This window comes from Pleurodeles waltl, chromosome 7, assembly GCF_031143425.1.
Source record: "Pleurodeles waltl isolate 20211129_DDA chromosome 7, aPleWal1.hap1.20221129, whole genome shotgun sequence".
Taxonomy (NCBI): Eukaryota; Metazoa; Chordata; class Amphibia; order Caudata; family Salamandridae; genus Pleurodeles; species Pleurodeles waltl.
The window spans coordinates 99,731,612-99,875,790 of NC_090446.1; the positions used below are offsets into that span (position 1 = coordinate 99,731,612).

General features: G+C 46.9%; 1 protein-coding gene across 1 annotated transcript; it reads left to right on the plus strand.

Moving 5' to 3' along the window:
- The first annotated feature begins 27,441 nt into the window (after positions 1 to 27,441).
- Positions 27,442 to 101,356, plus strand: ADRM1 (ADRM1 26S proteasome ubiquitin receptor). Its single transcript, XM_069243151.1, has 10 exons — positions 27,442 to 27,570; positions 41,396 to 41,619; positions 82,185 to 82,301; positions 83,328 to 83,451; positions 87,926 to 88,012; positions 88,632 to 88,713; positions 95,283 to 95,551; positions 96,376 to 96,533; positions 99,817 to 99,919; positions 101,132 to 101,356. Exons 2-10 carry the CDS (start codon positions 41,410 to 41,412, stop codon positions 101,236 to 101,238), a joined length of 1,257 nt encoding a protein of 418 aa, XP_069099252.1. The 5' UTR covers positions 27,442 to 27,570; positions 41,396 to 41,409; the 3' UTR covers positions 101,239 to 101,356.
- Positions 101,357 to 144,179: the final 42,823 nt, after the last annotated feature.

Below are 144,179 nucleotides of genomic sequence, written 5' to 3' on the forward strand. Positions count from 1 at the left end.
CTCACTAGGAAGAAGCAGCTGCAAAAGGCGTTGAGGGCCTGGTTGGCAGCAAAGGAGGCTGGTGAGCACAAAGAGGAGGAGGATGCTATTGTGGATAGAGAGGAGTGGAGCCTGCATGGGCATTTTGTGAATCAGAATCTACCTGGGAGGAAGGTACCTTCCAGGGCAAGCAGGAGCAGTATTTCTTCGAGAGGTCTGTCCCCAGTGGAACTGAGGACAGGCGGGAGGCTAGGGAGCTCCAGTTGGAACTAGCCAGACTCAAAAGAGAGGCTGAGAAATAAAACATTGCCACAGCAGAGAAGAAAATGATTTTAGCTCACAACCTGAGCTTAAAGGAGGTGGACCCAGCACAGATTGTGGCAGCAGTTCTACAGTGCAGTCTGAGGTAAAGGTACATATACCCAAGGATGTGGTGAAAGATTTTGTTGTGGGGGATGACATAGAGCACTGGTTTAGGAGTTACAAAGTGGCTTTGAGAATGAACAGGGTCCCTGAGAGATTGGGGGGGGGGGGGCAGGCCTGTGGAAGTACTTCTCAGTAGAGGGGAGGGACAGATTGTTGGCTTTAGAACAAGGAGATCAGATGAGGTACCCTGCCATGAAATAAGCCCTAAACAGGAGATATGGTCTCACCCCACAAAGTTACAGGGTAAAATGTATGGAGAGTACTAAACTTAGTTCTCAAACTTGGGTGGAGAATGTTGATTCCTTTTGCAGAGCACTGGATGGTTGGGTGAAGGGCAGCGAGGTAACAGACTATCTGGGGCTGTAAAATTTGATTGTATGGGAGCACTTGTCTAGTCATTTTGCAGAGCTGTGCCAGCACTTGGTTGGCAGCAAGCTTACTGATTCCAGAAAGCTTGCCAAGCAGGCGGACCATTGGCTCAGCATCAGGGTCCAAAATAAATTGTATGTGGGAGACTCAGCCAAGGGTGGGCAAGGTCCCCAATAGAAGGAGTGGGAGGTCAAGGGAGACACAGACAGGTCCCAGGATAAGGGGGGAGAAAAAGGTTCCTATGTCCTTTCTAATAGGAAGGTGGAAGGTTCTGGTGGGCGGTGGCCCAAGACGCCCCATTTTCAACCCTGTTGCTTTTAGTGTTCCCAGCTAGGAGACATGAAATGATGTCTGTCCTAAGAAAATCCCCACTGGTGGCCCCTCTAAACGGGTGGCCAATGTGGCCTAAGGGGGAGGTAATCCCCAGGGGCAGGTCGTAAACCATGCAGTAATCTCCCTTATTTGGGAGGTGACCTCATAGGGTGAGTTGGTGATCCCAGAGGGTCAGAGTCGTAACTTCCACCAGCTGAAAGTAGAGTGGGTCTCAGTCACTGCTTTGAGTGACACTGGGGCTAGCTGGACCATTGTTGTGGAAAGGCTAGATTCCCCAGAGCAGTACACCGCCCAGGTGTGTAAAGTCACTCCATGGGCAGAACTTTTTCCGCCCAATGGCTCTGGTGTCCCTAGTGTGGGGAGGTGACCCAGAGAAGGATCATAGTTAGTCACCAGATGCCCATAGGCCCATAGACCAATAGAGTGCATTCTGGGGAATGAGTTGCCCCGGGGTCAGGGGAACTAGTAGGGACGGCCGCCAAAAGTGCTTAAACAGTTCAGTTTTCTGAGGGTACTGCTCCAAAACTGAAGGTGCAGGACCCCAGCAAGAGGGACAGGAGGAGGAAGAGCCCACCCTTGTCTTCTGCTCAGCCTAAGGATACAGACCCTGGGCTGGAGGACCAATCTCGGGATACCACCCCTGAACTGGTGGGAGGGAGGGTGGACAAAGGGTGCCAGTCACCTGGGGCTAGTGGCCCTCACCTCCCACCCCACTCTGAGAAACCACAGAGGGTTAGAGCGCCCTGGAAGGGCTGAAGCCTGGCTTTAATCACTGACAGCTGTCAGTGGCCACTGTGGGTTGCTGTACTTGAGGGCAGAGTTGCCCTTGGATTGAGGACAGGAGTCACACCCCGGGGATGAAATGGGTCACACCACTACGTTGGCTATGGTGGTACTGTCTGCCTACTGGAATACATCTGTGAGCCAAGTAGGTTTAGGTGCTGCCCAGATGGGGTCTGCTGGTGAGGAGAAGGATTTCCTATGGGTTAGCTTAAAGGGCCCTGAGGTTATGGACAGAGGACTCCAACTGGCTTCAAAAAAGATGCAGGACTGGAACGTGCCCTTGCTGTTGCTGGCTAGGGTCCATGTTCTGTTGCCCCAAGCAAGGAAGTCCATCAAGGTATTGATTGGTCTATCCTGGCTTTAGGCTGGAAGGGGGTTGTGTTGGACCTGGCCCTTTTTTGCAGGATTATCCTCAAACTTTTTCCCTTCTTCCTCCTATTTTTTTCTGACCTGTTTTTGTTGGCCTTAGGACTCCGGGCACTTTAGCACTCCTGGCCAGTGATAAAATGCAAGTGTTCCTGTCTAAATTGTATTGGTGATTGATTTATCCATGATTGGCATATGTGATTTACTAGTAACGGCCAGATGTATCAAAAGCTTTCGCATTCGCATATGGTGCGAATCAGTAAATGTCACCGTTTGTGAATGCAAAATAGCCTTTCACAATGTATGAAAGGCATTATGGTCCCATTTTAGGGACCGCAATTTGCTATTCCCTAAAAAGAAAAACGCAAATAGGGAATTCCTATTTGCGATTCCATATGCACATGTAACAAGCACTTCCTAAATGTGAACTGGGCATTTAGAAAATGCTCTTACCATCAACTCCAAGTTGATGGTAACCATGTGCAATTTAAAAAAATGCATTTTTTAAAGTGCCATGTAGCGCACACATGCCCCTAGGGTATGTATGCGCTTTACGTGTGCACAGTTGTTTTTTTGGGGTGCATCATAGGGGCCTTAGGCCCTCGCAACATTTTTTTGCATTTCCTAATTTGCAATTTCCTAACAGGAAATCGCAAATTAGGAAATACAAAACCATTCACACCTATGAGCCTTCAGGTTCATAGGAACGAATGGAGTCGCAATCCCCAACAGTGATTCCCTAATAGCGATTGCGATTCTGTAGGAATCGTTATTAGGGAATCTCTATTTTTGTTACGTAGCACTTTGCATTCCCTAAATAGCGATTTCTTAAAATTTGCTAATTAGGGAATGCAAAATGTGATCTGATTTTGATACATCTGGCTCCAAGCTCCAAGTATAGTGCACCAGGTGTGCCCAGGGCCTGTAAATCAAATGCTACAAGTTGGCCTGCAGCACTGATTGTGCCACCCACATGAGTAGCCTTACAATCATGTTTCTGGCATGCCACTGCAGTGTCTATGTGGGCAGTTTTAAACTGCCATGTCGACCTGTCAAGTGCATCCCTCTTGCCAGGACCCAAACCATCCCTTTTATTACCTGTAAGTCACCCCTAGAGTAGGCCCAAGGCAGCCCCATGGGCAGGGTGCAGTGTATTTAAACGTTAGGGTGTGTACTGGTATGTTTTTCATGTTCTGATTGTGAATTACTGCTAAATTTGTTTTTCATTATTGCAGGACATTTCTCTCCCATAAGGTATCATGGGGATTGCCATGAAATATCTTTCAATTGTAATTTCCCAAAGGGATAAGATAGTATGGAGTTTAGAGTCTCTGAACTCACAATTTAAAAATATATCTTTTGGTGAAGTTGGTTTTTGAATTGTAAGTTTGAAAATGTCACTTTTAGAAAGTGGCAATTTTCTTGCTTAACAATTCTGTACCTCTGCCTATCTGCTGAATACACGTCTGGGTCAGGATGACATTGGGCTGCTTGTGCATTCACTCTAGACAGTCACACAAAGGGAGCTGAGGTGTGCCCTGCATATCCTGATGGCCCATCACCAGGCTGATGGGTCTTCCTGGGCTAGAGTGGTGGGAGGAGCTTACAGTTGCACATGAATAGGGCTCTGCCAGTCCTCACACAAAGCAGTCTCCAACCCCCTGGAGTGTGTCTGGGGCCAGGGCAGGGAAAGCCAGGGTTGTGTACACTACAAAGCCTTCTGTTTGAAGTTTGCCTACATCAAAGACAGAAATGGGTATAAGAACTGGACCTCTGACACCTAATAGTTAGATTCCTTCTGGTCTGCTGCCTCTGTCCTGGGAGTGAAAGAAGTGGACCTGGCTTTCTACATCCTGCTTCCAAAGGTTCTCCAAGGGCTTGGACTGAGCTTGCCTCCTGTTAAGAAGTTTCAGGTACATCAAAGACTTCACCTGCCAGTGCCTGGGCTCTCTTGCTGCAAGTCCTGACTTGCCAAGTGGTACTAAATATAGTTCCTGGACCCTTGCGAGTGAGTTCTGGTGCAACAAAGAAGAAACTTGTACATCGACTTCCAGAACAACCTTGTAACAAGTGCCGCTCTTTGACCCCACTCCTCTGCCTGCACCAGAGCCATGGTCCCCACTGAGTCCACGTGACCTACAATGCAGGCCGGACACCACTGCAGCGCCTCCGAAGTCCCACCACAGTGTGAGTCCAGAGTGGTGTGTCACCGATGTCCATAGCACCTGACTCCACCGCAGCACCTGTGGCCCTGTCGTAAGGAACCAGTGCATTTGCAGCCAACCTCCTGTACAACTGTAAGGAAACAACGCCTCACTTCACCTGCCTAGCAGTAGGGAACCAATGCCTCACCTCCCTGGTGGCAGTAAGGAACCAGCGCTGCACTGGCTCCAGCGACGCCTCAACTCCCCGTCCGTGCAACATCTTTGTTCCCTCATCGTTTTCCAAGGTACTGTAACCAGGGTCTACACGACTCCATAGCCGGCCTGTGCTCCCTCACGGGTGACGTCGGACTGTTGGAAGTGACTCCGTCAAGCCATTTTCATAGCTCCAGTTGGAGGTAATGTGTTTCTAAATGCTATACTACATTTAATCTTTGAAAATTCGTATCTTTACTTGTATATGTTGGAAATTTGCCATTTTTGGTCTTGTTTTACTCAGCTAAATATTGGCTATATTTCTAAGCGAGTGTGGAGACCTTTAGTAGTGTTTTCACTGTGTTACTGTGTATACAAATACTTTACACATTGCCTCTGAGATAAGCCAGACTGCTTGTGCCAAGCTACCAAGGGGGTGAGCAGGGGATATCTTAGATGTGTGACTCCCTTATCCTGACTATAGTGAGGGCCCCTACTTGGACAGGGTTGAAACCACTGCCAACTAGAGACCCCATTTACAACAGGGAATTTCTTGGAAATTCTTACCCGAGATTTTATCTGCCTTGTTCCTGAATCCCCTGTTCCAGAATCCTCTGGAAAGGCGGGGTAAAAGTGGGGTTTGAAATCCTGGCAGTAGTCCTGCTGGGGCCAGTGGTTGCAAGAGCCTCTGTTTAAAGATTAACCCCTTGTGGGATATCGCCCAGAAAAGCAACTCATTCCTTTGCCTGCCCTGCCACAAACCAGGAAGGAAATATTTTCTTTAAGGAGAATTGGGATTTGTACATTGTAGCGAAGGTGGAGACATACTTTCCCATCTCCTTGATAAAGGAGTCTCCAAAACGTAGACCATTGGCCTGTTGGCCCTCTTCTCTGGCTGACAAGCTACTTAACTTAGGATCAATTTTTAATAAAAGCCTTTCTAGTCTTTCTTGGGAAATGTATGCATTAGCATTGCCATTATACATATGGCAAATTGGGCCCAATTTGATAGGGTCTCTGGGTCAACTTGTTCATTGTCCATTTTTGCCTCCTTGGCTAAATCAACAATCCTGGCCAAGGGACCAACCATGTCCAGAATCCGGTCCTGGCAATTAGGCCAGGCCATGTCTATCCCTTTCTTGGGATGCTTGCCAAATTTGGTAAAAAAACAATAATATGTTGGGCTCCATTACAAGTGTATCAGCAACTTTATTGGGAAGGGAAGGCCGGGGCATTCAGATCTTAATTTATTTGTAGAGGATTTATTTAGAGCCAAATGCAAATAAAATTGAACATAATCTGAAACGTGTTGAGATGGAAACCACTCGGTGGAATTGGAATGGTGAATTAACACAGGATTGAATGTAGGTTAACCTAAATGATCTACTAAATCACTGGACACTGGATGAGAAACACCACCATCATGAGAAGAAACTTTACGCCTTTTTTCCGGAGGCCTATTTGATAAAGGATAAGTGTTGTCACAATTAACATTTGGGTCACTGAGGACATCATCATCATCGTCATTGTCAGTGTCCTGTAACTGGGTGATATTAAGGAGGGAGGGAGGGGACCCTGAAAAAGAAACCTCTTGGGTGGGAGGACCATGTTTTTGAGAAACGTCATTAGAGCGTACATTCTGAGGTGCCTCATGTTTCTTTCTCTTCTTGGAGGGTAACGCAGGAGGACTGTTAAGCATTTTAGAGATGGAAGCCTCCAATGGCTTAGAGACAGTTAGAATTGAGACGAAACCGCCTGCAGTACTGAATCCTTGATTAAGGATTTTAAATTATCTTTCATGGTCTGAGTTTCCTCATCCTCAGACATGCTACAAAATAAGGATATTTGGAACAAGTGAACTAAAGGAAGGCAAACCCAGGAAAGGGGAATTATAAGGGTTAAAATGGGAATTAAAGGTAAAGCCTTTAAGGGGAAGGTTTTGAGATGACTAGAGGCATGGCAAGAGGCGGGCCTGAAAGTGGGAGGTAAAACTTCACCAGGTAGAGGCCTGAAGCGAGCATTAGAACTTGCTTGAGGAAGTCTACGATGGTGAAAGAAGGAGCCAGCAGGCGCTGGGGAAGAAACGGGCTCCAATAAAGAATAAAAGGCAGCACGCTTTGTGGAAGAAGCGAGCTCTGAGTTGAGGCAACAGAGAAATGAAAGCACGAAGGGAGTGTGAAAAAGATGTTAAAGTGAACTTTCCAAGCTAAGACGAGTGTGTGCTCATGAAGGCAAGTGGAAAGAACTTGGCAATAATAAAACAGTATTAGACAGCACAATAAAGACAATTATAAACATGTAAATTATATCATATAAAGAAATTTCTAGCAGTGTACGTCTCTTGACTGCAAGCAGCAAGAAAAGAGGACTTGTTGCTCTCAGTCAGGATAATTATCATAGTGTACGACATCCTATTGGTTGTTCTATTGATAATGCAATGTTTGTAGTTTTTTCCCCAGGATTTCTGGGTAATGTCGTTTTTACACATCTTGGCTGCTGTTTAAAAAATGCAGGAAAAGATAAGCATAACATGAGCATCTGGTCTTGTAATAAAATCAGCAAACAGAGAGCAGTGTCTTCACTCGGTTGTAAGATTGAACTGTATGTGCACATTAATCATGTCTTGCACCTCCATCTTGCCCACAAGCACTGCTGCCCATTTTCTGATGATGTTAGGATCAGGTGGAATGTGCAGGCTGTTGCATGCACCATCTTCTACTTTTACTGGTCTGTTCTGCTGCCTGTGCTTTTGAGCAGGCTCCAGGTGTACCTGGCACCTGGGCGCACTTGGGCACCTATAGGTCTTCTGGCTGGGGTTTCGACCACCTGACCGCTGTACCTGTATGACTGCAAGACCCTTCTAAAGATAAAGATCTGAGGAAGCCGAGCGTTACCTGGGTCCACCCTGTCACAGACACCACATAGCAGCCTCCGCATTCCGATAGATCAGTCCCACGCAGAGTAAGGAGGGCCTTTGGGGTTCATTTATTAAGAGCCCGCTGCCTTCCACTCGAACTGACAGCTCCTGGCCCTGCTCGGAGGAATGACGGCAGACCTACTAACTGTCCCATTATTCTGCATAGGTTGTGTCCTACTGATTGGTCTCTCGAGTCAGAATCCTTCACAGCTGTGGAACAGAAGAGACCACATGAAGGAAGTCTTCAGGCAAGTAAGCACAGAAACGTGTGTAGCCACCATTGGTGCAGCTGGCGTCACTGCACCTGCTGCACCATTGATAGCTATGCCTATGCCGCAGACTGAGCAAAAAAACTCATCTTTTTTTCTGTGTTGGCTTATGTGGAAACATTGTGAATAGTTGGGTGTATCAGTATCATTGCATTTGCTTATCTGCGCGTGTATTTTTTCTTGCATACCACTTTGCTAATATCAGATAGTGAGGGTTTGAGTGTCTTTTTGAGCTAATCAAGGACATTTCTAGTCTTGATATTAAGTGAAATATTTTAATAAGGAAATACTTCCATTGTTTGTCAAATATCCTGGGCATACACTTTTATTCAGTGGACATAACAAATGTACATAACAACGCCTATGCAATTATAATCATTTAACAACCACTGCAAATTTGGAACATTTCAGAAATCTAAAAAATAGGTTTATGTCCTGCACATTGGCAGAGTTTAGTACTTGTAGTAGATACTCATCACAAACTCACTGACCCTTTATGAAGAACCTAGAAGTTTTTGTCACTCAGCATACCAATGATGCCACAGGCCTTGACGCATTGAAAGAAAATGGACTCTACTGTCCCATTATCGGGTAGTGAGAGACAGCCAACACTAATCTGCACTATGCCCCTGCCCTGGGCATTGCTCACCTAGAGTCCAGAGATATTGCACCAATATTTGTTACATCCGAGTCTTGTCTGTCATTTTGAACAGAGGAGAAAGGGGCCGGCCTGCCCTTTTCCATAACTGCCCCACTTAAAGACAGAGAAAAGGAAAGAGAATGAGGGAGGTAGTGTGATGCAGAAAGATGAGGGAGTGAGAGTTAAAGACAGGGAAAATAAATTAAAGACACTCTAGAGAGGTAAGAGAAAGAGAATGAAGAAAGGCAACTGCGTGAAGGAGGAGAGAAACATAGGAGAGGAAGAGAACAGGACACGTGAGATCAAGGTAGACAAGGCAGAGGAGAGAAAGAGGGGCTGTGGATAGAGATATTGTTGGCAGGGACAAACCGGTGCGAGACGTGAGGGGCCAAATTGAGAAATTGGCATGGTAAAAGGTTTAGGTATGTGAGATGAACAAAAGGCAAGGGATGAGATTAATGGGCATGGAAAAGATGTGTTTCATGGGGAGGAGGACGGGAGACAGCAGGGGAGTGGTGAACACAGGGGGAAAGTGAGGGAAAATGTGTATGGACACTAAGTAGTAAATCATCACAAAGGGGGACTCTGGAAAAGTCTAATTTTTGCTTGTCTTTTGACTACCTTAACATAACATTTAAGTTGTTCAGTGTTTAAATACACGTTCTGCAAGAATTTTGTAGGGATGCAAGCAATCTACTCTAATATCGACATCTCATTCGATTTGCAGCTCCCATTTAAATGCTGCTACATACACAAATATTAAGGCTATGGATGCAACTATAAAATCAGTTTCAAACGGAAAACATACTTTTTTTCATGCATACATAGTTTTATGTTCATCAATAACTGTGCCACAGCTTCAACCTTCAAAACAGCTAGTCCTGTATTGTGCTCCTTTCAATGGTACATTACCCTGTTCCTTCAGTATACACATGCCTACCTGTGGGGGTGTGCCTCTGTCTCCATGCTCAGGACTGTGTCCATAACTGTCCCAGTGAGTAGGGCTTCGGCTTGAGGCCAGAGCCAACTCAGTACCCAAAGAAAGGTAAATCTATTGGACATCCTTAACAGTTCAGACGTCCTGAGCCTTACAGGGCCAGCTTTGTGTGCCCCACGTATGTCGAATCCCTTGACCTCAGTCAGAATGTCATTGAAGAGTAAACTCATCAACAACGTTCTCCACCCTACCACGCCCAAATATAGTGCCCTCTTTCCCTGTTCTGAATTATCACTCTTTATACTAACTTACTTTGAGGCAACTTGTCAGTTGCGCACAAGATCTGCCAATCTCCTAACTGGAAAGGGATTATGGTTTGTCATTATGCAGGTTTCTTTCACACATTTTATGGCAAGACCGGAGGCTCATATTATGCATTTTCTTTTCTTGTTTATTAAACAGCAGCAGTCAAGAAAAATCACAACTCCCAGCAGGCCAAACACAAACAGGCCAATGGGAGACGAACAGTAGTCAATAGTATCCACCAATCACAGGCCAGTAGACCCCTAAATACCTATCTTAACTGTGAACAGCTCTCTTTTCTTGCTGCTCGCAGCCAAGATAAGTATTCTACAATTCGGCTTGTTTCTTTATTTACTATATGCGAATGTTATGGTGCTTTATTATCTTTGTCAATGTGTCTAACGCGCGCAGCGCTTAATTCACTGTTTCCCTTCTTCTAGTCGGCTCGTAGCTGCATTTCAGTTAAAGCACGTCTTTCCTCATGCGCGCGCTGCTTATTGCCAGCATTCTAAACTGCTGTTTCCTTTCAGCGTGACTTCATTTCTTGTCGGCGCTTGAAAGGAACGGCGGTTTGTGGTTATGATCCCGTTTCCACAGTGAAAATCTCAGTTTTACCTGCTGCTTCCACTCTTGTTTTCGTCGCTCCCAGTTTCCACACCGGGACCTGCCCTTTTCTCCGCCCCTAGGCAGAGCCAAGTTGGTCTTTCCTCTGGTTGAGGAAATGTTAACCCTTTGTTGCCTGTTTCCTTCATATTTCCAGTTTCTATTTATATACAAAGGAAATGGAGGTTTCCCCTTTGAGAAAGAATGTCTCTGAGGAGGATGAGCAAATGAATGAGCAATTGACTGATTTTATTCAATGTTCTGTGGAGCAGGCTGTTTTAGCCTCTATCAATAAATTATCAACAAATTTGGAAAATTCTATTTTGAGCTTGGTTTCTCAGACGATTTTGGCCCAGTCTGCGGGGGAAAGCAGAAAACGCCCTATCTCAAAAAATATTCCCAAAAAGGTGTTAGTTAGTGAGGTTTCTTCACAAAAGACAGAGGACGCGGCTCCTCACAAGGCTCCTTTAAAGGAGGGTTCTTCAAATATAAAACCTAAATCGTCTCTCAAGTGTTCCAGTAAATCCAAGCATATTTCCACGCCTATTGTGATTTCCAGTATCCTGGATACTGAGGATGATGGTCCAGATTCTGTCTCTGATGCGGACAAATCTGATGATGCATATTCTTAGTTTCTTCCTCCTCCAAAGAAACCGAGGTTTATGGCGCAGGAGGCTGGTCATCTTCTGGTAGTATCTGATACGGAAGGGGTTCCTATGTTTAAACCAAATGAAATTCACCATCCTAACTCTACAGAATGGTTTCCTGCGGATCACGTGGGGGATTATGTGGCTTTCAGACTACGCTCGTCTTTGGACAAGCAAACCTGGGCTAAACTACATTCTGAATGCCCTCGACCTTCCTTACCTTCCCAAATTACGTCTACCCCAGCAATTGACCCTTCTCTTATTACTTTCTTGACCAAGTTCGGTAAAGACCCACGTAAGGGCGTGGACAAAGCCTGGTCCACATGTCAGGACAAGCTTTTGGATGTTGTGGGTCCTCTCACTCGTATATTCGATTTGGCTGAAGCTGTCCGTCTGGACAATTGTCCCATTGATCCAGTGGACTTGTCGTTATGGGTCCAGAGATCCTTTTGTTTGCTAGGTAATGCTAATGCTGCAATCACCCATGAACGAAGGAAAGGCCTTCTTCTGAAACTGGACCCTAAACTCGTCAATCTGGCAGTATCAGACCCAGGCATCAAAGCAGAAGGCCTCCTTTTTGGAGATTCCTTCATCAAGGAGTTAAGTAAATACATGTCAACCTTTGCCTCATTGGACAAGGCACAACAGTCTCTCAAAAAGATGTTTAACAGTCGGGTTTTTGCCAGGGCCGGCAGAGGCAGGAACTGCTTTGCCGGCCGTTCCTACAGCAACCAGGATTCCTGTGCTGCCTTCAACGCCTCCTATCAGGAATACAGGCCACCATTTTATCCACAAAGGGGACGCGGTTTCCGCAACAAAGGCAACCGAGCTTCCAGACTCTCATCCCAAACTGGTAAGTCCTCTTTCTGGCCTTCCTATTATAGGGGGTCATCTTCTTTTGTTTCTTCCAAAATGGCAGTCGATAACATCAGATCCACGGGTGATAAACACTGTTCAAGGTTACACTATTGAGCTCTACTCGGAGCCTATTCAGCTTTTTTTTCCTCAGCCTCCCAAATTCTCTCAAGAGATGACTTTGGGGAGTTCGGCGGAAATCCAGGCTCTTCTTCTTCAGAAACACACCATTGTTCCTTGCCAGTTAGACCCCACAGGTTTCATCTGTTCACTTTTTCTGGTTCAAAAGAAGAACAAAAAGATGCGCCCAGTCATCACCTTGAAACATTTCAACCAATTTGTCGTTTATCGCCAGTTCAAAATGGAGACTATTCTCCATCTCAGAGATTCTCTTCTTCAGGACGATTGGATGGTTCATTTGGACCTCCAGGACGCATACCTGTCAGTTCCTATGCACCCAGACTCCAGGAAATTCCTGCAGTTCGAATGGGCAAACCAATCTTATAATTTTTCCTCCCTACCTTTCGGTCTCCCTTCAGCTCCCTGGGGCTTCACAAAACTCATGAGACCGGTCGTGGCTTTCGTGAGAGCTCAAGGTGTCAGACTGATCATATATCTAGACAATATCCTTATTATGAATCAGAACCGTGTTTTACTTCAATCTCACCTTCTCTTGACTTGTACCCTTCTCACCGATTTGGGCTTCCTCATAAACAACGAAAAGTCTTCTTTAGTTCCAGTCCAACGCATAGAGTGTCTAGGTTTTCTCATGGATTCTGTCTCAGCTACCCTTCATCTTCCTCCCGCAAAAGTAAAATCTATAAAATCTGAGATTCTTCAAACTCTACGCAAGTCCCTTATTTCCCTCAGATCTTTAGCAAGGATTGTAGGCCTTCTTTCCTCTTCCATTCAGGCACTTTTTCCAAGTCCTCTTCATTACAGAGCCCTTCAAAGGCTCAAAATATGTCATCTTCAAAAAGGTCTGGCTTACACAGACAATGTTGTCTTAGATCACGACTCTCGCGCAGAACTCCAATGGTGGATAGACCATTTAGACGCCTGGAATGGCAGGACTATATTTGCATCAGCCCCAGATCTAGTATTAGAATCCAATGCAAACCTCTCCGGTTGGGGAACCCGGTGTTGTACGATCTCGACTGGAGGCACATGGTCTCTTCAGGAGTCACGGTTGCACATCAATTGTTTAGAGATGCTTGCCGGCTCCTTTGCAGTCAAAAGCCTGGCAAGAGGCCGGGTTTGTTGTTCAGTTCTTCTCAGGATGGACAACATATCAGCGGTCAGATATATCAACCGTCTGGGAGGAACAAGATCCAAACCTTTAGCGGAATTGGCGAAAAGGTTTTGGGAGTTTTGTCTTCAAAGAAGGATTTTGGTCCAGGCAGAATACATCCCAGGCAATCTCAATACGATAGCGGACTGGCATTCTCGTTACCTTCAAGATTCCAGCAACTGGGGGCACAATACTGTTGGCCATATCTGCCCCCCTTTGGGCAGATGGACCTATTTTTGGAAGGCCCATCTGCCCCACAGGAGGGGCAGAAAGCCCACCAGAGACCAGGGAAGTTTTTTTTCCAAAATAAGAGGGTGGGGGTATGGCCATACCCCCACCCCAAATAAATGAGACCAAAGTTGTTCTGCCCACCAGTGGGCAGATGGCGCAATTATCCCTGATCCACACCCCGGGGGGGCAGAAAGTCTACTAGATGCCAGGGAATTAAAAAATATATATATATATATATTGGGGTGGTGCCTACCAACCAGTATGGGCCTGGTTATGCCCCCACCCCAACTGAAGGGCGTAACAGTCTTTCAGCTCTTCCCCGCACTCTAAAACATCTTTTCCCACAACAAGCAAGAAGACAATTGATAATTTGGGTTTTGGTTTTACAATTGGGCCATGAGAGCTTGGCTAACTCTCAAAATCGTCCCACTTGGAAGGGTGAGGGCTGCACTTCATGGACTTTGGGACGCTGCCATGTAGAAAAATCCACAAGACCTAGACACATCTGAAAACTAAACATCTGGGTGATTCCAGGGTGGTGTGTTTCACATGCCCCGCTGACCATTTTTGTACCCACAATGCCCTGCAAACCTCCAACTTGGCTGGAAATTACACATTTTCCCCACGTTTTTGTGATGGAACCTTCCGGAATCTGCAGGAATCCACAAAATTCCTACCACCCAGCATTGTCTCATCTATACCGATAAAACTTCTGCTGCACTTGTCAGCCTAAAAATGTTTTTTTGCAAACTGCCCTTTTGGACCCCCTTTGGTCCCCCCTCAATATCGACATGTTTTTGGCTCTTCCCTTTCACAAGCACTTGGCCCACCTACACAAATGAGGTATCATTTTTACCGGGAGACTGAGGGGAACGTTGGGTGGTATGAAATTTGTCCCAGTGCGGTGATACCACACAGAAATGTTGGAAAAATTTGATTTATTTAGCTAAATTTGAGGTTTGCTGAGGATTCTGGGTAAGAAAACATTGCGGGATCCACGCAAGTCACACCTCCCTGGACTCCCTCGGTCGTCTAGTTTTCAGAAATGTCTGGGTTTGGTAGGTTTCCCTAGATAGCTGCTGAGCCCAGGACCAAAAACGCAGGTGCCCCCGCAAAAACAGGTAGTTTTGTATTTGATAATTTTGATGTGTCCAGATAGTGTTTTGGGGCATTTTCTTTCGCGAGCAGTAGGTCTACCCACAAAAGTGAGGTACCATTTTTATCGGGAGACTTGGGGGAACGCTGGGTGAGAGGAAATTTGTGGCTCCTCTCTGATTCCAGAACTTTATGTCACCGAAATGAGAGGAAAAAGTGTTTTTTGGTCAAATTTTGAGGTTTGCAAAGGATTCTTGATAACAGGACCTGGTCAGAGCACCACAAGTCACCCCATCTTGGATTCCTCTAGGCGTCTAGTTTTCAAAACTGCGCAGGTTTGCTAGGTTTCCCTAGATGCCGGCTGAGCTAGAGGCCAAAATCCACAGCTAGGCACTTTGCAAAAAACAGCTCTGCTTTCCTTGTGAAAATGTGATGTGTCCACATTGTGTTTTGGGGCATTTCCTGTCTCGGGCGCTAGGCCTACCCCCACAAGTGAGGTACCATTTTTATCGGGAGGCTTGGAGGAACTCTGTGTGGAAGGAAATTTGTGGCTCCTCTCTGATTCCAGAACTTTCTGTCACCGAAATGAGAGGAAAAAGTGTTTTTTGGCCAAAGTTTGAGGTTTGCAAAGGATTCTGGGCTAACAGAACCTGGTCAGACCCCCACAAGTCACCCCATCTTGGATTCCCCTAGTTGTCTAGTTTTCAAAACTGCTCAGGTTTGCTAGGTTTCCCTAGCTGCCGGCTGAGCTAGAGGCTAAAATCCACAGCTAGGCACTTTGCAAAAAACAACTCTATTTTTTTTGTGAAAATGTGATGTGTCCATGTTGTGTTTTGGGGCATTTCCTGTTGCGGGCGCTAGGCCTACCCCCACAAATGAGGTACCATTGTTATCGGGAGACTTGGGGGAACACAGAATAATAAAACAGGTATTATTGCCCCTTGTCTTTCTCTCCAGTTTTTCCTTTCAAATGTAAGACAGTGTGTAAAAAAGACGTCTATTTGAGAAATGCCCTGTAATTCACATGCTAGTATGGGCACCCCGGAATTCAGAGATGTGCAAATAACCACTGCTTCTCAACACCTTATCTGGTGGCCATTTTGGAAATACAAAGGTTTTCTTGATACCTATTTTTCACGTTTTATATTTCAGCAAATTAATTGCTGTACACCCGGTATAGAATGAAAACCCATTGCAAGGTGCAGCTCATTTATTGGCTCTGGGTACGTAGGGTTCTTAATGAACCTACAAGCCCTATATATCTCCACAACCAGAAGAGTCCAGCTGACGTAACGGTATATTGCTTTCAAAAATCTGACATCGCAGGAAAAAGTTACAGTGTAAAACGTGGAGAAAAATGGCATTTTTTTCACCTCAATTTCAATATTATTTAATTTCAGCTGTTATTTTCTGTAGGAAACACTTGTAGGATCTACAGAAATGACCCCTTGCTGAATTCGGAATGTTGTCTACTTTTCAGAAATGTTTAGCTTTCTGGGATCCAGCATTGGTTCCTCACCCATTTCGGTCACTAACTGGAAGGAGGCTGAAAGCACAAAAAATAGTAAAAATGGGGTATGTCCCAGTAAAATGTCAAAATTGTGTTGAAAAATTGGGTTTTCTAATTCAAGTCTGCCTGTTCCTGAAAGCTGGGAAGATGGTGATCTTACCACCGCAAACCCTTTGTTGATGCCATTTTCAGGGGGAAAAAACACGAGCCTTCTTCTGCAGCCCTTTTTTCCCATTTTTTTTTTTAAATCGAAATTTTCACTGTATTTTGTCTAATTTCTTAGCCTCCTTCAGGGGAACCCACAAAGTCTGGGTACCTCTAGAATCCCTAGGATGTTGGGAAAAAAAGACGCAAATTAGGCGTGGGTAGCTTATGTGAACAAAAAGTTATGAGGGCCTAAGTGCGAACTGCCTCAAATAGCCAAAAAAGGGCTCGGCACAGGAAGGGAAAAGCCCTGGCAGAGAAGGGTTGAAGGTACCCTTTTGTGCAAGCATAGACAAAAAGAATACTCTACAGATGGCAGAGCTGTTGCTGTATAATGAAAAATGTTGAAGCTTACGCGTCAAGAATTTTCAATTCTATTAAGGACACGGAGGCGAGGATTATGCTTCTCTTTCTATGCTTTAATCAACAAAGCAGCCAATCAGAGAAGATGTAATTCAACGAAAACATATCCCAGAGTTCAAGGTATAAACAACAACCATAGAGAACACATAGTATATATAAACCCCAGAGGCAATAGAACTTCCTCTTTCTTTGCAAGTCTCAGTCAGTAAAGTCCATGAAGACAATCAAAATTGAACCCAGACACGTAACCATCCAAAGTCCAAGGAGGAAACAGCGACTCAGAAACCGGAAAGACCACGAAATCCATGGAATTAAGAATTTTAACTCTGATCGAAACCTGTGACAGAGGGGAAATGAGAACTAATCATAGTATATGTCATAAAAATAACTGACATCAATAGGTGCATACACTGATACAACCAATGGGTGGGAAAAAACAATGAGGTATGATAGCAAAACAGAATACTTAACTCATAAGCAGATGCCTTATTGTTAAGTAGGGGGGATAATCCTCGCCTCCGTGTCCTTAATAGAATTGAAAATTCTTGACACGTAAGCTTGAAAATTTTTCATTCTATGTCAGGACCGGAGGCTCAGATTATGCTAGTTCAAAGCTGATCAACCACAATCGATGCAATGTCTAAAATGGGTTTATAATAGAAGGTCTTAAATGCAGATTCTGAAGACCAGTCTGTTGCCTTCATAATGTCTTCTAATCTCATGCCTAAATTAAAGGATTTTGAAGCCATAGCTCCACGAACTGAATGAGCCCCAAACATGAAGACGTTAATTCCTGCTTCAGAAAGAAGCCATCTGATCCATCTGGCTAAGGCAGCCGATGAGACCGGACTGAAAGGTTTCTGAAGAGCAATCAACAATTGACCTCTAGGGTCCGTACGAAATTCCTCCGTGGCCGCTTCAAAGGCCTTTAAACATTGCACTACACACAATTTGAGGTTATGAGGAAAAGAAGGATAAGACACTGATTTGGTGCCTGTTTTAGTGTGTTTGGAAATCGAAAAGGAAACTCCTGTAGGAGAAAAAATCCTACCTGCAAGGTCAAGGGAGCGAACATCAGATACTCTTTTGCAAGAAATGAGGCATAATAAAAGGGATAGTTTGGCCGAGAGTTGTTTGCGTGACAGGAATCTATTGTCTGGCCAAGAGGAAATGAATGAAAGAACCACGTTCACGTCCCAAAGGGAAGAATACCTAGGGTGAGGAGGATTCGAAAAACGAATGCCCCTCATTAATTTGCAGACGATAAGGTGTTCACCAATAGGTTTACCCAAAACTGGCAGGTGACCCGCTGAGATGGAGGATCTATAATTATTGATCGATCTGTAAGCCAGGCCTGCAGCGGTCAGGGAAGCCAGAAAATTGACTACTAAACTTACATCAGCCTTAAAGGGATCGGAACCCCGTTCCTCACACCAATGAGCCCATCGCTTCCAAGCGAAGGTATATCGTTTGTGTGTACAGGAAGACCAGGCTTGTTGAATGAAGCTGGAAGCCTGTTCAGAAAGGCCTGGCGAGAGCCATTGATGCCGGAAATTCTCCAGGCCACCAGGTGTAATTTTCCCTCCACAATCAAGGGATGTGGAGTCCCTAGAGGATCCAGCAATAGGTTGTGTAGAGGTGGGATCAGAAGGGGAAAATCGCACAGCAACTCCAGTGCCAAGGGGAACCAGGCTTGAGCTCTCCAAAGGGGGGTTATCAACACAATTTCCGTTCTCAGGCGGCGGACCTGGGACATGACCCGAGGAATGATGCTGAACGGGGGAAACACATAACCCCAATGGGGTGACCAGTCCTGGAGAAAAGCATCGGTGGCAATTGCCTCCGGATCCGGTCTCCAGCTGAAGAGGAGAGGGAGCTGGCGATTCAATCTCGAGGCAAACAGGTCTATCGAGAAAGGGCCCCATTTCTGATTCAGAGTAGCAAACACTTCTGGGAGGAGCATCCAATCGTTGCCATCCCGAAGGAATCTGGAATTCCAATCCGCTACTGCATTGAGAGTCCCCGGAAGGTACTCCGCAATCACCGAAATGCGATGTTGGAGGCAATATTGCCAAAAATCCATGGCAATTCGAGCCAAGGTCTGAGAGCTTGTGCCCCCCAACTTGTTCACATATCTGACCGCGGTAATGTTGTCCATTCTCAAGAGAATGCAACAATCTGATTTCAGAGGTGAGACACTCCGGATTGCGAACGATCCGGCTAGAAGCTCCAGGCAGTTGATTTGGAGGTGGAGTTCCTCCTCCGACCAACGGCCTCCCGTGGTCAGATCCTCGCAACGGGCTCCCCAGCCCCATCTGCTGGCATCCGATTCCAGGATCACATCTGGAGAAGTGCCGAAAATCGCCCGTCCGTTCCAGGCCTCCATGTGCTCTAGCCACCAGGCTATCTCTGAGCGGGCCTCTAGAGACAGAGGTACCATGTCTGTGTATGACAGACCCTTCTGTAGATGGGATATCTTGAGATGTTGGAGGGCTCTGTAGTGTAGGGGGCCCGGAAATATAGCCTGGATCGAAGATGATAAAAGACCCGCCATCCTGGGTAAGCTCCTCAAGGACACCCTCTGTCTGGATAAGAGCAGGCGCAATTCCTTCTTTATATTGCGCACTTTCAGCGGTGGAAGGATCAATTGAGCTTTCACAGAGTCTATCCGGAAACCCAGAAACTTGATCTGTTGAGATGGTCGGAGACCAGACTTGGGTTGATTGATTATGAACCCCAGATTCTGAAGGAGTTGAATCGTCCAAGCCAAGTGGACCTGAAGGAGAAGAGGGTCCTGAGCCATAAGGATCTGATCGTCGAGGTAAACGATCAGGCGCACGCCCCGGGCGCGAAGAGATTTCACCAGAGGCCTCATTACCTTGGTGAGACACCAAGGAGCGGAGGAAAGCCCGAAAGGTAGTACCTGAAACTCGAAACATTGGTCTCGCCAAAGAAACTGAAGGAAACGCCGATGCAGAGGGATGATAGGGATGCTTAGATAAGCGTCCTTTAGGTCTAGGCGTACCAACCAATCTGCTTCTTGAAGTATATCCCAGAGGAGGTGGATTCCCTCCATCTTGAAATGCAGATAGACTAGCCAGGCATTGAATTCTTTGAGATTTAGGACCAAACGCGACCCACTGCCCTTCTTGTCTACCAGAAAGACAGGGCCTCGGAAGCCCAAGGGATGAGGAAAAGCCTGACAAATAGCCCCTTTCTTGAGAAGGGCCTGAACCTCCAGGTCTATGATGTCTTGATCGTGACGGGAAAAATGGGGAATTGGAGGGGGGACTGCTGGAAAGGGATCTGGAAAAATTCCAATCTGAACCCTTGAACAGTTTGTAACACCCAGGGGTCCCTGGTTAATTTTTGCCATTCTGTCAAACAAGTCTGAACCCTGCCCCCAAGGGTCACCTCCAAGGGGTGAATGAGTCTTGGGAGGCTCCTTGTTGTCCTTTATAAGAATTATTGCGGTAACGTCCCCTGCCTCCTCGGGGTCATGATGGATAGAAGGTGGCGTTTGCCTATTGATCTCTGTAGTAGCCACGGCCCCGGGTAAGGGCATCTCGTCTGGGGCCTTGATAATAAGAGCGGCCGGACGAGCGACCCCGCAGATGTCCGGCTCTCCAAGAAAGAGTCTCCCTGAAGACTTTTTTAAGTGACAATTGGGCTTTGTCCATAGTATTGAAAGTCACAGCAAATTTGGCTAAGTCCTTAATGAAGGGGGCTCCAAAAAGGAGGCCTTGGGCTACCGGACCTGCCTCAGAGGAGGCGAGTTCAGTGAGCTGGGGGTCTATTCTCATTAAAATAGAGCGCCTTCTTTCGGTAGATAAGGGTACGTTGGCATTGCCAAGGTGACAAATGGTTCGCTGGGCCCAACCTACCAGAATGTCAGGGTCGATAGGGGAATTTGATTCTTTAGCCACAAAAGCCATCTCTAAGATTTTAGCCAACGGACCGGAGAGGTTAAGAAGTTTGTCTTGGCATGAGCGCCAGGCCCGGTCAAGACCCTTCTTGGGGTCTTTAGCCCACTTCTTTAGAAAAGTGACCATAGTCGGGTCAATATCTGGGGTGTCAGTGACTCTACCCTCTAAATCTGGATGAGGACACTCAGCGCGAAGCCTGGCCCGCATGTCCTTGTTGAAACTAGCTCTGATGTGGTTCTGGAGGTAATCTGCAACCTCCGGAGGAGGAGTCCAGCTTGAGGAGCGAGAATGAATGATCTCCTCTGGGTTGAAGGTCAAGACCCGTGGAGCTTTGGAAAGTGGGACTCAGCTTCCAGCGCGATCAGAAGAGAAATGCAAAGCATTTCTCTTCCGGTCACGTGGAGGAGGCCGGAGAGGCTTCAAAGGGAAGGAAATGAATTTCCTTCCCTTTGAAGTCTCTCTCAGCGTTTTAGCAGCCAGATTGCAAGCAATCCGGCTGCTAAAACGCCCACTAGACACAAGGGATTAAAATTTTGTTAAGTAATTGGCAAGGGTCGCACCCAGGGGTGGCATTTTTTAAGGCCTTTTCTGCCACCCCCCGGAGGCAGATCGGCCTATTATTAGGTCGATCTGCCCCCAGGGGGGGCAGAAACCTCTAGGCACCAGGGATCTTTTTTTTTTGAGGTGGGGAGCGACCCCTTAGGCCAGGGTCGCTCCCCTAGGGGGCAAATTATATTTAGGCCATTTCTGTCCCCCTTGGGGGCAGATTGTCCTATTTTTATGAGGCCAATCTGCCCCCAAGGGGGACAGAAACCACTAGACACCAGGGAGTTTTTTTTTTTTTTCCGGGAATTTCACGCAAGGGGAGCGACTCCTTAGGCAAGGGTCGTTCCCCTGGGAGGCAAATTTATTTTAGGCCATTTCTGCCCCCCTGGGGGGCAGATGAGCCTATTTTAATTAGGCCGATCTGCCCCCAAGGGAGGCAGAAACCACTAGGCACTGGGGATTTTTTGTTGTTGTTGTTGTTTTACAGATGGGGAGCGACCCCTTAGGCAAGGATCGCTCCCCTGGAGGGGCAAATTGTATTTAGGCCATTTCTGCCCCCTTTGGGGGAAGATCAGATGATTTTAGGTCAATCTGCCCCCAAGGGGGGCAGAAACCACTAGGTACCAGGAATCTTTTTTTACACACCAACGTTACGCAAGGGGAGCGACCCCGTAGGCAAGGGCCGCTCCCCAGGGGGGCAAATTTATTTTAGGCCATTTCTGCCCCCCATGGGGGCAGATCGGCCTATTTTTATTAGGCCGATCTGCCCCCAGGGGGGGCAGAATCCTCTAGGCGCCAGAGCAAAAAACAATGTGTGTTTTTTTTTTTGTTTGTTTTTTTAGAGATGGGGAGCGACCCATTAGGCAAGGGTCGCTCCCGTGGGGGGCAAATTGTATGTAGACCATTTCTGCCCCCCTTGGGGAAAATCGGCCAATTTTAGGTCAATCTTCCCCCAAGGCGGGCAGAAACAACTAGGCACCGGGGATCTTTTTTTTTTTTGCGCCAATGTCACGCAGGGGGAGCGACCCCGTAGGCAAGGGTCGCTCCCCAGGGGGTTTGGGGGGGCACATTTATTTTAGGCCATTTCTGCCCCCCCTGTGGCCGGCTGAGCTAGAGGCCAAAATCCACAGGTAGGCACTTTGCATTTTTACATTTGTGGCTCCTCTCAGATTCCAGAACTTTCTGTCACCGAAATGAGAGGAAAAAGTGTTTTTTGGGCCAAATTTTGAGGTTTGCAAAGGATTCTGGGTAACAGAACCTGGTCAGAGCCCCACAATTCACCCCATCTTGGATTCCCCTAGGTGTCTAGTTTTCAAAAATGTGCTGGTTTGCTAGGTTTCCCCAGGTGCCGGCTGAGCTAGAGGCCAAAATCCACAGGTAGGCACTTTGTAAAAAACACCTCTGTTTTCTGTGACAAAATGTGATGTGTCCACGTTGTGTTTTGGCCCATTTCCTTTTGTGGGCGCTAGGCCTACCCTCACCAGTGAGGTACCATTTTTTATCAGGAGACTTGGGGGAAGGCTGGGGGGAAGGAAATTTGTGGCTCCTCTCAGATTCCAGAACTTTCTGTCACCGAAATGAGAGGAAAAAGTGTTTTTTTGGTCAAATTTTGAGGTCTGCAAAGGATTCTGGGTAACAGAACCTGGTCAGAGCCCCACAAGTCACCCCATCTTGGATTCCCCTAGGTGTCTAGTTTTCAAAAATGCGCTGGTTTGCTAGGTTTCTCCAGGTGCCAGCTGAGCTAGAGGCCAAAATCCACAAGTAGGCACTTTGTAAAAAACACCTCTTTTTTCTGTGAAAAAATGTGATGTGTCCACGTTGTGTTTTGAGCCATTTCCTTTTGTGGGAGCTAGGCCTACCCACACCAGTGAGGTACCATTTTTATCGGGAGACTTGGGGGAACGCTGGGGGGAAGGAAATTTGTGGCTCCTCTTAGATTCCAGAACTTTCTGTCACCAATATGAGAGGAAAAAGTGTTCTTTTGGTCAGATTTTGAGGTTTGCAAAGGATTCTGGCTAACAGAACCTGGTCAGAGCCCCACAAGTCACCCCATCTTGGATTCCCCTAGGTGTCTAGTTTTATAAAATACGCTGGTTTGCTAGGTTTCCCCAGGTGCCGGCTGAGCTAGAGGCCAAAATCCACAAGTAGGCACTTTGTAAAAAACACCTCTGTTTTCTGTGAAAAAATGTAATGTGTCCACGTTGTGTTTTGAGCCATTTCCTTTCGTGGGCGCTAGGCCTACCCACACAAGTGAGGTACCATTTTTATCGGGAGACTTGGGGGAAGGCTGGGGGTAAGGAAATTTGTGGCTCCTCTCAGATTCCAGAACTTTCTGTCACCGAAATGAGAGGAAAAAGTGTTTTTTGGGCCAAATTTTTAGGTTTGCAAAGGATTCTGGGTAACAGAACCTGGTCAGAGCCCCACAAGTCACCCCATCTTGGATTCCCCTAGGTGTCTAGTTTTAAAAAATGCGCTGGTTTGCTAGGTTTCTCCAGATGCCAGCTGAGCTAGAGGCCAAAATCCACAAGTAGGCACTTTGTAAAAAACACCTCTGTTTTCTGTGAAAAAATGTGATGTGTCCACGTTGTGTTTTGAGCCATTTCCTTTTGTGGGAGCTAGGCCTACCCACACCAGTGAGGTACCATTGTTATCGGGAGACTTGGGGGAACGCTGGGGGGGAAGGAAATTTGTGGCTCCTCTTAGATTCCAGAACTTTCTGTCACCAATATGAGAGGAAAAGTGTTTTTTTGGTCAAATTTTGAGGTTTGCAAAGGATTCTGGGTAACAGAACCTGGTCAGAGCCCCACAAGTCACCCCATCTTGGATTCCCCTAGGTGTCTAGTTTTATAAAATGCGCTGGTTTACTAGGTTTCCCCAGGTGCCGGCTGAGCTAGAGGCCAAAATCCACAAGTAGGCACTTTGTAAAAAAACACCTCTGTTTTCTGTGAAAAAATGTGATGTGTCCATGTTGTGTTTTGAGCCATTTCCTTTCGTGGGCGCTAGGCCTACCCACACAAGTGAGGTACCATTTTTATCGGGAGACTTGGGGGAAGGCTGGGGGGAAGGAAATTTGTGGCTCCTCTCAGATTCCAGAACTTTCTGTCACCGAAATGAGAGGAAAAGGTGTTTTTTGAGCCAAATTTTGAGGTTTGCAAAGGATTCTGAGTAACAGAACCTGGTCAGAGCCCCACAAGTCACCCCATCTTGGATTCCCCTAGGTGTCTAGTTTTCAAAAATGCGCTGGTTTGCTAGGTTTCCCCAGGTGCCAGCTGAGCTAGAGGCCAAAATCCACAAGTAGGCACTTTGTAAAAAACACCTCTGTTTTCTGTGAAAAAATGTGATGTGTCCACGTTGTGTCTTGAGCCAATTCCTTTTGTGGGAGCTAGGCCTACCCACACCAGTGAGGTACCATTTTTATCGGGAGACTTGGGGGAACGCTGGGGGGAAGGAAATTTGTGGCTCCTCTTAGATTCCAGAACTTTCTGTCACCGAAATGAGAGGAAAAAGTGTTTTTTTGGTCAAATTTTGAGGTCTGCAAAGGATTCTGGGTAACAGAACCTGGTCAGAGCCCCACAAGTCACCCCATCTTGGATTCCCCTAGGTGTCTAGTTTTCAAAAATGCGCTGGTTTGCTAGGTTTCTCCAGATGCCAGCTGAGCTAGAGGCCAAAATCCACAAGTAGGCACTTTGTAAAAAACACCTCTGTTTTCTGTGAAAAAATGTGATGTGTCCACGTTGTGTTTTGAGCCATTTCCTTTTGTGGGAGCTAGGCCTACCCACACCAGTGAGGTACCATTGTTATCGGGAGACTTGGGGGAACGCTGGGGGGAAGGAAATTTGTGGCTCCTCTTAGATTCCAGAACTTTCTGTCACCAATATGAGAGGAAAAGTGTTTTTTTGGTCAAATTTTGAGGTTTGCAAAGGATTCTGGGTAACAGAACCTGGTCAGAGCCCCACAAGTCACCCCATCTTGGATTCCCCTAGGTGTCTAGTTTTATAAAATGCGCTGGTTTACTAGGTTTCCCCAGGTGCCGGCTGAGCTAGAGGCCAAAATCCACAAGTAGGCACTTTGTAAAAAACACCTCTGTTTTCTGTGAAAAAATGTGATGTGTCCATGTTGTGTTTTGAGCCATTTCCTTTCGTGGGCGCTAGGCCTACCCACACAAGTGAGGTACCATTTTTATCGGGAGACTTGGGGGAAGGCTGGGGGGAAGGAAATTTGTGGCTCCTCTCAGATTCCAGAACTTTCTGTCACCGAAATGAGAGGAAAAAGTGTTTTTTGGGCCAAATTTTGAGGTTTGCAAAGGATTCTGAGTAACAGAACCTGGTCAGAGCCCCACAAGTCACCCCATCTTGGATTCCCCTAGGTGTCTAGTTTTCAAAAATGCGCTGGTTTGCTAGGTTTCCCCAGGTGCCAGCTGAGCTAGAGGCCAAAATCCACAAGTAGGCACTTTGTAAAAAACACCTCTGTTTTCTGTGAAAAAATGTGATGTGTCCACGTTGTGTCTTGAGCCAATTCCTTTTGTGGGAGCTAGGCCTACCCACACCAGTGAGGTACCATTTTTATCGGGAGACTTGGGGGAACGCGGGGGGGAAGGAAATTTGTGGCTCCTCTTAGATTCCAGAACTTTCTGTCACCGAAATGAGAGGAAAAAGTGTTTTTTTGGTCAAATTTTGAGGTTTGCAAAGGATTCTGGGTAACAGAACCTGGTCAGAGCCCCACAAGTCACCCCATCTTGGATTCCCCTAGGTGTCTAGTTTTATAAAATGCGCTGGTTTGCTAGGTTTCCCCAGGTGCCGGCTGAGCTAGAGGCCAAAATCCACAAGTAGGCACTTTGTAAAAAACACCTCTGTTTTCTGTGAAAAAATGTGATGTGTCCACATTGTGTTTTGAGCCATTTCCTTTCGTGGGCGCTAGGCCTACCCACACAAGTGAGGTACCATTTTTATCGGGAGACTTGGGGGAGCACAGAATAGCAAAAGTGTTATTGCCCCTTGTCTTTCTCTACATTTTTTCCTCCAAAATGTAAGGCAGTGTGTAAAAAAGATGTCTATTTGAGAAATGCCCTGTAATTCACATGCTAGTACGGGCACCCCAGAATTCAGAGATGTGTAAATAACCACTGCTCCTTAAAACCTTATCTTGTGGCCATTTTGGAAATACAAAGGTTTTCCTGATACCTATTTTCACTTTTTATATTTCAGCAAATGAATTGCTGTATACCCGGTATAGAATAAAAACCCATTGCAAGGTGCAGCTCATTTATTGGCTCTGGGTACCTAGAGTTCTTGATGAACCTACAAGCCCTATATATCCCCGCAACCAGAAGAGTCCAGCTGACGTTCAAAAATCTGACATCGTAGGAAAAAGTTACAGAGTAAAACGTGGAGAAAAATGGCTGTTTTTTTCACCTCAATTTCAATATTTGTTTATTTCAGCTGTTATTTTCTGTAGGAAACACTTGTAGGATGTACACAAATGACCCCTTGCTGAATTCAGAATTTTGTCTACGTTTCAGAAATGTTTAGCTTTCTGGGATTCAGCATTGGTTTCCCACCCATTTTGGTCACTAACTGGAAGGAGGCTGAAAGCACAAAAAATAGTTAAAATGGGGTATGTCCCAGTAAAATGTCAAAATTTTATTGAAAAATTTAGTTTTACAATTCAAGTCTGCCTGTTCCTGAAGGCTGGGAAGATGGTGATCTTACCACAGCAAACCCTTTGTTGATGCTATTTTCAGGGGGAAAAACACAAGCCTTCTTCTGCAGCCCTTTTTTCCCATTTTTTTGAAAAAATCTAAATTTGCACTGTATTTTGGCTAATTTCTTGGTCTCCTTCAGGAGAACCCACAAAGTCTGGGTACTTCTAGAATCCCTAGGATGTTGGGAAAAAAGGACGCAAATTTGGCACGGGTAGCTTATGTGAACAAAATGATATGAGGGCCTATGCGCAAACTGCCCTAAATAGCCAAAATAAAGGCTCGGCACAGGAGGGGAAAAGCCCTGGCAGAGAAGGGGTTAAAGGTACCCTTTTGTGCAAGCATAGACAAAAAGAATACTCTACAGATGGCAGAGCTGTTGCTGTATAATTGTGCAGTTGCACACCAAGAATGTAGCAAATGAAATGCTTTTCTCCTAAACACGCTCTCAGCTCTACCCCAATCCCAGTCACCACCTTTAAATTTGGTGAGGACCTCCACTTAATTCTATCCGTTTAAAGAACTGCTTATAGCATGGTAAACTGTTACCTGACAGGGATTCAAATGCCACACCCTTTCAATTTGTGCAATGATCTGCTTTTCATCGTCCGTCTTTTGTTTCTGTATTTCGCTCCATAGTGCGGGATCATGAGTGTCCGTTTTTAGTGTTCATGACCCTTCCTTATGACACAGCATACAAAGCGACTCAGACTAACGTGCTGACTTGCTCCGTGATCCGGTTAACTGAAGGACGGGTCAGTCAGCCAACCAGCTAGGAGAACTAGGGATTGCCTCTTCACTGCACTCCAATGGGAGCTCGGAGCGGGCGGGCAGTAAGGGATGCCGTGACACGGACGGAAGACCTATACTTCAACGAGGAGGAAGTGAAGCCGAGTTAGGGGCATCACCATCAGATTTACAGGTACGGTAGTATTTATTTTTTATATTAGCCGTTAGCGTCCGTCGTAACCACGTGGCAGCCTGAGCCACGTCCTCGTTCAGTGACCATTGCGCTCGTGTGTGCGCCCATGCTGCCCTGAAGGTGTAGCGTGACAGCGCAAATCCTTTGCCTTGTTCACATAATAATCATACTCCAGCCTGCCTTGTTTCCTTTTTTGATGTAGGCGCCTCTTGCGCCTTTAGACTCTTACTTATGTTTGTCTCCAAACACCCAGCCTACAAAAGGTTACCTAAAAAGCCCGCACTGCTTAAAAAAGCGACACGTTTAACTATTGTGTCTGCGTGCACATGCCAGGACAACCACTCCGTCCACTGTAACCCTGCGATCCAACGTGCCATTGTCTCGCTACACCTCGTTCATGACCTTGAAGACCACTGAGAGAACGTACTGCTTTATGAACGCCTCAAAAGTTCTGCCCCTCTCTAAGATTTGTGCACAGTACGGTAGAGCAGTGGCACCCTGTCCTGTGAACGTACTGTTTTGTTTACCCATGCACCTGACCCGTTAATGCAGTACCAGTCACCTCATTTTTGAACACGAGTACATGTAAGCAGCCATTAAGGTATGGTCTTGTCAGCACTACGCCACTAACCCACTCCATGTCCATACCTTGAAGTTTTAATGCAGGTCGGAGTCACAATCCAGTTTGTCTTTCTCTAGCTGGACAATCACGCACCTGGTCATAAACACCTTACCTGTTGGCTGTAATTGACTGGCTTTAGTTATAGAAAAGGAGTAATCTCATCTGCGTTAGTTATGAGACCTTCCGGTCATGAGTCGCAAGTGTGTAATGCGATAGTCTTACACTAAGGATGTATTTTTGACAGAGTGAGCTGCGGCCAATCCCAATGTGTTCTGGAGAATTGCAGAGCTGCACAGAACTTAGGATAATGTCCTCTTTGTAATTTGGCAACAAGTTTTAACAGTTGAATTGTAGATGATTCTCAATGATTTCTCATCAATTCACACATTAAACCCTGCTACACTCGCCCTCAGCCCTGCGTAGTCCACACCACTGTTTCTTGATCGTAAAACAGTTTAAAGATGCATTTGCATGTCGTGCGATGTGAGTCGCATTCACAAAGTTGTCTTTAGCCCTTAAATGCCCAAAAGGCTACATACTGTTGGCTACAATAAAGTAAGTAGTGGCTGATGGTATTGCATGCGATATTGGCTATACTTTTGAAGGCCTTAAGCAGTAGTACAATTCTTCGTCGTTATGTAATGGACAGGCAGCAGCCACGAGTTTCAGTTCCTTTAAGTGGAACAAGTGTGCTATACATGCCCTTATTGGTGCAGGAATTCAGGGGACAGGGGTGTGGGACAGAGACCGAATCCTTAATATTCAGTGTATGAAGATCGTTGTTATGAACATTACATGGCGTCTATAATTGGAATGATGTTATTAGATTTTCATAGTGGGATATAGATATGTCAGTTATATGGTATATAATTTGTGGCTCAACAGTAGATGTCATGTGAAACTAGCAACCAATATGTTACAAGGGGGATTTATGAACTAACATGATAACTTTGATAATGGTTCAACTTATAATGCTTGGACGTAAACACTGAAGTAAAACGTATTTAGCTTTAGGATTATTGATGTAGTTAATTAATATAATTATATCTGTAATTGAGAGATCGAATCAGTACAATGAACTATAGCAACCAGGACTTATACTCTACGATGCATTTTCTTGGAGACATTACAAGTTTGAATGTGCGTGGCCATTATGTGCTAACAATAGAAGCAATGTTTTTTCTATGATAGTACAAGTCATTTTTACATGTACCTGTTGTAATTATATTTTCAAGTAACTTATGTAGATACAAGATACTGACTAACATTTGACTGTAGACTCCTTTACCTAGTTGATGCACCCAAAGTGTACCCACACCCATTGCTGAGGGTGGCAGTTGCACCTCATACCGGACTATGTGATGTACGGTGGTTGATATCTGATTGGTAATACTGAGTGATGATCTTCTTAATTAAAACAAAGTCCTTACTGGGACTTGGAACTCTAAGCCAGTAATGTTAAAGATAAAAGCACTGTATGATTGGGGAAGCTGAATGGGCCTTCCTTAGCTACAAAACTATTGACACCTCGACCTCCGTGCCAATGACTTATCAGAGGAACAAAGACCTTGAGCTAATGGTTATAAACATGGTGAAAAATATAGACCACTGTTTAGAGAAAGACGAGCACACAGTTCAAGTCCTCTATCTAAAAGATAAAGGAGAACGGTTGTTAAGACAAAAACTTGGAAAACATACATTAATATGGAGCATTATAGCGTAGTTATTTTGGGAACGCCTGAATGTTGGCATACATTATGGAACAGCTAGAGTTCTGCAACAAGAATTTATTCGAAATATAGTAGGACCAAATATTTAAAGCAAACATGATTTTATTGAAAAATATGAACACTGAGTAATGATTATAAGACAGAGGAGGAGACTGTTAAGGACCTGGACTAAGATTAGGGCACTGATCCATGGAACATAAAAGAAGACTAAAATACAACAGTGAGGCACAGGAATACATGTTTGTGCCATGCAACAGGTGTAAAATCAAATGCAGCGTTCAAAGGGAGTTAGAGCAGAAGATTGGGGTCGATGCTAAAAGAGAGACACTTAGTGCTGCTGTAGAAATACCCTAGAAAGACTAGCAGCATTCTTAGTGGGTCATCGGCATACTTAAGACCTTCCAACTCAGACAGTGCTGCCTGTGTAGCACGATATCAGCTCCCTTCACACAGTCATCAGGTGAGGAGCCAGGGATGACGAGCCAGAAACCACTGCGAAGAGTGGATTTCCAGCTTTTCTTTCAAGGTTTTGAACAGTCCACGATCATCAGGGAATGTCAAAACAAAGAGGAAATCTGAACCAGCCGCGGTCATCTGGAGGAGGGGGTTTGGTGGCGGTAAGGAGCAAATGTGCCTCTTAGGTATTTCTTGATCTAAGGTTCCACCTCCCTCCAAGGCAACCCCTCCTTGCACAGTGATTTTTTTTTTTCTTAAGTTGGCAAGTCTAATGTTTGGAAGAACACGAAACTGAGCTATGCAGATTAAATCTAAAAGCATGACCAGGAAGGACTTTTAACTTCATACTAGATATATTTCAAATAACTTTTAGGGCATTAAGCCTTGTGTTAGATAATATGATGAAAAACGAATTTACTAAGCCTACGGGCATAATGTACGAAAAACTAGTGTACAGTTTGACACGTGATTTGAATATAGGAATGATTGACACTAACATTGGGCCTAGTAAATTATAATGCTGGTTCAAGTGCCATTAAAATAAACTAACATGTTGCCATGGGGCAAGCTGGTGTAAATAAGCAAAACAAATATTCTGATCTACTGGATGATACTAGGACACCGATATAACTTTGATGATGCAACTCTGAGTTTTCAAGCTAAGTCTAAAACTAAGGATCAACCAAAGTATTATTGAAAATTAGCAAGCAATAGGTCATACGAACACAACAAATACAGACTGTAAAGAAATGGCTCCCTGTTGCAGTTACCCCCCACTTTTTGCCTGATACTGATGCTGACTTGACTGAGAAGTGTGCTGGGACCCTGCTAAACAGGCCCCAGCACCAGTGTTCTTTCACCTAAAATGTACCATTGTTTCCACAATTGGCACAACCCTGGCACCTAGGTAAGTCCCTTGTAACTGGTACCCCTGGCACCAAGGGCCCTGATGCCAGGGAAGGTCTCTAAGGGCTGCAGCATGTCTTATGCCACCCTAGGGACCCCTCACTCAGCACAGACACACTGCTTGCCAGCTTGTGTGTGCTGGTGGGGAGAAAATGACTAAGTCGACATGGCACTCCCCTCAGGGTGCCATGCCAACCTCCCACTGCCTGTGGCATAGGTAAGTCACCCCTCTAGTAGGCCTTACAGCCCTAAGGCAGGGTGCACTATACCACAGGTGAGGGCATATGTGCATGAGCACTATGCCCCTACAGTGTCTAAGCAAAACCTTAGACATTGTAAGTGCAGGGTAGCCATAAGAGTATATGGGCTGGGAGTCTGTCAAAAACGAACTCCACAGCTCCATAATGGCTACACTGAATACTGGGAAGTTTAGTATCAAACTTCTCAGAATAATAAACCCACACTGATGCCAGTGTTGGATTTATTAAAAAATGCACACAGAGGGCATCTTAGAGATACCCCCTGTATTTTACCCAATTGTTCAGTGCAGGACTGACTGGTCTGTGCCAGCCTGCTGCTGAGAGACGAGTGTCTGACCTCATGCGGTGATAGCCTTTGTGCTCTCTGAGGACAGAAACAAAGCCTGCTCTGGGTGGAGGTGCTTCACACCTCCCCCCTGCAGGAACTGTAACACCTAGCAGTGAGCTTCAAAGGCTCAAGCTTCGTGTTACAATGCCCCAGGGCACTCCAGCTAGTGGAGATGCCCGCCCCCTGGACACAGCCCCCACTTTTGGCGGCAAGTCCAGGAGAAATAATGAGAATAACAAGGAGGAGTCACTGGCCAGTCAGGACAGCCCCTAAGGTGTCCTGAGCTGAGGTGACTCTGACTTTTAGAAATCCTCCATCTTGTGGAAGGAGGATTCCCCCAATAGGATTAGGGATGTGACCCCCTCCCCTTGGGAGGAGGCACAAAGAGGGTGTACTCACCCTCAGGGCTAGTAGCCATTGGCTACTAACCCCCCAGACCTAAACACGCCCTTAAACTTAGTATTTAAGGGCTCCCCTGAACCTAAGAATTTAGATTCCTGCAACTTACTGAAGAAGAAGACTGCTGAGCTGAAAACCCCTGCAGAAGAAGAAAGAAGACACCAACTGCTTTGGCCCCAGTCCTACCGGCCTGTCTCCTGCCTTCTAAAGAACCCTGCTCCAGCGACGCTTTCTCCAGGACCAGCGACCTCTGAATCCTCAGAGGACTGCCCTGCTTCCAAGAGACCAAGAAACTCCAGAGGACAGCGGTACTGCTCCAAAAAGACTGCAACTTTGTTTCGAAGGAGCAGATTTAAAGACCCCTGCAACTCCCTGCAAGAAGCGTGAGACTTGCAACACTGCACCCGGCGACCCCGACTCGACTGGTGGAGAAACAACGCTTCAGGAAGGACCCTCCGGCAACTCTACGACTGTGAGTAACCAAAGTTGTCCCCCCTGAGCCCCCACAGCGACGCCTGCAGAGGGAATCCCCAGGCTCCCCCTGACCGCGACTGTCTGAAACTCCATTTCCCGACGGCTGGAAAAGACCCTGCACCCGCAGCCCCCAGCACCTAAAGGAACGGAACTCCTGTGCAGGAGCGACCCCCAGGAGGCCCTCTCCCTTGCCCAGGTGGTGGCTACCCCGAGGAGCCCCCCCCCTTGCCTGCCTGCGACGCTGAAGAGATCCCTTGATCTCTCATTGAACCTCATTGAAAACCCGACGCGTGTTTGCACACTGCACCCGGCCGCCCCCGCGCTGCTGAGGGTGTACTTTTTGTGCTGACTTGTGTCCCCCCCGGTGCCCTACAAAACCCCCCTGGTCTGCCCTCCGAAGACGCGGGTACTTACCTGCTGGCAGACTGGAACCGGGGCACCCCCTTCTCTCCATTGAAGCCTATGTGTTTTGGGCACCTCTTTGGCCTTTGCATCTGACCGGCCCTGAGCTGCTGGTGTGATAACTTTGGGGTTGCTCTGAACCCCCAACGGTGGGCTACCTTGGACCCAAACCTGAGACTTGTAAGTGATTTACTTACCTGACAAAACTAACAAAAACTTACCTCCCCCAGGAACTGTGAAAATTGCAGTGTCCACTTTTAAAACAGCTTATTGTGTTTTATGTAAAAAGTATACATGCTAATGTAATGATTCAAAGTTCCTAATGTACTTACCTGCAATACCTTTCAAATGAGATATTACATGTAGAATTTGAACCTGTGGTTCTTAAAATAAACTAAGAAAATATATTTTTCTATAACAAAACCTATTGGCTTGGATTTGTCTCTGAGTGTGGGTTCCTCATTTATTGCCTGGGTGTATGTACAACAAATGCTTAACACTACTCCTTTGATAAGCCTACTGCTCGACCACACTACCACAAAATAGAGCATTAGTGTTATCTCTTTTTGCCACTATCTTACCTCTAAGGGGAACCCTTGGACTCTGTGCATACTATTCCTTACTTTGAAATAGTGCATACAGAGCCAACTTCCTACACAGACGTCCTAAGTCCTTTGGCCAGATAAGTCGATGTGACAACAGCAATGGTCAACAGGACATAGAGAATTAGGAGTGTCTAGGACAGAGGAAACATGTTATGTCCTGATATTTTTGTAATGATTCTTTACACCACACCTAGACTCTTTCAAAGTGATGTTGGGTAATGGAAGAAAGGCGCTCTAAATAAGAAGGATGCACATGAGTGAGGAAGTTAGGGTTCGTGTTGTCATAGTTTTTAGGGTCAAGGCTGCGAGTGCATGCACCAGCACATGCAAGACTCTGTTGTGAACAGTAACGGGCTTGGAGCATGCCTGTCGCATAGCATTTGTTGGCCTGCATGACACTTTGCTTTACAGCTTTGTAATTCGTTGCTGCAGGCCTGGCATCATTTCCATTCCTCTGTCTTGAAAAGGGACCAGGCATTGATTGATTCAACTTAATCAGTGCCTGTCTGCTGCTCCTGACGTGATTCAAGTACTATTTTGTTCCTTTTATCTTCTAGTGCCCTGCAAACAGGTACACCACCTGTTAAAAAAGGGGCCCAGCAGTACAAAACAAAATTGCAAAGTTTTTTTTTTTTTTTTTTTTTTAATAGCTAACTTTCTTTTATTTTGCCAAGTCATCTTTTCTCCCTTTGCACTCATGAGTTCTTTTGTTTTTGCTGGTGGGCGCTGTTTTCAAAAGATGACAATTGTCTTGTTCTAAATATTGCAAACCAACATTGTTTCTTACTATATGTAATTTCTGAAATGATGCTTTAACACATAAGCGTGCAGGACACCACAATCCACCCCACTGTATTCCGCCCCACACCAATCCACCCCAACCCACCCCACTTCAATCCTCCCAACCCAATCTAATATGCCCCATTCCAGTTCGCCCCACACCAATCCAAAATAGTCTTCACCACTCAATCTGCCTCACTACAATCAAAAACTGTCTGCCCCACTGAAATCCAAAACAATGTGTCCCACTCCCGGCAACCCCACTCCAATCTTTCCAACCAAAAACAATATGCCCCACTCCTATTTAAGACAATGTGCCCCACTCTAATCCGCCTCACTCCAATATCCCCACTTTAATCCAAAGCAACCTGCTTCACTTCAATCCAAAACAGTCTGCCACACTCAAATCCGCCCCACTCCCATTCAGAACAATCTGCCCCACTCAAATCCAAAACAGTATGCCCCACTCGAATCCAGTCTACCTCAGCACAATCCAGTCCACCCCACCCAACACCAACCCAGTCCAATCTACCCCACTCCATTCCAACACACCCTAAAACAATCTGCCCCACTCCAATCCAAAACAACATGCCCCACTCTAGACTGCCCTACTCCAATCCAAAACAATATGTCCCACTCCAAACCGTCCCACTTCAATCTGCCCAACCTCAGTCCATTTCAGTCTGCCCCACTCCAATCCAAAACAATCTACCCCACTCCAATTCGATCCAGTCCACCTCACTCCATCCCAGTGCACTCCACTCCACCTCACTCCATCCCAGTCTAATCTCTCATTCCAGTCCACCTCGCCCCAATCCAGTACCCCCACCCCAATCCTCTCCAGTCCGATCTACCACACTCCAGTCAGATTCACCCCTCTCAAACCCACCCCACTCCAACCCACCCGACTCCAGTACAACCCACACCAGTGCAGTCCAGCCAGCCCACCCCACTCAAGTCCACTGCTACCCAGTCCAGTTCGCCCACACCACCCCAATCCATCCTGCTCCAATACAATCCACCCCAGACCAATCCAGTCCACATGAATCAACCTTACTCCTGTCCAATCTACTCCATTCCAAACTGCCTTAATCTACCCCATCCCATCCCACTCCAATCCAGTACACCCCTATCCAATTAATCCACACACCCCAATCCAACTGACTCCAATCCTCATTGCAATCCACCCCGCTCCACCACACTGCAGTCCACTCCATCCCACTTCAGCTCACCCCACCCCATTTCAGTCCACCCCACTCACCGAACCCCAGTCCACCCCACTCACCTAACCACTGTCCACCCCACTCACTCAATCCACCAGACACTACTCCAGTCCACTCACTCTATCTCAATCCAATCCACCCCCACCCCATCCTAGTTCATTCCATCCTTATCCAATCTACCCCTCCACTCTCATCTACCCCTCTCCAGTCCAGTTCACCCCACCCTACCACTCCAAACCAACCACCCCACCCACTCTACCTCAATCGACCCCACCACCTCAATCCACTCCAACCCACTGCACTCTATGAAACTCTCTGCCACTAAACCACTGATTTTTACTCCCCTCTTTTCAACTCTGTGACACTCTCCTCCCCCCACTCCACTGTGCGCCACTCCAACAAATCAACTCTACGACATTCTACTCCCCCACTTCCTCTGACACTCTATGCCACTAACGTTTAGCCATTCTGGGCAGAAGTCACACTGGTGTACAACATGGCAAAACACATTGCCAAAGTCAACAGCTCTTGTATGTATTTGCGAGACCAATTGGCTTTGTCAGTGCTTGTTAGGAAGTTTGCGGTATGGAGGGAGGGAACCAGAAAAGGGGGCACAGGTAAAGAATAATTGCAAAGTAGCACATGTAATAGGATAAAGACCTGTGTTAAGCTTTGCTGTAAAGCTCCATGGCGCGGATCAAGAGAGTGGATAGGCAAACACAATGGTTAAAGAGAGGGACGGATGGAAAACGGAAGAGAATAATGCCTTGGAGGAAAAAGGAAGGAGGAGCCATGTTAGGCCTTGTTTTTTAGGGTCAAGCCTGCGAGTGCATGCGTATTGCTTGAAAGACGCTGTTGTAGTTAGAAAGGGACTTCAAGCCTGTCTGTCACTCACCATTTGTTGGCCTGCGTGGCACTCTTCATCGCAGCCTTGTAATTCATTCACTTCAGGCCTGACATCATTTCCTGTTAGTCCGTGGAGCAGGGACGAAGCACTGATTGATTTAACTTAATTAGTTCCCCTTCGCTGCTCCCGTCTTGATTGAGATACTATTTCTTTCACCCTTCCTCTTCACCCTCATTAGCGTTGAAGGAGCAGCTCACCCAAGCACACACAAATACATGCATGCATGCATGCACACATGCACAACACATACGCGGATGGCATGCATAACGCATACACAAAAGCGCGTTTACTCACATGCATACGTGTATGATCGCATGTTAGACAGTGGAGCGCAAACAGAAACAAGCAAAAACACAACAGATGCATGCACCACACACGTACACACGTACACACAGACACACACACAGACACACACACAGACACACACACAGACACACACACAGACACACACACAGACACACACACAGACACACACACAGACACACACACAGACACACACACAGACACACACACAGACACACACACAGACACACACACAGACACACACACAGACACACACACAGACACACACACAGACACACACACAGACACACACACACACAGACACATCCATCCAATGCACACTTTCTGCCTGAATCACACTGCACAGCCCTGGGAGGGAGGGAGAGCATCGGGTTTACCAGCAGCTTTGACCTTTACCCCAGATTCTTGTAAAGGAGCTCTGCGTGGAGGCTCGTTGGAAAATTACACATGTTTCAAGATGAAATGAGTGATCACTTTGTGACTGGAGACGCTAGGTGTGAGAACGTCTTGCATTTTCCTGACTACTTTGCTGCATTCTAAGTCATTTGTGTATATTAGCAACCCAGAGATGAGGAGGGCTGATGTGAAACTCTCTAAATTCTGAGCGACAAATTGTCAAAGATTTATCACTTGTCTGTTTTAGGGGGAATTCCATATGCCTCATGCGTGTGATGTAAAATCAAAGCTTTACATCAGGATACCGTCAATGTGAGACTGAATGTACCCATCCCTTGACGCTCTCAGCACTGCACGGCTCCTCTAGATCAGGGATGGACTAGTAATCAAAAGCAACCCTGGTGAAAGTGCTCAAACCACCCCTACTACGTCCCATCCCTCAGTCTCTCTATTTATCTTTACAGCATTCTCTGTTTCTGCCCCCCCTCTTGAAGCCTCCTGTGCCTGTTTTGATTTCCAGTCCAGCCTTGTTACCTTAGAATGTTAAGGCACTTGCTGTAGATAGTGATATGTACCTAGCAAGTCTTGCGAAATAGTAACGGAAGTACAGCTCTGGCGGCTAACAAACCTGCTTTATAGATATGTGTGTAGTTTCTGGTCACAGGTTTCAATATCGTAAAATAGCCTGAAGGGTTAACATGCCTGGTGCAGTGCATTCCATATAACCTAGAGGTCACGTTTGTATCCATGAAAGATGGCTCAGTGTGTTTGTTACTGAGACTGTTATGCAACCTTTGGGTCACATGTTCCAGTCACATACATATATCTCAGTGGGTTAGGCATCCACAGTACAGATCTGCACCTCACCAGCTTAGCTTGCATTTGAAGTCTCGCCTGCTTTAAATGAAGGTTCAGTTCATGTATATCTAAGTTTGATATAGTTAGGACCGCTGAAATAGGCAGTGCTTGATACCTACTACTAAGCCCCAAAAATACTCACTTTCTATCTTGCAAGTATACACATCGATTTCTAATGTAATTAAACTCACAGATCAGAGAACCTTACTTCATACATACTGAGCAAAAGAAAGTAAAACACTTAATACCTATGTGAAATGACACACAGTGTATCTGTTTCCAATACTAGGCCGTAGGGTCAGGAAGCTTTGACTTGTAGCGCCTACTACCAGCCACACCACAACTGGGACAAAAGGAAGTGATGATTTCCTCCGTATGAGACACGAGAATGGGGCATGGCTAATAGAATCTTCAGTACTGCAGACCTGTGCAGGCTGCTTCTCCACTGAGCAGGGCACTCACCAAGTCTGCTGTTGGTACAATGCAGCGGCACATCTTAGGAATGACTGACAAGATAAGCACAGAGCCTGTTAGCAGCTACCAGAGTCTGGTGGGTCCCAAGGTAGTTGTGCTCATTAGAACATTGCATATCCAAGTACAGTATATGGGTGAGATGATTGCTACTGCATATTTCACTGTCTGTAGCTTGTAGACCGGTTCCCAGAAAAAGGAACTCATTTTTTTTATTATCTGGGTCAACTAAAGGAATACTATTATGTCATATAAATATATGTAACTATAAAACACCACTTAGTTTGTAGTATGTGCCATGTACATGGTCAAATACAATGCCTCTATACTGTACACTTGCCAATGCATGGCAGTGGACTGTATCCCCTGTTTGCAGGTTGTCCAAAGAACATCTGAAACATTGAATCCAATGACTATTTTAGGCAGAGCTTGAAGACATTGTTATTCTAAAACGGACATGTGACCTGGCCTAAATCTGCAATACTGCATGGAATATCAGAATGTCAACTTCACTTTTAAAAATACAGGGGCCATGTTAACTTCTTTTGAATTTATCTGCTAATGTCATTGCTGTACTTATGAGTAAAGCCTCTGCTTCAAGTTTATTCGTATAATATTATTAATGAAAAGGATATGTTTTAGGCTATCAACGTGTATGCCATTTTTAGGTCTTCCCTGCACAGTACATGTGTCATGAGACGTATTGTTTACTACTCAGTGAGCTTACAGCCTGCCCACTGCATGTCATTAGTTGTTTTCGTTGCCACTCCCACTTGCAATCTTTCTGTTGCATAGCTCCCCTAGGCTTACCCTCCTTTCTTGTGTTAGTTCTTCCATGCAGCAAGTGCATATGTTCTTGCTCAACTTCGCTCTTCCTCGTCTTTTTGCAATGCACTATTTTCTTATCAAAATGAAGGGGAGGTGTCCCGTCTCACAATGCAAGAAATAAGCCCTTCTCGTGGATACGGATAATAGTGCTGACCAAACTAAGTGCTGTTTCATTCAAGTAGAAAAGACAAATTGACAAATATTCTCAGAAATACATTTCAGAATGTTTACCACTTAGTAGCTTTATAAAAGTATAACTTATAGCATTTCAAGATGGGAGACTCATAAGAACAGAAAGGAATACATATCATAGGATAACCAGGATTTGCCGGGATGGTCCCAGATTTTCACCATCTGTCCCGCAAGATTTAAACAATTTTGGGTCAGGTCCTGGTTTTCAGTGACGGTTGAATGCAAACAGTGAAGGCACATTCTTATGTGTTACATAGAGTACTAGTGAGCAGTTCTTATTAGAAATCTATTTAAATAACATGTATGATCCTAGGGTTAAAAACATACTTTTTATTTATTCTCTTAGTGCCTTGTTTGTGTTTCTGTACTTATGAGCACTGTCATTCTGTGCCCCTTGGATGATGTTGAATTGAGTCCTTCTTCTATTTTTGAAGAATGTCCCAGTTTGTGGCTTTCAGGATCTGGTCCACATAACGCATCAGCACAATAAGGTTAAGGCATGATAGTTTGAATAATGCCTCCTACGTGGATCCCCAAAGGTGTCTTTGCATATACAACTCCAATAAGCCCCAGAAGGGCTAACCTGCCTGGATATGGCCGAAAAACAAGAAATGTCCCTACAAGCCACCATATTCTCTTGGAAATGCTGGGTTTTAGTAAATCATCCTTCGAGTGGTACTAATGTTATTAGTGTTGTAATAGTGACTGTATCAGACAAGATTATATTAGTGGTCATCATGTGCCAGGTTACTACCAGCACTGATCACAACAGTGCATCAGGCATGTTTGCCAGCAATCATTTAATAAAGGATTTGTCAATATGGAGTGACTCAATGTGTAATACATAACAGCCATAGCTGCAATGCCTCTGGTACCAAGATAACAACATCTGTAAAAAAATAATAATAATAATAAAGTCTCTCCAGTGCCACATGATTTATCACTCATATATCAGCTTTACATATATATTGGCAATGCTCTACAACATAGCTCAAATACATTGGCAAAACCAACAGCTCTGGCTAAACACGCCCTTTGTGCTCTTCTGTCTCTTGTTCATTCACCACTTCCTAAACAAACTACCTATTCCTCTCTGTCTTCCTTTCTATCTATTCTCTGCAGCTCTCACCCCTAACTGTTCACCATACCACATAATATCACTATAAAAATAGACTCCCACCACACAATTCCACTCCACACAATTCCACAACTAATACATCCACTACACTCCAAACCAAAACCCATAGATAAGACATTGTCATTTACAACGCCAGTAGCTCTAACTCCCGCAAATGTGAGACCTATTGCATTGCAAATGCTTGTTTCAAGTTGTTGCTGGGTAACTGAAGAAGTGGGGAAGCAAAGGGAAAAGGTGAACTAGAGAAAGGGAATACATTTGTGGATGTAGGGGGGAACCAGAAAGAAAGTGCTGGTAATGCTATTTTAGGCTCATTATAAAGGTCTAGTGGCAATAGTATAATGAACTGTTATGCATTGCTGAATAACTGAAAAATGAAAATGCCAAGGCCAGGCAATGGCACTCTGGACCCCAACCTCAGAGAACATTTTTTTGTTGACTTCGTAATATTTCTAAAATCAAATTGCCTTTGTTTTCCCTGATACGGTGCAGATTTATTAAAATAAACGTTAGTGTTGTTTCTGACTTACTTGTTTTCTCTCTGCAGACTATTTTTCCACAATGTCATCAGGAGCATTGTTTCCGAGCCTGGTGCCAGGCTCACGTGGATCTTCCAGCAAGTATCTTGTAGAGTTCCGAGCTGGAAAGATGACCATGAAGGGTGCCACTGTCACCCCGGACAAACGGAAGGGAATGGTGTACATTCAGCAGACTGATGACTCCCTCATTCACTTTTGCTGGAAGGACCGGACTTCGGGCAACGTGGAGGATGTAAGTATGAGGCCATGTCTGCTTTACAACAAGATTTCTCAGTTTTTGTTACAAGAAATCTTAATTCTTGTTGTTTTTAACAGTATTTTATTGTGACCTTTTTCTCTTCGTCACAAGAAGTTGTAAGCCATTTACTCCTCAGCATTTTAATACATTCTTGTATAGCTGGAGATTACCGTAGCATGTTCATTTATTATTTACTTATAAAGAGATCATGTTTACTCCTGAGAGTTTCATGGCTCTAAAGGCACACCTCTTATCAATAATAAAACTGACGTTTCACAGGGGTATGCTGTGAAGCCCCTACCTGGCACCACATTTGATGTTGTTATGTAGTTTCTGTGTGACTGAGCTAGTGTCTTGAATGTTAAGAGTAAATGATGTAATATAATTTTTTATGTGTGTAGTAGAAGCTAGGAGATCGAAACAATAGGAAAGAGGAGTGAGCTCTGACTTGATCTACATGCTGTTGATCTATCCTTGGGGCCTAACATGAAATAAAGAACGTACCTCCTATCTGAATGGCTCCTGCCACTTTATGTGAAGACACTTCTCTCCAACTACAACTTTATTACGATAAGTTGTTATGGACCTGAGTGAAAATGCAACAAAGCTCTGGCGGCAGTAGGGAGCCTCTTCCGAAAGAGAAAGAGGACTGTTGTGAGAAGATGGCCCAGTGACCATAGAGGACTAGTCTGTGGCCGCCCCCACCCACCATCCATTCCCCCAGCAAGTTATATCACCTCAGGCTGGTGGACAGGAGGAGCTCAGCAAGTAGAGTGAGCAAGATCGGCAGACACGGAGTCAGCAGAAGAGAATTCTAAATTGAGGTGGTGTGTTCCAGTGTGTGTCCTAAACATTTACACTATGCTGTGGAGCATGTGGGAAGAGGCAGGTTTTTTTTCTTACCCTGAGCATAACTCTGAAATGCCCCATGGAGCATCAGACAGTAATACATTCAATAGCAACAGTGTCCTAAAAAGACACATTGGTGAGTGCACTGTGTGATTTATCAATTAAGTTGACTGGTACAAGCAATTCCATGCCTTTGGAGGGTCCTGTATGCATTCCACATATTTTAAATCACCCAGCATGGAGTGACCAGAAGAGATGATGCGGCTCCTGCTAGTGCTGTGGTTCAGCTGTTGGACAAAGATCCTGTGACAGTGAGCTGGACCTGGTAAAGATGGGCTTTCCTCCCCGTCGCAAGTCAATAATTGCTCAAAGAAGAGGGTATAGCACCACAACTTGCTTGTGAGGAAACCTCACCAGAGTCACTAATATTGGATATGTTATCATAATGCTGCTATTCTCCTTTTAGCACAAACATATTGTTTAGATTTTGTAATAGTCCTTATGTATTTTTTTTATGTTCATTGCCATAACTTCACTTTTTAGGTCGAGCCTAGCAGCACATGCTGCAATCTATTCTGTGGGCTTTAACCACGCCCATCTCACGCCCGTTCACTTTCATTCGTTCCTTGGCTTGCCTTTCAAAATTCCCTTGATTTCATAGATAAATGCTTTACGTTTGTCCCGCCTTGAGGCTGGACAAGGCAGTAGCCTTGGAGACTGACCCTGTTACATGGATTATTGCACAATTGGCCATATACCTTAGTGTGGCACACTATTTCTTTTTCTTTTGCCTCTCCACGGCCATATGTTGTTTCTTCCTCTTCCTTGTTTTTCGGCATGCCACTGTTTCTTTGTGGTGTCTACGCCCAAAGGCTGCTAACTGGAGGTGGGTTGTGTTTTATTTATTTAGTTAGTTATTTATTTTAAAGTTTCACATAGCGCTAACTTGCTCAGTGGAGGGATTTACATGAGTGCCACCTACATACAAGTTTAGCAGTTGAAAAATATACAAACTGGTGCATTTTAAACAGAAGAAACACAGAAATCCTCAATGCAGCTCTCCTGGCACAGCGGGAGAGCCGATACTACAATATTCACTGTGGTGTCCGCTAGGGGCTGTTCTGAGCATTACAGTCAGGATACTACAAGATTCGCTGCAATCGGAAATTCGACCCATTATGTTTTGAGGGCATTCCTTTTACAAACATTTTTGGCCTGAACTCACCATGTGGTGATCCTAAGACAGTGGGACCACCATAAAAATGACGTGCTCTTTCTGTCGAGGTCATCTCTGGGTCCCCACGCTAGGTTGGGGGGACCCCAAAATAATAACCCCTCCCACCATTCAGTGTCTTGTAAAGCTCTCTCATGGCTGGAACTTTTGTTTTACAGCTGGGAATAGTTTGTGTTTTAAGGACCTCGTTTGTAATGTTATTCTAACAGCCTGAAAATGTGTAGTGCACTTAGCCCTCTAGGAGCTAAATATATGGTTACGCTGCATTCCATTTTGCCATTCTGTTTTCATTTCATTTCCATTCTGTGCTTATGCTCTATAGGGGCTGACTATATGGTTACATGACCATGTTTCTTCAAAATGCTGTTTTTATTGTGGTAACCTGTAGGGGCTGTTCTGAGCATTACAGTCTAATGCCAAGTGTATGAAGGACTGCACACATAATGTTATTTCTGGTAAAGGTTTTCATTGGGTTTACATGATGTTGCTAAGCAGAACTTACTAATTGCAGGTGAAACTGTACTGTATCTGCCACAAGAACTGCTATGATCCCAGGGGGGTCTGCACATATTTGGGTGGGGGTTGTCTCGATGTACAGAGCGACAAGATCCCTAATGCTCAACTGCTTTGACAAAACCAAGGACCTGAAACAAAGACCAACATTAGCTGGTTCTTGGAGGAACAAGTTGTATAGCTCCACGTTGGTGAGCCTGCCCTTCTTCAATCAACCCAGTACTATTCAGATAACCCAGTACTATTTCGTGGCCTCTGGACGAGGAGACCATCTGGATTTACACTTGTAGCATGGGATTTTAATCTTTTGGCTCTGGGGGTGACCCAGACTCAAAAACCACTTAAACCACCTATCTTGGGTCCAAAAACATATCATTGTTTATGGTGTTGGCCGAGCCCTAATCATAAAGGCCAGTGTCAAGTGGGACCTTCTAAGGCATTTGGGGTTCAGTGGGTGCCCCCAGAACTGAAAATTGTTTTCGAGATAGGACTTTCTAAATTTAGGACTCACCAGGTTACCTTCTATTCAGTACTCACTAATTGTAACATGGATTTCCATTGGAAAAATGTTGAATCTTTGGTAGAGAGTGTCCTGACTATATAAAAAACAACTGTGCCTCTTGTAGCTGAAAGTCTGCACTGGATACATGGTGTAGGAAGTTGGCTCTGTATGTGCTATTTCAAAGTAAGGAATAGCATGCACAGAGTCCAAGGGTTCCCCTTAGAGGTAAGATAGTGGCAAAAAGAGATAATACTAATGCTCTATTTTGTGGTAGTGTGGTCGAGCAGTAGGCTTATCAAAGGAGTAGTGTTAAGCATTTGTTGTACATACACACAGGCAATAAATGAGGAACACACACTCGGAGACAAATCCAACCAATAGGTTTTGTTATAGAAAAATATATTTTCTTAGTTTATTTTGAGAACCACAGGTTCAAATTCTACATGTAATATCTCATTTGAAAGGTATTGCAGGTAAGTACTTTAGGAACTTTGAATCATTTCATTAGCATGTATACTTTTTACATAAAACACAATAAGCTGTTTTAAAAGTGGACACAGTGCAATTTTCACAGTTCCTGGGGGAGGTAAGTTTTTGTTAGTTCTGTCAGGTAAGTAAATCACTTACAAGTCTCAGGTTTGGGTCCAAGGTAGCCCACCGTTGGGGGTTCAGAGCAACCCCAAAGTTATCACACCAGCAGCTCAGGGCCGGTCAGGTGCAAAGGTCAAAGAGGTGCCCAAAACACATAGGCTTCAATGGAGAGAAGGGGGTGCCCCGGTTCCAGTCTGCCAGCAGGTAAGTACCCGCGTCTTCGGAGGGCAGACCAGGGGGGTTTTGTAGGGCACCGGGGGGACACAAGTCAGCACAAAAAGTACACCCTCAGCAGCGCGGGGGCGGCCGGGTGCAGTGTGCAAACACGCGTCGGGTTTTCAATGTAAATCAATGAGAGACCAAGGGATCTCTTCAGCGTTGCAGGCAGGAAAGGGGGGGGCTCCTCGGGGTAGCCACCACCTGGGCAAGGGAGAGGGCCTCCTGGGGGTCACTCCTGCACAGAAGTTCCGATCCTTCAGGTGCTGGGGGCTGCGGGTGCAGGGTCTTTTCCAGCCGTCGGGAAATGGAGTTCGGACAGTCGCGGTCAGGGGGAGCCTGGGGATTCCCTCTGCAGGCGTCGCTGTGGGGGCTCAGGGGGGACAACTTTGGTTACTCACAGTCGTAGAGTCGCCGGAGGGTCCTCCCTGAAGCGTTGTTTCTCCACCAGTCGAGTCGGGGTCGCCGGGTGCAGTGTTGCAAGTCTCACGCTTCTTGCGGGGAGTTGCAGGGGTCTTTAAATCTGCTACTTGAAACAAAGTTGCAGTTCTTTTGGAGCAGGGCCGCTGTCCTCGGGAGTTTCTTGTCTTTCTCGAAGTCGGGCAGTCCTCAGAGGATTCAGAGGTCGCTTGTCCCTTGGAAAGCATCGCTGGAGCAGGTTTCTTTGGAAGGCAGGAGACAGGCCGGTAGGACTGGGGCCAAAGCAGTTGGTGTCTTCTGTTCTTCCTCTGCAGGGGTTTTTCAGCTCAGCAGTCTTCTTCTTCAGGTAAGTTGCAGGAATCTAAATTCTTAGGTTCAGGGAAGCCCTTAAATACTAAATTTAAGGGCGTGTTTAGGTCTGGGGGGTTAGTAGCCAGTGGCTACTAGCCCTGAGGGTGGGTACACCCTCTTTGTGCCTCCTCCCAAGGGGAGGGGGGTCACATCCCTAATCCTATTGGGGAATCCTCCTTCTACAAGATGTAGGATTTCTAAAAGTCCGAGTCACCTCAGCTCAGGACACCTTAGGGGCTGTCCTGACTGGCCAGTGACTCCTCCTTGTTTTTCTCATTATTTTCTCTGGCCTTGCCGCCAAAAGTGGGGGCCGTGGCCGGAGGGGGCGGGCAACTCCACTAGCTGGAGTGTCCTGCGGTGCTGGAACAAAGGGGTGAGCCTTTGTGGCTCACCGCCAGGTGTTACAGCTCCTGCCTGGTGGAGGTGTTAGCATCTCCACCCAGTGCAGGCTTTGTTACTGGCCTCAGAGTGACAAAGGCACTCTCCCCATGGGGCCAGCAACATGTCTCGGTTGTGGCAGGCTGCTGGAACCAGTCAGCCTACACTGAACAATTGGGTAAAATACAGGGGGCATCTCTAAGATGCTCTCTGTGTGCATTTTTTAATAAATCCAACACTGGCATCAGTGTGGGTTTATTATTCTGAGAAGTTTGATACTAAACTTCCCAGTATTCAGTGTAGCCATTATGGAGCTGTGGAGTTCGTTTTTGACAGACTCCCAGCCCATATACTCTTATGGCTACCCTGCACTTACAATGTCTAAGGTTTTGCTTAGACACTGTAGGGGCATAGTGCTCATGCACATAGGCCCTCACCTGTGGTATAGTGCACCCTGCCTTAGGGCTGTAAGGCCTACTAGAGGGGTGACTTACCTATGCCACAGGCAGTGGGAGGTTGGCATGGCACCCTGAGGGGAGTGCCAGCTCGACTTAGTCATTTTCCCCCCACCAGCACACACAAGCTGGCAAGCAGTGTGTCTGTGCTGAGTGAGGGGTCCCTAGGGTGGCATAAGACATGCTGCAGCCCTTAGAGACCTTCCCTGGCATCAGGGCCCTTGGTACCAGGGGTACCAGTTACAAGGGACTTACCTAGGTGCCAGGGTTGTGCCAATTGTGGAAACAATGGTACATTTTAGGTGAAAGAACACTGGTGCTGGGGCCTGGTTAGCAGGGTCCCAGCACACTTCTCAGTCAAGTCAGCATCAGTATCAGGCAAAAAGTGGGGGGTAACTGCAACAGGGAGCCATTTCTTTACACAAGCCCCCCCCCAGCCCACAGGCCAGGAGACTCAGCCAAAGCTGGGAGAGTCTTCCTAGTCTGTCAGGCGAGGAAGAGTAGAGGAAATAGGCTGGTTTGTTGCAGGGCCTACTCTGCCTTACATCCTCCTGTTCAGGTCATTCCCTCTGGGGAACTGACCCACTTCCACAGTGATAGGACCTAGTCTGAATTGCCTCTTGTCTGTACTTTTTATGTCTCCACCCATTCTCTCTATTTTGGGGTTAGAGGTATCCACCTCTGCTAATCTTATCTTAGCCAGGGTCACCCCTAGCTTACCCAAAGAGGTTACCCAGAGCTGGAGTAACCCCACCATGACCAACAGGGTCAGGGGGCCTAACTTGTTATTTGGCATGGGGTCAGACCACCATGCCAAGGATAGTGCAGCCATAAAGGCTAACACCCAGCAGAGGCCACTGACAGCTGTCAGTGCCCAGAACCACACCTTTAGCTCTTCACCTACAAGGGAAGGGGCTAAGTTACAGGCTTCTTTGGGTTCAGGGTGCCTGTCTGCTGTATTAGAGTGGGGGGTTACCACATCTTGTAGTAAACACCCTTCTTCCACTCTTTCTTCTGTGAGCTGAGGGGCCACCCACTCAGACTTAACAGTTGCCCGACTAGCCAGGACTTCTTGTGGGTCAGGTTGGACTTTATCAGAGCCACTTTTGGAGTTCTCCCCTACTGGAGCAGAATCTCCTTGGCGTGCTGGAACCTTGGCTAAAGGTTGTCCACCTTTCCTACTCTGTTTCCTTTTCTTTTTCTTCTGGGGCCTACTTGCATTTACTGCAGAGGCAGGAACTCCAGAATCCTTGGGAGAGGACTGGCACTGGACCAGTTCCTCTCTTGGGCTCTGACTAACCTCTGGGTAGTCATTTCCAAGGAGACAATCAAGGGGGAGGTCTGTACTGACTGCCACCCTTCTCCAGCTAAAAGTCCCACCCACTTCTATGGGCACAAAAGCCAACGGCCTATCAGTGACCCTGTCTGGGCTAACTCTTACTCTGGCCATCTCACCTGGGATGTACTGGTTTGAGAACACCAGCCTGTCATGCACAATAGTGTGACTGGCACAAGTGTCTCTCAGGGCAGTGGCTGGGATTCCATTCACCAGTAGGTGGTGGAAGTGTCTACTTCCCTCTGGAATCTCCAACTCACCTGTTGGGCCCTTTTTCCAGTTGAAGGCTATGAAGACCTCCTCATCTGAGGAGTCATCCCCAATGGCTACACTGGTCACCCCTGGGATTTTGCTAGGGGGTTTGTTTTTGGGACAAGAAGTGTCCTTGGTGTGGTGCCCTGTCTGTCTACAGTTATGGCACCATGCCTTAGTGGCATCCCAGTTCTTACCCTGGTACCCACCTTTGTTTTGGGTTGTGTCTCGGGGCCCACCCACCTGGTCTTGTTTTTGGGGGCCTACAGAGGACTCTTTTTCTTTGTTTGTAGTGTCACCCACTTTCTCCTGAGGAGGTTTTGTAACCCCTTTCTTTTGGTCACCCCCAGTGGAAGTTTTGGTTACCCTAGTCTTGACCCAGTGGTCTGCCTTCTTTCCCAATTCTTGGGGAGAAATTGGACCTAGGTCTACCAGATACTGATGCAACTTTTCATTGAAGCAGTTACCTAAAATGTGTTCTTTCATAAACAAATTATAAAGCCCAACATGGTCATGCACTTCATTTCCAGTTACCCAACCATCCAGTGTTTTCACTGAGTAGTCTACAAAATCAACCCAGGTCTGGCTCGAGGATTTTTGAGCCCCCCTGAATCTAATTCTATACTCCTCAGTGGAGAATCCAAAGCCCTCAATCAGGGTACCCTTCATGAGGTCATAAGATTCTGCATCTTTTCCAGAGAGTGTGAGGAGTCTATCCCTACACTTTCCAGTGAACATTTCCCAAAGGAGAGCACCCCAGTGAGATTTGCTTACTTTTCTGGTTACACAAGCCCTCTCAAAAGCTGTGAACCATTTGGTGATGTCATCACCATCTTCATATTTAGTTACAATCCCTTTAGGGATTTTCAACATGTCAGGAGAATCTCTGACCCTATTTATGTTGCTGCCACCATTGATGGGTCCTAGGCCCATCTCTTGTCTTTCCCTTTCTATGGCTAGGATCTGTCTTTCCAAAGCCAATCTTTTGGCCATCCTGGCTAACTGGATGTCCTCTTCACTGGAGTTATCCTCAGTGATTTCAGAGAGGTTGGTCCCTCCTGTGAGGGAGCCAGCATCTCTGACTATTATGCTTGGAGTCAGGGCTTGAGAGGCCCTGTATTCCCTAGATAGGACTGGTAGGGGGGAATCACCCTCCAAGTCACTATCATCATCCTCTGAGTTGCCATCCTCAGAGGGGTTGGCCTTTTCAAACTCTGCCAAAAGCTCCTGGAGCTGTAGTTTGGAAGGTCTGGGGCCCATTACTATTGTCTTTAGTGTACAGAGTGACCTTAGCTCCCTCATCATAAGATGGAGGTAAGGTGTGGTGTCGAGTTCCACCACATTCATCTCTGCACTAGACATTATGCTTCTAAAAGTTGGAATACTTTTTAAGAATCTAAAACTAGTTCTAGGTTCTAATTCAAACTTTTACCAAACTTTTAAACTCTAAAAGGAAATGCTAACAGGGACTAACACAAGGCCCTAGCAGGACTTTTAAGAATTTAGAACAATTTCAAATTGCAAAAAATCAAGTTCTAATGACAATTTTTGGAATTTGTCGTGTGATCAGGTATTGGCTGAATAGTCCAGCAAATGCAAAGTCTTGTACCCCACCGCTGATCCACCAATGTAGGAAGTTGGCTCTGTATGTGCTATTTCAAAGTAAGGAATAGCATGCACAGAGTCCAAGGGTTCCCCTTAGAGGTAAGATAGTGGCAAAAAGAGATAATACTAATGCTCTATTTTGTGGTAGTGTGGTCGAGCAGTAGGCTTATCAAAGGAGTAGTGTTAAGCATTTGTTGTACATACACACAGGCAATAAATGAGGAACACACACTCAGAGACAAATCCAACCAATAGGTTTTGTTCTAGAAAAATATATTTTCTTAGTTTATTTTAAGAACCACAGGTTCAAATTCTACATGTAATATCTCATTTGAAAGGTATTGCAGGTAAGTACTTTAGGAACTTTGAATCATTTCATTAGCATGTATACTTTTTACATAAAACACAATAAGCTGTTTTAAAAGTGGACACAGTGCAATTTTCACAGTTCCTGGGGGAGGTAAGTTTTTGTTAGTTTTGTCAGGTAAGTAAATCACTTACAAGTCTCAGGTTTGGGTCCAAGGTAGCCCACCGTTGGGGGTTCAGAGCAACCCCAAAGTTATCACACCAGCAGCTCAGGGCCGCTCAGGTGCAAAGGTCAAAGAGGTGCCCAAAACACATAGGCATCAATGGAGAGAAGGGGGTGCCCCGGTTCCAGTCTGCCAGCAGGTAAGTACCTGCGTCTTCGGAGGGCAGACCAGGGGGGTTTTGTAGGGCACCGGGGGGGACACAAGTCAGCACAAAAAGTACACCCTCAGCAGCGCGGGGGCGGCCGGGTGCAGTGTGCAAACACGCGTCAGGTTTTCAATGTAAATCAATGAGAGACCAAGGGATCTCTTCAGCGTTGCAGGCACCTCGGGGTAGCCACCACCTGGGCAAGGGAGAGGGCCTCCTGGGGGTCACTCCTGCACAGAAGTTCCGATCCTTCAGGTGCTGGGGGCTGCGGGTGCAGGGTCTTTTCCAGCCGTCGGGAAATGGAGTTCAGACAGTCGCGGTCAGGGGGAGCCTGGGGATTCCCTCTGCAGGCGTCGCTGTGGGGGCTCGGGGGGGGACAACTTTGGTTACTCACAGTCGTAGAGTCGCCGGAGGGTCCTCCCTGAAGCGTTGTTTCTCCACCAGTCGAGTCGGGGTCGCCGGGTGCAGTGTTGCAAGTCTCACGCTTCTTGCGGGGAGTTGCAGGGGTCTTTAAATCTGCTACTTGAAACAAAGTTGCAGTTCTTTTGGAGCAGGGCCGCTGTCCTCGGGAGTTTCTTGTCTTTCTCGAAGTCGGGCAGTCCTCAGAGGATTCAGAGGTCGCTGGTCCCTTGGAAAGCATCGCTGGAGCAGGTTTCTTTGGAAGGCAGGAGACAGGCCGGTAGGACTGGGGCCAAAGCAGTTGGTGTCTTCTGTTCTTCCTCTGCAGGGGTTTTTCAGCTCAGCAGTCTTCTTCTTCAGGTAAGTTGCAGGAATCTAAATTCTTAGGTTCAGGGAAGCCCTTAAATACTAAATTTAAGGGCGTGTTTAGGTCTGGGGGGTTCGTAGCCAATGGCTACTAGCCCTGAGGGCGGGTACACCCTCTTTGTGCCTCCTCCCAAGGGGAGGGGGTCACATCCCTAATCCTATTGGGGAATCCTCCTTCTACAAGATGGAGGATTTCTAAAAGTCAGAGTCACCTCAGCTCAGGACACCTTAGGGGCTGTCCTGACTGGCCAGTGACTCCTCCTTGTTTTTCTCATTATTTTCTCCGGCCTGGCCGCCAAAAGTGGGGACCGTGGCCGGAGGGGGCGGGCAACTCCACTAGCTGGAGTGTCCTGCGGTGCTGGAACAAAGGGGTGAGCCTTTGAGGCTCACCGCCAGGTGTTACAGCTCCTGCCTGGGGGAGGTGTTAGCATCTCCACCCAGTGCAGGCTTTGTTACTGGCCTCAGAGTGACAAAGGCACTCTCCCCATGGGGCCAGCAACATGTCTCGGTTGTGGCAGGCTGCTGGAACCAGTCAGCCTACACTGAACAATTGGGTAAAATACAGGGGGCATCTCTAAGATGCTCTCTGTGTGCATTTTTTTATAAATCCAACACTGGCATCAGTGTGGGTTTATTATTCTGAGAAGTTTGATACTAAACTTCCCAGTATTCAGTGTAGCCATTATGGAGCTGTGGAGTTCGTTTTTGACAGACTCCCAGCCCATATACTCTTATGGCTACCCTGCACTTACAATGTCTAAGGTTTTGCTTAGACACTGTAGGGGCATAGTGCTCATGCACATAGGCCCTCACCTGTGGTATAGTGCACCCTGCCTTAGGGCTGTAAGGCCTACTAGAGGGGTGACTTACCTATGCCACAGGCAGTGGGAGGTTGGCATAGCACCCTGAGGGGAGTGCCAGGTCGACTTAGTCATTTTCCCCCCACCAGCACACACAAGCTGGCAAGCAGTGTGTCTGTGCTGAGTGAGGGGTCCCTAGGGTGGCATAAGACATGCTGCAGCCCTTAGAGACCTTCCCTGGCATCAGGGCCCTTGGTACCAGGGGTACCAGTTACAAGGGACTTACCTAGGTGCCAGGGTTGTGCCAATTGTGGAAACAATGGTACATTTTAGGTGAAAGAACACTGGTGCTGGGGCCTGGTTAGCAGGGTCCCAGCACACTTCTCAGTCAAGTCAGCATCAGTATCAGGCAAAAAGTGGGGGGTAACTGCAACAGGGAGCCATTTCTTTACACATGGCCATCACGATTTTAATCTCTGTAAGTTAGACAGAGTGCTACCAGGTAGAGTAACATTTGTACTAGGGCAGATGCTATAAAAAAGCCTTTCTACCAGAGCTAACAAACTGTGAATACTTTGGAGTGGTTTCTCGGTCCCAGAAAGCACCTAGTACTTTTTTGTTTTTGGGAATTTCTTCTTCACTACTAATTTTACTTTCCTGTAAATAGTTTACGTTTTTCTTTAAATTAATTGCCCTGCCTGGACATTGATGACAATGAATATTATTTCCATTGTCCTACTTTATTTGAGCAGCTAACACCTGCCACCTTGACAGTAAGTCTTTCCTGCTCACCCTCTGTACCCAGTGAGAGTCAAGTGCCCCCACAGAACCAAATTGGCTTTCTGTTTGAAGTTTCTTTGTTGCTGAAACAACACCCAGACAGGATGCTGCCTAGTAATCCCGATTGACCCAGGAGTCCAAGAAATGCTACACTGTGATCGGACCTGTACAGTGCAGTGCCCTGATTGTAGGTATGAGGTTTGAGAAACCTTTAAACCTTGATTCAGTCAAACTTAACTTGTGGTCTTGTATTTTGTGGAAACTTTGTTTTTGGAGTAGAGTGATGACAGGGCTCAAATTGTGTCAACCTGACCCTTATATCACTGAATGTCTTGTGCTTAACCTTACTGTTGAATCCAAAACTGAGAAGCAAGTACACCCCTTTGGTTCTTATCCCTAAGAGCAGTGGAAGACCTACTTGTGAGATGGTGTGGACGTAGAAACTCAGAACTCAGTAAACCAACTAATGCTAGTCAATAACTCAATGTCCAGCTAGTGCAAAGTCTTTGAAAAATTAAAAAGGACTTTATTTAAGCACATTCAACGTAATTCTGTACATGTTTCAGAAGCGAAAGACTAAATTGGGCGTTACTACTTCAGTGGTGAGTGGGGCTTGTAGGCATGTTCACATGGGCACCTCCAGACCACAAAATATTCCAATCACCTGAGGAGTCCCCCAGAGGTCCATCCTGCCCCCTGTCATTTTAAAGCTTTACATGGAGCCACTGGTGCTCTACTGAAAGATAGCAGCATCAGGATTCACCAGTATTCTGATGATACACAACTCTGCTTGAAAGTCTGTTCTGCTTCAGACATCCAAGGCCTTAAACTCTGCCTGTACATCATCCAGACCTGGATGTCCAGTGTCGACCTGAAGCTCAATGCAACTAAACAGTATTCTTGTTTTTGCAGAGAAACAACAAACAAATAACAGTACACACCTGTCTCATTGACTGGAACCTTGATGGTTTCGAACCCCAACTTTCATGTAACGCTTAAACACTTGTAATCACTCTGAGCACCAAACTTTCCTTTCGGGAAGACATTGTCAAAAAGCAAAGACAGTCTTGTACCAGTACTCTCTTCTAAAGAAAGTGACTTTAGAACTGCTGTTCAAGCACTCATATTTGCTCATTTGGGTAGTGATAATGTCTTGTTCCATGGCCTACCAGACTCCATACTGGCTCCCCATAAGAGCATCCTGTAGGAAGTTGGCTCTGTATGTGCTATTTCAAAGTAAGGAATAGCATGCACAGGGTCCAAGGGTTCCCCTTAGAGGTAAAATAGTGGTAAAAATAGATAATACTAATGCTCTATTTCGTGGTAGTGTGGTCGAGCAGTAGGCTTATCCAAGGAGTAGTGTTAAGCATTTGTTGCACATACACATAGACAATAAATGAGGTACACACACTCAGAGACAAATCCAGCCAATAGGTTTTGTATAGAAAAATATATTTTCTTAGTTTATTTTAAGAACCACAGGTTCAAATTCTACATGTAATATCTCATTCGAAAGGTATTGCAGGTAAGTACGTTAGGAACTTTAAATCATAAAAATTGCATGTATACTTTTCAAGTTATTGACAAATAGCTGTTTTAAAAGTGGACACTTAGTGCAATTTTCACAGTTCCTAGGGGAGGTAAGTTTTTGTTAGGTTTACCAGGTAAGTAAGACACTTACAGGGTTCAGTTCTTGGTCCAAGGTAGCCCACCGTTGGGGGTTCAGAGCAACCCCAAAGTCACCACACCAGCAGCTCAGGGCCGGTCAGGTGCAGAGTTCAAAGTGGTGCCCAAAACACATAGGCTAGAATGGAGAGAAGGGGGTGCCCCGGTTCCGGTCTGCTTGCAGGTAAGTACCCGCGTCTTCGGAGGGCAGACCAGAGGGGTTTTGTAGGGCACCGGGGGGGACACAAGCCCACACAGAAATTTCACCCTCAGCAGCGCGGGGGCGGCCGGGTGCAGTGTAGAAACAGGCGTCGGGTTCGCAATGTTAGTCTATGAGAGATCTCGGGATCTCTTCAGCGCTGCAGGCAGGCAAGGGGGGGGTTCCTCGGGGAAACCTCCACTTGGGCAAGGGAGAGGGACTCCTGGGGGTCACTTCTCCAGAGAAAGTCCGGTCCTTCAGGTCCTGGGGGCTGCGGGTGCAGGGTCTCTCCCAGGCGTCGGGACTTTGGATTCAAAGAGTCGCGGTCAGGGGAAGCCTCGGGATTCCCTCTGCAGGTGGCGCTGTGGGGGTTCAGGGGGGACAGGTTTTGGTACTCACAGTATCAGAGTAGTCCTGGGGTCCCTCCTGAGGTGTTGGATCTCCACCAGCCGAGTCGGGGTCGCCGGGTGCAGTGTTGCAAGTCTCACGCTTCTTGCGGGGAGCTTGCAGGGTTCTTTCAAAGCTGCTGGAAACAAAGTTGCAGCCTTTCTTGGAGCAGGTCCGCTGTCCTCGGGAGTTTCTTGTCTTTTCGAAGCAGGGGCAGTCCTCAGAGGATGTCGAGGTCGCTGGTCCCTTTGGAAGGCGTCGCTGGAGCAGGATCTTTGGAAGGCAGGAGACAGGCCGGTGAGTTTCTGGAGCCAAGGCAGTAGTCGTCTTCTGGTCTTCCTCTGCAGGGGTTTTCAGCTAGGCAGTCCTTCTTCTTGTAGTTGCAGGAATCTAATTTTCTAGGGTTCAGGGTAGCCCTTAAATACTAAATTTAAGGGCGTGTTTAGGTCTGGGGGGTTAGTAGCCAATGGCTACTAGCCCTGAGGGTGGGTACACCCTCTTTGTGCCTCCTCCCAAGGGGAGGGGGTCACAATCCTAACCCTATTGGGGGAATCCTCCATCTGCAAGATGGAGGATTTCTAGAAGTTAGAGTCACTTCAGCTCAGGACACCTTAGGGGCTGTCCTGACTGGCCAGTGACTCCTCCTTGTTGCTTTCTTTGTTCCCTCCAGCCTTGCCGCCAAAAGTGGGGGCCGTGGCCGGAGGGGGCGGGCAACTCCACTAAGCTGGAGTGCCCTGCTGGGCTGTGACAAAGGGGTGAGCCTTTGAGGCTCACCGCCAGGTGTCACAGCTCCTGCCTGGGGGAGGTGTTAGCATCTCCACCCAGTGCAGGCTTTGTTACTGGCCTCAGAGTGACAAAGGCACTCTCCCCATGGGGCCAGCAACATGTCTCTAGTGTGGCAGGCTGCTGGAACTAGTCAGCCTACACAGACAGTCGGTTAAGTTTCAGGGGGCACCTCTAAGGTGCCCTCTGTGGTGTATTTTACAATAAAATGTACACTGGCATCAGTGTGCATTTATTGTGCTGAGAAGTTTGATACCAAACTTCCCAGTTTTCAGTGTAGCCATTATGGTGCTGTGGAGTTCGTGTTTGACAAACTCCCAGACCATATACTCTTATGGCTACCCTGCACTTACAATGTCTAAGGTTTTGTTTAGACACTGTAGGGGTACCATGCTCATGCACTGGTACCCTCACCTATGGTATAGTGCACCCTGCCTTAGGGCTGTAAGGCCTGCTAGAGGGGTGTCTTACCTATACTGCATAGGCAGTGAGAGGCTGGCATGGCACCCTGAGGGGAGTGCCATGTCGACTTACTCGTTTTGTCCTCACTAGCACACACAAGCTGGCAAGCAGTGTGTCTGTGCTGAGTGAGAGGTCTCCAGGGTGGCATAAGACATGCTGCAGCCCTTAGAGACCTTCCTTGGCATCAGGACCCTTGGTACTAGAAGTACCAGTTACAAGGGACTTATCTGGATGCCAGGGTCTGTCAATTGTGGATACAAAAGTACAGGTTAGGGAAAGAACACTGGTGCTGGGGCCTGGTTAGCAGGCCTCAGCACACTTTCAATTGTAAACATAGCATCAGCAAAGGCAAAAAGTCAGGGGGCAACCATGCCAAGGAGGCATTTCCTTACACAACCCCCCCCCAAACGAAAGAGGATGAGACTAACCTTTCCCAAGAGAGTCTTCATTTTCTAAGTGGAAGAACCTGGAAAGGCCATCTGCATTGGCATGGGCAGTCCCAGGTCTGTGTTCCACTATAAAGTCCATTCCCTGTAGGGAGATGGACCACCTCAACAGTTTAGGATTTTCACCTTTCATTTGCATCAGCCATTTGAGAGGTCTGTGGTCAGTTTGAACTAGGAAGTGAGTCCCAAAGAGGTATGGTCTCAGCTTCTTCAGGGACCAAACCACAGCAAAGGCCTCCCTCTCAATGGCACTCCAACGCTGCTCCCTGGGGAGTAACCTCCTGCTAATGAAAGCAACAGGCTGGTCAAGGCCATCATCATTTGTTTGGGACAAAACTGCCCCTATCCCATGTTCAGAGGCATCAGTCTGCACAATGAACTGCTTAGAATAATCTGGAGCTTTGAGAACTGGTGCTGAGCACATTGCTTGTTTCAGGGTGTCAAAGGCCTGTTGGCATTCCACAGTCCAGTTCACTTTCTTGGGCATTTTCTTGGAGGTGAGTTCAGTGAGGGCTGTCACAATGGATCCATATCCCTTCACAAACCTCCTGTAATACCCAGTCAAGCCAAGGAATGCCCTGACTTGAGTCTGGGTTTTTGGAGCTACCCAGTCCAGAATAGTCTGGATCTTGGGTTGGAGTGGCTGAACTTGGCCTCCACCTACAAGGTGGCCCAAGTAAACCACAGTTCCCTGCCCTATCTGGCATTTGGATGCCTTGATAGAGAGGCCTGCAGATTGCAGAGCCTTCAAAACCTTCTTCAGGTGGACCAGGTGATCCTGCCAGGTGGAGCTAAAGACAGCAATATCATCAAGATAAGCTGTGCTAAAGGACTCCAAGCCAGCAAGGACTTGATTCACCAACCTTTGGAAGGTGGCAGGGGCATTCTTTAAACCAAAGGGCATAACAGTAAACTGATAATGCCCATCAGGTGTGGAGAATGCTGTTTTCTCTTTTGCTCCAGGTGCCATTTTTATTTGCCAGTACCCTGCTGTCAAGTCAAAGGTACTTAAGAATTTGGCAGCACCTAATTTGTCTATGAGCTCATCAGCTCTTGGAATTGGATGAGCATCTGTCTTGGTGACAGAATTGAGCCCTCTGTAGTCCACACAAAACCTCATCTCTTTCTTTCCATCTTTGGTGTGAGGTTTGGGGACTAAGACCACTGGGCTAGCCCAGGGGCTGTCAGAGCGCTCAATTACTCCCAACTCCAGCATCTTGTGGACTTCCACCTTGATGCTTTCCTTAACATGGTCAGATTGTCTAAAGATTTTGTTCTTGACAGGCATGCTGTCTCCTGTGTCCACATCATGGGTACACAGGTGTGTCTGACCAGGGGTTAAGGAGAAGAGTTCAGGAAACTGTTGTAGGACTCTCCTACAATCAGCTTGCTGTTGGCCAGAGAGGGTGTCTGAGTAGATCACTCCATCTACTGTGCCATCTTTTGGGTCTGATGACAGAAGATCAGGGAGAGGTTCACTCTCTGCCTCCTGATCCTCATCTGTTACCATCAACAGATTCACATCAGCCCTGTCATGGAAGAGCTTAAGGCGGTTCACATGGATCACCCTCTTGGGGCTCCTGCTTGTGCCCAGGTCCACCAGGTAGGTGACCTGACTCTTCCTTTCTAGTACTGGGTAAGGGCCACTCCATTTGTCCTGGAGTGCCCTGGGAGCCACAGGCTCCAGAACCCAGACTTTCTGCCCTGGTTGGAACTCAACCAGTGCAGCCTTTTGGTCATACCAAAACTTCTGGAGCTGTTGGCTGGCCTCAAGGTTTTTGGTTGCCTTTTCCATGTACTCTGCCATTCTAGAGCGAAGGCCAAGTACATAGTCCACTATGTCCTGTTTAGGCTCATGGAGAGGTCTCTCCCAGCCTTCTTTAACAAGGGCAAGTGGTCCCCTTACAGGATGACCAAACAGAAGTTCAAAGGGTGAGAACCCTACTCCCTTCTGTGGTACCTCCCTGTAAGCGAAAAGCAGACATGGCAGGAGGACATCCCATCTCCTTTTGAGTTTTTCTGGGAGCCCCATGATCATGCCCTTTAATGTCTTGTTGAATCTCTCAACTAAGCCATTAGTTTGTGGATGGTATGGTGTAGTGAATTTGTAAGTCACTCCACACTCATTCCACATGTGTTTTAGGTATGCTGACATGAAGTTGGTACCTCTGTCAGACACCACCTCCTTAGGGAAACCCACTCTGGTAAAGATACCAATGAGGGCCTTGGCTACTGCCGGGGCAGTAGTCGACCTAAGGGGAATAGCTTCAGGATACCTAGTAGCATGATCCACTACTACTAGGATGTACATATTTCCTGAGGCTGTGGGAGGTTCCAGTGGACCAACTATGTCCACACCCACTCTTTCAAAGGGGAGCCCCACCACTGGAAGTGGAATGAGGGGGGCCTTTGGGTGCCCACCTGTCTTACCACTGGCTTGACAGGTGGGGCAGGAGAGGCAAAACTCCTTAACCATGTTGGACATATTGGGCCAGTAGAAGTGGTTGACTAACCTCTCCCACGTCTTGGTTTGTCCCAAATGTCCAGCAAGGGGAATGTCATGGGCCAATGTTAGGATGAACCCTCTGAACAGCTGAGGCACTACCACTCTCCTAGTGGCACCAGGTTTGGGGTCTCTGGCCTCAGTGTACAGGAGTCCATCTTCCCAATAGACCCTATGTGTTCCATTTTTCTTGCCCTTGGACTCTTCAGCAGCTTGCTGCCTAAGGCCTTCAAGAGAGGGACAGGTTTCTTGTCCCTTACACAGCTCCTCCCTTGAGGGTCCCCCTGGGCCTAAGAGCTCAACCTGATAAGGTTCAAGCCCCAAAGGCTCAGTTCCCTCAGAGGGCAGAACTTCTTCCTGAGAAGAGAGGTTCCCTTTCTTTTGCTGTGTTGCAGTTGGTTTCCCAACTGACTTTCATGTTCTCTTGGTAGGCTGGGCCATTCTTCCAGACTCCAGCTCTACTTGTTCACCCTGTGCCTTGCACTGTGCTCTTGTTTTCACACACACCAGTTCAGGGATACCCAGCATTGCTGCATGGGTTTTTAGTTCTACCTCAGCCCATGCTGAGGACTCCAGGTCATTTCCAAGCAGACAGTCCACTGGGATATTTGAGGAGACCACCACCTGTTTCAGGCCATTGACCCCTCCCCATTCTAAAGTAACCATTGCCATGGGATGTACTTTTCTCTGATTGTCAGCGTTGGTGACTGTGTAAGTTTTTCCAGTCAGGTATTGGCCAGGGGAAACCAGTTTCTCTGTCACCATGGTGACACTGGCACCTGTATCCCTCAGGCCCTCTATTCTAGTCCCATTAATTAAGAGTTGCTGTCTGTATTTTTGCATGTTAGGCGGCCAGACAGCTAGTGTGGCTAAATCCACCCCACCCTCAGAAACTAGAGTCGCTTCAGTGTGGACCCTGATTTGCTCTGGGCACACTGTTGATCCCACTTGGAGACTAGCCATACCAGTGTTACCTGGATGGGAGTTTGGAGTGGAACCTTTCTTGGGACAGGCCTTGTCTCCAGTTTGGTGTCCATGCTGTTTACAGCTATGACACCAGGCCTTTTTGGGATCAAAGTTTTTACCCTTGTACCCATTGTTTTGTGAAGAGGCTCTGGGCCCACCCTCCTGTGCAGGTTTTTGGGGGCCTGTAGAAGACTCTTTACTATTTTTAGTTTTGGTTGTCTCATCACCCTTCCCCTGGGGAGTCTTTGTGACCCCTTTCTTTTGGTCACCCCCTGTTGAAGTCTTGGACACCCTTGTCTTGACCCAATGGTCCGCCTTCTTTCCCAATTCTTGGGGAGAAATTGGTCCTAGGTCTACCAGATGCTGATGCAGTTTATCATTGAAACAATTACTCAATAGGTGTTCTTTCACAAATAAATTGTACAGCCCATCATAATTACTTACACCACTGCCTTGAATCCAACCATCTAGTGTTTTCACTGAGTAGTCTACAAAGTCAACCCAGGTCTGGCTCGAGGATTTTTGAGCCCCCCTGAATCTAATCCTATACTCCTCAGTGGAGAATCCAAAGCCCTCAATCAGGGTACCCTTCATGAGGTCATAAGATTCTGCATCTTGTCCAGAGAGTGTGAGGAGTCTATCCCTACACTTTCCTGTGAACATTTCCCAAAGGAGAGCACCCCAGTGAGATCTGTTCACTTTTCTGGTTACACAAGCCCTCTCAAAAGCTGTGAACCATTTGGTGATGTCATCACCATCTTCATATTTAGTTACAATCCCTTTAGGGATTTTCAACATGTCAGGAGAATCTCTGACCCTATTTATGTTGCTGCCACCATTGATGGGTCCTAGGCCCATCTCTTGTCTTTCCCTCTCTATGGCTAGGATCTGTCTTTCCAAAGCCAATCTTTTGGCCATCCTGGCTAACTGGATGTCCTCTTCACTGGGGTTATCCTCAGTGATTTCAGAGGTGTTGGTCTCTCCTGTGAGGGAACCAGCATCTCTGACTATTATTTTTGGAGTCAGGGTTTGAGGGACCCTGTTCTCCCTAGATAGGACTGGTAGGGGGGAATTTTCCTCCAAGTCACTATCTTCTTCCTCTGAGTTGCCACCCTCAGAGGGGTTGGCCTTTTCAAACTCTGCCAAAAGCTCCTGGAGCTGTATTTTGGTAGGTTTGGGGCCCATTGTTATTTTCTTTATTTTACAGAGTGACCTTAGCTCCCTCATCTTAAGATGGAGGTAAGGTGTGGTGTCGAGTTCCACCACAGTCACATCTGTGCTAGACATTTTGCTTCTAAAAGTTGGAATACTTTTTAAGAATCTACAACTGGTTCTAGAATCTAATTCAAACTTTTACAAACTTTTAAACTCTAAAAGAAATGCTAATCAGGATCTAACACAAGGCCCTAGCAGGTCTTTTAAGAATTTAGAAAACTTTTCAAATTGCAAAAATCAATTTCTAATGACAATTTTGGAATTTGTCGTGTGATCAGGTATTGGCTGAGGAGTCCAGCAAATGCAAAGTCTTGTACCCCACCGCTGATCCACCAATGTAGGAAGTTGGCTCTGTATGTGCTATTTCAAAGTAAGGAATAGCATGCACAGGGTCCAAGGGTTCCCCTTAGAGGTAAAATAGTGGTAAAAATAGATAATACTAATGCTCTATTTCGTGGTAGTGTGGTCGAGCAGTAGGCTTATCCAAGGAGTAGTGTTAAGCATTTGTTGCACATACACATAGACAATAAATGAGGTACACACACTCAGAGACAAATCCAGCCAATAGGTTTTGTATAGAAAAATATATTTTCTTAGTTTATTTTAAGAACCACAGGTTCAAATTCTACATGTAATATCTCATTCGAAAGGTATTGCAGGTAAGTACGTTAGGAACTTTAAATCATAAAAATTGAATGTATACTTTTCAAGTTATTGACAAATAGCTGTTTTAAAAGTGGACACTTAGTGCAATTTTCACAGTTCCTAGGGGAGGTAAGTTTTTGTTAGGTTTACCAGGTAAGTAAGACACTTACAGGGTTCAGTTCTTGGTCCAAGGTAGCCCACCGTTGGGGGTTCAGAGCAACCCCAAAGTCACCACACCAGCAGCTCAGGGCCGGTCAGGTGCAGAGTTCAAAGTGGTGCCCAAAACACATAGGCTAGAATGGAGAGAAGGGGGTGCCCCGGTTCCGGTCTGCTTGCAGGTAAGTACCCGCGTCTTCGGAGGGCAGACCAGAGGGGTTTTGTAGGGCACCGGGGGGGGGACACAAGCCCACACAGAAATTTCACCCTCAGCAGCGCGGGGGCGGCCGGGTGCAGTGTAGAAACAGGCGTCGGGTTCGCAATGTTAGTCTGAGAGATCTCGGGATCTCTTCAGCGCTGCAGGCAGGCAAGGGGGGGGTTCCTCGGGGAAACCTCCACTTGGGCAAGGGAGAGGGACTCCTGGGGGTCACTTCTCCAGAGAAAGTCCGGTCCTTCAGGTCCTGGGGGCTGCGGGTGCAGGGTCTCTCCCAGGCGTCGGGACTTTGGATTCAAAGAGTCGCGGTCAGGGGAAGCCTCGGGATTCCCTCTGCAGGCGGCGCTGTGGGGGCTCAGGGGGGACAGGTTTTGGTACTCACAGTATCAGAGTAGTCCTGGGGTCCCTCCTGAGGTGTTGGATCTCCACCAGCCGAGTCGGGGTCGCCAGGTGCAGTGTTGCAAGTCTCACGCTTCTTGCGGGGAGCTTGCAGGGTTCTTTCAAAGCTGCTGGAAACAAAGTTGCAGCCTTTCTTGGAGCAGGTCCGCTGTCCTCGGGAGTTTCTTGTCTTTTCGAAGCAGGGGCAGTCCTCAGAGGATGTCGAGGTCGCTGGTCCCTTTGGAAGGCGTCGCTGGAGCAGGATCTTTGGAAGGCAGGAGACAGGCCGGTGAGTTTCTGGAGCCAAGGCAGTAGTCGTCTTCTGGTCTTCCTCTGCAGGGGTTTTCAGCTAGGCAGTCCTTCTTCTTGTAGTTGCAGGAATCTAATTTTCTAGGGTTCAGGGTAGCCCTTAAATACTAAATTTAAGGGCGTGTTTAGGTCTGGGGGGTTAGTAGCCAATGGCTACTAGCCCTGAGGGTGGGTACACCCTCTTTGTGCCTCCTCCCAAGGGGAGGGGGGTCACAATCCTAACCCTATTGGGGGAATCCTCCATCTGCAAGATGGAGGATTTCTAGAAGTTAGTCACTTCAGCTCAGGACACCTTAGGGGCTGTCCTGACTGGCCAGTGACTCCTCCTTGTTGCTTTCTTTGTTCCCTCCAGCCTTGCCGCCAAAAGTGGGGGCCGTGGCCGGAGGGGGCGGGCAACTCCACTAAGCTGGAGTGCCCTGCTGGGCTGTGACAAAGGGGTGAGCCTTTGAGGCTCACCGCCAGGTGTCACAGCTCCTGCCTGGGGGAGGTGTTAGCATCTCCACCCAGTGCAGGCTTTGTTACTGGCCTCAGAGTGACAAAGGCACTCTCCCCATGGGGCCAGCAACATGTCTCTAGTGTGGCAGGCTGCTGGAACTAGTCAGCCTACACAGACAGTCGGTTAAGTTTCAGGGGGCACCTCTAAGGTGCCCTCTGTGGTGTATTTTACAATAAAATGTACACTGGCATCAGTGTGCATTTATTGTGCTGAGAAGTTTGATACCAAACTTCCCAGTTTTCAGTGTAGCCATTATGGTGCTGTGGAGTTCGTGTTTGACAAACTCCCAGACCATATACTCTTATGGCTACCCTGCACTTACAATGTCTAAGGTTTTGTTTAGACACTGTAGGGGTACCATGCTCATGCACTGGTACCCTCACCTATGGTATAGTGCACCCTGCCTTAGGGCTGTAAGGCCTGCTAGAGGGGTGTCTTACCTATACTGCATAGGCAGTGAGAGGCTGGCATGGCACCCTGAGGGGAGTGCCATGTCGACTTACTCGTTTTGTCCTCACTAGCACACACAAGCTGGCAAGCAGTGTGTCTGTGCTGAGTGAGAGGTCTCCAGGGTGGCATAAGACATGCTGCAGCCCTTAGAGACCTTCCTTGGCATCAGGGCCCTTGGTACTAGAAGTACCAGTTACAAGGGACTTATCTGGATGCCAGGGTCTGTCAATTGTGGATACAAAAGTACAGGTTAGGGAAAGAACACTGGTGCTGGGGCCTGGTTAGCAGGCCTCAGCACACTTTCAATTGTAAACATAGCATCAGCAAAGGCAAAAAGTCAGGGGGCAACCATGCCAAGGAGGCATTTCCTTACACATCCTACATGCAGTTTCACATCTCGTCCAGTGCCTGTAGAAATATGAGTTTGAGGCATGTGTGGCTGTAGATACACATGCCCTGCAAACTCCTGCTATCATGTGCTGGGTCCAGATGTGTGCAAGTTGTTTGTCTTCAGAGAAAGTATTTTAAGTTGCATGGTAGAGTGACTCCTCCTTCTCGGTGATACTGCACATGGGCATTGACTTATTGTTAGGTTGTTTTCTCTCTGCCATCTGGGTTGGACATGTGCACATATACTCTTGAGTTGAGACTGTTCCCCCTTTCGGTTATATATCTGTCAACTGCCGGTATTGTTATCAATTGTGTTTCTCCTCTCTGTGTGTTGAGGTAGAACCAAACGTAGAGTTGACGCATCTCTGTCGTGGCCGACAGAGGGTCTTGTGCTTTTGAGCCTTCAGACTCAGTCTCCAATTAATTCTCCATACAATACCCTCCTGGTAATGGAATGGATGCCATTCCGTTTCTGACTGCGTTGTCATGCCAAATACCCACAGACCGACTCATCAGATCTGTAACCTTTGCTTCTTTCCAGATCACAGGAAGTCGGATTGTGAGGTCTGTCGAGCATTCCACTCAAAGAAAATGCTCTGTGACGGTCAAGCATGCCGGCTTGAAATGCAGCAAAAGGCCACCAATGACACTCCTGACCTCTTTAAACATCAAGATGTTGGGGAGGAACAGCATCCAGAGGCTTCAGTTGATGCCTGCTTGGAATCCGACACAGGAGTTTGAGTTAGAAATCACCAATGTAACACTGGAGTCTCACACAGTGAATACGGTACGCCCTGCCCCTCAGTCTCGAATCGAGCATCCAAAAAGACTGACCCCTCCAGATAAAGAGGCCTTCAGACCACCACAGGCTCTGGCCATGGTTGGCACGGAGAATTCAGTTCAGAGGCCCCCCCTCCGTCTCGGCGCCAAAACACCAACCGGTATTATTACTCCCATGGTCGACAAAAAATATAAACCCTATCCTTGAGGCCTTGTCTACATCGGAGGGCAAGTCCCCCAGGATTCCTTGGTAGTCCCTAGTGATAGTAAAAGGGTCAACTCCCAAGCTTTTGGCGATACCCCGCTGCCCGACAAAGAAAGTAAAAGAATTGATGCAGCGGGGAAAAGGGTTGCAGCTCAGTCTGCAAACCAATGGCTCATCGCCAGTTCTATGGGTCTCTTAGCTAGATATGACCATGCTCAATGGGATGAGATGGAGTAGCTCCTCCCAGATTAGCACAGGAAGAGAGGTCAAGAACAAGTTGCAGAGGGCAAACTCCTATCCAATACATCAATACGGCGTGCCCTTGACTGCTGGCACTGCAGCCAGGAGTATTAATACTAGCGTCCCCCTTAAATTACTTGTTTGGCTGCATATTTCAGGTTTCAATCCTGATGTCCAATTTTATATTATGAATCAAACATTACTCAAACTGAGGTCCAGGTTCTCTTTCTCAAAGGAGCAATAGAACCCATCCTTCACCAACACCAAGGTCGAGGAGTATACTCTATAATCCCACATACCCAAATGGGATGGTTCTCTGCGGCCGATTCTAGATCTAAGGCCACTGAACGAATATATTCTTTCAGGGCATTTTCACATGGTCACTCTGCAAGGTGTGATTCCCCTACTTCAGCAGGGTGACTGACTACTTTAGATTTCAAAGATGAATATTTTCACATACCAATACAACCTGCCCATCGCAAGTATCTGAGGTTTATGGTGGACGAAAAGCACTACCAGTTCAAAGTTCTTCCAGTCAGGGTCAGAACTCACCAAATACCTGGCAGTAGTAGCGGCCCATCTCCGCGGCCAAAAAAAAATACAAGTTTTTCTACCTGGATGCAAGGCAAAGCCATAACCCGTCAACAGTATACTCGGGTAACAATAAACCTGCTTCACAGCCTGGGATTCAAAATATTTGTTTCCAAATCCCATTTACAACCTCTACAGATACTACCATGTTAAGGAGCAATTCTGAACACAGAAATCAGGTTAGCCTATCCCAGTTCTGCAAGAGTTCACAATTTTTAATTTCAGCCAAATTGCCAGATAACAGTGAAGACAGGTATGCGTCTTCTAAGGATGATGGCCCCCTATAGTACTCCATGCCCGCCCACACATGCGTCTGTTGCAGCAATGTCTAGTTTGTCAGTGGTCTCAATCACAGGGTCGTTTACAGGATCTAGTGTTGGCCGACCGCCAAACTAATCTCTCTCCCTACAATGGTGGAATCCCCACAACATGTCAAAGGGGATGGCCTCTTCTGAACCCTCTTCCCCACATAATTCTCACAATAGATGCCCCACTCATGGGAGGGTGTGCACATCTGAAAGATCTGATGATACAGGGTATATGGGATGCCAAGCACTAGGGTCACCATATCAACTTCCTCGAGCTTCAAGCTGCTCACCTAGCCTTGGAAGCTTTGCTTTGCACTTCATTCACAAGATTGTCCTAGTCTGGACGGACAATTTGACAGCCATATATTATCTAGAAAAATGGGTGGGGGGAGGGGAGTATTGGAGGGGAGCACAGTCTCTACAACTTTAACAACTATCCCAGAACATCTGGAAATGGGCTCTGCATCCCAACAATCACCTGATAGCGTATCTCAGAAGCGGACAGCAACTTTGCAGACCTGCTAAGCAGGATGCAGGAACAAGTCCACAAATGGGAACTCCACCTGACAAGTCCTACATCCCCAGATTGGGGGTCTCTCAAATAGACCTTTTCACAACCACATAAAATGCCAAAACTTTGCCTCCAGGTTCCCACACCCACTATCCTAAGCCAGCTCCTTGTGGATGAGTTGATCAGGCATATTTGTGTACACTTTTTCTTCTCTGTCTCTCTCTCTCTCTTTCCATTTCTAGTTGGGAAGCTCAGGCAAACGTTTCGCAATTATCCTAGTAGCTCCCATCTGGGCTTGTCAACCCTTGTTCACAACACTACTGGGCCTGTCTGTAGTTCCCCATAAGGAGCTCCCCACTCACTCAGAACCATGGAGAAATCGGGCACCCGGATCCCAAAACTTTCAACCTAGCAATTTGGCTCCTGAGGTCATAGAGTTTGGTTACCTTAATTTGCCACAAGAATGTATAGACATTCTTAAAGAAGCCCGTAGACCTACCACTAGAGCTTGCTATACAGCAAAGTGAAAACATTTTGTCTGCTACTGTCACTGAAAACAAATCAACCCTCTCTAAAACACAGTACAAGAAATGGTCTGCTACCTGCTTCATTTACAAAAGGTTGGGTTAGCATTCACATCTATAGGATTACATCTCGCGGCAATGGCCTTTCTTTGTTCAAGGTCCCAGTTATCAGTGCCTTCATGGAGGGCTCAAAGGAGTTATTCCACCACTGGTTCTACCCATACCTTCATGGAACCTCAATGTCGTTCTCACAGGACTCCTCGGCCCCCCCTTTGAACTACCACATGCTTGCCCCCTTCAATTCCTTTCTTGAAAGGTGGCATTTTTAGTCGCCATCACATCACTCAGACGTGTTAGTGAGCTCCAGGTTTTAACCTTGGAATAGCCTTTCTTCCAACTGCACAGAGACGGATTTGTTCTCTGCACCACGCCTAAAGTTCTCTCTAAAATGGTTTCTCAATTTCACCTCAATCGATTGAGTTGACAGTCCCCCCCCCCCCCCCCCCCCCCCCCCGGCCCCCCCAACAACCAGATTCTGTTGCAGAAAGGGCTCTTCAAACATTAGATGTTAACCCCTAGGGTGCCCCGGACAAACTGGTCTCGACAAGACCAGCTCGTCCTGCTATGGGCCCCCGGAGGGAGCACTAGCGCTCCCCCAGATGGTCGAGCACCCCCTCCCTTGGGCAGAGATGGAAGGGGAATCGCTTCCCCTTCAGCCCCCCCCAATCCTCCCCATGGCGTCTGATTTTATTTTATTTTTTTTGCCAAATTTTGAGGCTTGTAAAGGAACCTGGTGAGAGCCCCACCTTGGATTCCCCTAGGTCTCTAGTTCCAAAATCCACAGGTAGGCACTTTGCAAAACATACCTCTGTTTTCTTTGAGAAAATGTGATGTGTCCACTTTGTGTTTTGGGGCATTTCCTGTCGCGGGCACTAGGCCTACCCACACAAGTGAGGTACCATTTTTATCGGGAGACTTGGGGGAACATAGAATAGCAAAACAAGTGTCATTGCCCCTTGTCTTTCTCTACATTTTTTCCTTCCAAATATAAGATAGTGTGTAAAAAAGACGTCTATTTGAGAAATGCCCTGCAATTCACATGCTAGTATGGGCCCCCCAGAATTCAGAGATGTGCAAATAACCACTGCTCCTCAACACGTTGTCTTGTGCCCATTTTGGAACTACAAAGGTTTTCTTGATACCTATTTTTCACTCTTTATATTTCTGCAAATTAATTGCTGTATACCCGGTATAGAATGAAAACCCACTGCAAGGTGCAGCTCATTTATTGGCTCTGGGTACCTAGGGTTCTTGATGAACCTACAAGCCCTATATATCCCCGCAACCAGAAGAGTCCTGCAGACATAACAGTATATTGCTTTAAAAAATCTGACATTGCAGGAAAAAGTTACAGAGTAAATCGTAGAGAGAAAGTGCTGTTTTTTTTTTTTTTGTTGTTTTTTTTTTTTTTACCCCAATTTCAATATTTTTTTATTTCAGTTCCTATTTTCTGTAGGAAACCCTTGTAGGATCTACACAAAGTACCCATTGCTGTAGAATTTTGTCTACTTTTCAGAAATATTTTGGTTTCTGGGATCCAGCATTGGTTTCACACCCATTTCTGCCACTGATTGGAAGGAGGCTGAAAGCACAAAAAATCGTAAAAATGGGGTATGTCCCAGTAAAATGCCAAAATTTTGTTGAAAAATTGGGTTTTCTGATTCAAGTCGGCCTGTTCCCGAAAGCTGGGAAGCTGGTGATTTTAGCACTGCAAACCCTTTGTTGATGCCAATTTTAGGGGAAAAACCACAAGCCTTCTTCTGCAGCCCTTTTTACCCATTGTTTTGTAAACAAAATTTTCACTGTATTTTGGCTAATTTCATTGTCTCCTTCAGGGGAACCCACAAAGTCTTGGTACCTCTAGAATCCCTAGGATGTTGGGGGAAAAAAAGGACACAAATTTGGCATGGGTAGCTTATGTGGGCAAAAGGTTATGAGGGCCTAAGCGCGCCCTGCCCCAAGTAGCCAAAAAAGGCCTGACACCTGAGGGAGAAAAGGCCTGGCAGCGAAGGGGTTAAAAGAGCCATTATGTTTTTTATTGACCAAACTAAAACTCCCAGAAAAACAAAACAACGTTTTATTGCATTTTCATCTCCACATAAAGGCAGCTCTGTATCCAAACCAGAAATAGCCAGGTGAATAGTAAAGTGCATTTAAACTTGTTTTGCTAAATCCAAAAGACTTTTACCTATTCCTCCCAGAGCACACTCTAATCGAAAAGGGAACTTCCATGGGTTTTCTAGAAAACATTCCCACAGTTGACATATGTAAAGCAGCTACATGGTTCACACCACACACCTTTACCGAACATTAGTGTGTGGATGTCAGGCAGTGCAATATACTCTTTTCAAACAACTGCAACACCCACAGATTAGCCAGAACTTCTCAGGGAGACTGCTTTACAGTCTATGCAGAGCATGTGTATCTAGAGGCATACATGCCTTGTGTTACTTACCCTGTAAGCATCTGTTTGTGGGATTGTAATGCTGTAGATTCACATGCACCCGCCTTCCTCCCCGGGCACCTTTGGCAGTTGCAGTTTATTTTACTCTTGGACATCTCATAACTTACTGTACGCTCCTTTCTCACCCTCCTGTGGGAAAACAGTCTAACAATGGAGTGGATGCCCATGCGCAGTATCACCGAGAAGAAGGCGTTACTCTACCTCATGACTCAAATGACTTTCTTTGAAGAAAAACTACCTGTACGCTTCCAGACGCAATACTAGATGGCAGGAAAATGCAGAACCTGTGAATCTTCAGCACTACATGCCACAAACAGGTGCTTACAGGGTAAGTAACATTTCCTTACATCACCTCCACCCTGATGGAATTCCATTGGCTTCTAGTGATGGACCGCACCATCTTAAAATCTAACTGCATGTTTTAGAAAGCCATCCTGGCAGGCACCCCTGCTTATCGTGCAGACAGATTCTCCATCACTGGTGGTTCTCTGCATTCCTGCAGCCAGGGCATCATCAGACTGCAGACTTAAAATTGTAAAAAAGGAGAAAAAAATAGCAGGCCTTTTCAATCTCTGCACCCAGTATCCCAGTATCCAAAAGAATCACCACAACTCTGCTTCAATTTAGGAAAAAAGGAAAACCTCACCTCTTTAAAGAAAAGTGCTTCACAGTGCATTAACTCTCAGCAATCTAGCTATCTCTCTTCACTTATTGACTTTATACTTGTTTTTGACCCAGTACAGAGCTCTGCTGGCTTTTTGCTATGTTTGTGCAATAGAAATACTGTATACATATGTACATATATACACATTATATACATAGGCTGCTCTCTTTAGACAACCCTGTTAGATACTCCTAATGCCACAACTCCATTTTGAAAAGTGACCAGCTGGGTTGTAGGTCAGTTCTGGCCATTCTTTCTTACCCATTAGTGTGGACTCCTTCCTGCCCCTCCCCTTCAGATCCTCTTGACCTGCAAGGTACCTTTTTTGTTACTGCAGTTGAATAGGGCACACAGACACTATATGCTTCAGGCATTTTGGTGATTTTGCCCTGTTCTACACGATGTGGTCCTCACAGTTCATAGAGCACTGGGGGCCTGGACCTCTTCTCATCCTTCCCTAAGGGTGTGCAAGCATTATCTACGGACCAGCACATTGTTTGAAGTGAGCAGTGGCCCCTCCACCACCAGCTGTGGAGGCTGCAGTTGAGTTAGTGTTGAGGCTTGGACTCTTCCACGGGCCCACGCGTAAAACTCAACATTCAAATAAGCTAGGTGCCCACCCTTGGTGAGCACTTGGATCCTGACACTTGCTTTTCTGTTTCATTCTCCTCCGTTACTCCTAGTATGATACAGCCTTTGGCCAGGTTTCTTTTTGGGACTTGTGGCACTCAGATGGACATTGGAACTCTATCAGTTATTAATACCTTCCGTTCTCAGGGGCATACAGTCTGCTCACACTGTGGAGACACTTAAGAAACCTGCACATTACCCTTGCAGAGTGGTGGAGTTTCTGCACTGGGGCTGCAGCAGAAGTTTTTATCTTGTTTCACTTCACGGCCCCTGTTCTTCTGAGCCGCATCTTCCTTGTGCAATGGCACCTCCAATGCTCATTCTGAGAAGTAATCCAGGTCTGGTTTAAAAAAAACAACAAAAAAAACTAGGTTTTGGATTCCTGAACCCGTCAAGATAGTTGCCACTAATTACTTCAACCCTTAAGAATTGAGTTCCTCATCTGGTGTGAAGACCCCGGTTCAGATTAGAGAAATGTTTGCACCGTGGCTGAATGTTTGTCCCATCTTTACACCAAAGTTGTACACAGCATCTCTGTATTCCAGCAATCAGTTCTGAGATTGGTTATTTACATTTCCTACATTTTGCTTATTCCACTCAGACTGGTCCAGCCCAGATGTTTGCCAGGTGTTAGGAGGAAGGTGGTGTGTAGCTGGAAACCTTTGGAGACCCAAAACAAGGCTAAAAAGAAGACCATATTGTCCCAGTCAATAGCCTGTTAACCTGTCTAGCGGGGCATCCCATCCAGTAAAAAAATTGGGCAGGAAACGGAAGGGGAAATTCTCTGAACTTCAGATGGGTCCTCGTTCTCCTCTCTTCCACACCAAAAAGTCTGACCACTGTGAAGGATCTCCAGAGTTCCTTAGAGGAGCCTTGCAATTTGCATTGTTGCCTGGGTCTCTCACCCTCTACCTTAGGTACAGCTGAAATGTAGAAATATAAAATCGATTCCATTGTGACTATAGCCATATGTCTGACACATGCGCCATACCCATCCAACTCACACAGAAGCAATGTATGCACTAGCAAGATGCATGCCCCACATATATGGCCAAAGGAACATATATCCGAAAGAGCCGGTAAGGGGCTATCTCTGGCAGAAACTGGTGAAAAGGTCAGTCTTGCCACTTCAGTCATTGCTGCAATTACAGTCAGCCTGGCAAGCGTACAGTAGCACAGTCGATAAGGAGTGTGCACATGATAAGCCCCTCTTGACCACACAGTCCCTGCTCTTGGTCCCTGTCAGTGTTTTATTGAAGACTTTAGGAGACATGCATGACTGTAGTTTGTGCTGAGGCTGGGTTCAAAAATCTACAGAGCTTGTGTAGGAAGTTGGCTCTGTATGTGCTATTTCAAAGTAAGGAATAGCATGCACAGAGTCCAAGGGTTCCCCTTAGAGGTAAAATAGTGGTAAAAATAGATAATACTAATGCTCTATTTTGTGGTAGTGTGGTCGAGCAGTAGGCTTATCCAAGGAGTAGTGTTAAGCATTTGTTGTACATACACATAGACAATAAATGAGGTACACACACTCCGAGACAAATCCAGCCAATAGGTTTTTGTATAGAAAAATATCTTTTCTTAGTTTATTTTAAGAACCACAGGTTCAAATTCTACATGTAATATCTCATTCGAAAGGTATTGCAGGTAAGTACTTTAGGAACTTTAAATCATAAAAATTGCATGTATACTTTTCAAGTTATTGACAAATAGCTGTTTTAAAAGTGGACACTTAGTGCAATTTTCACAGTTCCTAGGGGAGGTAAGTTTTTGTTAGTTTTACCAGGTAAGTAAGACACTTACAGGGTTCAGTTCTTGGTCCAAGGTAGCCCACCGTTGGGGGTTCAGAGCAACCCCAAAGTTACCACACCAGCAGCTCAGGGCCGGTCAGGTGCAGAGTTCAAAGTGGTGCCCAAAACACATAGGCTAGAATGGAGAGAAGGGGGTGCCCCGGTTCCGGTCTGCTTGCAGGTAAGTACCCACGTCTTCGGAGGGCAGACCAGGGGGGTTTTGTAGGGCACCGGGGGGGACACAAGCCCACACAGAAATTTCACCCTCAGCAGCGCGGGGGCGGCCGGGTGCGGCCGGGTGCAGTGTAGAAACAGGCGTCGGGTTCGCAATGTTAGTCTATGAGAGATCTCGGGATCTCTTCAGCGCTGCAGGCAGGCAAGGGGGGGATTCCTCGGGGAAACCTCCACTTGGGCAAGGGAGAGGGACTCCTGGGGGTCACTTCTCCAGTGAAAGTCCGGTCCTTCAGGTCCTGGGGGCTGCGGGTGCAGGGTCTCTCCCAGGCGTCGGGACTTTGGATTCAAAGAGTCGCGGTCAGGGGAAGCCTCGGGATTCCCTCTGCAGGCGGCGCTGTGGGGGCTCAGGGGGGACAGGTTTTGGTACTCACAGTATCAGAGTAGTCCTGGGGTCCCTCCTGAGGTGTTGGATCTCCACCAGCCGAGTCGGGGTCGCCGGGTGCAGTGTTGCAAGTCTCACGCTTCTTGCGGGGAGCTTGCAGGGTTCTTTCAAGGCTGCTGGAAACAAAGTTGCAGCCTTTCTTGGAGCAGGTCCGCTGTCCTCGGGAGTTTCTTGTCTTTTCGAAGCAGGGGCAGTCCTCAGAGGATGTCGAGGTCGCTGGTCCCTTTGGAAGGCGTCGCTGGAGCAGGATCTTTGGAAGGCAGGAGACAGGCCGGTGAGTTTCTGGAGCCAAGGCAGTTGTCGTCTTCTGGTCTTCCTCTGCAGGGGTTTTCAGCTAGGCAGTCCTTCTTCTTGTAGTTTGCAGGAATCTAATTTTCTAGGGTTCAGGGTAGCCCTTAAATACTAAATTTAAGGGCGTGTTTAGGTCTGGGGGGTTAGTAGCCAATGGCTACTAGCCCTGAGGGTGGGTACACCCTCTTTGTGCCTCCTCCCAAGGGGAGGGGGTCACAATCCTAACCCTATTGGGGGAATCCTCCATCTGCAAGATGGAGGATTTCTAAAAGTTAGTCACCTCAGCTCAGGACACCTTAGGGGCTGTCCTGACTGGCCAGTGACTCCTCCTTGTTGCTTTCTTTGTTCCCTCCAGCCTTGCCGCCAAAAGTGGGGGCCGTGGCCGGAGGGGGCGGGCAACTCCACTAAGCTGGAGTGCCCTGCTGGGCTGTGACAAAGGGGGGAGCCTTTGAGGCTCACCGCCAGGTGTCACAGTTCCTGCCTGGGGGAGGTGTTAGCATCTCCACCCAGTGCAGGCTTTGTTACTGGCCTCAGGGTGACAAAGGCACTCTCCCCATGGGGCCAGCAACATGTCTCTAGTGTGGCAGGCTGCTGGAACCAGTCAGCCTACACAGATAGTTGGTTAAGTTTCAGGGGGCACCTCTAAGGTGCCCTCTGTGGTGTATTTTACAATAAAATGTACACTGGCATCAGTGTGCATTTATTGTGCTGAGAAGTTTGATACCAAACTTCCCAGTTTTCAGTGTAGCCATTATGGTGCTGTGGAGTTCGTGTTTGACAGACTCCCAGACCATATACTCTTATGGCTACCCTGCACTTACAATGTCTAAGGTTTTGTTTAGACACTGTAGGGGTACCATGCTCATGCACTGGTACCCTCACCTATGGTATAGTGCACCCTGCCTTAGGGCTGTAAGGCCTGCTAGAGGGGTGTCTTACCTATACTGCATAGGCAGTGAGAGGCTGGCATGGCACCCTGAGGGGAGTGCCATGTCGACTTACTCATTTTGTTCTCACTAGCACACACAGGCTTGTAAGCAGTGTGTCTGTGCTGAGTGAGGGGTCTCTAGGGTGGCATAAGACATGCTGCAGCCCTTAGAGACCTTCCTTGGCATCAGGGCCCTTGGTACTAGAAGTACCAGTTACAAGGGACTTATCTGAATGCCAGGGTGTGCCAATTGTGGATACAATGGTACATTTTAGGTGAAGGAACACTGGTGCTGGGGCCTGGTTAGCAGGGTCCCAGCACTCTTCTCAGTCAAGTCAGCATCAGTATCAGGCAAAAAGTGGGGGGTAACTGCAACAGGGAGCCATTTCTTTACACAAGCCCCCCCCAGCCCACAGGCCAGGAGACTCAGCCCAAGCTGGGAGAGTCTTCCTAGTCTGTCAGGCGAGGAAGAGTAGGAGAAATAGGCTGGTTAGTTGCAGGGCCTACTCTGCCTTACATCCTTCTGTTCAGGTCATTCCCTTTGGGGAACTGACCTACTTCCACAGTGATAGGACCTAGTCTGAATTGCCTCTTGTCTGCCTCTTCAATGTCTCCACCCATTCTTTCTATTTTGGTCTTAGAGGTATCCACCTCTGCTAACCTTATCTTGGCCAGGGTTACCCCTAGCTTACCCAGAGAGGTTACCCAGAGCTGGAGTAACCCCACCATGACCAATAGGGTCAGGGGGCCTAACTTGCTATTTGGCATGGGGTCAGACCACCATGCTAAGGATAGTGCAGCCATAAAGGCTAACACCCAGCAGAGGCCACTGACAGCTGTCAGTGCCCAGAACCACACCTTTAGCTCTTCACCTAAAAGGGAAGGGGCTAAGTTACAGGCCTCTTTGGGTTCAGGTTGCCTGTCTGCTGTATTAGAGTGGGGGGTTACCACATCTTGTAGTAAACACCCTTCTTCCACTCTTTCTTCTGTTAGCTGAGGAGCCACCCACTCAGGTTTAACAGTTGCCTGACTAGCCAGGACTTCTTGTGGGTCAAGTTGGACTTTATCAGGGCCATTTTTGGAGTTCTCCCCTACTGGAGCAGAATCTCCTTGGCTTGCTGTAACCTTGGCTAAAGGTTGTCCACCCTTCCTACTCTGTTTTCTTTTCTTCTTCTTCTGGGGCCTGCTTGCATTTACTGCAGAGGCAGGACTTCCAGAATCCTTGGGAGAGGACTGGCACTGGACCAGTTCCTCTCTTGGGCTCTGACTAACCTCTGGGTAGTCATTTCCAAGGAGACAATCAAGGGGGAGGTCTGTACTGACTACTACCCTTCTCCAGCTAAGAGTGCCACCCACTTCTATGGGTACTAAAGCCACAGGCCTCTTAGTGACCCTGTCTAGGCTAACTCTTACCCTGGCAGTCTCACCTGGGATGTACTGGTTTGAGAGCACCAGCCTGTCATGCACAATAGTGTGACTGGCACAAGTGTCTCTCAGGGCAGTGGTTGGGATTCCATTCACCAGTAGGTGGTGGAAGTGTCTACTTCCCTCTGGAATCTCCAACTCACCTGTTGGGCCCTGTTTCCAGTTGAAGGCTATGAAGACCTCCTCATCTGAGGAGTCATCTCCCATGGCTACACTGGTTACCCCTGGAATTTTGTTCTGGGGTTTGTTTTTGGGACAAGAAGTGTCCTTGGTGTGGTGCCCAGACTGTTTACAGTTGTGGCACCATGCCTTAGTGGCATCCCAGTTCTTACCCTGGTACCCACCTTTGTTTTGGGTTGTGTCTTGGGGCCCACCCACCTGTTCTGGTTTTTGGGGGCCTACAGAGGACTCTTTTTCTTTGTTTCTAGTGTCACCCACTTTCTCCTGGGGAGTTTTTGTAACCCCTTTCTTTTGGTCACCCCCAGTGGAAGTTTTGGTTACCCTAGTCTTGACCCAGTGGTCTGCCTTCTTTCCCAATTCTTGGGGAGAAATTGGACCTAGGTCTACCAGATACTGATGCAACTTTTCATTGAAGCAGTTGCTTAAAATGTGTTCTTTCATAAACAAATTATAAAGCCCAACATAGTCACACACTTCATTTCCAGTTAACCAACCATCTAGTGTTTTTACTGAGTAGTCTACAAAATCAACCCAGGTCTGGCTCGAGGATTTTTGAGCCCCCCTGAATCTAATTCTATACTCCTCAGTGGAGAATCCAAAGCCCTCAATCAGGGTACCCTTCATGAGGTCATAAGATTCTGCATCTTTTCCAGAGAGTGTGAGGAGTCTATCCCTACACTTTCCAGTGAACATTTCCCAAAGGAGAGCACCCCAGTGAGATCTGTTTACTTTTCTGGTTACACAAGCCCTCTCAAAAGCTGTGAACCATTTGGTGATGTCATCACCATCTTCATATTTTGTTACAATCCCTTTGGGGATTTTTAGGATGTCAGGAGAATCTCTGACCCTATTTAAGTTGCTGCCACCATCGATGGGACCTAGGCCCATCTCTTTTCTTTCCCTTTCTATGGCTAGGAGCTGCTTTTCCAAAGCCAATCTTTTGACCATCCTGGCTAACAGGGGGTCATCTTCACTGGAGTTATCCTCAGTGATTTCAGAGGTGTTGGTCTCTCCTGTGAGGGAACCAGCATCTCTGACTATTATTTTTGGAGTCAGGGTTTGAGGGACCCTGTTCTCCCTAGATAGGACTGGTAGGGGGGAATTTTCCTCCAAGTCACTATCCTCTTCCTCTGAGTTGCCACCCTCAGAGGGGTTGGCCTTTTCAAACTCTGCCAAAAGCTCCTGGAGCTGTATTTTGGTAGGTTTGGGGCCCATTGTTATTTTCTTTATTTTACAGAGTGACCTTAGCTCCCTCATCTTAAGATGGAGGTAAGGTGTGGTGTCGAGTTCCACCACAGTCACATCTGTGCTAGACATTTTGCTTCTAAAAGTTGGAATACTTTTTAAGAATCTACAACTGGTTCTAGAATCTAATTCAAACTTTTACAAACTTTTAAACTCTAAAAGAAATGCTAAACAGGATCTAACACAAGGCCCTAGCAGGTCTTTTAAGAATTTAGAAAACTTTTCAAATTGCACAAATCAATTTCTAATGACAATTTTGGAATTTGTCGTGTGATCAGGTATTGGCTGAGTAGTCCAGCAAATGCAAAGTCTTGTACCCCACCGCTGATCCACCAATGTAGGAAGTTGGCTCTGTATGTGCTATTTCAAAGTAAGGAATAGCATGCACAGAGTCCAAGGGTTCCCCTTAGAGGTAAAATAGTGGTAAAAATAGATAATACTAATGCTCTATTTTGTGGTAGTGTGGTCGAGCAGTAGGCTTATCCAAGGAGTAGTGTTAAGCATTTGTTGTACATACACATAGACAATAAATGAGGTACACACACTCAGAGACAAATCTAGCCAATAGGTTTTTGTATAGAAAAATATCTTTTCTTAGTTTATTTTAAGAACCACAGGTTCAAATTCTACATGTAATATCTCATTCGAAAGGTATTGCAGGTAAGTACTTTAGGAACTTTAAATCATAAAAATTGCATGTATACTTTTCAAGTTATTGACAAATAGCTGTTTTAAAAGTGGACACAGTGCAATTTTCACAGTTCCTAGGGGAGGTACGTTTTTGTTAGTTTTACCAGGTAAGTAAGACACTTACAGGGTTCAGTTCTTGGTCCAAGGTAGCCCACCGTTGGGGGTTCAGAGCAACCCCAAAGTTACCACACCAGCAGCTCAGGGCCGGTCAGGTGCAGAGTTCAAAGTGGTGCCCAAAACACATAGGCTAGAATGGAGAGAAGGGGGTGCCCCGGTTCCGGTCTGCTTGCAGGTAAGTACCCACGTCTTCGGAGGGCAGACCAGGGGGGTTTTGTAGGGCACCGGGGGGGACACAAGCCCACACAGAAATTTCACCCTCAGCAGCGCGGGTGCGGCCGGGTGCAGTGTAGAAACAGGCGTCGGGTTCGCAATGTTAGTCTATGAGAGATCTCGGGATCTCTTCAGCGCTGCAGGCAGGCAAGGGGGGGATTCCTCGGGGAAACCTCCACTTGGGCAAGGGAGAGGGACTCCTGGGGGTCACTTCTCCAGTGAAAGTCCGGTCCTTCAGGTCCTGGGGGCTGCGGGTGCAGGGTCTCTCCCAGGCGTCGGGACTTTGGATTCAAAGAGTCGCGGTCAGGGGAAGCCTCGGGATTCCCTCTGCAGGCGGCGCTGTGGGGGCTCAGGGGGCACAGGTTTTGGTACTCACAGTATTAGAGTAGTCCTGGGGTCCCTCCTGAGGTGTTGGATCTCCACCAGCCGAGTCGGGGTCGCCGGGTGCAGTGTTGCAAGTCTCACGCTTCTTGCGGGGAGCTTGCAGGGTTCTTTCAAGGCTGCTGGAAACAAAGTTGCAGCCTTTCTTGGAGCAGGTCCGCTGTCCTCGGGAGTTTCTTGTCTTTTCGAAGCAGGGGCAGTCCTCAGAGGATGTCGAGGTCGCTGGTCCCTTTGGAAGGCGTCGCTGGAGCAGGATCTTTGGAAGGCAGGAGACAGGCCGGTGAGTTTCTGGAGCCAAGGCAGTTGTCGTCTTCTGGTCTTCCTCTGCAGGGGTTTTCAGCTAGGCAGTCCTTCTTCTTGTAGTTTGCAGGAATCTAATTTTCTAGGGTTCAGGGTAGCCCTTAAATACTAAATTTAAGGGCGTGTTTAGGTCTGGGGGGTTAGTAGCCAATGGCTACTAGCCCTGAGGGTGGGTACACCCTCTTTGTGCCTCCTCCCAAGGGGAGGGGGTCACAATCCTAACCCTATTGGGGGAATCCTCCATCTGCAAGATGGAGGATTTCTAAAAGTTAGAGTCACCTCAGCTCAGGACACCTTAGGGGCTGTCCTGACTGGCCAGTGACTCCTCCTTGTTGCTTTCTTTGTTCCCTCCAGCCTTGCCGACAAAAGTGGGGGCCGTGGCCGGAGGGGGCGGGCAACTCCACTAAGCTGGAGTGCCCTGCTGGGCTGTGACAAAGGGGGGAGCCTTTGAGGCTCACCGCCAGGTGTCACAGTTCCTGCCTGGGGGAGGTGTTAGCATCTCCACCCAGTGCAGGCTTTGTTACTGGATTCAGGGTGACAAAGGCACTCTCCCCATGGGGCCAGCAACATGTCTCTAGTGTGGCAGGCTGCTGGAACCAGTCAGCCTACACAGATAGTTGGTTAAGTTTCAGGGGGGCACCTCTAAGGTGCCCTCTGTGGTGTATTTTACAATAAAATGTACACTGGCATCAGTGTGCATTTATTGTGCTGAGAAGTTTGATACCAAACTTCCCAGTTTTCAGTGTAGCCATTATGGTGCTGTGGAGTTCGTGTTTGACAGACTCCCAGACCATATACTCTTATGGCTACCCTGCACTTACAATGTCTAAGGTTTTGTTTAGACACTGTAGGGGTACCATGCTCATGCACTGGTACCCTCACCTATGGTATAGTGCACCCTGCCTTAGGGCTGTAAGGCCTGCTAGAGGGGTGTCTTACCTATACTGCATAGGCAGTGAGAGGCTGGCATGGCACCCTGAGGGGAGTGCCATGTCGACTTACTCATTTTGTTCTCACTAGCACACACAGGCTTGTAAGCAGTGTGTCTGTGCTGAGTGAGGGGTCTCTAGGGTGGCATAAGACATGCTGCAGCCCTTAGAGACCTTCCTTGGCATCAGGGCCCTTGGTACTAGAAGTACCAGTTACAAGGGACTTATCTGAATGCCAGGGTGTGCCAATTGTGGATACAATGGTACATTTTAGGTGAAGGAACACTGGTGCTGGGGCCTGGTTAGCAGGGTCCCAGCACTCTTCTCAGTCAAGTCAGCATCAGTATCAGGCAAAAAGTGGGGGGTAACTGCAACAGGGAGCCATTTCTTTACAGCTTGCTATGTCGAACTTGGTGCAGGGTCGCATGTTGAACAGACCAAATGTGGGGCTTTCTTCTTTCCAGCATGTTTGCTGCACAAGTTCCAGCAGGCCTGAGTATAGCCTGCAAAACGAGCCCAACTATGCATGTTCAAATGAAGCTTTCTATGTACAGTGCAGCCTAATATTCCCCGGTGCAGTCAAATATAATCAGTAAGTACCTTGTTTACTAGAATTTAGTAACATTTGCTCAGTGCACTTTCAAAGCACTGGGTGATGGCTTATATGTTTAGTGCAGCTTGTGCTTTTCACTTCCCCAACCCTTTCCAGCCCTACGCCTTCCCTCTCTCCCACTTCAGCACTTCCACTTCCTTTAGGGCACCTGCCCGTGCTGGAGGGGACAAGAACTGGGCTTGTGAAGGGCCATTTGTATGCCGGTAGTAGTAAGAGAACTGTATTGTTGGACAGAGAGTATCAGTAACCACACATTACATACAGAACAGGCCAATTAGGGAAAAGGATTATAGTAGCCTATTTTAGATAGAAGGGCCGTAGTGAAGACCTGCACACAGCTGTAAATCACCTACAGTGGATATTTTTAGTTGCTCTGAAAAACAAGGGCTAGTGGTGGTTGCCAGTTTATTCTGTATTGTGAAGCTATTTTATATGTTTGAACTTCTTCATGGAACTGACCTTTATGTTGATTTCACAGGACCTTATTATTTTTCCGGATGACTGTGAGTTTAAGAAGGTGCCTCAGTGCACAACCGGACGTGTGTTCGTCTTGAAGTTTAAAGCTGGATCCAAGCGTCTTTTCTTTTGGATGCAGGTGGGTGCTTGATTTCTATTGCTTCATTCCAGATTCACTCTACTGTTTGTGCACAAACTCCTTGGATTGCCTATGATTCCCGAACTTTCCAGCAAGTACAGTTCTCAAAATGCAACGTATCAAATCAGTTGTACCTGTTATTACTAGGACCCTCCATTCGTGCCATACACTTCTGCTACCTACATTCAGTGGCAAAGGATGAAGGGTTTGCAGAATCTTGACTAAGAGTGGGAACTGAGGCCGAGAGAGATGTAGGTGAATGATATACTTTTACTGAGAAGTTGCAGTATCTAGAGAAGGAAGAAAGAAGAGACTGAATGTTAAGTCCACATTTGGGCTGATGGTGGAAATGTAACCCATTAGTAGACCGCACTGTATTTTTCTGACTGTCAGTGATGGTTCCTCTCGTACCTTGGTAAAGAGGAGCTAGGCAGAGGTGCATGCTTAGATACTGAACAGGAGTTCATGCAGTATTGAGCATTAGAGGTCTTTTCCCAAATTTGCTCTGCCACCACCCTGCCCCTCCCCCTTTACCTTCCACCAAAGGTGGTATCACCTCTGGCTTAATAACCGCTTCCCTTCACACATGGAAGAAACGCTCATTGGTGCTCTTGGTACAGATGTGTGTCTTAAGTGCTTCATTCACTAGGATTGGTACTTAGCTTCTAGTTTGGTTTATTCTTTTATTGTTGCCCAGAAACAAGAGCAGAGACAGCATAAGGACTTTCTTCCAAATAAAACCAATATTGCACAATAGAATAAATATTTTATTAAGTGCAAGATTATACAAATTATAAGCAGACTGAATTTCTATAAATGTAAAGGTAAATCCTCTTTCCCAAGTTGCTGAATTAAATTCTGATCTTTCAATTATTCGTCTGCAGAATTCGCTCAACTGTAGACTAACACTTAAATTTGTATGTTGAATTTAGAATTGGGTACTGAAGAATTATTGTTTTCGGGGGATTTTCAAAGATTTTGGTTTGAATGTTTTGTTGCTGCTCTCTGAAGGTTTTTCTTTTATAGGAGCCCAAGTCCGACAAGGATGAAGAGAATTGTCGTAAAGTGAATGAGTTCCTGAACAACCCACCCATGCCTGGGGCTTTGGGGAGCAGCGGAAGTGGGGGGCATGAGCTCTCTGCACTGGGAGGTATTCCTTCTAATACTTTTTTAGCATCTCAGGTGTTTAGAACATTCCATCATTTCCTCAGTACTATAGATTGTCCATCCTTGTCGATGTGAAAGGCGCTATGAATGGACAGGGCACACAACATCTCTATAGAGAATAGGACTTCAATCTCTAAATCCAATCCGTGAACTTGAAACAAATGAAGGTCACCTAAAATTGGGTCTTTAGGGTGTTTTGGTCATCAAAAATGTGACTGTTTGTTTCCACGATACCAAGTGTTTCTCAGAAAAACCAGGTGCTGCTAAGGGAATGAATGGGTGCAAATATCTTAGCTCATTGGTGAAACGAGTGTTTATGAAGCAGGACCACTCGGCCCAAACTACACTTGGCTCCTCTTAAGGTGTACCTACATGTAACGGCTAGACTGACCATGAACTCTAGAAAGTTTGACCATATGTTCCCACTCTTAATCACTTTGAAATGTCTTTCCTTGAGACATATTTGTCTCTAAGCTAGCTTTTTAAAGGGACTCTGCTTGGGTACCCAAAATATCTTTCCCAGCAACTGACCATCCCTGGGCGTGAGCATCACCTTTGGACAACTAATAACCTGTCTCATGAAGTCATATCTTTCAAGAAGATAATGTAACTAAAACTAGCCTTCCTCCTTTACCACTCGGGTCTGAAAGACCATTCCACCACAAATCGGAACACCCTTTTCTTATAACACCTTTAAAAAGGAACTGAAAAGTCTGTTCTTAGGGCCTCTCATTTTAAAGGGCTCCTGTTATGTTGTGATATAACTTGGTAGAGCGCACGTTCATCAGAGCTTTCTTCATGCTTAGTAGATATCTGAAAGGCAGTACTTGCAGATCAGAAGAGTGAAATTAGAGGAGTGGAATTAGTCAGCTAGAGGTAAGCCTGTCTAAATAGCCATGTTTTCAGATTTTTCTTAAATAAAACATCTTGAAATCTGTTTCATGACGAAGATGTCTGGGGTACAGTCCTGCAAGAATGGAGCCTGTTAGGAAAAACTACACTGGCCCAACCTCGTTCTGCTATATTTTGGAGTGGTCAAAAAGTTGGAATATAATGAACCACAAGTATGTGAAGGTGTATGCTGTTTGATCTTTCAGGCCACAAAACTCCTGTAGAGCTTAGGAGTTCCCCTCTATAGGTAATACAAGCTACCCAGTTAATCTAACTGTTCTCGCTCTTTGTACATTGCTTATTCACCTTCAGTTATATGTGACTCTTCTTTTTAGCCCTGTTTTGATAGTTAATGTTGACCTGTTATACTATCTGTAATCATTTATTCTATGTAGCAGTCACCTAGATAACCCTAGATCATTTACTTTTCTGTGCAGAATGTATTAGATTTTTGACATGATTTTTTTTTTTTATACAGCGATCGCCCTTGGATTCAGTCATCCTCTGAGCTTGGTCTGTGCTCTATAAAACTAATACTAGGCAGAGCAGCATCCACATTTCCAGCAGCCTGTTGATGCTGCTTGGATGTTAGTTACCAGGTGAGGGCTGGCTCACTGAACCATCAAATAGAGAAAAGACCATAGAACATAACTCACTCTCTCAGTGCCATCTCAGTGCTTAGCTTTTTCTCTGGATATTCAGTTACAACTCTGTACGTATGTACTGCTACCCTAAAACCCATAATCAATGCTTCGTGATCTGTGCAAACACCACTCGATCATGAGTAATTGCTGAAAAAGCAAATTCTTCTTTAACTTCAGGTTCAGTCCTTAAAGTGTTTTTATACAGAAAGCCTTACATTTGAGGCACTATAATGACCCATGAGCTCTCAGATTGGGTTAAGCCAGTGGCCTATGAGCAATCAGGCTATCTACGTAGTGTACCAATGTAAGGGGACACTGTGCAGATTGTCTAAGGCGACCCTTACAGGCTGACAGGGGTTCAAATAGTAACCCTAAAAGCGTTCTTTTGTGTTAGTGTGGGTGAGCAGTTAGGTTTATTAGAGGACAGTGTTAAGTATCTATTGCACACACAGAGCCAGTTTAAGTGAAGCACACACAGTAAATAATCCAATACCATTTTATACATTTAGATACCAAGCTCATCGGAATCAGGTCAGTACTTTTCGAGTTATGAATTTTTGCAGTTTTCAAAGTTGAAAGTGCACTTTTTGGGTGCGGCAATGTTGTTCTGTGGGGAAAAAAGTACTGCATTTGGGCATTTACCAGCGAATTACGGGACTGTTCTCCTGGACTTAAGGAAAGTACGGGGAAAAGGTCAAAGTTCACACCAACCTGTCACCTCAGGAGGCTCAGGGGCATCCGGGTGCATAGGTGTGTTACGGCATTGGGTGTCCCATTCATGTCAGTGTGAAACGGTCCAGTCAGGAAGAGGCTGTAAGCATGGACAAGGGGTCCCGTTCAGGGTAACTCAATGTGGGGGTGGGGGAGGGGAGCCTCAGGTCTCATGATGCTTGGGGACACCTTTGGTCCTCTTCGCCTCAGGAGGGCTGGGTGCAGAGGTGACCTGAAGTGTTGGGTTTCTGTCACCTTAGGCCCTCGCGGTATAGGGGCCCTACACAAAGAGGCTGCATCAGGAAGTTAACTGCTGGGAAACCCAAGGTGGACTTCGGCTCTGGACAGTCTGGGGACCATGCTGGCACCGTTGGTCCACTTCTACTTTGGCTCGGAGGCATGGGTGCAGTGGTGCTGTACGAAGTTGGGTTTTGATGAACCAAAGTCCTCATGAGTCTTTTTTTGGTACCTGCAGGGTGCAGGGAAGCAGCTCCGCTACTCCATGCAAGATCTTGTTTACTTCTCAAAGCAGTGGCAGTCCTCCCCAGCTTTTGGATGCAGAACAGCACAGGACCAGTGATCTGGTGCTGTTGTTGAGGACAGCAGACAGGCTGGGAGGGTTGGGGCCAAATAAGTTGCTGCTCCTCAGTTCTTGCTTTTCGGGTCATCCTTCTGTAGGCCAGCAAATCTGAGGTCCTAATATGTGGGGATCCCCTAAATACTCAATTTGGTGGCGTGAAGGGGAGTAGCCAATGGGCTACTTACCCTTTGGGTCACTACACCCCCCAGAGGACCCCTTCTTGCGGGGAGAGTGCATCACCCTGTCCCATAATTCCTAATTCCACCACACACAAGATGGTGGAATTCCTAACTTCATGCTCACTTGAGGCTTGTCACCCTGGAGGTGTGTCCAGACTGGCAGTGCAACATGCCTCCTGCATAGCTAATTTTCCCGCCTGCCCTAGTGCCAAATGGGCCTCAGGGCAGGAGGTTGCCTCCCTCACGTCTGGGAGAAGCGGGGCTTGCATACCAAAGGTGGCAAGAAGTTTGAAGTCCCTGGCCTTGGTATGCAAATTTATTAGCCATCCTGTTGGCGGAGGTGATAACACCTCCTGCCACAGCTGGCATTGTTTCTGACCTTGGACAGCAGAGGCTCTTACCTCCAGGGGCGTCAAACTCGTCTCTGGGGGCAAGCTGGTCAAAACCAGTCAGCCAGAAGAACAGAGGACTAGAAGGCTTAAGGGGGCACCTTTGATGTGCCCTCTGGTTGAATGTCATAATAAATCCAATACTGGCATCAGTATGGATTTATTAAGACAAGGTGGTTGATACCATAATGTGTTATAATGCAACCTGCCTTAGAGCTCTCAAGGCATGCTGTAGGGGTGACTTACATATAATGCATGCAGTACTTTGGCATGGCACACAATGCATGTGTCCTGTTGTGTTTTCACTCAAGAGTATGCACCCTGTCACGCAGTCTGGGATGGCATCTGAGGTGTGTGTTTGTCCGTCCGTCCGTACCCCTTAGGGTGGCATAAGATATGCTGCAGCCCTTAAAGACCCTCTTTAGTACCCATGCTCTAGGTACCAAGTGCACTATTTACTAGAGGTACTAAATTCCTGTGCCAGTTGTAAACAATTAGGCATATCTTATTTCAAGAAAAGAGCCCTGACACTGAGCTCTAATTAGCAGGCCTCAGTGTACTGTCTGAGTCAAAAATCGGCATCTAGTAGTTCTAAAAGGGAGCAAAAAGTGTGGGGGGGGCATCTGCAAAGAAGCTCTGTTTCCTATACAATCAAACTGCTATTCATTAAATGAACAAGGTATACTGTGACTAAGGAATGTGAGATCCCTCTAACCAATGAGCCTCCCTGTTGAACCTTGCAATTACGCCGAACACACTGAGCGAGCTCACCTCTGTTTATTGCTTCAGCCCTCTTAAGTTAGCATGCAAGGATTGCTAGGAGACGTGATATCCTTTATGAATTCCCAAGGTTCTGTATGGAGTTGAAAGCAAGATCAGCTGCACTATGTACCAGCATACTTCCATCATTTTATAGTCCTGTAAATCCAGCAGGTTGTTTGTGACCTTCTTTGTGGCTGATTTTGTGATTAACCTGTCTGCCTTTGTATAGAAGCTGTCGCCGATTTCATGCTATGTTGTGATTTTTTTTTTGTGATTTAAGAAACACATTTCTTTCTTTCAGGTGAAGGCGGATTACAAAGCCTCCTAGGAAATATGAGTCATAACCAGCTGATGCAGCTCATTGGGCCAACCGGCCTGGGAGGATTGGGTAATTGTGCTTTTTTATTTTAACAGTCAGAATGGTTTCCTTTTCGGACTTGTGAACTAATTGGCATCTTTAAAAGAATACCATTCTGTTTATGTTGCCAATGTTGTATGAAAACAGTGATTACAGGGCACCCAGTCCAGTTATCAAATCATTTACGGTCATTGTGAGTGATCTCCGGCAGTTTTCATTCAGGTATGTATGAATAGTTGTGCCATACCTTTCTCATTTCATTCACCTAGTCTTTCCCACTTCTTTCACCAACACATTGTGTTTTTGGGAGTAGTTGCGACGGATAGGTCGAATGTCAGAGTTTAGTGATAGAGCGTGTGGCTGGACATCCACTGTAGAACACAATTGAAGTCTGAGGATGTCAATATCTTACAGATGGGGGAAGGCACTGAAAGTAAGTATGATACAAAGGTGCAAATTATTACTGAGGGGTAAAGACCTGTCTATGTGAATAAGAGAAAAGGGGGTTGACAACAGCAATAGAATGTATTTAGAAAAGTCATTACGAATTATCCAACATTTATCCACTGAATAATTAGTTATTGAGGCAAAGTGACCGTGCAGACCACTTGACTGGATTGAATGTTGTGTGTTTTTGTTTTAATTGAAGGTGGTCTTGGTGCCCTGACCGGCCCTGGCCTAGCTAGCTTACTTGGAAGCGGGGGGCCACCTGCAAGCAGTTCTTCATCAAGGTAAGAAGCTGTATGAGTTTCCCAATGCCTCATTCATGTAGAAAGTATTCTGATGGCATGACACATGCCTGATGGTCCATTCAAGACATCTCTTTTTGTGCGCTAAGAACTTGGTAGGTGAGCCATGAAATCTCAGTTTGTATCTGTCAGATAAGCCCACCCTACAAATCTCTCCTGTAACTGACTGACTGCTGGAAAGAAGCAACTCTTTTAATCCTTAGTTGTAAAGAGTTTATCGGTTTGTCCCAGATGCTCTGTTCTTTCTTCCCTCTTCTGTTGAACCAAGCTATGTAATGTCTGAAAATTGGTATAATGTGAAGGATTCAGATATAGGCTTCGCAGATCAATCCTCTTTGGATGTTAATAATTGATTTGCTGGTTGTACAGGACATATTTTTCTCGATGTACCAAACAACTGTTCTCGTCGTTCACTGATATTCTTGGATCATTCATTTGCTTGGTTGAGACACTTTTGAAGTGACCCACACGTTTCCTGTGTGGGGGCTTGCTGCTGTTTATATGTGACCCACCCTATTTAAAAACGAATATTTGATCCAATTGCTATAGGGTTAAACATTGTCTATTATATCTTCGCTTGCAGATTAATCATTTATATATCTTGTCATGGGACATGTTAATACATCATTGTCTTTGTTAGTTAACATTTGGTTCCTTGGTTTACATTTCCAGAATCATTTAGTTACCATTCTCTTTGTATATATTTGTTTAATATTTTACAACATTTAGAAAAGCCACATGTATCTGTACACTACTTTGGGCTGGACCGCATGCTGGTCTCCTTCCCTCGTGATATTTCCCACCTTCTCATGACCCATTGTTTTAAAGTGTCCTTGCTTTACAAGTCCTGGTCAGGCCTTTTTTGTGTGATTGAACTAGTTTTATTTTTTAAATGAAGTTTTAATGAACTTAATGTTTATTCGTGACTTCTGACCATCAGATGGACTCCTCACACATGGTATGCATGTTAGCGTCTTCACTCTGTTTGTGTTCTGCTTCTTAGCCAGTGACCAACTGGAAACGTAACCATGAAGTGTCTTTCCTTTAAGGACATCTGTGCTCTGTCTAACAAAGTACATTTGAACTTCATGAATACATAGTAACACTCATTGTGTGTCTTCCATTGGATTACATTTCCTTCTTTGAATTTCATATGCTATACTTGTACACATTTTAGAAATACAGGATTGTACATTTGCATTCTATTTCCACTATTTGTTTGTCTAAGTAAATTACTGCTTTTTCCCATACTACTTCATATATTTGAATGATTAACTCTGGAAGATTAATATTTTGTCCTTCTCTTATTCACACTTTCAAGCTATATGTTTATGACTTTAAAACTACTTGTTGATACATTGATGCATATATGAATGGGTTCTTTAACCTCTTAGGTGCGGGCGTCGGCCACTGGCCGACGCCCACACACCCTCCCTGGTGCGGGTCACGACCAGTGGCCGACACCAGGAAGGGTATTTTTTTTTTAATCTCCCCCCGGGAGACACGGAAGCTTCCGTGTCTCCCCCCGCCCCTTTGTGACGTCAGCGCGCCGCGAGGCGCGCTGACGTTTCAAAGGTGTTTTCCCCATCAAAGCAGGAAGCAGCCTTGCGGCCGCTTCCTGCTTTGATGGGGAAAAAGGCCTTTCCCACGTTCGGGAAGGCCTCGTAAGAAAGGGGAGAGTCTCCCCTTTCTTACGATGCCTTCCTGAAAGTGTTTCCTGGCCCCCGATCGCAGCACAGCGATCCCCAGGGGATTTTTTTTTTTCAAAAAAAAAAAAATACAAATACAATAAAATGACAGGGGGTCGCCCGTGGGCAGGGTGACCCCCTGTGGGGGCAATATTTTTTTTTAGATGTTGTAGGGTTTCCCTGGGGGCCATTTTGGCCCCCAAGGAAACCATACAACAACTAAAAAAAAATAGATGTAGATATAGATCTATATATATCTATGTATATAGATATATCTAGGTACATGGATATATCTATAGATATATCTATGTAGATAGATATATATATATATATATATATATATATAGAGGTAGATCTATATCAATCAAAGAGATTTATAAAGCGCGCTACTCACCCGTGAGGGTCTCAAGGCGCTGGGGGGGGTGACAGGGGGAGGGAAAGGGGCTGGGAGGTTCACTGTTCGAAAAGCCAGGTTTTGAGGCCCTTCCTGAAAAGAAGTAGGTTTTGGGTCTTGCGAAGGTGGGTTGTGAGGGCGTTCCAGGTTTTGGGTGCAAGGTAGGAGAAGGATCTGCCTCCGGTGGTGGTGTGTTTGATGCGGGGGACAGAGGCGAGAGAGAGGTCAGCTGAGCGGACTTTTCGTGTGGGGGTGTGGAAGGTGACTCTCGTTGAGGTAGGCAGGGCCTGTGTTGTGGAGTGATTTGTGTGCGAGGATGAGGATCTTGAAGGTGATCCTTTTGTCAATGGGGAGCCAGTGGAGGGATTTGAGGTGTGGAGAGATGTGTTCGTGTCGGCGGAGGTTGAGGATGAGTCGTGCTGCTGAGTTGTGGATGCGTGTAGTTTGCGCTTGAGTTTTAGAGTGGTGCCGGCGTAGAGGGCGTTTCCGTAATCAAGCCTGCTGCTGATGAGTGCGTGAGTGACAGTTTTTCTGGTCTCTGTGGGGATCCATTTGAATGTTTTTCAGTATACGGAGTGTGTTGAAGCATGAGGAGGTAAGAGCGTTGATTTGTTGGGTCATCGAGAGGGAGGAGTCTAGGATGATGCTGAGGTTGCGTGTGTGGTTGGCGGGGGTGGGTGCAGGGCCTAGCGTGGTGGGCCACCATGAGGGGTCCCAGGTGTTTTTGTGTGGGCCAAAGAGGATTATTTCGGTTTTGCTTGAGTTGAGTTTCAGGTGGTTGGCTGTCATATATATATATATATATATATCACTTTTGTCAATATGTGTGTGGTTTCCCTGGGGGGGAAAAGGCTCTGACTTGTCTAGTGGCAGTTTTAGTGCCATAAAGAAGCGCAGATGGTTTATATGCCTACTGCAAAGAGCAAATCTGTATTTTATGTAAATAGCTGAGTACATTAGTAAAGTCTATGGAGAGATGAAGGGCACTTTTGCTGGGTGGTAATGAGGGAATCCGAGGAGGAGGGAGTGGGAGCACCAATAATGATTGTTGGACTGGGCGCAGGAGGTGCTAAAGACTGTGACGAATGGTATGTGACAAGGTGTTTTTTGAGTGTCTTGAAAGTACGTGCTGATTGAGGGAAGAAGCGCAGGTAAGGTGGCCTCTACTGTTGCACGTATCTCACACACACCATCGATTTTGTGACTGTCTACGTAGGGTAGTGTTTTAGAGCAACAGTTTAGCCAATAGCAGAGATGGCATCTTGATGGATGACTGCTGCCTGCACTCGGGTTATAGAGGACCGCTCTGACATAGGATCAGAGACTGAGACATCAGATACTGAGACAGCATCTGAGGGATAGGACAATGGCGCAGACTCTGGGAGTGATTTTTCAGTCAGAGGAGTCCCATTCGATAACTCCTCTTCCAGTACATTATGAGGGAGGTGATGAGGACAGTCCTGCTGTCCCTTTGCAAGCTGTTCGTGCAACTGGGTAATAGTGGCTTAGCCCAACCCAGAGAGCAGGTGAATGCGGCGGCAAGCAGAGAGGGAGTGCTCTCTTGGGAGCTCCCCAATTTAGTTCAGCCCCAAATTCCACCACCCAAATCATATTGTGGAGACATCAAAATTGTCTATGGCAAAACAAACTGGTTTTGTAAGGCAGGCACCTGTGTTTTTGGTCCTGGATTCGGCGGCCATATAGAGAAACACACTAAACCCAAACATTTCTGGAAACTAGACATTCGGGGGAGTCCACAGAGGTGTGACTTGTGTGGATTCCCCAAAGTTTTCTTACCCAGAATACCCTGCAAAGCTGAAATGTTGAAAAAAACTCAATTTTTCTCGCATTTCTGTCACACAAACTACAGGAATATGCTGGGATCCACAACATTCCTACCACCCAGTGACTCCTCACCTGTCCTGATAAAAACACTACCCCACTTGAGTGCCTACACCTAGTGCCTGTGTCAGGAATGGATCACCCCAGGGTCAACAGCTGCCTCACGTAAGGACCAACATTGACCGTTGTGTGATCTATTCCTGTCGCAGGCACCAGGCCTAACCACACAAGTGAGGTATCATATTTATCGGGAGACTTGGGGGAACGCTGGGTGGAAGGAAATTTGTGGCTCCTCTCAGATTCCAGAACTTTCTGTCACCGAAATGTGAGGAAAACGTGTTATTTTAGCCACATTTTGAGGTTTGCAAAGGATTCTGGGTAACGGAACCTGGTCCGAGCCCCACAAGTCACCTCATCTTGGATTCCCCTGGGTTTCTAGTTTTCAAAAATGTGCTGGTTTGCTAGGTTTCCCCAGGTGCCGGCTGAGCTAGAGGCCAAAATCCACAGGTAGGCACTGTGTTCTATGAAAAAATGTGATGTGTCCACGTTGTGTTTTGGGGCATTTTCTGTCGCGGGCGCTAGGCCTACCCACACAAGTGAGGTATCATTTTTATCAGGAGACGTGGGGGAACGCTGGGTGGAAGGAAATTTGTGGCTCCTCTCAGATTCCAGAACTTTCTGCCACAGAAATGTGAGGAACATGTTTTTTTTAGCCACTTTTTGAGGTTTGCAAAGGATTCTGGGTAACAGAACCTGGTCCGAGCCCCGCAAGTCACCCCTCCTTGGATTCCCCTAGGTCTCTAGTTTTCAGAAATGCACAGGTTTGGTAGGTTTCCCTAGGTGCCGGCTGAGCTAGAGGCCAAAATCTACAGGTAGGCACTTCGCAAAAAACACCTCTGTTTTCTTCCAAAAATTTGGATGTGTCCACGTTGCGCTTTGGGGCGTTTCCTGTCGCAGGCGCTAGGCCTACCCACACAAGTGAGGTATCATTTTTATCGGGAGACTTGGGGGAACGCTGGGTGGAAGGAAATTTGTGGCTCCTCTCAGATTCCAGAACTTTCTGTCACCGAAATGTGAGGAAAACTTGTTTTTTTAGCCACTTTTTGAAGTTTGCAAAGGATTCTGGGTAACAGAACCTGGTCCGAGCCCCGCAAGTCACCCCTCCTTGGATTCCCCTAGGTCTCTAGTTTTCAGAAATGCACAGGTTTGGTAGGTTTCCCTAGGTGCCGGCTGAGCTAGAGGCCAAAATCTACAGGTAGGCACTTCGCAAAAAACACCTTAGTTTCCTTCCAAAAATTTGGATGTGTCCACGTTGCGCTTTGGGGCGTTTCCTGTCGCAGGCGCTAGGCCTACCCACACAAGTGAGGTATCATTTTTATCGGAAGCCTTGGGGGAACATAGAATAGCAAAACAAGTGTTATTGCCCCTTATCTTTCTCTACATTTTTTCCTTCCAAATATAAGAGAGTGTGTAAAAAAGACATCTATTTGAGAAATGCCCTGCAATTCACATGCTAGTATGGGCACCTCGGAATTCAGCGATGTGCAAATAACCACTGCTCCTCAAAACCTTATCTTGATCCCATTTTGGAAATGCAAAGGTTTTCTTGATACCTCTTTTTCACTCTTCATATTTCAGCAAATGAATTGCTGTATACCCAGGATAGAATGAAAACCAACTGCAGGGTGCAGCTCATTTATTGGCTCTGGGTACCTAGGGTTCTTGATGAACCTACAAGCCCTTTATATCCCCGCAACCAGAAGAGTCCAGCAGACAAAACGGTATATTGCTTTCAGAAATCTGACATCGCAGGAAAAAGTTACAGAGTAAAACACAAAGAAAAATGGCTGTTGTTTTCAGCTCAATTTCAATATTTTTTTATTTCAGCTGTTATTTTCTGTAGGAAAACCTTGTAGGATCTACACAAATGACCCCTTGCTGAATTCAGAATTTTGTCTAGTTTTCAGAAATGTTTAGCATTCCGGGATCCAGCATTGGTTTCACACCCATTCCTGTCACTAACTGGAAGGAGGCTGAAAGCACCAAATATAGTAAAAATGGGGTATGTCCCAGTAAAATGCCAAATTTGTGTTGAAAAATGTGGTTTTCTGATTCAAGTCTGCCCGTTCCTGAAAGGTGGGAAGATAGTGATTTCAGCACCAGAAACCCTTTGTTGATGGAATTTTCAGGGAAAAAACCACAAGCCTTCTTCGGCAGCCCTTTTTTCCCATTATTTTGGAAAAAACAAAATTTTCACTGTATTTTGGCTATTTTCTTGGTCTCCTCCAGGGGAAACCACAAACTCTGGGTACCATTAGAATCCCTGGGATGTTGGAAAAAAAGGACGCAAATTTGGCGTGGTTAGCTTATGTGGACAAAACGTTATGAAGCCCTAAGCGCGAACTACCCCAAATAGCCAAAAAAGGGCTCAGCACTGGGGGGGAAAGGCCCAGCAGCTAAGGGGTTATGTATCTGTCGGAGATTACTTAGTGATGCTTTTTTATTTAAACAAATGCAAATTGTAAACCTAAAAAGAAAAAACAGACAATGATTTAGTGAATGAATGTGAGGATAAAAATGTAAGTATGGAAGGGTATTATCTTATATTTCATGTGCCATTCTTGCAGCTCTCGAAGCCAGTCAGCTGCAGTCACACCATCTTCCACTACGTCTTCCACACGGGTGACTTCGACCCCATCGGCTCCTACTCCTGTTCCGGCAGCCGTGACAGCAGTCACCCCAAGTCCAGCTGTGAGTTCTGGGAATGGAGCAAGTACAGCAACAAGCCCTACCGGGCCGATCCAGTTGAGCCCAACTCAGCCTATCCAGTTGAGTGACCTGCAGAATATTTTGGCCACTATGAATGTTCCAGCAACAGGAGAAGGTGGGCAGCAAGGTGAGTGATTTGGCATGCAGCAAGGTGCTTCCGGGTTTTTCACGCTCTGCAAAATTATTTGTGTCTAATCTTTTATTCAGCTTAAAAAGCCAACAGTTTCCATCCTTTCTGGTCCATTTGTGAGTGAAGGAATTTGCAGATTTTGAAGGAGGTGCACGTGACTGTGCTGCTTTGAGGTGTGCAGAGAAGTGTTAGAAATGAATACAAGCATGCCAGGTGATCCATTAGTGGTGGCAGGAGGTACACAGAAAGGATGCTGGAAAAAGGTTATGGAAGTAGTTGTGTGGAGTTGACGGGCATCCTTGGGTATACCAATCCGTCTAAATGTGTGAAGTACACGCTGTTAGGGGAAAGTTTTAAAATGATTGCTCAACCTAATGGACACACATGGGGCTCACTAAGAGTCTTCACAGAGAAACATGAGCAAATGATGACTTCTCTTTTTAAAAAGCATCAATATCTAACGCCTGTAGGGGGTTTCTTTGTCCAGTAGAAAGTGATTCATCTTAAGTTTGTTCCTGTCGATGAATCCAAAGCCCCAATGAGGTGTGGAAATGTATGCAACAGTTGTGTGGAGTGGAGAGAATTGGAATGGGTAGCAGAGGGGTAATTGTATACCACAGGATCATCCGTTGGCCTTAGCATGAAATGTAGAGAAGATACCTCCGTGTTTTTGGGAAGGTGTGGTATGACAGTAGGTAGTTTCTGAGGTGCACAACTATGCCTGTCAGAAATACACTAGGGGCTGGAATGGACTTGTGTTTGTACTGTGCCTTGGCCCCTCTCCTCCTGCCGTGTTGTAATCATTGTGCTCTTTTCCTCAGTGGATTTGGCCTCTGTGTTAACTCCTGAGATTATGGCTCCCATTCTGGCCAGTGCAGATGTCCAGGAGCGGCTGATGCCCTATCTGCCGTCAGGAGAATCACTGCCACAGACTGCAGAAGAAATTCAGAATACGCTGACCTCGCCTCAGTTTCAGCAGGTATGAGCCTCCTTGTCCATCTTAGAGCCGCCATCTTTTACCAGACAGATGCATTACCAGGAAATCGAGAGAGAAAGTGCGTCGCCGACTTTGGCCACAGAGTGCATGTGCAGAAGGATGCTGTATGTCGTCAATTTATGTCATGCATGAATGTTGAAAAGGCAGATTCTCGCAGCTTTTCTACTGCTTTAAATAGTTATTTATACACGCAATCCAAACACTGTACTTTCCCTAGGCTCTGTTGTTCGATTTTGGCTTAATTGGAGTCATTGGCCATTTTAACCATGTCTTCAAGTCCGCCACACACTCGCTGATCCTGCCTCTTAGCACTCAGGATTACCGTTTCCACACTTTTTTGCATTTCAATCTCTGCATGTAAACGAAGATTGAAGCCTCAAAACATGACAAATAAAAAAGATCACGCTTGCAAACCATCTTTGTTTAACAGTACCTTTAGATGTGTTTGCGTACCTTAGAGACAGTGGCGGCAAGTAGAGCGACCCACCAAATCATCAACCCTTACTCTTCATCGGATTGCTCACATTGCATCTTTTTATGAAGATAAATAATCTAATTTTCACCTATCATTTGTTTACATGCTGTGGTATCACCCACTGGCGGTATTGCGCATGCGTCAGGCGAGGCTGTCCAGGCAGTCCTCACAAAGACATAATACATATCTGGTGTGGTTACTTGTTTATATACGTGGGATTCTTTGGAATTTTATTGGCAGAAAAGCAAACAGTCTGGGGTGAAAAAGCTTTCCCTGAATCTGACATAACTCACCCCCACAAACAATTGAGAATAGCAAACACTTCCTCGCTAGCTGAGGCCGCTCATCCTACCCTACACCCAACCCGCTGGGCTCATTGTGACCCAACTATAACAAAAGTCATGTGTGCACAACCCTCGCGGAGCTTCACGTCCCTGCACACCCCCCTCCCCCCCCGGCTCAGTCTACGGGATGTAAATGATAACCCAAATATATAAGATAAAATTGCTGACGTGGAAACAGGAAACGAAATTGTAATAGAGCCGACAAGACGTGTCCGCAGCAGGCTTCTAGGGTGAACTGTCCCTCAAGGAGGGCAGATGAACCAGAATGTTTGGTGACATCCAAGTACACGTAGTCTCTACAGATGGTATGTTCACTTCTCTGTTGAAAAGGGCATTGAGAGACAGAAACTCTTGGCATTGTTTCCAGCTCCCCAGTGGCGTCTCTAGAAAAGTTTTTTTAGTGGGGCGACACTGTGGGTCACAGATAAAACAGGTGGGTCCACCAAACAGGGGTGAATGTGAAGCACAGTTTGTCTCTATATATTTATATTGTGATTTGCACATATCAGATTATATCACAGCACTGAAAGTATTTATTAAAAGGGAGAGTTTTTAAACATGGACTGATAAACATCCCTGCCCCCACCCTAATGATGTTAGTGAATTAAGAGAGAAACCAGGAGCCATGTGTACTCTACATATCAATCAGTGCTTATTATGCTACGAGCAAATTTATAATGTATTAAAATAAACAAAAGACAGGTTTTTGCACAGCACCCACCATGAACTCACGTTTTTGAAGGTGCTCACATATGTGAAAATGGAAGGAAAGCGGGATCAATTTATAAAAATATTTTCCTAGGATCACACAATTTGGTCCAGTAGGGAACTGGGATTGATCCCGGGATTTTTATTTTCACACTGTGCTATTCAGCCTCTAGACTGGTATTTCTTACTCCTGTTTTACGTCATAGGTTGATGTTTTGTCGTTCATTTTTCGTGTATGAGGTTAGAGCTTGGGTGGCAAGTAAAAACCATATGATTTTTTTTTTTTTCCCCCTTGTCTGTTCTGTTGTAAGCTTGAGGGCCGAAGAAGACCTCCAGCTCAGCCAGGCATCTGGCTCAAGCTTACAGTAGCTGACCCACCATCCTCATTTGTAGGTGAATGTATGAGATAACTGGGACATAAAATGCTCTGTTGGGCTCTGCTTTCTTTTTTTTTTTTTTATTCCAAGCCCACGTGAAGACATTTCTCATTCTCTTCTCTGTCTTGCTTAGTCAAAATCAAAGACTTTTTTTTTTCATTCCACCATTTTCTACGTTCATTGGCCAGTATTGCTTGGAGAATCTTGTTTCTCAGCATGTAATTGGGATTCTATGTGCCATTCCTACAATAGAAGCCCACAGCCAAATTCATATGGTGCCTTTGGCCCTTGCTTACTAAAGTGTTGCTTGTCTGCACGTGTAACACAAATTACCATGTCGATTTACTAACTGTTTTTGAGGCCTGCGCATGCAGTGTTAATTTGCCTTGATCAACCGTCCTTGCAACCGTAGTTAAAAAGGAAAAAAAGTCCCTTCTGATTTTCATAGAACTTAATGTTGATGAGATGACTGAGGGTTGGCTGTACTCTTCATGAACAATATGGTCGCAGCTCACTTTCCTAGGATACTGGATGAGGCTGGGTTGGACTTCCAGGCTAACTCCTATCCTCTTCCACCTTGTCTTAGGAATGCGAATGGACATGCATTAGGAGTGTTCTTGCAGAACTGTTGTGGTAATCAATGGTCATTGATATAAAGAAAATTCCTAATTACCGCTAGAATAGAAATGAGCATGAGATTTGGGAGTGGGTGACGTACCTCCCATGGAGTGGTCAGATTGAGAAGTGTGCTGCGATGCTGTGGCTTTCATTGAAACGTTGTATATTGTTCAGTTTCACACTAAGATTTTCGTGCATTAATGAACCTTCTGGAGGACATTATCATGAGATAGTTTCCTGTCACCCAAGCTATGCATCCAAGCAAAGATGCCTAACAGTGGTGAAGGACAGTTAGCTCTCTTATATTGCACTATAAAATGTTAATTAATGTTCTTAAAACGTGAGGCTGTGGTTCACGAAACGTAAGACGAACATTTTGTAATGTACTGCTAAGCAATTTCAGTTGATGAGCATCACAACAAATATCCTTGGATGAGTTAAGAAGCAGCATCAAAAGGATGATAATTGGATTAGCTGGTGTAAGCATATTAAATCACTAGATTCATAGTTGTAAAGAGTCTGCCTTTATCAGCAGTTAGTATAGTCTTCTAAGCTAATTGGCTTCTTATCCCTTGTACTGCCATGCTCCAGGATTGTATCACGTTGTGCTCTGCCACTCCGGTCTCTTCTCCAGTAAGACCCAAACGCACTTATTGATGTCTCCTCTGCTTTATTATGTCTTTTTACTTGCCCTCCATTCTCCAGAAGTGTAACCCGCTGATATCCATGTGTTGTGTCCACAGGCTCTGAGCATGTTCAGCGCAGCTTTGGCCTCTGGACAGCTGGGTCCCTTGATGAGCCAGTTTGGGCTCCCAGCAGAGGCAGTAGAAGCCGCAAACAAAGGAGGTGAGTGTCGGTCTAGAAGTGGGACCATTCGGTTGTGATGGCTTTTATTCACATTTTGTTATGTGTTTAGAGGGGACTTTGTGAGACACATTCATTTAAACAAGTGCTGCAGCAGTTAATGCCAGTTTCGTTTTTCCTTTCCCTTTTGGATCTAGAGTGTTCGTAAAAGAGTTCACACCTATGCCATAAAGTTGCAACTCCTGAACCTCGGTTGCATAAAGACTAATGGGACTCTATTAACACAGGCACAGTAGGCATGGCAGCTGTAGTTCCAGCTTCGTTATGCCTCTTTGGGTAATGGAGTAAGTTTCTAGAGAGGCTTTGATTGTGTTAATGCTGATGTCTAACGTGGAACCTCCGGAGACCGAGTGGCTCCACGCACTCAGATTCTGTAAGGGAGTGGGTGCTTATGAGTCGCAGACGCTTCACGTCCTACTCTGCTGGGCAGAGTACTTTTGATGTGGCTTACCAGATAGCCTACTGTATGAATAGGATGGTCGAAAGCTGCTCGTTCACACATCTTAATCTAGCACAAGGAAAACTCGTGAGAAACTAGCAACATGCATGGTTTGTTCTGCAGGGTACATTGTGCTTCTGAGACATGCAGCAAACACTACTTCACTGCAGGGAAGACTGGGACATACAAACCTCAGGTCCTAATGAGACAGCACATTTACTGGCTTTTTATTAATGTAAAGCGCCTCAGTGTATCCAGTCCACCTCTCATGTAGCTACTCTGGAGGTGTGCTTCTTGTATGCATGTTTCTGTAGGGGACACCGGTCCATCAGGAGACAGTGTCTCAATGCATACAGCTTATGGGGAAGGAGGCATGATGGTGTCTGGCATTGTAATTCTGTTTTCTTGTGGGACAAAGGTATTTTTGGGGCTACGTAGTCACTGATTAAATGGATGATGCTATAAATGTGTCCAGAATATTCCTTGACTGCTTCTGTATGTAATCAGTGTGATCAGAGTGTTATGTAACATAACAGTATATTGGAAACACATTACACTGTGGTATTGACTTCACAAACAACATTGATTCCAGCTTAGATCAGTCCATGTGTTTGTTGTAGCATGAGGAATAGAGCCTTTCTATTGGTGCTGGAGCATGTGATAAGAAAGGCTACTTAAGATTTTGATGCCCATGTCCAATAAATGAAATGAATAAATCTGTGACTAATTGTGGCATTGTGATGTTTTCTTCCTAGACGTGGAAGCATTTGCCAAAGCAATGCAGGGCACTTCCAAATCTGACCCAAAGGAGGGCGACGCCAAAGAGAAAAAGGATGAAGAGGAAGATATGAGTTTAGACTGAATGCTTGCCCACCTGCACCCCTCCAGTTTATTCATTCTCTTTTATTACATATTTAACTTGTTGTCTCCTGCTTCTCAGTCTTGATTCCAATAAAGATTTTTTTTTCTTCCTGAGAGCAGCACCACTTCCTCTTTGTCTCATTAAAGCACATTTGTCTTCTAACAGTAGAGCCTTCAGACTGGGTGGTGAGTATGCTGACCAAACTGGAGAAGTAGTTCTGATGGGTACATCAACCTATGGATTCTTCAGCTTTTGAATATCCCAATGTGCCAGCATTCCATGGAAACGTCTTCATAGCTGTCCCACGTCGACGAGGACGTCACAATGCCACGGCTTCGCACGCAAATCTGAGTGACATCATCAGAGCCATAAGAAGCCCTTGTTGACTTGCTGGCATCAGTTCCCTTTTTTCCACACCTTCAGTACGTAATGGTTTTCTTGTAGCTCTCAGTTACATCTTAGATATTCTTCAATAGTTTTTCCTCCAGGGTTGCAACATTGTTGCTGGAAGAAAAAATGTCTCCTCCAAGGAAGTCTGGATTTAAGCTGTGTAGGCCGGAATGCGAAGGTCAGATGTCAATTACTGACCCTCACTACGATTGCCTTTGCTGTTTAGAGTACTGATCATGATGTAGAGACCTGTTTGACGTGTCAAACAGGAACCCCAGGGCATCAAAAGAGAGGGAGGTGAAGCTGATTATGGCCAAGGCAAAGCAGGAAAAGAGAGGTTGTCGGAAGTCTCGGTCAAAGCCACCAACACCTCTTTCTTCGAGGTAGTCAAAAAGAAAACACAAGAAGAAATGGCGTCCGAGAGCTCAACACCATTCTTCAAGGGATGACTCTCCAAAGTCAGAATCTCCGAAGTGGAGAGAAGATAGATGTGAGGTGTCTCCAATGCCATCTCTGATGCACACTTTGACGTTTCCTTGGAGCCTGGCCCATGGCCTTGGCCCAGACTTCACCTGGGCATCCTGATGTGGATCTGAAGTAGAGCCTGTGCCTCCTTCGGTACCTATTCGTCTGAGACAGGAGGAGGATTATGCAGCATTTCCTGCTCCAGGGACGGATCCCTTGAATTTTCTTAATACTTTGTATGCCATTTTTGCGAGGACATTGACTCCATCTGGTGCACCTGCAGAGCCAATGGGTCCACTATCCTATTCGCTGGGTGAATTACTGCCTCCGTATCAGCAAGGTCCTTTCTTGCCTTTTGTAGCTATGCTTCAGGTGTCCTGGCCTCATCCAGCGCTGAGGCGGTCGACTTTGCCGGTCGAACAAGGAACACCGGCGCCAGTTATGCCTTCTCCGGCGTCAGCTGGATTCGCTGCGATGTCACATCATTCGACTCCAGCACCCTCTGTTCCTTTCGACCCAATGTTTAAATTCGCCAGCGCAGTTGCCTGATTTACCAGTGCGGTTACCAACGTCAGCGACGCAGATTAAGTCAAAGCAGAAGTCCAGAAGTGAGGCTCAGAGTCTTCTGGAAGAGAAGCATTATCCCTTGGAAATAGGTGATCTTGAAGAAGGGGGAATAATTCAACTGGACCATGATTTTGAGGGGCTGGATACAGCAAGTGTGCTGGACACTTCCCCAGAATGGGATCTGTTATCTCCGAAGTGCATTCCTTTCTCCTGAGGTCATGTTGTATCATTCTGTGATAAGTAAGGCAGCTGAGATGTTAGATCTGCCTTTGTCCTCAACTGAGCGCAAGTTGAATTTGTTAACAGAAGTGTTACATTCTTCTTCTACTGAACTTTTGTTACCCTTTAATGACTCATCTTGGTGATCTGGCAGAAGCCCATGACTCCCACTGCAGTGTCTCAGCCAAACGCTAGGAGGTACAAACCAGCTCCATGAGACCGGTTGTTTTTGTCATCACATCTTGCTCCTGAAAGTTTGGTTGTGCAGGCCTTGTGTTCTTCTAAATTGGCTCCTGGGTCATTTCCTACTTCCCCAGCTGATCAGTAGTCAAAAAGAATGGAGCAGTCAGCAAAGAAGGTGTTCTCTTCAAGTAGCATGGCCTTACAATCTATCAATTCAACATGTTAGTTGGGTCGGTACATTCATGCGCTAATGGACTCCGCTAAAGCTCTGGTGTAGGAAGCTGGCCTGGTGTGTGGTGGACACCTGTGGTGTTGGCTTCTTATACCAGGTCCAGGCAACCCCTATTAGTGAATAAAGACAGTGTCTATGAAGCCAGGGCTCTCGAGAGGTAGCTGTGAATGAGCAGCCAAGATGTATCTAGAAGGAGTGCAAAGCACTTGCAATACCACAGCAGTCACACAGCAGGCCAAGGAAGGCTCTGACTTTGGGTCTGAGTAGTAGGGGCAACCCAATCCAAGATTGTCTGGATTTTTCCCTAGAATGGCTGGATCTGACCTCTACCTACCAGGTGGCCCAGATAAACCACTTTACCCTGCCCTATCTGGCATTTTGATGCCTTGATAGTGAGACCTGCCTTTTGCAGAGCCTCTAGTACATTGCCAAGGTGGACGAGGTGATCCTCGGGTGGTGCTAAAGACAGCTATGTTGTCAAGATAAGCTGCACTAAAGCTTTCCAGGCCTTGGAGAACTTTGTTCACCAACCTTTGAAATGTTGCAGGGGCATTCTTCACCCAAAGGGCATCACTGTGAAATTATAATGCCCAGTAGGTGTTGAGAATGCTGTTTTGGGTTTGGCATCCTCTGATAACTTGATCTGTCAGTATCCAGCAGTCAAATCAAAGGTGCTAAGATACTTGGCAGAAGCCAGAGTATCTATCAGCTCATCTTCCCATAGGGATTGAATGAGCATCCGTTTTTGTGCCTGTTTTGAGGCCTCTGTTGTCCACACAGAACTTCATCTCTTTTTCTATCTGAGAGTGGGGTTTTGGTACCAAGACTACAGGACTAGCCCCCAGGGGCTGTCTGAAGGCTCAATACCTCCTAGGTTGAGCATCGTTTGCACTTCTGCTATGATGCATTCTCTGACATGATCAGGCTGCCTGTATATTTTGCTTTTGACAGGTAGGTCATGTGGTTTGACCAGGCTCAAGGAGAGTAGTTCAGAGGAGGTTTTTGCAATCATCTTTCTCTTGTTCAGAGAGGCAGTTGGCAAGAATAACTCCCTCTACTGAACCATTGACTGTTGTGGTAGAAGAGGACAAGGAGAGTGTCACTCTCCTCTTCCTGACCTTCATCAAAGGCCATGAGTAAAGTCATGTCAGCCCTGTCATAGTAGTGCTTGAGATGATTCACATGAAGCACCCTGTGGGGGATTCTGGGAGTGCCCAGGTCAACCAGGTAGGTGACCTCACCTTTTCTCTCCACAATAGTGGGGGCCACTCCACTTATCTTGGGGTGCCCTGGGAGCCACAGGCTCCTGGATCCACACTTTCTGTCCTGGCTGGTAAACAGTCAGTACAGCCTTCTGGTCATTCCACTGCTTCTGCAGTTCTTGGCTGGTCTGAAGATTTTTAGAAGCCCCCTTCATGCATTCAGCCATTCTGGATCTAAGGCCCAGTACATACTCCACTATGTCCTGTTTGGGAGGCTTGAGAGGTTGCTCCCAGCCTTCCTTCACAAGGGCAAGTGGACCCCTGAAAGAAGGTCCAAACAAATGTTCAAAGGGCCTTTAGCCCACTCTCTTTTGAGGAACCTCCATGTAGGCCAAGTGGAGGCAAGGTAATAGGGCATCCCATCTCCTTCTGAGTTTTTCTGAAAGTCCCATGATCATGCCTTTTGTTGTCCATTTGTTTGTGGGTGATATGGGGCAGTGAACTTGTATGTTACACCACACTCCTTCCACGTGGCTTTAAGGTATGGAGATAAGAAGTTTGCACATCTGTCTGATACCCCCTCTTTAGGAAAACCCACCCTGGAAAAGATTCCCAGGGGAGATTTGGCCACTGCAGGGGCTGTAGTGGTCCTAAGAGGAATTGCCTCTGGGTACCTGGTGACATGGTCCACCATCACTAGTATAAACCTGTACCCAGATGCAGTTGGAGGGTCCAGGGGGGCAACAATATCCACCCCTACCCTCTCAAAGGGTACCCTAAACACTAGTAGTGGAATTAAGGGGGCCTTTGGAGTGCCGTCTGTCTTGCCACAGGCTTGACAGGTCACACAGGAGCGACAAAACTCCTTTGTGTCTTGAGACGTGGGGCCAGTGAAAGTGAGGGACAAGTGTGTCCCACGTTTTGCTTTGCCCCAAATGGCCTTCAAGGAGAATGTCATGGGCTAAAGTTAAGAAGAACTCCCTAAACTTCTGAGGGATGACCAAACTCCTAGTGGCACCAGGTTTGGGGTCCCTTGCCTCAGAATAAAGGAGGCTGTTGTCTCAGTAGACCCTATGGGTCCCACAGACATCCCCTGCTTCCTGAGCTGTAGCTTGTTGCCTCAGACTTTCCAGAGTAGGACAGGATTGCTGTTCTAAACTAAGTTCCTCTCTAATGGGTCCTCCTGCACCTAAGAGCTCAGCTGTGTCAACTTAAAGCTCCTCTTGTGTAAGTCTCACCCAAGGAGTGGATTCCTCTCCCTCAGGAGTGGGATCCCCATTAAAAGTGAGCATGGGGGCAACCTTTTGCCCTGTTTGCCTCTCTTTTTAGGAGTTTCCTGGGCCATTGCTTCAGGCTTCAGTGCTCCTTGCTCCCTTTTCTTTTTATCCAGTGCTCTATTTAAAGCAAAGATGTGCACAGGGATGCCCAGCATTGCTGCATGGGCCCGCAAATTCACTTCAGCCCAAGCTAAAGTCTCCAAATCATTACCTAACAGACACTATACAGGTAGGTCACTGGACACTACAACATTCTTTGGGCCAGTAACCCCCGCTCCAGATAAAATAAAAAACTGCAAAGGGGTGGCATTGGGCGTCGTTATGAGCATCAGTCACTTGGTACTTGTGACCAAGTAGGTGTTGTTCAGGTGACACCAGTTTTTCAGTCACCATTGTGACACTGGCACCTGTGTCCCTATAGGCCTCGGCCTCAACACGATTGAATAAAGAATGCTGCCTGTACTTATCCATGTTAAGGGGACAAGCAGCTGTTGGTGGCAAGGGCAATGTCACCCTCAGAGCCCAAAACTGCCTTTGGTCTCCCTGACAAGCCCAGAGCTCACTACAGTCCCCTCCCCAAGGTGAGCCCAGCTACACCTTTGGTCTGACTACTGCTACCACTATTGTTGCTACTGCTAGGGACACTAGGGGAAGTAGTATTAGTGGTAGTAGGCTTGGCGCTCTTTTTAGGACAGGTGCTGTCACCTGCCCTATGGCTTTTATGTTTACAAATGTAGCACTAAGGTTTCTTGTGGAAAGAAGAAGAGGACTTAGACCCAACCCCAGAAGAGTTTTGTGGGCCTGATGACTTTTTTTCTTTGTTTGTCCCCACCCTTGTCTTGATTCTTTGCAGATTCCTTCTTTTTGTGGTCGACCCCAGTGGGAGCTTTCCTACCCACCCTGGTGCAGACCCGTTTGTCTGCCTTCTTTCCCAATTTTAGGGGAGAGGGCAGACCTGAGTCCACCAGGTACTGATGCAGCTGATCTGAAATACAATTATTAAGAATGTGCTCTCACAAGATAAGATTGTACAAGCCCTGGTAATCACTTACTTTGCTTCCATGTAACCAGCCTTCACAGAGCAGTCCACAAAATCTACCCAATCCTGGGAAGGCTCCTTTTTAGTCTCTCTGAACTTGATTCTGTATTGTTCTGTGGTTAGTCCAACATTATCTAAGAGTTCATTCTTTAAGGCCTGATAATCATCTGCTTCTTCCTCCCTGACAGTGAGGAGTTTGTCTCTGCCTTTGTCAGAGAAGGAGAGCCACAAGATTGCTGCCCTCTGTACTTTACAGGCCCTCTCCAAGGCAGTGAACCACTTGTGTGTGTCATCACCCACCTTGTAAGGTGGGACTATTTTACTCTGGTTCCTAGAGTCTTAGGAGTCTTCTCTGACCCTGGTGTCCCTAAAGTTATTGTTGCCACCATGGGGAGCTCGCCCCAAATTCTGTCTTTTCCTTTCCACTTCCAATGCCTCCCTTTCTAGAGCTAACTGTTGCTGCTGCAGCCTCAGTTTGGCCTGGTCTAACTTCAGTCTGTGGAATTACCTATCTAGGGACTCCCTCCTTCCCTCCATCTGAATTAGAGTTGTCTGTCTCATAGGAGGTCCTTGAGACATGGGTGTGGACTGATGAGGAGGACCTTTCCCTCCTCCTGGAGACCCTTTGTACCAACCCTCTAGAAGTAAAAGTGGGCCTACTCGAGTGACTCCCCTTTTTACTACCTCCAGTGCTCCTAACAGGACTATGGTGTTCCCAGTTTCTTCCTGACCTGCCTCAGTGTAGTCTAAGTCTAACCTATCTAAGACTGGAGGGTCAGTCTCAACGTCTTCCTCCCTCTGGCTGCTTGAGTTGTCCTGGTCAGTCTGGAGTAGTAATCCCAGAAGTAGGTTCTTTTTGGGGTTTCTCCCTGTCTTCAGCTTCCTGGAAGCACGCATTTCCCTCAACTCCTCAAAAGTGCAGCTCTCATACTGAGAGTCTGGGACCTGATTTGTGTTTTCCACTAAAGACATTCTCCCTAGAGTAGTGTGGGTGCACCTGCTTACTCTAAGTAACAAGACTACCTACGAGTTTGGAGAAAGGGCTATGCCAGACCCCCAACTTACCCAAAGTAGGATGCTGGTGATCCTAGTTACTAAGTGCAGTGTACCCTAAAGGGTAGTAGTGGGCTATCCTGTGGAAAGAGTGATGAGGCAATTGGAAGTGTCTTGTCCCAGCGCTGCACAACCAATGTAGGAAGCGGGCCTGGTGTGTGGTGGACACCTATGGTGTTGGCACCTTATACCAGGTCCAGGCAAACCCTATTAGTGAAAGAAGACAGTGTCTAGGAAGCCAGGGCTCTCTAGAGGTAGCTGTGGATGAGCAGCCAAGACTTAACTAGGAAGAGTGCAAAGCTCTTGCAATGCCACAGCAGTTTAATACACCTGAAAGGAACCACACAGTGTTGCAAAAATAAAGGTACTTTATCATAGTAACACTGAACTAGATAACTTGTAGGCAGTTCCCCCCCATCTGGAGGGAAGTACACTATAGATATATAGATAGATATATATATATATGTATGTATACACACAATAATGATTAGGAATTAGCATAGGAAACAACAAGCATTGGCAAGAATTGTAGAAAATAACTAGGGCCCAAGGGTAGGGCCAAACCATATACTAAAATAGTGGAATGCGAAGTGAAGACCCCCAACCAAGTTATGGAGTAATTAGAGGCGCGCTAGGAGAACTTGGGACCCCAAGAGGAGAGTATCTTAGTGACCCCCAGCGACCAGGAGAGCAGAGGTAAGTACCTGGTCTTCCTAAGGACTAACAGGACGTAGAAAAGTGATTGTGCAAGAAAGGGACCAGACCAGAGGAACCCAAAGCTGGATTCTGGAAGAGGAGGACAAGCAAAAGAAGGGGACAGAGTCCAGTCTACGATGGAGTGTCTCGTCTGGGCAGGAGCCACTACCCACCCTTCTGTGGATGAAGATCCGGGTCGACGGGGGAAGAAGATGATTAGCTGTGGAGCCCAGGAGCTGCAGAGGAGTCCTTGGAGCAGTCCAGATGATGTCCCAAGTCGGTCGCCGGGTCACAGATGGTCAGTGGTTAGGAGAACCACCAACCATCCTTGGCAAATTCAAGAGGAGGCAAAAGAAGAGTTGCAAGGCTGAAGAGGACCATCAAGGTCCAGGGGACTCGATCCTTGGAGGGGAATCCGGGCTGACCCTTAGCAGTAGGGAGAGCCAGCAGAAGCAGCCGCTGCCCCCACAGGCAACCCATTGGCAGCAGGCACAGTAAGTTGCAGTGAGGCTCAATCAGCACACCTGGAGAGGAGCCCCATGTCGCTGGAGCAGCAGAGGAGAGACTGCCCTTGCAAGGATGAAGTGATGTGGGCCGGGGCTACTCTGAGCCTGAAGATCCCTTGGAGCAGGAGACAACAAGCCTTGGTTGCTGCAAGAGTCGTGGTGCACTGGGGTACTGTCTTGTAAGGAGAGGCAAGGGCTCACCATCTCCTAAGATGGACAGCGGCCAAAGAGGTCCAAGGGGACCACTCCAGAACACCACCTTTGATGCAGGTTCCACGCAGTTCCAGAGGCGAGCAGATCCACGCAGCCGGACGTTGTTGCTGTTGGTGCCTGCAGATGCAGGGGAGTGACTCCTTCACTCCAAGGGAGATTCCTTCTTGGTTCCTAGTGCAGCTGAAGTCTTGCCGACCCCAGAGGATGCACAGCCATGGAAATGTTGCAGTTGCTGGAAGGAGCCGGGGAAACAATGTTGCAAAGAGAGGGCATCTCGGGAGTTGCCATCTTGTCGGTTCTTGAAGTGTCCATGCGTTTTTAACGGCGAGGAGCAGAAGTACACAATGCAGAGGAGGCCTGGTGGTGTCTTTCATGCCAAATCTGGGGACCCACCCACGAGGGAGTCCCTAAATAGCCCTATCAGAGGAATTGGTCACTTTGCACAGTGATCACCTATCGGAGGGGTCACTGATGTCACCTGCCTGACCTGGCCACTCAGATGCTCCTAAGGGCCTCTGCACATCTTGTTTTCAAGATGGCAGAATCGAGTGACCACCTGGAGGAGCTCTGGCACCACCCCTGGGGTGGTGACGGACAGGGGAGTGGTCACTCCCCTTTCCTTTGACCAGTTTCTGGGGGTCACCGGGCTGGTGCAAACCAGTTTATTCAAGGAGGGCACTAAATGTGCCCTTCAAAGCAAACCGGTGTCTTGGGGAGGCTTCCTTTCCCAAGCCTTGTAAGAACTATTTCCAAGGTAGAGGATGTTGCCTCCCTTCTCCCACAGGAAATCCCTTGTTCTGCCTTCCTCTGTCTGAGCTGGTCAAGTAGCAGGAGAGCAGAAACTTGTCTGAGGGGCTGCAGCAGCGTGGGCTGCCCACAAACCCTGGAAAAGTGGTAGGAGCAATAGTAGGGGGTCAATCAATCAATCAATCAATCATAGGATTTATAAAGCGCACTACGTGCCCGTGAGGGTTTCAAGGCGCTGGGGGGAGCTGTTGTTACTGGTTGAAGAGCCAGGTCTTGAGGAGTCTTCTGAAGGTGAGAAGGTCTTGAGTCTGTCGCAGGGCAACGGGGAGGGTGTTCCAGGTTTTGGCGGCGAGGTATGAGAAGGATCTGCCGCCAAAGGTCTTTCTTCGGATGCGGGGGACGGGGGCGAGGGCGAGGTTAGTGGAGCGGAGCTGACGGGTGGGGGTGTAGAAGCTGAGTCTGTTGTTTAGGTAGGCTGGTCCGGTGTCGTGGAGCTCTTTGTGAGCGTGGGTAAGAAGCTTGAAAGTGATCCTTTTGTCCACGGGGAGCCAGTGAAGGTTTCTCAGGTGGTGGGAGATGTGGCTGTGGCGGGGTAGGTTGAGGATCAGCCGGGCGGAGGCATTTTGGATGCGTTGGAGGCGTAGTAGGTCTTTTGCTGCGATGCCTGTGTAGAGTGCGTTGCCGTAGTCCAGCCTGCTGCTGACGAGGGCCTGTGTTACTGTCCTTGTTTCTGTCAGGATCCACTTGTAGATTCTGCGGAGCATGCGGTGTGTTGTAGCAGGAGGAGGAGACTGTGTTGACCTGTTTAGACAAGGTGAGGGAGGAGTCGAGGATGAAGCCCAGGTTGCGAGCGTGGTCGGATGGTGTTGGTGGGGTTCCTAGTGCGGTGTGCCACCAGGAGTCGTCCCAGGCGGAGGGGGTGGGTCTGAGGATGAGGACCTCCGTCTTGTCCGAGTTCAGTTTCAGACGGCTGTTTCTCATCCATTTGGCGAGGGATTTCATTCCCTCGTGGAGGTTGGTTTTGGCGGTGCGCGGGTCTTTGGTGCGTGAGAGGATGAGCTGGGTGTCGTCGGCGTAGGTGAGAATGTTGAGGTTGTGTTGTCGGGCCACTTGTGCGAGGGGGGCCATGTAGATGTTGAACAGCGTCAGGCTGAGGGATGAGCCTTGGGGGACGCCGCAGATGATGTCAGTGGCTTCGGGGCGGAAGGGGGGGAGGCTGACTCTCTGGGTTCTGCCGGAGAGGAATGAGACGATCCAGTCAAGGGCTTTTCCTTCGATTCCGGTTTCATGGAGGCGTGATTTCAGGGTGCGGTGGCAGACTGTGTCGAAGACCGCAGATAGGTCCAGGAGGATGAGGGTTGATGTTTCGCCGTTGTCCATTTGGCGTCTGATGTCGTCTGTGGCGGCGAGAAGGGCGGTTTCGGTGCTGTGGTTTCATCTGAAGCCGGACTGGGAGGGGTCTAGGATGCCATTGTCTTCGAGGTGGCTGGTTAGTTGTGTGTTGACGATTTTTTCAATCACCTTTGCTGGGAAAGGGAGCAGGGAGATGGGTCGGAAGTTCTTGAGGTTGTTGGGGTCTGCCTTGGGCTTCTGGAGGAGGGCGCGGACTTCGGCGTGTTTCCATTTTTCAGGGAATGTCGCTGTTTCGAAGGAGATGTTAATGACCTTCCGTAGTTGGGGGGCGATGGCGGAGTCAGCTTTGTTGTATACGTGGTGGGGGCAGGGGTCTGACTGGGATTCTGAGTGGATGGAGTTCATGATCTTGCGTGTCTGTGTCGTTCACGTTGGTCCAGGAGGTCAGGAGGTTTGCACATGTGGAGTGTTCAGGGGTGGGGTCTGGCGTGGGAGTGGTGTCAAAGCTGTCGTGGATCTTTCGGTGGAAGAAGGTGGACAGTGCGTTGCAGAGTTCCTTGGATGGAGGGATGTCGTTGGCGCTGGGGTTGGAGAGTTCTTTCATGATGCTGAAGAGCTCTTTGCTGTCGTGTGCGTTGTTGTCCAGGCGGTCTTTAAAGTGGGATCGTTTGGCTTGTCTGATGAGTTGGTGGTGCTTGCGGGTGGCGTCCTTGTGGGCTGTGAGGCTGTCAGGTGTGTGTTTGAGGAGCCATTCCTTTTTTAGCTTCCGGCAGTCGCGTTTGGAGTTTAGGAGCTCGTCGGTGAACCAGGTGGCTTTTCTTCTGGCTTGGTTGTCTGTGGGTTTTTTGAGTGGCGCGAGGGTGTTGGCGCAGTCGTTGATCCACAGGGTGAGGTTGTGGGCGGCGGTGTCTGGGTCAGTGGGGTCAGGGGGTGGGTTCTGGGCGAGGGCGTTGGTAAGCTGGTCTTCCGTAACTTTGCTCCAGCATCGGCAGGGTGGTTGTTGGGAGCGATGGTGCTCGGTATGTTTCTTGTAGGTGAAGTGGATGCAGTGGTGGTTGGTCCAGTGGAGTACGGTGGTATGGTTGAAGGTGACGTGGGTGCTTGAGGAGAAGATGGGATCAAGCGTGTGGCCGGCGATGTGGGTTGGTGTGTTGACGAGTTGTCTGAGGCTGTGGTTGGTGAGGTTGTCAAGCAGGGGACGCAGCGGCGGGAAAGGGAAAGTGGAACGGTGAGAGAAGGAGGGGGGAGAGGCCGCAGGGGGCGCCGCGGCGGGAAAGGGAAAGTGGAAACTGGAAAGAGACAAGTGAAAAACGGTGAGAGAGGAGGTGGCGCGGAGGGCAAAGCGGGGATCGACCTACCTGCAGCAGCAGGGTCAAAGGTTGCTCCCTGCTAGCGCGCCGTGGCTGCCATAAGAGGAGGGGAGAGTGGGAGGCGGGAGGGCTTGTCCTATGGGAGGGCTGGGAGGAGGGGGCCGCAGGGGACGCAGCGGCGGGAAAGGGAAAGTGGAACGGTGAGAGAAGGAGGGGGGAGGCGAGAGGGTCCGCAGGGGGCGCAGCGGCGGGAAAGGAAAAGTGGAACGGTGAGAGAAGGAGGGGGGAGGCGGGAGGGGCCGCAGGGTGCGCAGCGGCGGGAAAGGGAAAGTGGAACGTGAGAGAAGGAGGGGGGAGGCGGGAGGGCCGCAGGGGGCGCAGCGGCGGGAAAGGGAAAGTGGAACTGTGAGAGAAGGAGGCGGGAGGGCCTCAGGGGGCGGAGCGGCGGGAAAGGGAAAGTGGAAACGGGAAAGAGACAAGTGAAAAACGGTGAGAGAGGAGGTGGCGCGGAGGGTAAAGCGGGGAGCTCTAAGGAGCCACCAGAGTGCATGGAATCATGCACCCAATACTGACAACAGTATTGAGGTATGATTCCGACATGTTTGACACCAAACATGCCCAGGTTTGGAGTTACTGTCATGTAGCTGGACCACAGGGTGTGACCTGTGGCCAGTACGCGGGTAAAATGGCTTCCCCGTACTCAGGAAGTCCAGTGCATTGGAACTGGAGTTCGTAGGGGCACCTCTGCTCTTGCAGGGATGCCCTCACACACAGGGACCTGCTGGAAGGGCTTACCATAGGGGTGACTTAGTGACCTGGTGGTGTGACCTGTGGTGAAAGGGTGCATGCACCTTTTCACGCAGGCTGCAATGGCAGGCCTGCAGACACATTTTGCAGGGGCTCTCATGGGTGGCATAATACATGCTGCAGCCCATGGGGGACCCCTGGTGTCCTAATGCCCTGGGTACCTAAGTACCACATACTAGGGACTTTCAAGGGGACACCAGTATTCCAATTGTGGAGTGCACAAAGCTCTGAGAGAACCACATTTGGAGGGAGAGAGCACAATCACTGGGGTCCTGGTTAACAGGATCCCAGTGAAAACAGTCTAAGCACTTATAGCAGGCAAAAAGTGATGGTAATCATGCCAAAAAGATGGTGCATTCCTACATGTGGTACCAAAATTGCTGGAAGATGTCCAAGGCCATTTTGCTAAACTTCTCAGTGATGGTCAAGCTGGTGCACGCCAAGTCATCCAGTCAGGTCTGTATGCAGCTGACTCTGTGGCAAGGGCAATGGGGATTTCAGTTGCTTCAAGGAGGCATGCTTGGTTAAGAGTGTCTGGTTTTTCCCCAGATGTCCAAATGACCTCACTAGATTTTTCTTTCGATGGGTTGAAGTTGTTTGCTGCTAAAGCTGACTCTGCTTTGGAGAAGTTCAAGGAGAGTAAAGCAACAGCAAGATCTTTGGGCATTCGAACGCAGCCCAAGGACTATAGTCAGTTTCGGAGGTTCTGAGGATCTGGGAGGTGTTTCTCCTTTGAGGAAGACAAAAATATTACAACGGTAGCAATCAAATTCCCTCTATAGGAGTTACGGAGGGCAGGGCAGTGGAAAACAGCGTGGAGCCGCCTATCAGCCTTTCTCCTCCCCGGCCAATGTCTCAGGAAAACAGCCCTAGTTTGGCCGTTTTGGAGCATGCTTTGCCAGTGGGAGGGAGGTTGGTTAATTTTCTACCACAGTGGAGGTCCATAACATCGGACCTGTGCATGTTGAGTATTTTTAGAATTTGGATACGCTCTACCCTTCCAGGAGTCTTCCCCCTCCTTTGGCTCCCCAACAAAGCTTTTGTTCCGAAGAACGTCTTCTGCTACTTCAGCAGAAGGGCCAAACCCTACTTCTAAAAGGCACAGTGGAGGTGGTTCCAGTGCAGTAACGGGGTCAGGGATGTTACTCTTTCTACTTCCTGATTCCCAAAAAGAACAGTTGTTTGTGTCTGATCCTGGTCTTCAGGGCTTTGAATTGGTTCCTCAAGCAGGAAAAATTCAAAATGCTGACTCTAGCACAGGTGCGTCTTGCACTGGACAAGGAAGACTACATGGTATAGATCGATTTGCACAATGTGTATTTTCACATTCCCATTCTGCATTCGCACAGGCAGTGTCTCTGCTTCATGGCAGGGTCTCAATATTATCAGTTGACTGTCCTTCCAGTCAGTCTTACTTCCGCACCTTGAGTCTTCACAAAGGGGATGGCAGTGGTTGCAGCATATCTCAGGAAGTTGGGAATACCGATATTCCCTTACTTGGATGAATGGCTGTTCAAAGCCAAGTCTCCAGAATTGGTATTGCATCACTTGCGGTTGAGAACTCAGTTGTTGTACAACTTGGGCTTTTCCATCAACATGCCCAAAACTCACCTAGAGCTCCCTGAGCGCAGTTAACCGTGCCTACCCTCCTCCTCAGATGATTCTGGACATTCAGCCTATGATTCCAAAGTTTCTGAGGGGAGCAATGGTTCCAGTCCTGAAGGTCTTACGCCTGCTTGGTCTGATAGCTTCCTGCATTCTGTTGGTCATGCATGCACGCTGGCACATGAGGGCCCTCCAGTGGTGCCTCCGCAGGCAGTGGTTTCAACAAAACGTAGATCTCAGAGAGTCAGTCAAAGTCTCCAGAGACCCTGCAACGGATCTTCTTTGGTGGGGTGTGTAGGAAGTTGGCTCTGTATATACTAACTCAAAGTAAGAGATGGTGTGCACAGAGTCCAAGGGTTCCCCCTAGGAGTAAGGTAGTGGCAAAATTAGATAATTCTAATGCTCTATTTTTTGGGTGGGAGTGTGGTTGAGCAGTAGGCTTATCAGAGGGTAGTGTTAAGAATTTGTTGTATACACAAAGGCAATAAATGAGGAACACACACTCAAAGACTTAACTCCAGGCCAATAGTTTTTTTTAATTGAAAAATATCTTAATTTATTTCTAGAACCACAAGTTCAAGATTTAAAGTAAATACATAAAATGCAAGGTACTCCACACAGGTAAGTTAGGAACTTTGAATTAGAGCAATAACATATACAGTTTTTGTTAAAATGGCAATAAGCTATTTTAAAAGTGTAGACAGTGCAAAAATCAACAGTTCCTGGGGGAGGTAAGTATTGGTTAGATTGTGAGGTAAGTAAGACACTTACAAGTCTCAGTTCCTGGGTGTAGGCAGCCCACTGTTGGGGGTTCAAGGCAACCCCAAAGTTACCACACCAGCAGCTCAGGGCCGGTCAGGTGCAGAGGTCAAAGAGTTGCCCAAAACACATAGGCGCCTATAGAGAACAGGGGTGCACTGGTTCCAGTGTGCCAGCAGGTAAGTATCTGCGTCCTCTGAGACAGTCCAGGGGGTTTTTGTAGAGCACTGGGGGGGGACACAAGTAGGCACACAAAACACACCCTCAGTGGCACAGGGGCGGCCGGGTGCAGTGTGCAAAGCAGTCGTTGGGTTTTGTATTGGTTTCAATGGAGGGACCCGGGGGTCACTCTAGCGGTGCAGGCAGGGCACAGGGGGGCTTCTCGGGCCAGCCACCGACTGGGCTAGGCAGAGGGTCGCCTGGTGGTCGCTCCTGCAATGAGGTTCGGTTCCTTCTGGTCCTGGGGGCTACGGGTGCAGTGCTTGGTCCAGGCGTCGGGTCCCTTATTACAGGCAGTTGCGGTCTGGGGGAGCCTCTGGATTCTCTCTGCATGCGTCGCTGTGGGGGTACAGAGGGGTCGTCTCGGGCTACACAAGAGGTGGCAGTCACCTGGGAGTCCTCCCTGTGGTGTTGGTTCTCTGGATCTCGAATTGGGGGCGTCGGGTGCAGAGGGTGAAGTCTCACGCTTCCGGCGAGAAGAGTGAAGTGCTTAGAAGTTGCAGAAAAGTTGCAATATTGTTGCTTTTTGTTGAGAAGAGCCGCTGCTCATGGGAGTTTCTTGGTCCTTAGGTTCAGGGCAGTCCTCTGAGGCTTCAGAGGTCGCTGGTCCCTGTGCGTCGCTGTTGCAGGTTTTCGAGTCAGGAGGCAGGCCGGTAGGGCTGGGGCCAAAGCCGTTGTCATCTTCCATCGTCTCTGCAGGGCTTTCAGGTCAGCAGTCCTTCTTCATGTTTCAGATTGCAGGAATCTGATTTCCTAGGTTCTGGGGTGCCCCTAAATACTAAATTTAGGGGTGTGTTTAGGTCAGGAGGACACTAGCCAATGGCTACTGTCCTGGAGGGTGGCTACACCCTCTCTGTGCCTCCTCCCTGAGGGGAGGGAGGAACATCCCTAATCCTGTTGGGGGAATCCTCCAATCTCAAGATGGAGGATTTCTAAAGGCAGGGGTCACCTTAGCTCAGGACACCTTAGGGGCGGTCCTGACTGGTGGGTGACTCTTTGTTTTTCTCATTATCACCTCCAGCCTTGCCGCCAAAAGTGGGGGCAGTGGCCGGAGGGGCGGGCATCTCCACTTGCTGGGATGCCCTGGGGTGCTGTAACAAAAGGCATGAGCCTTTGAGGCTCACCGCCAGGTGTTACAGTTCCTGCAGGGGGAGGTGAGAAGCACCTCCACCAGGGAACAGGCTTTGTTCCTGGCCTCAGAGAGCACAAAGGTTCTCACCCCAGTGGGGCAGAAACACGTCTCAGTGGCAGGCTGGCACTGACCAGTCAGACCTGCACTGAAGGATTGGGTAAACTACAGGGGGCATCTTCTAAGATGCCCTCTGTGTGCGTTTTGTAATACATCCAACACTGGCATCAGTGTGGGTTTATTATTCTGAGAAGTTTGATATCAAACTTCCCAGTATTCAGTGTAGCCATTATGGAACTGTGGAGTTCGTTTTGACAAACTCCCAGACCATATACTTAATATGGCCACACTGTACTTACAATGTCTGAGAATAGACTTAAACCCTGTAGGGGCATATTGCTCATGCAGCTAAGCCCTCACCTGAGGTATAGTGCACCCTGCCTTAGGGCTGTAAGGCCTGCTAGAGGGGTGACTTACCTATGCCACAGGCAGTATTTTGTGGGCATGGCATCCTGAGGAGGAGGCCATGTCGACTTTGCCTTTTTCTCCCCAACAACATACAGAACCTGCAATGGCAGTGTGCATGTGTTAGGTGAGGGGTCCCTTAGGGTGGCACAACACATGCTGCAGCCCTTAGGGACCTTCCCTGGTCACAGGGCCCTTGGTACCACTGGTACCTTTTACAAGGGACTTATCTGTGTGCCAGGGGTGTGCCAATTGTGGAAACAATGGTACATTTTAAGTGAAAGAACACTGGTGCAGGGGCCTGGTTAGCAGGGTCCCAGCACACTTTTCAGTCAAGTCAGCATCAATATCAGGCAATAATTGCGGGGTAACTGCAACAGGGAGCCATTTTCCTACAGAGTGTGGACGGCAATCTGTCTCAAGGAAAGCTGTTTTGTCCTCCACATGCAGTAGCCACAGTGATCACGGATGCCTCCACTCTAGGCTGTGGAGCTCATCTGGTGGATCTGGAGATCAAAGGACTTTGGTCTCCAGAGGAACAGTTTTTGCACATCAACCTGTGTACAATACGTCTGGCTCTCAAGGCCTTCCTCCCTTCTGTTTGCAGTCAGTCAGTTCAGGTCTCAACTGACAATACTACTGCAATGTTGTATGTCTACAAACAGGGTGATGTTTGGTCGTATCTTCTATGCAGAAAGGCTCTACGTCTCTGGTCCAGGGCTCAGGACCATCTGATTTGCATAGTAGCAAATCAGTTGGCCTGAGTTCTGAATGTACGTGCAGGCAGTCTGTCAACATTTTTCAGCCGATAACTAGTGCCATCTCCATCTAGAAGGGGTGCTTCACATCTTCTGGCTATGTGGGACCCCTCGAATAGACCCGTTTGCTACTGCCCATCATACTGCAGCCTCCAGTATCCACTGCATGGAGCGATCACTCCATTAGAGCTAAGTATTCTACTTCTGCTTTGGCTAGAGTTGTGCCAGTGGTTGATCTTTGTAAAGGGGCAACTTGGGCCTTCCGCCACACTTTCATGAAGCACTATCGCTTAGACCCCAAAGCGAGGAGGAACGGCCACTTTGCCGGTTCTGTTTTGCTGTTTTTCTTTTTGTTTTTTATATATAGGCAGACAGGCACACACCTCGGAGTGCAGGACTGTTTGGGGATTCTATTTGAAAGGTGAACAATTCACAGATAGATGTAATGCGTTTTTTGGTGGATACACTATCTACCTGTGGATTCCTCACAGACCCACCTGCCTCCCCATTGCTTGTCGGCATATGCCAAAAAGAAACTGTTTTGTATATTATTTATGTAATTCTTGTTTCATATAATTATTTGTGTATATTTGTATCTGGTCTGTGACATGTTGCATTTGTGATATTGGTTTCACCCGTTCTCCTTAAAGGCATGAAAAAAGTGGGTGGAAACTGACGTCAGCGTGCCAACAGGGGATTCTTATGGATCCCATTACGTCACGCAGAGTTGTGTGCAGTGCCGTGGCATTGTGACTTCCTTGTCAACGTGGGAGAGCTATGAAAAAAAGTTTCAGTGGAATGCTGGCGCATCGGGATATTCAAAAGGTGAGGAATCCCCACGAGATACTGTATCCACAAGAAAATGCATTACCAAAGGTAAGTAACTTGTTCATCTAGGGCCTAAAATTGGTACTTCAGAACGAAAAGGCATTAGTCTCACCATCATGTCACAACCAGAAGAGCACAAGATTGCAAAAAGGGTGGATGACAATGAGTGCTTGTGTGAATACATCTCAGAAATGGTATGTCTTTGAATTCCTAAGCAGAGTTTGTACAATGTGTGCTGTAGATTAAAATGTTGTGCACACCTCTATCATCTAGTGTTTGGATCAAAATTGTCACTTGATCTTCTAAATTTTAAAGTTCTTGGACCACCCACAAGTATTTTGTTCCTTTTCCTCTGCTCGTGTAGTGGATCCCCAAAAACCTTAAAACCTTTTTTCATAAAAAAAAAAAAGTTCAGTTATTTTGGCTTTTCAAATATATACCACAAAACATAGTGGGGAAAACAAATAACTAATCCAGTATTACAATTTGCTTCGTAGTAAGCGTATGTCTAGCCAAATAGAATGTGTATAGTGGGTTAGTTCTTGACAGGCTGATAAACATTTTCTACAACAAGGCGAAAGAGACAATTTAAATATCGGTTTTAAATTACAAAAATCATTTAAATGGGAGAAAACTTGCATACACAAGGCAACATTTTCTTGCATTTTGTAATGCTGCCCATTTTACTTTAGGAGTGATAATCAAGTGTAATTCGCAAATGCACAACTCTAGAAAGTCATTTCACACTAGAAAAAAAGTGGGGGTGTGAGGATGCACTTCCAGTCTTCATGGTACCATCATGCACTGCAGGGCCAGTCACGTATTTTTTTCTGTTTACTCAGCATGGATCCCCAAACAAATCAGCATCTCAAAAGGCTATTTAAAAGCACAGTTTGATGTGGATTTTGTTTTTTTGCTTCTTCGTCATTTAAAAAAAAAAATTCAATCCAGTTGTTTTTTTCTCATTTATTTTTTGTTGAGGGATTTTCTCATCCTCCAGTCTCCTAGACGCCATAGAGGCTCTTTTCCAAGGCTGCACTTCTTGTGGTGGTGGGAAGCCTTAAAATGTTTGTATTGTTTAACTTCCTGCTATCAAAGTCCGAGGTCTGCTAGGACATGTACAGTGGGTTGAGTGGCTTAGATTTAGTGCACTACAGAGAGTTTATAATACTGCGGACGAGACATTTCTGATTGATAAATCCTCAGAGCTCTAAATCAGGCCCCTTGTTTGCATCTACAAACCCAGCTGAACCCCTTTGCATAGGTGTTCCTTCTGTTTTGGCATCAGCTAATCCAGCAGTCACTCAACAGCTGGTATCGGGTTTGTACACTTTGAAAATAGTGCATTTACCAGAAAATGTGTCAGGGTTTCCTTGCCTGTTGCTCTGTTATCCACTTCCCTGCTATCCACCCCTATCTCCCAACTCCTAGAGATATGCCTCAACACAACCAAGAGACAGAGTGATGAGACCTCCTCAGCGGGGCACCTGAAAGAGAAACACACCAGAAAGGACCGGTGTTCAACATACCATCCTTTCACTTAACACCCATCCATGGGAGAGCAAAAATAGAACAGTTCTTGCTAGGCAGGAGTGCCCCAGAGAAACCCTCCTTAAGGACACGAAGCCCCTAGATAATGGGACCCACACCCTTCAGGAAAAGCCACGTGAGCTATGTCCCAAATAAAGCAGCATGGAAGTTGACCGTTGGGGGTATTTCTCTTACAACCTTGATAATCTTGAATGATTTATTAAGCAAACAGGCAAATACAGTGGCTCATTTTCCTCCTGGAGCTAAGCATGCATACATTCTTCACTTCGTTCTTTTTCATGCCTGTAGAAGACTCCAGATTTGCACCTCTTGATATGCAGCTCTCCAGTGGTCATTGCGGTAAAGAAGAGGTATATCGATTTGAGGGACATGAGTGTGTAAAATTAAAAATTTCCTTTTTCCTCATTCAAATTTAATTTTGATCATATTAATGTTTCCTAGTCTACTCCAAAGGTAAAAATAATCTAGGATTTGAAGGTAACCGCTCTACACTTAGAATGCTGAGATCTTTGCTTCTTGTGGGATGTTCAATTTTCTACACCCTTTTGCGATTGTTAATGTAATATTTATTTCTTCCTTTTTCACTTCGAAAAAGTTCTCATTAACTAGTCATTAGGCTTTGGAAATTGAAAACAAAACAGCAAAATGGCATCACCAGTGCATTTTGGGGGTAAAATACCCTTCAAGTCATAATCCTTAACATCTAATTTTTTCATTTTTTTCTTTTCCAAATCTACAAAAAAAAAATGTTACCAACCATTAAGAATACCCCCGTCCTCCTTATTTACTCTACTTTTTCACCACTTAGCTCTCAGATACATAGCATACATCAGTGGTTCCAAACCTGTGGTCAGGGGAATCCTGGGGGTCCGCAAAGCCTCCTCAGGCGGTCCGCGACTGCTTAGAAAATTAAATAATAACAACAGATTAGGTACCCAGCTTTCAGTAATGACTTGGCGGGGGTCCCCGGATTCCAATAATCATTCAGTTGGGGTCCCCAGGTTCCAGTAATGATAAAGTGGGGGTCCAGAGAAGTCAAAAGGTTGAGAGCCACTGGCATACATAATTGAACTTTGATATCAAATCCTCGTCTTTGTTTTTCTGCAGGCTAGTAGATTGGCATCCACTGTTGGCTGTGGAGGAGGTCTCACGGGTTGGCCAGCCCGGGTGACATGCAGTTGTTGCTTCAAACACTCCTTCAAATGCAATCTTAAGACTTTCAAGGATACCATCTTCTCTCCACTGGGAACCTACTAACCCACTTTCTACCCAAGCAGAGACCAGCACTCAGACTCCCATGACCACCCTCTGCCCAAGATTTATCACCCTATTTCAAGACAACTGCCCACAAAAAATAACATATCTCTCAGCAGAACACTTCGCCTTTAGTGTAAAACAGAGTTGAGCCCCGCTCTAGCAGTTGACTGGTCTCTTAGATTCCGTGGCTGTAGGACGTTGGCTCTTTAGATAGTGGACCAAAAAAGAGGTACCCTGTGTAGAGAGTCCCAGCAAACCCCAAAGGAATTACAGAGGCACAAATGACACCCCAAATGCTCTCTTTTGTGGTAGTGTGGACGAGAAGTTAGGTATATGAGAGGGTAGTGCTAAGCATGTATTGCACACACATAGGCAGTGAGGCCCACACTCAATGAAGAAATCCAACACCAATTTATAAATATAATACATACTTTCATATAAATTGTGATACCAAGATCATCTGAATCGGGTGAGAACTTTTCAAGTTATGAATGTTTACATTTTTCAGAAGTTGACTGTAATTTTTGGAACGGTAATGTTATCCTATGGGGGAAAACATATCTGCATACATCCTGTCTTTCTCCTAGAACATAGGATACTTTTTTAGCACAACGTTTGCGTCATTTGTTGACGCAAAAGTGGCGCAAACTTACAAAATACAATTGTGTTTTGTAAGTTTGCGCCACTTTTGAGTTAAAAAGCGGCGCAAATGCGGCGCTAAAAAAGTATAAATATGGGCCATAGTTTGCAAAGATTGAAGGAAGAGCAACCCATGGCCACTGTTTATTTCCCGAAAACCATGATAAACACACAAACCCCGCCCCCCCCACCCTCTTCTGCTTGCATGCTCATCGTCGCCTTGGATATGAGAAGGAGGCTCGTTGGACAGTATGTTTATCCTTATAACTCTCTGTAGGAAGTTGGCTCTGTATGTGCTATTTCAAAGTAAGGAATAGCATGTACAGAGTCCAAGGGTTCCCCTTAGAGGTAAAATAGTGGTAAAAATAGATAATACTAATGCTCTATTTTGTGGTAGTGTGGTCGAGCAGTAGGCTTATCCAAGGAGTAGTGTTAAGCATTTGTTGTACATACACATAGACAATAAATGAGGTACACACACTCAGAGACAAATCCAGCCAATAGGTTTTGTTATAGAAAAATATCTTTTCTTAGTTTATTTTAAGAACCACAGGTTCAAATTTTACATGTAATATCTCATTCGAAAGGTATTGCAGGTAAGTACTTTAGGAACTTCAAATCATCAAAATTGCATGTATACTTTTCAAGTTATTGACAAATAGCTGTTTTAAAAGTGGACACAGTGCAATTTTCACAGTTCCTAGGGGAGGTAAGTATTTGTTAGGTTAACCAGGTAAGTAAGACACTTACAGGGCTCAGTTCTTGGTCCAAGGTAGCCCACCGTTGGGGGTTCAGAGCAACCCCAAAGTCACCACACCAGCAGCTCAGGGCCGGTCAGGTGCAGAGTTCAAAGTGGTGCCCAAAACACATAGGCTAGAATGGAGAGAAGGGGGGTGCCCCGGTTCCGGTCTGCTTGCAGGTAAGTACCCGCGTCTTCGGAGGGCAGACCAGGGGGGTTTTGTAGGGCACCGGGGGGGACACAAGTCCACACAGAAATTTCACCCTCAGCAGCGCGGGGGCGGCCGGGTGCAGTGTCGAAACAGGCGTCGGGTTCGCAGTGTTAGTCTATGAGAGATCTCGGGATCTCTTCAGCACTGCAGGCAGGCAAGGGGGGGGTTCCTCGGGGAAACCTCCACTTGGGCAAGGGAGAGGGACTCCTGGGGGTCACTTCTCCAGTGAAAGTCCGGTCCTTCAGGTCCTGGGGGCTGCGGGTGCAGGGTCTCTCCCAGGCGTCGGGACTTTAGGTTCAAAGAGTCGCGGTCAGGGGAAGCCTCGGGATTCCCTCTGCAGGCGGCGCTGTGGGGGCTCAGGGGGGACAGGTTTTGGTACTCACAGTATCAGAGTAGTCCTGGGGTCCCTCCTGAGGTGTCGGATCTCCACCAGTCGAGTCGGGGTCGCCGGGTGCAGTGTTGCAAGTCTCACGCTTCTTGCGGGGAGCTTGCAGGGTTCTTTAAAGCTGCTGGAAACAAAGTTGCAGCTTTTCTTGGAGCAGGTCCGCTGCCCTCGGGAGTTTCTTGTCTTTTCGAAGCAGGGGCAGTCCTCAGAGGATGTCGAGGTCGCTGGTCCCTTTGGAAGGCGTCGCTGGAGCAGGATCTTTGGAAGGCAGGAGACAGGCCGGTGAGTTTCTGGAGCCAAGGCAGTTGTCGTCTTCTGGTCTTCCGCTGCAGGGGTTTTCAGCTAGGCAGTCCTTCTTCTTGTAGTTGCAGGAATCTAATTTTCTAGGGTTCAGGGTAGCCCTTAAATACTAAATTTAAGGGCGTGTTTAGGTCTGGGGGGTTAGTAGCCAATGGCTACTAGCCCTGAGGGTGGGTACACCCTCTTTGTGCCTCCTCCCAAGGGGAGGGGGTCACAATCCTAACCCTATTGGGGGAATCCTCCATCTGCAAGATGGAGGATTTCTAAAAGTTAGTCACCTCAGTTCAGGACACCTTAGGGGCTGTCCTGACTGGCCAGTGACTCCTCCTTGTTATTCTCATTATTTTCTCCGGCCTTGCCGCCAAAAGTGGGGCCTGGCCGGAGGGGGCGGGCAACTCCACTAGCTGGAGTGTCCTGCTGGGTTGGCACAAAGGAGGTGAGCCTTTGAGGCTCACCGCCAGGTGTGACAATTCCTGCCTGGGGGAGGTGTTAGCATCTCCACCCAGTGCAGGCTTTGTTACTGGCCTCAGAGTGACAAAGGCACTCTCCCTATGGGGCCAGCAACATGTCTCGGTTTGTGGCAGGCTGCTAAAACTAGTCAGCCTACACAGATAGTCGGTTAAGTTTCAGGGGGCACCTCTAAGGTGCCCTCTGTGGTGTATTTTACAATAAAATGTACACTGGCATCAGTGTGCATTTATTGTGCTGAGAAGTTTGATACCAAACTTCCCAGTTTTCAGTGTAGCCATTATGGTGCTGTGGAGTTCGTGTTTGACAAACTCCCAGACCATATACTCTTATGGCTACCCTGCACTTACAATGTCTAAGGTTTTGGTTAGACACTGTAGGGGTACCATGCTCATGCACTGGTACCCTCACCTATGGTATAGTGCACCCTGCCTTAGGGCTGTAAGGCCTGCTAGAGGGGTGTCTTACCTATACTGCATAGGCAGTGAGAGGCTGGCATGGCACCCTGAGGGGAGTGCCATGTCGACTTACTCGTTTTGTTCTCACTAGCACACACAAGCTGGCAAGCAGTGTGTCTGTGCTGAGTGAGAGGTCTCCAGGGTGGCATAAGACATGCTGCAGCCCTTAGAGACCTTCCTTGGCATCAGGGCCCTTGGTACTAGAAGTACCAGTTACAAGGGACTTATCTGGATGCCAGGGTCTGCCAATTGTGGATACAAAAGTACAGGTTAGGGAAAGAACACTGGTGCTGGGGCCTGGTTAGCAGGCCTCAGCACACTTTCAATTGTAAACATAGCATCAGCAAAGGCAAAAAGTCAGGGGGCAACCATGCCAAGGAGGCATTTCCTTACACTCTCTGGCTCAAGATTCTCAAAGATACTTGCAGCCCTCCTTGACCTTCTCACTATGCAAGCATTCAGTCAAGCGCCGCCCTCCCCAAGGTCAGACAGCATAGCCGACCAGGCTCGAAAGTTCTCTTCCAATCATCATCATCCCTTCAAACATGGTGCATCCCACACTTCCTCTGCACTTACCCATTCAACTACATTTTTCTTTCATACCCGCTGCATGGGTAAGGGGTGCCAGTCATAGCCACAGGGCTGCACCTCTTAGCTAGTACTAGCCCAAGGAGGAGAAAACTCCTGCTTAAGTGTTTCTTTGCAGGCGTGGGGAGCAACCCCAACAGCACCACATGGATCTCCAGCTGCACACCCCAGCCCGAGGCCCTCTTAAGGCTATGTAACACATCACAGCAATAAGAGGATAGGGACAGGCAAGACCATGCCATATGTAAAGTCTGCTGTATGTGCTCCACAACAGGGACAACTAGTCGATCAACTGTCATATTGCATAGAGCGTCTGTGTAGTAAGGTATGTCTGGTGGACAAAGTTATACTGTAGGAGTTTGAAACAAGCATTAGAACTGACCTTTCGCATTCTCTTGTCGATCTTTTCCCAACCTTTGGACAACAGAGGCTCCCGCATTTGGTCTGCATTGAGAGCACTGCTCGAGGGAGATCCTTGCACAGCGCCCGATACAGGTGTGAGACCAGCCACTGGCCATGTTTAACAGTTGATAGAACAGTAGACCTATTTGGTTTGTCAGGGAAGGCGACCACACCTTGTGAACCATGCTGGATATCTTCATTTACTGTAGGTACTACCACCCATGAAGAATGCCTGTGACCTCATCTCTGGTAATGAACCTCAGCCTGGGGTAGAGATCACCCATAGTCTCACATTTTGCACATAGGGGTATATCCGGAGCGTATGGCGCACGCCTGATAATCCGCCGGACCACTCCCTCTCAAAACCCAACCACCGATCGGATGTTATGGGGAAGGTGTGGGGATCCTCTGCTCCATCATCTGCAGGAGCTGTAAAAATTTCCCTCATGCGTGTCCTGTAGGAGCTTCCGTTCCCAATTGTTTTCCATATAAAACCAGTGAACTGTATGTTGCAGTTGGGCCGCTATATAGTAGAGTTCCAAGCCGTCCTTGATCCCATGTTCGTTTTGTAGTGTCAAGCCTGGCTCTTACACGCCTGGGTCCCCAGAGCAGGTCCACTATCATGCTATTTAGAGTCCGAAAGTAATGTTGAGAAATCGTGTACAGTGTCAGCTGCCAGGTATAAAGACAGCGGGCAATATTATCATTTTTGATATGGCAATCTTACCCATTAAGGACAATGGAACTCCCTCTAGAATCACACAAAAGTGTGGACACCCTCCACTACTCGACCAGTCTTCCGTTCAAGATAAGTCGGGCCGTATGGGTCAGCTGTATCCCAAGGTATCGGACCGCCCTCTGCTCCAAAGGGAAACCCACCCTGGTAAGTTTTTCAGCTGGGGTCCGCACCAGTCTACCCAGTGGAAATTATTTAGACTTGTCTTGGTTAACATTAAGTCTTGAGATCTCCCCAAATGCCTGCATCATGTTAAGTAGGATAGGCGCAGGGTAGATCCGTTGACGCAAATAAACCAGGGCATCGCCAGGGTATAGGGAGACCACTGCTAGCATTCTGCCCACCGGGCCTGCCACAGAGCTACCGCCAAGGGATCAATTGCTATGGCAAACAGGAGTGGCAGGAGGGGACAGCTCTGTCGTGCCCCTATTAAACTGAAAGGGTGCAGACACCACTCCTCCCGGGTGCACGGGTTGGAGTATAGGAGGCAGACCCATCTGATGAATCCGGGCCCTAGTCCTGCCATCTGGCACATGCCACAGATACACCCAGTTCAGGAAATCAAATGCCTGCTCAATATCTAGGGGCGCCAAGGCATAGTCATCAGTTAGGAGCTTTGGGGCATGATAAATGTCTCAAATTATGCAGGGTGTTCCGCCTTGGGAGAAAGATTGATTGATCCAGGTGTATCAAGGTAGTTATCTGGGGGAGCATACAGGCTGCTAGGACACTGCTAAGAATTTTCATGTCCATGTTTGATAGTTATAGTGGTCTTTAGGCCATGGCCACCGTTGGGTCCACGCCAGGTTTTAGTATCATGACCACTAGTGCCTCCCGCATAGAGAACGGCAATGTGCCAACTTTCAGTGCCTTGCCATAGACCTCCAGCAGCCGGTTAGCCAGAACATCTGCGTACTTATGGTGAATTTTGCAGGCAGTCTATCGCTGCCCAGGGTCTTCGCAGTTTTTTGGCACCTGATTTCCGTCAGAATCTCCTCTCTGGAGAGTGGGGCATCCATTAACGTACTGGTGCTCTGGTCCAGGCGGGGGGGGGGGGAAGAAACTGTATTTCCGACAGGAACACCGACGAAGCCTCCAGAGGTGGGAATGGTCGCTCAGCATATACTGCACTGAGATGGGTGAAAATCACTTTATTGATCACCCTTTGTGTGTGGACTTGAGCCCCCCGTGTCCATGTACATTGATATCACGGTGAGGTCAGAGGACTCTTGCCGGATCAGCCTGGCCAACAGAGCACCCGTCTCGTTGCCTTCAGCATTCAGATATTGCCTATAGGCTGCATAATTGTGTTTTTTTGAGCCGGTGCCAGTCTTCTAACAGCTTGGTGCACATTGTGTGCCAAGCTGCCAGTACATGGGGTCGAAGTGAAGCACAGCCTCAAGCCTGCTCAGTTTCTTTTCCTGCACTTGTATATCACACTCTAATTGGTGCAGAGCCCTATAAGACAGTGAAGCAGACCTCCTTGCACAATGAACTTCATGGCCTTTCAGTCAAGGGCTTTTCAGCTTGCCGAGCCCCAGTTATCTTCAAAGTAATGTCAGTGAGTCCCGGACCATCTATGCTAGGGCCGACGCCATACAGGTATCGCCAGGCCCATAGGTGCACTTCCAAAACCCAGCAAAGCTGCAGAGTGGTCAGAGAGATATCTGGGTATATAAGTGATGTAATGAACTCCAGGCACCTGTTTGGCAGAAAAAATCTAGTCAGCTGGAAGTGTGTGATGCTGGGGTGTAGCAAGAGAATGATTTCCACGTAGGGTGCCTTTCCTGCCAGATATCGCATAGGCCGTCCACCATGCCCCTGAGTGCTGCAGGAAGATGGGGCTTAGTATGAAGCCGGGGGGTTCCCAATCAAGCTCCCCATGCAGGACTCAATTACAGTCTCTGGTGAGCACTATGGCTGGGTCCACATATGGTAATGCCTCCGTCGTAACCCCGGGGAAAAAATCCAGGCTATCAGTGTTAGGAGCATATGGGAGACCCCATCAAGGGTCCCGTGCAGTATAATGTACCAACCTTCCGGATCCACTATATGATTTTTGTGTTTGAACAGTACTCTGGGGTTCACCCAAATAAGCATCCCTCGTGCATAGCCAGAGTATGAGGTGGCATAAAGTTGCCCCTTACTGTGCTGCCCTGGTACATGCGTTTCCTGGAGGAATGCAATGGCCACCTTATATTGTCTCAAGTAAGCAAACACCAGTCTACATTTTTTCAAACTGACCAAGCCCTCTGACATTCCAGGTGATAAATTCGGCTGGAAAAGCAGTCATACTCCACATAGCTCAGCACTGCACCACCCACTCACCCACAGCCGTCCATAGTCAAGCCTCCAACACACATACCTGATCAGCCCTTTTTGTGGGCCCATTTACACACTAGCAGTACCCATTTTCCCAACAGAAAGTCTAAAACAGTCTCCCCCAACCCCTTGGGCAGTGGCCCTGCCCACCCTGTCTGAATACAGACAAGGTGGTAGTCCACAGACCCCACCCCATGCCCCAACTTTAAGTTAGGTAAGAGTAAACAGTGTAACACAACGCTCCAACCCAACCACCCTTTTCATGTTGTGCTCTGTGGAAGGTGCAAAGCCGAGACACTCAAGCCCCTTTTGTGTGGCCGATAGCCTCTATATATCAAAGACAAGAAAATGTTAAGGAAATTGACACCTCGCCACCAGCCACAAAAGGGTGCGAGGTCATAATACTCACAGTACATCATAAGGCCACTCCCTGTAAGCCATATTCTCAGTGGTCCCAAGCTGGGCCTCCAACGCCAGGGAGCAGAGGAGGGTGCCATCAGAACTCAGGCATGCGAACGGCCTCCCAATTTTACATCAAGTGCTGCACCAGCCAGAGCTCAGCTTGAGCCGAATTAATGTCCTCAATTTCCTGGTCTTCCTGTAGATTGTGGGCGATCTCAGCTGAGCCTGGCGTCCCTCCACAGTCTTTAGTGTACCATTTGGGTAGACCACTATTTTCTCTGGCGGTCTGTGATCCTCCATATTCCTCCACCGCCCCTGCTTCGTTGCAGACACATTGACTGACTGTGCGTCTGGCCGCGATAAGGTCATCTGAGACAATTCCTGAGTAGATAAGCCCCTTTTCGAGTCTAGCCAGTCATTGGTATGCTTTGTGGCAAATAAGAAGAGAGCCTTCCCATTATGTTGGACCCTCAATTGTGCTGGAAACATAAGGCTGTATTTCAGGGTAAGATCTCGTAGCTGCCTCTTAACAGACACAAAAGTTTTCCTCTGTTCTTGTACCCTTTGAGTGTAGTCAGGGTATGGATATGGGATTGCCTTCAAAAAGCCAGGGCCACACACACACACGGGCCCTAGGATAGCGTCTGTCATGAAAATTAAACAGACAGGCAATGATTGCTCGATATGGGGCACCTGGCTTTGGCAGTGGGGCGAGCGCCCTATGTACTCTCTCAATCGTAAAGAACTTTGAGAGTCTATTTGGAAGAAGGCTTGTAGTACTCCAGTCTGCTAAGACTAGTTCTGTGGACTGTCCCCCGCCCTTTCTGGGAACCCCACAAAGTGTAAGTTGTTCCTGCTGGACCGTCCCTCAGAATCTTCCAGCTGGTCATCCCAGCAGGCTGTTTGCTTTTGCAGATAAATTACAGTGTCTCTGAGAGTATGGACCTCTTATTGCAAGGTACTCACATTCTGTTCCGTAGTGGTCACCCGTTCCGTTACCTTGCGCAGATTGGCACACAATAGGTTAATGTCTATAGAGATCGAGTCTAGTGCGTGCCAATTCCTCACATGAGTTTTGAATAGCTGCCATGATATCCGCCAGGGAGAGAGGCGAATCTCCCCATCTGAGATTACTGCATCCCACGCATCCCTGGCCCGTGGGCAGTCCATCAGGGTATTCGCTGCCTCCTGCCTGGCCGTCTGCCCCAGTAGCACTAATCCGGGGCCTGCTGGGGTTCCACCTGGTATTCCTACTGGTATTCTGAGCTGCCCAAAAAGAGGCAGCTGGTGTTGAGGGGGCCCCTAAGAGATGTATGGTAGTTCCCAGGCATCGGGCCCTCTGTTTCTTTCCTTCACCACCTGCTGTGCTCTAATGGCACATTGCTGCCCAGTGCATCCCATCGTAGGGTGTGGTCTCCATGCAGGTAGATATTCCTGTTTCAGCGTCGGGTGCCCAGTGCTGTCCTATGGGATGAAAACATGTACTGCATTTAGGCACTCAGCAACTACTTACAGGACTGTTTTTCTGGACTTGAGGTGAATATTGGGCAAGCTCCAGGGCCACACCAACAGTTCACCGGGGGGGGGGGGGGAAGAATCTTGTTGCAGAAGTGTGTTACGCATCAGGTGTCCTAGTCACTTCAATGGTGGCTCAGGTGCAGTGGTGCTGTCGGGTGTCGGGTTACTAACAGTCCCAGTCCTCAGAGTTCTTTCTTGGGTTGCCTGAAGATGCAGGGAAGCAGCTCCTCTGCTCCAAGGGAATTCTTCTTGGCAATTGGTGATTCTTGTCTGTTTGTGGTGGACTGGTTAGAACTACTCAGTGAGGTCACTAGCAGTTGGTAGGTTCTCAGGGGGCACCTCTGAGGTGCCCTCTGGGTGTATGTATTAATAAATCTATCACTGGAATCAGTGAGGCCTTATTAATACAAGATGTTTGATATCAAACATCCCTGTTTTCAGTGAAGCCATCATGTAGCTGGGAAACTTGTATTGGTGAGTGTCCAGCGCATGTGCTTAAAATGGCTTCCCTTTTCACTTACTATGTCTAAGAATCGACAGACATAGTAGGGACATATCTGCTCTCGCAGATATTTCCACACATGTAATATAATGCACCCGCCTTAGAACTGTAAGGCCTGCTGTAGGGGTGAGTTACAGATACTACATGCAGTGTTTAGGTGATATGGCACACGGGTTGTGTGCCATGTTGTGTTTTCCACCTTTTCACAGCCTGCAATGGCAGTCTGCATGAGGTTGTGCTGGGTCCCTTAGAGTGGCACAAGTTGTGCTGCATCTCCTAGACCCCCCTGTTCAGTACCCATTCCCTAGGTACCAGGTATACCATTTACTAGGGACTTGTGGAGGTGCTAAAGGGTCTGGCCACTTTGGTAATAAGTGACTAGGGGCCATATGTATACTTTTTGACGCAAAACTGCGCTGACGCAGTTTTGCTTCAAAAAGTTTAATGCCGGATAGCGCCATTTCTTTGCGCCACCCGGGTGTCAAATTTATACTTTGACGCTCCATTGCGCAAACCACAGGGGAGAGTCATTTTTTTTTTTACTCTAACCATTGCACCACGTCGTAAAGCAAAACGACGTTAATACAGCGAAAATGACTTTAATCCGGCTTACGATGTCGCAAACCGGAAAGGTGCCATTTTCCCCCACAATTGCGTGAAAAAGTGGCGCAAACACAGCAAAATGTGCTAAGGAGCCCCAAAATGGATCCCAGAAGCCAGGAGAGACCCCAGGAAGACCCCAATCGACCAGGAACCAGCCAGGAGGACCCAGACAAGACTTAGGAGAGGGAGAAGAAGAAAAGGAAGTGTTGTTTAAATGCAGAGGAGCAGGAAATAATGGTGAAAGAAGTTACAGAACACCAGTATCAACTTTTTGTCACCTCAAAATTGACAATTGGGAGGAGAGAGGCAACTTGGCAACAAATTGTGGACAAGATAAACAGTGTGGCAGAAGTACAGAGAACAGTCACTGAGTGCAAGAAACCTGGCATGACTGCAAGCGCAGGACCAAGGAAAAGATGGTCGGAACAGGAAGGCAGCACTGCAAACTGGAGGTGGGAATCCAGCACACCAGGAGCCCCTGGACCACATGGAGAAAATGGTCGCAGCCGTCATCCCCGAGGAGATCGTCACAGGGATTCAAGGACAGGACAGCGCACACTACCAGGAGACAACACACATGCAGGGTAAGTTGCACAGGAAACTAAAATGCACTAATGTTAACTGCAACCGGAGGGGGGGGAAATACCTACTACACAATGCATTTAAGTCATCATATCCATGGAGTGGCATGAGTAAAGGGGTATGGCATGGGGGCATGGCCCCTACAGAGAAAAGCTGGGGCACACCATAACACAACACCAACAACCTTTCCATGAGGGTATGCTGCCATGCCAATGATGTTGCAAAGGTAAAGCCACGCCAGGAGGGAAGGGCACAACGTCAAACTGACATCCCATCACACGTCAGCCACTATACCCCCTACATTAACTAGGGCCCAATTAACAACCTCTAGCCATACTGACAACTGGAATGTAACATTGACAACAGTTGCCACTACCACCTCCGCTGTGTATGCTGGCCAATGGCAGTAACGTCCCCATGGATCATACACACCTAAATTAGAGGGTTTAGGATGACAACGTTAACAATCCCCTGAAACAAGACAAATGTTCCAGTCCTGTCAAATGTGAATGCCCATAGTTGCCGCAAACATCAGCCAATGTCATCAACATTAGGAGGTACACAGCACTAATGTCACACCCATGCTACATATGTGAGGGTCCACCCTGTACCTGGGTCACAATGCAACATCCCAAATGTCATACTGCTCAGACAACAGCATTGAGGGGGAGGACACATGTAACTGGTCACTGAAATACACCTGCACAGTCAGAGGAGGAAATAGGACACTGCTACGACAATCAGGGTAATCCAATGTACCACACATTCCCCAACATCAGCTGTACACATTACCAATGCTGACATCCATATCGTGCCATAACAATGCTATGCATAGTATCCGCTACATTTCAACTACATATAAGTAGATGTGAATGATCAGAGACTGGGTCAGGTCCAGATTAAGTGTGCTGCTAGTGCCATCAGAGCACCTACAGCCAGTGAAAGGTCTCACCATCAGAATGGAAGTAGGGGGAGGGTTGAGTAGGACAAGAAGGTGGCAATTCACTATTTGGCCAAAACCAACACCTAGAGGATGTGATGCTGACAAGTCCACTAATTGACCACAATACATGTGACATGCAGGTGGGGCATAGGCCTGGGAGAATGCCCATCTGAAAGACTGGATCAATGAACAGGAACCAAGATCACAATGTGAAATCATCACAAGGCAGGCATGTCACATCACAAATGCCACAACACAGACACACTAATTGTACACTATTTCACAATTGCTTTGGAAATTTCTGTGTCCTGATCGGTATGTCAGCAATGCTCCATGAGGCTACACTCTTATTCTGATAGTTAGAGATAAAGGTGAGCAAAAATGATTACCCAGACCATGATATGGTGATTATTATAGGTGTTTATTTACATATGTTGATACAGTGGTGATGGTGAGTTGTTTCAAAAGAAATTGTTCACAATATGTTGGCGCCTACACAATCCAGCAGCTGTGTTTTGTTGGTCCCCCTCATGTTGCAGGCCCGCATCCTGATCTTGCAGACCATTTCTGGTGAGTATAGGAGGCTGCCACCAGTGTAGGCACGCTCTGCTGCAGTGCTTGGGTTGCCAAATGGTGTCATAATCCATGGCTGGATCCCATACCCCTGATCAGCTCAAAGAGAAAAAGATTGGGATCATGTTGATGTAGCTTGCCCCATTAATATCACTTTGCATGGCAGTAGTTGTCTTGTGTTGTCTGTGACTCTTTTGTGTTATTGTGTTGATTCCTAGGCTTCTAGGATGTAGCATCTGCATTGGGTTGTTTCCTTGGCTGAACGAGTGTTTGCCTGCTGACCGGTTGGTAGCAGTATGTTTTGGGATTTGCAGTACAGTGTGTACTCCTTAGCATTGTGACTTGTGATACAGGTGGTCCTGTGTCTTCACTGGGGGTGAGATGATAGTTCCATACACAAATTCAATTTGACAGTGGTGGTAACACGTTAGCATCTATGTACCCTGGACATCTCATACTTTTAGACATATGCAATGGATTAATTTAAACATCAGTGAGACGCTTACATTTTGCAAGGTGACAATTAGCCAAATCTCTCCATACGCTGTGATCATTGACGTCTTAACATTTGACTGTACCCTAATTTCAGATGTGTGACAGGTTTCACTGCAGACCTATCAAACATGCCTAGCGGGGTCACGTCCTCAGTGTGTTCCTGTTCACATCTTGCTGTCGTGGTGTATGTGTTGTTTATCCTAGAGGGTTGCTGTGCAGTGTGTATATAAGTAGGTTTCTGTACTTAACAACAAGTAGTCTATTGCCATGTCGTCCATCCTGGAAGTGTTGATTGATGGTACAGTGACTGAAGATGAATGAGTCATGGACACTCCCAGGATACTTTGCCACGATGTTAGTGATCAATCCTTGGTGATCCACAATGGCCTGCACATTGATGGAGTGTGTGTGCTTCCTGTTGCGGTATAGGTGTTCAGTTGCAGCAGGTGGCACAAGGTGTACATGTGTGCAGTCAATGGCACCAAGGACGTGTGGGAATCCATTAATGAGGTAAAACCCCTGTTTTGTCTTCTGCTGCTTCTGCTGTGTGTTTGGGAATCAGATGTGGTGGGGTGTGAGTCTGATGATGGCATCCGGTACCTTGGACAGGAAGGCGGAGAATGATGGCTGTGATATCCCAGCAACCAGGGCGCCAGTGGTTTGAAAGAAGCCACTTGCCAACATGTGTAGTACAGCTAGCAGCTTGGTTTCTGTTGGGATGGTGCGGGGTGTCTGCAAGCTGGGTGCCAACTGTGGCTCAATGTTGTGCAGCAGCTGCTGAATGGCTTGCCAGTTCAACCTGTACCTCTGGATGATGTCATGTTCTCTGAGGCCATGAAGGGTTGTCCTGGTGCGGAATATCCTCTCCTGCCTTCTGCGTTGCCTTTGGGGTCCCTGCTGGTGTTGTGGTAGCTGCTGTTGTTGTTCCTGTGCTCTGTGTCTGTGTGCACTCTGGATGAGAAGCACCTCATGTCTTCCTTTTGCTGCTCTGCTGTTGCTTCTGTGTGTTGTGATTAAATACAGGTGTGTTTGCCCCATTTTAACGCCTGCCCTGACCCAGGCATTAATTTTTGACGCAAATAGGCCTGTGCGTCATTTTCCGACTCCACCTCCCGGCCGTGCAGGATCTTTGCCCGGTAGCATAAATACGACGCACGGGCGTTTAAGTAATTTTTGGGACGGGAACGCCTACCTTGCATATGATTAACGCAAGGCGGTTTCCCGCATCCAGAAAATGACGCACACGGCGGATTTTGACATCCGCAGGCTCGGGCGTCAAAGTTTCAATGTGGGGCAAGGTTTGCGCCGAATGTGCGTCAAAATGTTTGACGCACATTCGGAGCAGACGGAGTATAAATATACCCCTAATTGTACAATATCTCATTGCAGAGAACAATGGCTCTCCTGTAGATATACCTGTCCTGGACTTCCCTGATGACAGGGATGATGAGCTGACAAACATTAGCCATTTATCTGAATCAAAACAACAAAAAGATGTATGCTGACAGTGTCTAATTTGATCATCCGTGACAGAATGCATGAGCACAGGTGTAGTCATTGCACATGAAATGTGTTACTCTGGGCCCTGTGTACCTATATCAGGTATTGTAAATCACAGTTTGCCACATTCATTAACTTAGAATTGCCAAGTTGGTGATCTGCGGTAATACAACTGAACTGACACTGTCCACTAATTAAAACATGGGTTAGCAAATGTCCTACTTCTGCAATCTTGATGAGGTAGGTCTCTATTTGAAAGCACCTTGGGAATGGCGGCACTCACAGGAATGCTGGCCTGGTGATCTTAACATACCACCATGTCTGTGATAGCCTTCATACTGAGAAGTTAATAATTGTACATATGTTGCACTATAAAAGCAGGGGTGTACAAAACGTAAAATAACAAACTATTTTGTCACTTTAAATGTATAATGGAAGCAGTCAGTGGTCCCTTGCACAACATTGTGCAAATAAATAGTTTGTGACCATGCATTCACGAAGAGCAGGAATCCCATGATGACCCATTCACTTAAGAAAATTGTTTGGCTATAAAGTGACACAGATGGCAAATGCACCAGATCTGTACCAGCAATTGTGCCCAAGGCAAAAATGTTGTTGGGCCATGCTACTCAATGATAGGATGTCTACGCCTACTCTGAAAAGCCACGAGATGAACCTGTTTAATGCTACTGCAATCTGGTAGCATCCGGGCACAATTAGTTTTGGCCATGTGAAAGATTATCTGTCCAGATGTGAACACACAGAAACAATTAACTTGGGGCCAGATGTTTTTACTTTTTTTATGTGTAGCATTTGCTTCATTTGTTCACGCTACAGCTATGGAAAGTAGCACAAGAATGTTTGATATTAGCAAGTGTGCTATACTTTGGCATCCAGAAATAATGCAAATGCTGCACAAAGTCGAACTATCGGCCTAAGATATTAGCAGAGGTTAGGAAGATCTTTGTACGTATGGCCATGAATACTGTTCAGACATGGTTTTTAAAAAATGGGGACTACATTGTTTCCTTGTATTAGCATGTGAAATACATCCCATTCCTGATACAATCACAGGCCCTGAATCAAAGTGGTTTTTGCCGCATTACCATCATCTAATGACGCCAAAGCAGCACTAATTTACAAGATAAAGTTGTCTTTTGTAAGTGTGTGCAGCTTTTGCGTAAACAAATGAAGGTAATGTGTAGCAAAGATTGTATAAATCAGGGCCTCTCTTTGTTCAACTTGCATTCCACATGTCCACAAACATTGCATGCAGCATGTCACAAAATCTGCTACTGACACTCCAGAGCATTGTACTGTACACATTAGTCTAATTTGTACTCACCAACAGGGCCACCAATCACCACACCCAGGTGGTCCAGCAGGTCCTGCTCTCAGGCCACCAGGTCAGCCCAACGATGTTTTAATTGGTGGTCATTGCGCTGGCTGTTGAAGAGTCTTCTTAGGTGGAGCAGCACCTTTGCCCACCTGAGCCTCCGTGTGATACCCCTGTATCACCTGGCCCCCAGCCTCCAACATCAGGGGGAGGTAGTGGCACACCAGCCACACAAAAGCCCCCAGCTCCTCCTCACCCATTCTCCCCAAGCGTGGCCTTCCCAACATCTCAAAAACAATAAGGATAGGAAAGGGTAAAGAGGGAAAAACAGGGAAAAGAGGAATGGAAAGGAAACTTAAAGAACCCACAAACAGCCCAACAATACCCCAACTAACAATACCCACTAACACACTCCCAACAGTACAAAGACAAATCTGATTAAAAAAATGACAAAAACACACTTACACAGATTAACACAGACACTTACAAAAGAACAGAAAACAATGGTAATGGCACACAGGAGACAAAAGCACAATATTCACAGACACAACTCAGTACACAGCCACACAGTCTAGAATAATCACAGATTGCAAAGTGAAAGTGAAAGTACACCCACTGTACCATTTCTGTAAACAGGATATCCTATTACATCACTTCCTGTCTCAAATGCGGGGTGTTATTTTTATATTGCATGAAATTTTATAACGTTTACGGGCTTTGCGTCAATATTTTTCGACAGATATGCATAAAAATTCCCCCGCATTCAAGGATCAATACATTTTTAATGGGTAACAGATTTCATGGGGTGCGGTCTTGGAATTAACGTTAGGGACCAATCGATGTATTATGGGTGTGAGTGTCATTTTTTAACGCATATGTGTCATGTTTTGACGTATATGTGTCTTTTTTTACGCTTTTGCATCAAAAAAATCTGTCTTTAACAGTGTTTGTGCCATTTTTTAACATGCATGCAGCCTATAACTATACAAAGATAGGATGGTGTGAATACAAAGATAGGATGGTATGACCTGCAGTGTGTGTTCTAGTATTTGGGCACATGTGACCGACCACACTACTGCGGACCATAATACTCATGTTGATGTGCCGGTTTAGCTCTCTTAACTGACGCAACAGCAACACAAACTTTTGGAATAAAATAGGTATTTCCTAGTTGAGCAGGTGTTGCATCAATAGAGGAGAGCAATGCTACGCAACTAAACAAATAGACTCATGGCCTGTGTGTTTATGTCTGTAAATTGGCTATTTAAATTGTTGTGGTGCCTGTGTGTGAACGTCACAAGAACATTTTTGCATAATGTTCATGTAGTAATGTGTTATAATTGTGTATAACCATCAGATGCCATTCATTGAGGTACATCAATCATGATATGTGTTTGTTATATCTGTTGCGTCTTATGCTGTGTGTACTTCCTTGACTTTGGGGACAAAACATTTCCCATTACGAACTATACACAGGATAGATCGAGGACGGTTGATAATGTCAATGTCAGAAATGTAACTCATCACATTTAATGAAATGTTCAATATCACCTCACGGTCACTCTTGTGTATACTACCCATGAGTCAGGCATTTGAACATGCTAGATAGGTACAGTGTTTTTGACACAGATTCTCAAATCCAATCCTAAAATTGTTATGTTATACACAGTTTGAGTCATGTAAATGACCTACGTTTCTCCTGTGGCTGTGGAGGACCAGCAGACCATGCTGCATGTGTTCACATATTTCCAGTGGTTCATTGCACAAAGGTGTCCATTTCAAGTGTGTGGCCATGTGTACCCTGTGTCCGTATTGGCTTCCATGTTGTCACAGTTACGTGCAGGTCTAGTCATGAGTCTGTGGAGCCATTCCCTGCATTAGCAGAGTATCCTTCAAAGCAGATTTGACTTAAAGCCAAAGATCAACTAACAACACACATGGGGATAGTCCAGCTATGGCACTGCAGAACTTTAATAAGGCTGACGACAGGGCAACCTTGGTGTGCTTAAAAACTTTATGGATCAGTAATAGGAAACAGGCAGCTTTCATCACAACATTTGTACACAGGGTGGGCTAGAAAATTCCCACTGCAACAGGGAAAATCAATGCCTCTGTGCTGATTAATCTCACACCTAGTCACCACGCAAGACCCATCAAAAGGTGGTGACAGCAGAAGTGAATCTGTGTGTGGACCGTCAGGGCACAAACATGTTTTGTCCTTACATACACATTGGCAACCCTTGTTTGTTGTGCTGGAGGCACTGTACCGAATCCATGCATACAGCCATAGCACACTGTCACTGTTTGGCACTAATGAATACATGCAAAACCAGACAAGGGGTGAGGGCTGGATTAGGCAATGTGAATACATGTCCCAGAACAGAATACAATAAGTAAACTGATTAAACTATACTACATATTGGAGGATTCATCGTAGACCTACCAGACACAGTACCCCAGGAGGAAAGAGAGGGGATGGAAAGCAACTATGAGACAAATATAGCCACAGGGAACCTCTATGGTTAACGCAAATACAGGAACCAGTCAGGCTAACAGGATGCAGGCTCTGTCAGGAACAAACATGAACAAGGCAAATACACAGTGAGCAGACTCTGACTGGGAAAAGCTGGAACAACACTGTGGGAACTAAAAACTGTTTGTGCTGTGGTCTACGACGTTACACAACCCCCCAAGGGCTCTGTTACACAACTGATTTGTACACCAATGCACAACAAGGAGATTCAGAAAATGGCAGCTTCTAAGCAGTTCCAGGCAGCAGCAATGGCAGGGCAGGTTCAAATGGCTGGTCTGCATGGAAGCGCTCACAAGTGTGTGCAGCTTCAGTCTCTCACAAGTCCTGGAGTTGAGAATCAAGTTCAGAGGGCCAACTGGACCTTTCACATGGGAAGCAATGGACAGCTGATCGCAGGTCCTACCGACTACCAGGCAGTGCATTATCGGACCTGAAGTCCATGCAGACTGATGGACTAGGATTATGGCATGCCATACTGAAGAGGGAAGCACACAGGAGTCAGAATGGGAGTCTGGGTGTGTGTAGATGAAGATTCTCAGGGTACAGATAGTCCATTTACCGGGCCCCCTAGAGAAGGGTGGGCAGAGACTTAAAACATGGCAGTGGCAGGACTTATTACCTGGGATGGGCTGCGCAGGGCATGTCTTGTGAGCAATGCTTGTCATACCTGGGGCACTCGTGCTATCCATTTTCTGCTTAAGTGGACTTCTTGTCACACATGCTCCTTGCGCAGATAGCTGATGTCACACTTACTGCTGTGAAGGGCCTGGTCATACATTCCTGTTACCAATGCAATAGCACATCCACTGCCTCATATATGAAACACTTTTTTACCTTATGATTGATGGTGTCTTAGTTGTGTGTCATGTGCCGCAATGGACCATGTTGGCAACATGGATGTGTCTCATGGCTGTGGTCCTCTGATATTGCCCTTCAAATGTGAAATAGACAGGATAAATGTAATTTAAACTGTGTGTGATGTTGGCTGTACATGCATACCCATCAAATGTGATGTGGCTTTTTCAGTATCCTAATCTGTATTTCTGCAATGCTTCATGAGGCTAAACTCTGATTATGATTCCTAGGGATCATGTGATGCATATAAAATTACCCAGAGCATGATTGAGTAATGAAGTGAGGTGTTTAATTACATATGCTAAAGTGGTGATGGTGACTATAGTTAGAAGAAGTTTAGTACGATGTGCTGTCTCCGACGCAATCCTGCAGCTGTGTTTGGATGTTCCCCCTCATTTTCACGGACAGCATCCTCCTCTTCCTGCTCTTCAGGCATTTGTGGGTCTGGTTCATAGAGGGGAATGTTCCTCCTTATACAAATGTTGTGCAGGATGGCACAGGTCAAAATGATCTTGCAGACCATTTCAGAGGAATATAGGAAGCTGCCTCTGGTGATGTCCAGGCACCTGAATCTGGACTTCAGGATACCAAAAGTCCTCTCAACTATGGTGCGTGTCCTACGATATGCCTCATTATAGGCAGGCTCTGCTGCTGTGCTTGGGTTGGCAATTGGGGTCATGATCCATGGCTGGATTCCGTAACCCTGACCAGCTGAAAGAGAAAATGAGGGTAAGTATGTGGTTGTTGGTTGCACCTTGATTATCACTTAGCATGGTAGTTGTTATCTTGTGCGTCTGTGACTCATCAGTGTATGTGGTATTGTGTGGGATCCTAGGCTTCTGTGATGTTCTTTCTGCATTGTGTTGTTTAACTATCAAAACTGGGGTTTGCTGATTGACCTGATATCAGTGGTATATTTAGAACCTTGCAGTTCAGTGTGCATCTTCCATGCGTTATGTAATGTGAAAGAAGAGTCCATGTGCCTTCATTGGAGGTGACATGATACTTCCACACACAATATTGATTACACTGTGGTGGTAACACGGTTGCACTATATGGCCTGAACATCCCATCCAATTTGACATATATAATTGCAGGTGAAATGCAACAGTGAGGCCCTTTGATTTGGCTAGGTGACAATGCACAACACATCTCCATAAGTTGGCAGCACTGAAGGGTTCACAATTGACAATGCACAATTATCCCATGTGTGACAAGGTCTATGCAAACCTATTTTTGTGCCCTCACCGAGTTGGCTCATATGCAAACTTGTATCTACACTACTGAACCTGGTCCAGGTAAGCTGGCTAACTTGTTTGTAGGGGTGAAGGTTTTAGTGTCAGAAGGTCCATGTGCCAGTACATCTGTTATGTATATGGGGAATTGTCTCAATCCGTATGTGTAGCAGTGTGCACTTTACATTAGTGTCACAGCCACGTGTTTTCATAGCACAGTCCACTTCCTTTTTGCTAGCTGGCAATGTCACCCCAGGAGTGATGTGAGATGTTGGTACTGCCTAAATGATTCCATGACACCTTCATTAGAGTCAGCATCATCATGCTATGTATCTCATTGGGTTTGACCTGCATCAAAACACACTACACACCCCTTACACAGGATGAATTGGTTGGAAGGGTGTGTGAGTGTTATTGATGTGATATTGAAATATTCATCTTCCAAGTTGTACTGCCAGTTAAGGCCATGTCATTGTCACAGTGTGGGTTTAATTTGGTCCCGTATGGCTCTGGAGTGGCATTTCTTGTTATTTGCATCTGTCATTTGTCCGTAGGTGTGTATCCCATTGGGTCAGGATATCAGACATGACTACCAGTGTCACAACCTCTGTGTCTTCCTGGCCACATGTCAATGTAGTGGTGTATGTGTTATGTGTCCTACAGGGTTGCTGTGCTGTGTGTAAATAACTAGGTTTCTGTACTTACCAACAAGTAGGCCACTGCCATATCGTCCATCCTGAAAGTGCTGATTAATGGTGCTGTGCCGGAAGATTAATGAATCATGTACACTCCCAGGATACTTTGCCATGATGTTGGTGAACAATCCACGGTGATCCACAATGGCCTGCACATTGATGGAGTGTGCTTCCTGTTGCGGTATAGATGCTCCGTTGCAGCAGGTGGCACAATCCGTACATGTGTGCAGTCAGTGGCACCAAGCACGTGTGGAAAGCCATTAATTTGATAGAACCCCTTTTTGGACTCCTGCTGCTTCTGCTGTGTGTTGGGGAAGCTGATGTGGCGGGGTGTGAGGGAGATGATGGCATCAAGTACCTTGAGAAGGAAGGCAGAAAATGAGGGCTGTGAGATCCCAGCAACCATGGCACCAGTGGTTTGAAAAGAGCCACTTGCCAACATGTGCAGGACAGCTAGTAGCTTGGTCTCCGGTGGAATGATGTGGGGTGTCTTCAAGCTGGGTGCCAACTGTGGCTCAATGTGGTGCAGCAGCTGCTGTATGGCTTGCCAATTTAGTCTGTACCTCTGGGTGATATCATGTTCTCTGAGGCCCTGAAGGGTTGTCCTGGTCCTGAATATCCTCTCCTGCCTTCTACGTTGCCTTTGGGGTCCCTGTTGGTGTGGTGGAAGCTGCTGCTGTTGCTCCTGTGCTCTGCATCTTCGTGCATGCTGGATGAATAACACCTCCATGTCTTGCTTTTTGAGCTCTGATGTTGCTTCTGTGAGTTTTCCTTAAGTAGTGGTGTGTTTGCCCCATTTTAACGCCTGCCCTGACTCAGGCGTTAAATTTTGACGCAAATCGGGATTTGCCCCATTTTCCAGCTCCCCCTACCAGACGTGCGCCTTTTTGCGCGGTTGGATAAATATGGCGCACAGGTGTATAAGTCATTTTTTAGACGGGAACGCTTATCTTGCATCTCATTGACGCAAGGCGGTTTCACGCATCCAGAAAATGATTCACACTGGGATATTTTGACATCAGACGGGTCTAGCGTCAAAGTATAAATATGGTGTTAAGTTTGTGCCGAATTAGCGTAAAAAAAAATTATGC

What these genes read in the sequence shown, in the direction of transcription:
- ADRM1 (XM_069243151.1), top strand. Translation starts at nt 41,410, where the DNA reads ATGTCATCAGGAGCATTGTTTCCGAGCCTGGTGCCAGGCTCACGTGGA. An exon ending in CTTCGGGCAACGTGGAGGAT is followed by an intron (nt 41,620 to 82,184) that starts GTAAGTATGAGG and finishes TTGATTTCACAG; the next exon opens with GACCTTATTATTTTTCCGGA. An exon ending in GCAAGCAGTTCTTCATCAAG is followed by an intron (nt 88,714 to 95,282) that starts GTAAGAAGCTGT and finishes CCATTCTTGCAG; the next exon opens with CTCTCGAAGCCAGTCAGCTG.